Source organism: Anser cygnoides, chromosome 16, assembly GCF_040182565.1.
Source record: "Anser cygnoides isolate HZ-2024a breed goose chromosome 16, Taihu_goose_T2T_genome, whole genome shotgun sequence".
NCBI classification, from domain to species: Eukaryota; Metazoa; Chordata; class Aves; order Anseriformes; family Anatidae; genus Anser; species Anser cygnoides.
In genome coordinates this window covers 16,096,981-16,237,545 of record NC_089888.1, presented here as the reverse complement: position 1 = coordinate 16,237,545, position 140,565 = coordinate 16,096,981, and the positions used below count along the sequence as shown (strand labels likewise).

Here is a 140,565-nt window from a genome sequence, read left to right as displayed (position 1 = left end):
CACGCCACCACTGAGTGCTGCAGTGCCGGACATGCTAGAACTCCAGTATGAACTGGAATCAAAGGCAGCCAAGTGGTATGCCACAATTGATATCGCTAATGCATTTTTCTCCATCCCTCTAGCAGCACAGTGCAGGCCACAGTTTGCTTTCACTTGGAGGGGAGTCCAATATACTTGGAATCGGCTGCCCCAGGGGTGGAAACACAGCCCTACCATTTGCCATGGACTGATCCAGTCTGCGCTGGAGCAGGGGGAAGCTCCTGAACACCTGCAGTACATCGATGACATCATTGTGTGTGGTGACACTGCAGAAGAAGTTTTCGAGAAAGGGAAGAAAATAGTCCAAATCCTTCTGAAGGCCGGTTTTGCCATAAAACAGAATAAAGTTAAAGGACCTGCACGAGAGATCCAGTTTTTAGGAATTAAATGGCAAGATGGACGTCGTCAAATCCCAATGGATGTGATCAACAAGAAAACCAGCGACCTAAGGATCTACAGTCCTCCGCTCTACCAGCTGAGCTATCGAAGGTAGCCATCCCATCTCTGCTCATCCACGATTACCCCAGCTCTGCTGGGAGACCACCCCCCTCCTCCCTTGGAGCAAGGTCTCAGGCTGCCCTGCAGCTGGGCTGGGTCAGAGGGAGCGGGTTATAGCCGAGAGGTGGAGGGCAGCCCCTGCCCCTGCCCGATGGCCAGGCACAGGACATGCAGTGCCAGCCTGGCTCCGCTACCTGCCTGCAGCCAGGCAGAGCCGAGGCTGCCTCAGGGAAGCCAGCAGTTCTGAGGTACTCGCAGTGAAGGTGTGTGTCTGGTGTGCACTTCCCCAACCAAACTCTGGCATACTCCTTGGGCAGTCCTCGCACACATTCTCAGCTCTGCCTGCAGCCACTCCCTGCCCCCAGACCATCAGCAGTGTGCCTGATGGTGAGGACCAGTTCTGGATTTTCACGAGGTAGATGGGTGACAGGAGCCGTCACATCCAGCAGCATCAGCATGACCCTCCTGCTAAGCTAACCCTTCCTGTGTGAGTGCTGGGTTTAAATGGATATTTTCCTTTAAGGAGCACTTTCAGTGCTGTTACATAGGCCAAAAATATGAGATGTCATGCATATATTGAATGCAAAGTCAGGCACTTTTGAGGCTGATTCTGTTGGAATATGCAAGATAATTACATGTTTAAAATCCTTTCAAGGGAGCTTGGCACCAGGCAGCTGTCATGGTGGGTAGGGAAGTAGGCCAGACAGCGCCCGTCCCCCTGAGTGCCGGTAACAGGCGCTGACAAGCTGTGACACAGCACGAGGACGGCACCAGCAGATGCTCTTGCAGAGGAGCTCCAGGGGTCTCGGCTGACACCCGGGCAGGGGCTCAGCCTTGCGGTGCTGCCTGCAGAGCCACGCTAGGGCACCACAGCAGGGCCAGGCATGGATGCTTTGATGACAAACCATGCCCTGGCCCTCTGGATTTCCTTTTTTTCTTTTTTAATGCTTGTCAGATAATGGCTGCAATTGTTAGCTGAACATTGGTTTCAATGTTATGAATGGCAGGTACTTTTGGATGGAGATTATTTGCATATAATAACACAAAGATTCATCCATAGAACAGCTCTCCTGGAGCACAGTGACATCTTCTGCTGTGCAGAGAGCCAGGACAAAGCCCACTCCCCATTTGTAATCCCCTGGAAGCCACTAAATAGCACTTGAATGGTGCATAAGCGGGGTGAGGGCTGTGTGCCAGACCTCTCCTTGCAGAGGAGGATGTTATTCCAGATGCATTATTCAACAAAAGGTGTCAGTCCAGCTTTTTGCACTAGCTGAAAGAAAAATCATAGCCATTTGAAGCAAGCTTTTTGGAAACTAAAATTATCTTCACATTGCATTTCTTCTCCAGTAATGACAGCAGTAAATTTTCTAAAATTCTGAGTCAGACGTCAAGAAATAGAGTAAAAATGTAATTGGCTCAAATATCATAAAATTTAAAAAAGGATCAGAGTGCCAAGATGTTTTTCTTCTTTCTCCTGTTTCTAACTAAGCCTTTAAGACTCTGGTGCCATGGTTTTGGGGGTGTGGGGGGTGGGGACTTGCAAGGAGCTATAGAAATTTCCTGTCTCTTTTTGTTTTTTAAGGCCAGTGCTTACCTGCTTTGGTCTCTACAATCATCTCTCACCAGCAAAGCACTTGCTTACATTTCCATGCTGTCAGGCCAGGGGCTCACATTGCCAATGACCAAGTGTAGCATCTGTAAGAGACAGGAGCCCTTAGTATTATAACTAACAGCTGAATGTGAAATGAAGAGAAAAAACCCTTTCCATTCCCTCTCTTTCACTGACACTTGCATTGGCCAAAGAAGCACCTGCAATTTGTACAGGGCAGGAGTTTCTCTTACCAGCTTGTCTGTTTGCAGCAGGACACAGGGGCTGTGGATGTGGACTTCTCTCCAGACCGAGCCAACAGACCCACTACAATAGTGCCCTGGACAAGGAACTGTGCCCGTGGGCTGGCCCCACTGGCCTTTGCTATCTAGGCCCCTGTAACTACTGCCCTGGCAGCCCCCTCTGCAAGCACAGCTGTGAAAGGTAGCTGCAGCCCTGAGCAATGAGCATCACTTGGTGCCCACAGTCATCCATTCCTTCTGGAGACCTTCCCCAGGCTTTTGCCCACTCTGGGAAGCAGCCTCTTGTCCAAAAGCTTGCTGTGTGCCAGGACAGTGGGCACCGCTGGGTGGGGATGCAGATGTGGCAGAGAGGTTCTACCTTTCTACCTTTCCCAGCCTCCTGCACCCCCCTGCCCATAACAAGGGCCACTTCATCTGCTCTCCACTCCTGCAGTAGATCTGGCTCCTCACATTCATCATCTCTGTCTGCTTGCTTGTCTGTGTTGCTCCCACCTTGCAGAGCACTTGTGCAAACTGGCCAATGTGGAAGCTGCCTTGGACTGACTCCTCACTCCTGCTCCTGCCAGCCGAAATAGACAAGACAGCACACATTTCCTTTGGGCATCTTTCCTGGCACAGTGAGGGAGCTGGCGGATGTTATTGTGAGCCCACTCTCCATCATCTTTGAGAGGTCATGAAGAACAGGAGAGGTGCCTGAGGACTGAAAGAAAGCCCATGTCACCCCAGACTTCAAAACAGCACGAAGAGGACCCAGGAAACTACAGGCCAGTCAGCCTCACCTCCATCCCTGGAAAGGTGATGGAACCACTCAACCTGAAGGTCGTCTCCAAGCACGTGGAAGAGAAAAAGGTGATCAGGAGTAGTCAGCATGGGTACACCAAGGGGAAATCATGCTTGACCAAGCTGATAGCCTTCTGTGATGGAATGACTAGCTGGGTGGATGAGTGGGGAGCAGTAGGTTGTCTACCTTAGCAAGGCTTTCGACACTGTCTCCCATAACATCCTCACAGGCAAGATCAGGAAGTGTAGGATGGATGAGTGGACAGTGAGGTGGATTGAGAACTGGCTGGATGTCAGATCTCAGAGGGTTGTGGTCAGCAGCGCGGAGTCTAGTTGGAGGCCTGTAGCTAGCAGTGTCCCCCAGGGGTCAGTACTGGGTCCAGTGTTCAACATATTCGTCAACAACCCGGACAATGGAACAGAGTGCACCCTCAGCAGGTTTGTGGATGACACAAACCTGGGAGGAGTGGCTGATACCCCAGGGGGCTGTGCTGCCCTTCAGAGGGACCTCAACAGGCTGGAGGGTTGGGCCGAGAGGAACATCATGAAGTTCAACAAGGGCAAGTGCGGGGTCCTGCACCTAGGGAGGAATAACCCCAAGCGCCAGTACAGGCTGGGGGCTGACCTGATGGAGAGCAGCTCTGCAGAGAGGGACCTGGGAGTCCTGGTGGGCAGCAGGCTGACCATGAGCCAGCAATGTGCCCTTTTGGCCTTTTTGGCCCCAAAGGTTTCCTGGGATGTATTTGGAAGAGTGCTGCAAGGAGGTCAAGGGAGGTGATCCTGCCCCTCTGCTCAGCCCTGGTGAGGCCACACCTGGAGCACTGTGTCCAGATCTGGGCTCCCCAGTACAGGAGGGACATGGAGCTCCTGGAGCTCCTCCTGGAACCTCCTGGAGGTTCCGGCTCAATATGAGGGGGCACTTCTTTACTGTGAGGGTGACAGAGCACTGGGACAGGTTGCCCAGAGAGGCTGTGGAGTCTCCTTCTCTGGAGATATTCAAACCCTGCCTGGATGCCATCCTGTGCAGTGTGCTCTAGGTGATCCTACCTGGCAGCGGGGTTGGACTAGATGATCTTCAGAGGTCCCTTCCAACCTCATTCTGTGATTCTGTGTTCTTGCAAACACACAGAGGAAAGTTTCTCTTTGCTCAGCACACAATTTCTGTCTTAACCTTTCTTAGGCCAGTACTGTAAATAATGTAGGTCAATAACCTTTCTTAGGCCAATTGTCTTCCAAAATACCACTCTGCTTTGCGACCTAATCCAACCTTTACCAAATCAGTGGGAATCTCATCAGAGCCAGCACACTTTGGACTGATGTCTTTCCCTGTGTTTTCCTGGTTTCTAGCACAACAGAGGGAGTGAAAGGAAGAGAGGTTCCACACTGCTGCCTCACCTGGCATCACACGCACTTTAACAAGCTGCTGAGCACTTTTGTTCCCAGGCATAGCAGTTGCACAGGTCAAGCTGTAGGACGCTGCTCTCAGCCAAAGTGTAGCTGTTTGTTAGCACATAGTATAAAACGGATTTCTGAACCTAATCCAGGAAAAACAGGGCTGGCAGGGGACTCAAAGTGTTGAATCCTTGCCTTTTTATGAAAATGGGAAAAGCACAAGTACCGTTTTGTCACACTTACTTGTGAGTGGGAGGTAGAGCAGCTGTGCAACTACGGGTCTCCTGCATGGCAGAAGCTGTTCCCACATTGGTGCGTGTCCATATGATTATGTCAGGGAATTGCAGCAACATCTACCACACATCCAAGAGCAGATCTGCTAACACTTGTAAGCAGTCCAGTGCAGGCACAGGGAGAGAGGAAATCCTCCGGGGCTCCACCTGCTGCTCGTCACTGGCAGGCAGCCGCCTGGCCACGGGCTGCCAGCTGCCTCGGACGCTGACCTCTGCCTGCATGCGGCCGGGGGGTCCCTGTGGTTCTGCGTCCAGATGTCAAAGGAAAAAAAAAAAATTCTGCCTCAATCAGCGTCTTTTTGGAGTTCAAGAAAGATAACACCTGTTTCTTTATTTGTATGAAGATGAAACAAAAATCATAACGTCAGTGTCCTTTTTAGTAGCTGGTCTGCCAAACTTACCATTGAATCTCATGTATGGCAGCCTCTGAGTCTGCTTATCTCTGGCTGTACTAGCAATGCATTTGATCAGCTCCAGCAGTTGTGGATGAAACCACATCTGGCTCCATTTGCAAATGATATGTCATGTTGAAGTGTTTTATGTAATTTCTTTTTTTTTTTCCTTTTTCTTTATGTTAAAAATGAAAGAGAAGCTAACGTGATTAGAAATGTCAGGCTTTGTGTGGTGTGGGTGGGATGCCTGTAATTTCTCAGCCAGAGTAAAACTGTGTTATTGAGAAGCTCTATAAAGGCAGACAAGCTGAAAACATGTTTTTTTTAAACAACACACAAGAGGTTTACAATCTGTCATATGCGTCTAATTGGCTTTTATTATATGTGCATGCTGATAGCCTCCAAATATGTGCCCCATCATTCATCCTCTGCTGCTGTGCCTCACACATTGTCTCCTGCGGCTGTGCTGTCATGCTGCTGGCCGGGCAGCCCACAGACTTTGCCATGACTCTGCTCCCATCTGTCTCCCCATCCCTTCTGAATGCATCCCCTTTTAAAAGGAGACCTTTTTCCCTGGTGATTATTGTTCATTTTATTTCAATAAGACTGAAAAGCCCTTCACATGCTAGACGCTGTGCAGAGAGAAAAATGTTTGTTTCTGGAAGAATATGAGTATTAGAAAAAATTAACAAATAGTCAGAGAAGGCATGTGAAGTCTTCAGCTGCTGATTGCTGGGTATGCCACCTCAGCAAAGGACAGATCACTGACAGGTGCCTTTCACTGCAGATTGTCCTACACTTATCCCAGTGAGCATGGGTGTGGCTCTGAGCCAGCACCACCCTCCCTGCGGCTGTACCATCCTTTGCTTACTCACATTCACATGCCAGATCTGCAAAAAGCAAGGTACAGACCCCCTCCCACCTAACCTCTTCCTCAGGGGCCAGGAGACAAGCTAATAGCCTGAGATAACCCAGCTCACACAAGAACTGGATGAACAATTTACTCCAGGGTATTTTTCTGGAAGCCATTTTACTGCAATCAGACTTTCTGTATGAACTGTCCATGTTTAGTGACTTATGTTTTTTAAAAAAGTTCTTTAAAATCCTTCCTTTAAAGCACATTCTGAAAGTATATTTTTTATTGTATATTTATAATAATTTATAATATAAAACATTTTAAATTATCAGAATGAAATGTAATACTTTGTTGAAATGTAACACTTCCAAAATGATTTTTGGCATGAATGGATGAACATGACAATTTTTTACATGCCTGCTTCAGAAGGAATTTCAAAATGTCAGAATTTTCTGAATAATAGTGATCCTGCTGCCCTCTCTCCTCTGACTTTAAGTGGGAAAATTCTGAGCTGCTTCATGCAGAGCGTGGTTTACGTTCTCCAGGTGTTGAAAGCAGCTGCCAGGCTTCAAAGGCTGATTATGGGCTCCCTGTGCACAGGTTGTATGCCAGCGTGTTCAGTCTTTGGAGATGACATAAGATTGTTGCTGCTGTTGACAAATCTTTTCCTTTGGGTATTTCAACAACAGTCAACAAGTTTCTTCACAATTGCTCTCTGCAGCTCACAGTCCTGGTAAGCAGATATACATACATAAAGTGCTCTCTCCAATATTGGTCATTTCCAAAGGTGGCAAAAAGAGGGCAGAGCTGGTGAGAGCTGAAGTTGCACACCCTGGAAGCCAGAGTCGGTCTGCTGCTCCTGGGGAGAAGCAGCCAAACAGCCTGGCAGAGGCTGGGGCTCTGTCCCACAGACATTGCTGCCTCCCTCCTGCTGAGGAAGTGTGATCCTGGTCTGCTAGTCCTTCCTGTGTCTGTCTGGTGCTCCTTGGGCCCTTTGAATTTGTGTTTCTATCTCTCATATGTAGTGACATTACCATATCAAAGGGAGCCCAAGCTCCCCTGACACTCATGGTGTTGCCAGGGACTCTGCATGAGAGATGTGGGTAATTACTTCTCTTCCTCTCTTGCTAGACATGAGAATTTATTAGCTACTTTATTTTGATTAGCTGCTTTCTATCTTCCAGGACATCATCTCCTTCAGTAACGCATATGAACTTTGATATGAGGAACAGTGTTTTGGCATTACAATCCCTGCTCACCTGGACGAGAGCCCAGGACAAAGAAAGAAGAGGAAGGGGATCTGCGCTGCTCTTTGGAGACAGACCACCATCCACCTACCAACCTGATGAGGCATTTAAAACTCTAGGATCACCTCATCTATAGCAAGCGTGGAAAAACAAAACAAAAACATAACAAAACAAAATAAAATAGCCATCCCTTTGACAAGCAGATGTGACAGGTTCACTTTGCACAGTATTTTGTATTACACCTTTACCCAGCACACATGCAATATAAAGATTGATTCAGGTTCTTAAATCAGAGTTTTTCACCCTGCTTTACAGGTGAAATTAATCTTTTCCTTCCTGGGCAGAGACAAAGCCTCCATCCTCAAAGCCATTGCTGCTGGGCATTCAGTGTCCTTGGCAGGCCAATCAGCTGTGAATAACTATCACATCCAACATAACCTCCTTTCTGCATGCAAAAAGAATTGACAGACTTTCTTGTTTTCGGGCAAGCTGATCGTAAGCATGCATTCCCAGCCACATCCGTGCAAGCTGGCACTGCCACAGAGGCATAGTAGCCCACAGCAAAATCAAACTCCACTGCAGATTATGCAAGCCATCTACAACTGATTTTTCATGCTGCTTCTCCCACTGAGACTTGCTTTTAATATTACAGTCTATTGATTTCCTTCCTGCCTGCACTATCTTCTCAGCCCTCAGCATTTAGCGTGGCCAGCAGCTGCTGGGGATGGGCTCTGAACCTTTGCCTCACCCGGCAGCAGCCTCTGCTTTGCTGTGTTCGGGTACAATTCCACCTCCCTGCTGGTCTGCATGTGTCAGGTTTTTCTGACATCAAATAAGAGGTGTAAAGGGAGATTGCCACCATGCTGCTGCTGCCTCCATGCCATCCACACTGAGACCAGGTGCTCTAGCTTCAATGACTGATGTCTGGGTGGGAGCAGGTCACCTGTGGCACAGGGGCATGCAGGGCATGTTGTTTTTGTCTTGTAGGATTCCCTGCAGTGTTCCCTGTGGTCAGGACATAAAACAAGTAAAAGCAGCAGCAGAAAAGGAGTTAGCCCCTGGCTCCTCGGGGAAGCAGGGATTAATATTTCCATTCTCTAAATGGGAAAACTGAGGCATGGAAAGTGATGCAACATCAAGCAGAAAGGGGACTGAGGTAGAGCTGACTGAACAGCAGAGAAAAACTACATATGGATTTTTCCCGTAGAGCATCCCTGTTTCCCCTGGTTTTGCTTATCCTTCATGCTCCCCATTGGGAACTCCGCATCCAGCTTGACACGCTCTGTCTTACTCCACGGTGGGTCATGGATGTGCCATTGTTTTCCTTCCAAGTGCCCTGCTTACTTTGCTGCTGTCTGGGTTTCTGGGTGGTGACTGCATCCTGCAACTGGTGCCTTGCAGAGATGGGACATCTTGTGCTTTGGACATGCTCAAAGCAGCTGTGTCCTCTGCGTGGGCAGCCCATGTACCCTGCCACTGTCCTTGGCTTTGGGAAAGCAAGCTAGAAAAAAATGGTCACATAAAATGTCACACATAGAGCTGCACAAAGGCAGCACTGCCTTCTGCTCCCTGTCCCACCCGGCAGTGCCTGTCTCTCCATCCGTTTGTCCCTTGCCCTTCTGGCTGCCATACAGAATGGCAGTGGGGAAGGACACGGCACTGTAGCTACATATGAGAGCAGGGCTGGGCTGATGGGGGTTGCCAGGCTGAAATAAAAAGAAAGAAGAAAGAGAAAAGTAGTATTTCTGGCCTGGAGTTAAAGAAGCAGCAGAAGCCCAGCACGGTCAGGCTGGGGCTGCCACTGAATGCTGCTCCACACGGTCTTCTGGCTTTTTCTCCCATGAAGGGTGTGTGCCTCTGCCTTCCCACCCACTCTCTTGCAATTCCTCAGACCTTCTCTGCAGCTCTGTGGATATCAGGGGTCCTAACCATACTAAAGGCACTGCTCTTCTACTGCTAAGGCTCTCTGCATAGAGTGTTTGGAGACTTTTTTCCTTCAAAGTATTTCTTAACTTTTTTTTTTTTTTTTTACAAAGAGAAAACTAAATATCATCATGGTTTAAATTTCCCTTTTTGGACTAGAAGACAGAAGTATTTCCGTCTATGAAGCAGAAGTAAATGAAAGCCTTTCTTGTGACCTGCAGCCATGGGCAGCACTGAAGTGCAGCAGCTTTGTTGGGGAGCACAGGACTCAGATGCTAAGCAGCATCGTACCTGGATGTGCAGGGAGGTGGCTGGTGAAAGCTACCTGTGCAAGCTTCCGATCTTGCAAAAAGATCCTGGGGATTGTTAATGTTCTTTCTTAGTCCAGTTTAGTTATTTTTAGTGTGTATGTAATTTTTGATGTTTTCTTAAAATGATTAAAATATCTGAATTCAATAAAAGTCATCATTAATGTGGACATCTAAAGAGTTAATACTACCGCTGAAGAGGTGGTGGTGGGGGGGTGTCTCCCATTTGTGTCAGGTAGATCCTCACTGGCAAAAATTAGCTGAGAGGTTTAAGAAAGTCAGCCTCTGGCAGAAGGGAAATGGATGTAAGAAGTGTCTGCTCCTCCCCTGAGACCTGGGAGAACATCAGAAGTGCCCAAGAGCAAAATAGAGAAGGATGAGGTTGGAATTTTCTGTGGAGTTGTGGCAACTCCTGGCAGCATGTGGGCTGACAGCAGACATGCCTGACTTGCTCCCATCTCACACCTCTGTCTAGGGCAGAGCAGCAGACACAACCAGGAGCTACAGTCCCCCCACGATGGGCTGTCCTGACCACTGCCCCTGCAGGGAAAAGAGGCTGTCTGTCCCCAGGAGCACAGCAGCCACGCCACGAGCAGCACCCCAGGTGCACCCACACAGCCACAGAGCAGGCCTAGGGCTGCTGCTGCTCCCCACTGGCAGTCCGAGTCAGAGGTTCTGCCTGTGTTTTTGGAAGTGACCTCCAAAGAGAGGCCATTTGTGACTGCTGGACCTGCAGATTGCAGAAGATGCACTAGGAATCAGCACACAATGTCAGAGAAGCAGGTTCAGAGAGCACATTTTCAAAAGCACTCTGGTGCCTAAAGGAGTTGCTGGGGCTTTGGGGAGCTGAGGCCTTCCCAAGCATCTGCCTTCATCCAGGCCAATGGCCCAGCACCTCTCATGCACCCCACTGTGTTTTGAAGTATCTTGATGAAAATGTCCCTGTGGGAATCTCAGTTCAGGTAACTAGATCTAGGGGCATCTGCAGTCTCAGGCCTTACTTAAAACATGGGCCTGTGTTTTCTGGTGCTCCAGGTTCTGTCCCTGTAAAACAGGGAGAATGAACCTTACCTTCAGTTGGAGCTGAGAGCTCCAAATGAGCCTTGAGCTTCATTTGGTCAGTGAGAGCTGGGAAGTCCTTGGGAGCCTTTGCAAACGTCTACAGTGAAGCCAGGAAAGCCCGATCATGTGCAGTGCTCAGCCTGCTCTTAGTGGGCCAGCATTAGTTACATGAGTATGGTCTTAACTGGAAACCTTACACAGCTACTTAGGCTACAGTGTACTGTGAATGATGCATGGTTTTATATACTCAAAAAGGAAAGCCTGAACCTATTCTGTCACAGTGGTAGACAGAAAGCTAATTTTGCTCTGAGAAGGCTAATTTTGCTCTTCAGCACTGAGAGTGGGCAGAGAGAGCCCAAAGTAGGCTCAGGGGCTCTGAACATTTAGACTAACAGTTCCACAGGAATGTTTTGGGATTGTTCCACATCTAAGAGTAAGAATTGTTGGCCTTGTTTTGGTGTTGCCAAGACCCCCAACCTGGGCATTGTCTTAATTCTGCTGTGGAGAAATGAAGGGGCACAGACATGGGCAGAGCCTACCTCCATCTCTGCTAGCCATCCTTCAGGACCTCCCGCTCTGCCCCTGCTCATCGTTCCCTTTACAACCCCTCCCTCCTGCCTGCCTTCGCACGGTTCGACCTGGCTCTTCCTTTCCAGCCTCCTGCTCTGGCCCCCGAGGGCTGGCAGAGCTTAGCACACCACTGCAGCAATGCTGCTCCGGTGCTTCCAAGCAGCAGTTTTATGAGGAAGACACAGAAAAGGAGCCTTTACCCCCCTGTTCTGACAAATTTAGATTAAATAAAAAAGCCCCAGCAGCCCTCTGTACATGAAGACATCATAGCTGCAGTCACTTGGCTGTCTGGTTTGCTGCTGTTCTGCTGAGACAGCCTCCCCAGCTTGGCTTTAGAAGTCAAGGGTACAAGCACAGAACTCAGAAGCAGCCACAGGGCTGGTCTGAGGAGGAGAATTACCTGGGACACCCCTCCCACACACTGTGTGCTCCTGGGGGGCTTCGTGTGTCCGTGGGGCTCATGCAGGCAAAGGTCCCGCTGCCTTCCCCCAGCCTGGAGGGTGTGGGCAGCCCATGGCGGAGCACCCTAACGTGAAACCCCCCAGGAGACCCAGACACCGGCATGCCCAAGCCTGGCTCTGGCATATCCCTCCCGGCCATGGCTGGAGGAGGAGGGTAGCAGACCATGCCTCACCTGTCCCTGCCACGGGGGAGGCCATGGGTGGCTGTGGTCTGGCTGGCTGTATGATCCCATGCAGGTCACTGCCACCCTGCAGCACTCATGGGCCCTCCTGGGTCAAAAGTTCAACTTTCACCCAAAAGCAAAATGTTCCTCCCCTTCACCACGGCATAAGCAGGCTAGAAATCTGATGAGAGCCCAGCAAGCCAAGGGCAGTGTCACTGGGAAAAGAGCCTCCTTAGCTAGAAGAACAAAATATTAATGTTTTCAGAGCCCAAACAGCATGTTCTGTGTTCAGGGTTGCATTTCTTCCTTCTTCACATCTGCACCTCCAGGACAGTCTGGCTGCCTTGTGCACATCCCGAGCCAGAGGACCGGCAGCGCCCGCTGAGCCCCGTGGCTCTGGCACTGCCTGCCCTGCAGGAGCCTGGCTGAATCGTGCTGCGAGCGGGGTGCCCGGGCAGGGATCACGCTGGGCCTTTTTCTTTGCTCTGTGAAAGCCTGGTGTACTTTGAAGAACTGTATAAATGTCAAACCACTGGCAGCACTCCCGGGTAAGACAGGGAAATGGGTGTCAGGGCCCAGAGGCATTGCTGATGGAAAGCCATTCTTCATGCAAAAAAAGGGTCCCAGAGCAGCTTCCTTTCTGACCCTCCTTCAGCTCTTGTTTTCAGAGGGTGCTGCAGAGAGCTGTCCAGGCTTTCAGAAAACATCTTGGCTGGAGGTCAGCTCAAGGCCAGGCTTAGCAAGGATGCTGGAAGTGCCTTGGCAGTTCTCTTATGTGGCTGGTGCCAATCCCTCCAGAGTGAGAGAGAAGGAAAATGAAGCAAACCTCACATCCTAATGACTAGGATTTGCTTATCATTTACCTGGGTTTCCCACTGATTTTTTTCCCCATCACTCATCAGGACAGACAGTGCTAGCACAGTGCCCAAGCAGATAGAGCCGCACTTGCTTGTGCTGCCTGCTTTGCTGCAGAGTGAGTGTGGCTGACGGTCAGCCGGACACGATGTGCCAGGGAGCTGTGTCAGAAAAGAAGAAACAATCAAGTTGGGAAAACCCAATGTGAGGCTCAAGGCATCTCGTACCTCCTGTCTCACCTGAAGTTCTGCCTCAGTTTCCTGTCTGCCTTCAGTCGCCTCTCTGCCAAGGAAATGTGTGTAACCTCCAGCTTGTCTGAAGGCCCTGTGAAGCACTGTCTCATCTGCTCATCCCAGACCTAGTCTGCTGTGACTGCAGCCTTTGGTGTCAGAATAATTCTGGCTTCTGATTTTAGCTCATCAGTGGCTGTAGAAACACAGCTGTGGTCTCTGCAGCTCTGTGTATGGCATGGAGTTCACACCAGCTGCTTTTCAGCAATTGGTCAGGTGCATCCTCCTCTGGCTCTGGTGGTCTGCCCAGTGCCTTTATCCTGACATGTCCATCATAGGCGGTGGCTCGGGAGCAGAGAGAATCCCTCCTCCCCATTTCCCCCTCCTGCTGTGGGAGCAGAAAGCAAGGAGCCACCACCGAGCGTGGCAGAGCTGATGTAGGATGGGGTGGGGATCTGGGGACCAAAGAACTCTGAAAGTGCTGCTGTGTGTGGCTGCCAGTGCTCCCCGGGTGCCACACTCGGGACCCAGCAGCTCATGGAGTCGCCAGTCAGGCACTGGTCTGGGGGCCTCAGAGGTGCTGAAGGGTGAGCCCAGAGCACGGGAACCCTGGCATCCTGCCCACACCCTGGCACTCATCACTGCCATTGTGGGAATGAGGGAAGGTTGATAGATGCCATCCCCCCACCTTGTTTTTCCCAAGGTGCTTTTTCAATGCAAAATGCCAGCGAGTCTGTGCAGTGTGAGTAACTATCTGCCCATTATGGCATCTGTGGTGAAAATTGCCTGCCAGACACCCAGGCAGGGGGTACAGAAATGTACTGAAGAGCAGCCTGGGGACATGAAAATGGAGCATTGTTTTAACCCCCTGCCTTTTGCAGAAGGCCCTTCAAATGAGAAATACACTTCTCTCTGCCAACATCCATCAATCTCAGCTGAATGCACAGACAAGTCCCCTTCTCCTGAGGAACGTGAATGAGTGTTAGCACAGTGTCAAGGGCCAGGAGGAGGAAAGCCGCCCGCAGGCAGCAGCACAGTGCACTGCTCCTCAGGCTCTTAGCACCACAAGGGCAGGACGGTGGCATGGGTTTTGCTGTAAGGAGGAGTTCCTCGATGTCCAAATACAAATTCAGTTTCCCAGGAAACTGGGTCTGGAGAGCCCAGAGGCTTGATGGCCATCATTAGGTGCTCCAGAGAAAATGTGGACACCCTAAATTAGCTATGGCAAAAATATGGATCCAGCATCAGGTCCCATCTTGAGTTATGAGCATCATAGAAACAAATTGCTAGAGGACTTTCCCTGAACTGGTAGATGAGGGCTGGGGGAGCAAAGTCCCAACCACTGTAAGTGAAGAGCAGGTTCAATACCACCCAATGAAACCAAACGAGTACAAGTCTATGGGGCCCAATGCTATGCATCCCAGGGTCCTGAGGGAACTGGCTGATGGAGTTGCCAAGCTTCTCTCCATCATATTTGAAAAGTCCTGGCAGTCAGGTGAAATCCCTGGTGACTGGAAAAAGGGAAACGTCACTCCCATTTTTAAAAAGGGTCAAAAGTAGGATGTGGGGAACTACAGACCAGTGAGCCTCACCTCTGTGCCTGGGAAGATCATGGTAAAGGTCCTCCTCCAGGAAGCAATGTCAAGGCACACGCAAGACCAGGAGGTGATCCGAGACAGCCAGCATGGCTTCACCAAGCATAAATCCGGCCTGACCAACCTGGTGGTCTACTAGGATGGAGTGAGTGTATCAGTTGACAACATATGACCAATGTCATCTACCTGGCCTTCTGCAAGGCCTTTGACATGGTCCCACATGACATCCTGATTTCCATAGTGGAGAGATATGGGTTTGGTGGGTGGACCACTCAGTGGACAAGGAATTGGCCTGAAGGTCACACCCAGAGAGTGGTGGTCAATGGCTCTATGTCCGGATGGAGACCAGTGATGAGTGGTGTCCTTCAGGAGTCTGTCTTGGGACCAGTGCTATTTAATATCTTGATCGAAGACATATATGATGGGATTGAGTGCACCCTCAGCAAGTTTGAGTGGTGCAGTCAATCCACCAGGAGGAAGGGATGCCAAAGGGACCTGGACAAGCTAAAAAAGAGAACCCATGTGAACCCAATGAGGTTCAACAAGTCTAAGTGCAAGTCCTGCACCTGGGTCAGGGCAATCCCAGACATGAGACCTGCGAGAAGAACTCATTGAGAGCAGCCTGCAGGGACGGAGTTGGGGGTTCTGGTGGACGAAAAGCTCGACATGAGCCAGCAGCGCATGCCTGCAGTCCAGAAGGGCAACTGCATCCTGGGCTACATCGACAGAGGAGTGGGCAGCAGGTGGGAGGTGATTGTGCCTCTCTGCTCTGCCCTCGTAAGGCCTCATCTGGAGTCCTGCATCCAGGTCTGGGGCCCTCAGCACAATAATGAGGTGGGTCTATTAAAGCAGGTCCAGAGGAGGTCCATGAAGTTGGCTAGAGGACCTGGTGCTGGAGCACATCTCCTATGGGGAAAGGCTGAGAAAGCTGGGGCTGCTCAGCCTGAAGTAGAGAAGTCTCCAGGAAGACCTCAATGCAGCTTTTCATTACTTAAGGGGAATGGGGGGCTTATAAAAAAGATGGAGAGTGATTTTCTTTTTTTCAGGCAGACAGTGACAAGACAAGGGGGAATGGTTTTAAACAAAAAGAGGGTAGATTTAGGTTAGAGGTTAGGAGCAAATTCTTTGCTCAGAAGGTGCTGAGGCACTGGAACAGGTTGCCCAAAGAGGTTGTGGATGCCCCATCCCTGGAGGTGTTCAAGGCCAGGTTAGACAAGGCCCTGGACAACGTGATCTAGTGGGCATTATCCCTGCCCATGGCAGGGGGGTTGGAACTAGATGGTCTTTGGGGTCCCTTCCAACTTGGGTTAGTCCGTGATTCTATGATTCTGTGGGCAATCCACCACAGCCAAGGGGGCAGGATGAATTCACTACTGCTTCCCTAGGCTTATGCAAAGGGAAAATCACTGGCATTTCTGTGTTGAGACTTCTGCCTGGTTCAGGTCTCACCTACAACAGCCTAAATTTTAGCACGTTAGGACTTTCAGACATTTGACACTTTGCCTCCAGTGACCTGGGCTCACTGAACACAGTAGCACTGTCTCATCTTCAGCACAAAGCCTGCCTGCACTGCCTGCTCATGAAGGCCTTTAACCACCATCTTGCTGTACCAGGGTGCAGGGCTCTGCAGACAAGAATCATCCTGAAACATCCCAGGGGATTGGGAGGTGATAGGCACTCTCTGCCCTCCATTTCTGATGTCATCATGCAATGTCTAGACAGCTTCAGTCACCACATTTATTTATCTGGCCAAGTACCTCAGTGAGGGAGGAAGACATCCAGCGTAACAGAGGTGCTTCTTCTGAACTATGGAGCTTGATAGCCTTGCAGACAAGCTTGTTGGTAGGAGGTACAGAGCCACCCGTGTTTGCAATGCTACCATTGCAAAGTGTGCCCAACCTCTTGCTGTGCCTCAGTTTCCCAGTGTGTAAAACAGATTGCCGTATCACTGCCCTGTTGTTGGTATACACTGTTGTTGTGCCCAGGGATGGTGGGTAAGCAGATCTCATATACACATAATGAATAAAACCGTATCAGCAGAAGGGAGATCAAAACAGCAAAGTTGTCTGTTTTTCTCATCAGTATTCCCGTTAATGACTGCAGTTAACCTTCTTTGCCCTCACTTAAGACAGATCTGGCATGTTGGATGTTCTTTTACAGGCCTTAATTACCAATACATTTCCTGTTCTCCCAGACTGGAGGTCTGGCACATCTGAGCAGGCTTGTCTCTGTCATTTTTTTTCTTTTTTTTTTTTTTCCACTTCTATCCACACTGGCTTTGCTTTGTCAGCCAGAGCATCAGTCAGCCCACCTCCCTGGCAAGGGCTAGTGCAGCTTCCTGAACCTCTCCCTGGAGAGCAGAGCAGCTCCCCAGGGCTCACCTATGCTTTATTCTGACAGCCCCTGTACCTCAGTGCATGCATATGGAGGCATCTGAGCTACCTCCCCTCTCTGCCAACACTCACCACTTTTTTCTCAGCTAACTTGCCTTTCTGAGAGCAAAACATTTTCCTGTGGTGCTGGAGCATCTGCACTCTTAATTCAGTTGAGCACTTCCGCTGTTTTAATTTAATGCAAGTTGCTTGTATGGCATAGCTGAGCTGGGCTCATTATCCACATTGATAAGATTGTCCTCAGCCTTCTCTTCTTCAGACTATACAGTTCCAGTTCTCTCATCCCTGGCTTGTATAATGCATGCTCTGAGCACATAATTATCCTTGTGACACTTTGCTGGACTCTTTCTCTCTCCAATATGCCCACATCTCTTCTCACAGGGGGGAACCAAGAACTGGATACAGTGCTCCAGGTGTAGTCTTACCCAGAAGGATTTCCTCCCTTACCCTGCTGGCAATGCTCTTCCTAATGCTGCCCAGAATGTTGCTGGACACTTTTGCAAGGGCACATTGCCTTCTCATGTTCAACTTGTCCACCAGGACCCTGACCAGGTCATTAATGAAAATGTTAAACAGTCTTTGCCCTGATACTGAGCCCTGGAGGACACCTCTGGCCTCCACCTGGACTTTGTGCCACGGATCACAACTCTTTGAGCCCAGCAGTTCAGCTGGTTTTCAGTCCATGCCACTGTCCCCTAATAGACCATAGTTCATTAGTTTGTCTATGAGGATGTTATGGGACACAGTGTTGAAAGCCTTGTTAAAGTCAAGATAAGCAATATCATCTGTGCTGGGTCTGTCTGGGGTGGAGTTAACTTTCCCTGCAGCAGCCCACACAGTGCTGTGCTCTGCACTCGTAGCTAGAACAGCCCTGGTATCACTCCAGTGTTGTATCTATTGCTGCATAGCACTGGCACCGCATCAGGACTACCTCCAAGCCCCCAAGAGCCAGCAAGCTTGGATTGGGCAAGTGATGGGGAGGGGACATCACCAGGGCAGCTGACCTAAACCGACCAAAGGGATATTCCATAACACCTGATCTCACACTCAGCAATAAAAAGGGGGGAGGAAGCTGTCCTCCTGAACAACCATTATGCGTTTTGAGGCCCTGCTTCCCAGGACGTGGCCAAAGATCGCTCATTGATGGGAAGTAGAGAATAACCTTTTTTTTTTCTTTTTTTTTTCCTTTTCTCTCTGCACTTCCACACGGCCTTTTTTTTTTTTTTTTTTTTTTTCCCCTCTCCCTTTCCCTTTAATTAAATCATCCTGATCTGAAACCTTGAGCTCTTTGTGTTGTATTTTCTCCCCCTTCCTCTTTGAGGAGGGGGAATGAGAGAGCGGCCGTGGTGGAACTCAGCTGCCCACCTGAGTAAAACCACCACATCCCCTCAGCCACCAAGCTAGCCACTTTGCTATAGAAGGTTATCAAATTGATTGGGCATGATTTCTCCTTTGTACATACATGCTGACTAGTTTCAATCACCCTTTTGAACTTCATATGCTTGGAAATGAATTCTAGGAAGATTTGCCCCATCATCTTCCCAGGAAACTACATGAGGCTGGCTGGTCTGTAGTTCCTTGGATCCTCTTTCTTGCCCTTTTTGAAGATAGGAGCGATGTTTTCTTTCTTCAGAAACCTCTCCTAATTGTCATGACTTTTCAAAGATAAACCTTGCAATGGCCTCGCAATGAGTGACATTGGACAGATCCCTCAGCACTTGTTGGTGTATCCTATCAGGTCCCATGGGCTTGTGTATGTCCAGTTTGTTTAAACGTTCCCTAATTCTCCCTCTTACCAAGCATAAGTCTTCATTGCACCAGACGTTCCCCTGGTGTGGACCTGGGATTCCTGAGGGAAAATCTTACCAGTAAAGACCCAGACAAAGAAGGCATTGAGTACCATGATGTTTTTCATGTGCATTGTCACCGGGTCCCCTACCCCATAGCCATAGTCCACATATTCTCTAGTCTTCCTTTGATTGCTGTTGTGCCTGCAGATATCTTTCTTGTTGTCCTTCACATCCGTAGAGACTTAACTCTATGTGAGTTTGGTTTTCCTAACCTCATCCCTGCACACTTATACAGTGTCTCTGCACTCCTTGTGCACTGTCCTCCCTGCTTCCACCTCCTACACACTTCTTCTTTATGCTTGGGTTTTGTCAGGAGTGCTTTGTTCAAGCACCCTGTTGCCTTTGGCTTGATTCCTTGCTTGATGGGGTAGTCTATTCTTGAGCTTGGAGGGGCTGGTCCTTGGAAATTAACCAAGTTTCCTGGACCTCTTTCCTCGTCAGGAGTGCATTCCACAGGATTCTTCTAAGGCGATGCTTCAAAATGCCAAAGTCAGTTCTCCTGAGTCCAGGGTAGTGACCCTGCTCATTCCTTTCAGGATGCTGAACTCTATCATCTCATAGTCACTGGAACAAAAGCTGTCCCCAGCCTTCACATCCCCAGCCAGTTCTTGTTGATAGGAATCAGATCAGAATTTTTCCCTTATTAGCTTCTCACAGAATCACAGAATCACCTAGGTTGGAAGAGACCCCCAAGATCACCCAGTCCAACCTCTCACCTAACACTAACAAGTCTTCCACTAAACCATATTGCTAAGCTCTACATCTAAACATCTTTTAAAGACCTCCAGGGATGGTGACTCAACCACTTCCCTGGGCAGCCCATTCCAATGCCTAACAACCCTTTCCGTAAAGAAGATCTTCCTAATATCCAACCTTCTCAATCACCTGTGTTAGGAAGTTGTCATCAGTGCACTCCAGAAACCTCCTAGATTGCTTGCACCCTGATGTATTGCCCCTCCAGTAGATAATGCAGCAGTTAAAGCCCACCATTAGGACCAGGGTCTGCAAATATGAGGCTTCTTCCAGTTGTCTGAAGTTGCCTGAGGCCTTCGCCTCATCTTCTTGCTCTTGATCAAGTTGCCTGTAGCAGACACCCACAACTATACCACCCATCTGAAGGCAGAGCTCCACACACTCCTCCTGCTCCCTCACACAAAAGGCAACTCCCTTTCTTTGGTTTCTTTCAAGTGATAAGACACCAGGGGTGACCTACCCCATCCATGGAGTAAGTCAGGAATCTATGGAGAAAAAGGCTCACAAGTAACATCAAAAATGTGACAAAATCCTAAGAGGTCCTTCAGCCACACAGTTCCCACCTTTGGCTCTAGACCTTGCAACCTTGCTCACAGTCTCCATTTCGGCAGACAACTGCATTTCACATTGCAGAGTAATCAAATCTGACAGCTGATGTCTGGCTCTCAGTTTCTCTCCCATCTCCCTCTGTTTTCTCTTTTCTCTCTTTCTATGGACTTTCATTTATGTCTTATATTTAATGCTTCCCCTTGTTTTCTTGCAGATTTGAGAGCTGCCTGAATATGGCCATATTCCAAATGTCATGTCCACTCGTGTAATGCCTGTATTTTCCTGCCAGATTTTGCCTTTCCTAAGTAGGATGCAGCTTTCTGCAGAAAGTGCTGCACTGCTCTGCTGCCAGTGTCACAGCTGTGACCATTGCCCAGGCTGGCCTTCCCCAGGCACAAACAGCACCTGCTTGTAGTAACTGCTCTGGGAAGAGAAAGGGCTGTGGCTTGTGAACATGCAAAATATGCACAGACATGGTGTTTTCCATTGGTATTTTAGATGAAGGGCAGAAGCATATCTCCTGTGCTGCTGTACTGATGAAAGAGCAATGCACAGACTGGAGAAGCGATTTGGCTAAGCCACCCAGCTGATCAATGGCTTTCAGCCCCAAGCAGATCTGGTTATAGGCTCATATTACAGTCAGTGGATGCCAATGCACTAAAACTCTTGGCTCTAACACAGTGGTTTTCACAGAGCCAGACTCTTCAAAGTGGCTGGGAATCTAAGAACAAAGGTAGTAAATGTGGTATGGGGACAGTTCCTCCTAACTGGAGACAATTCCTTTCTCACTCACTTGGAGACAACTTGTGCAAGGACCTGGACCTCCTGCTCTGCCCAGCCCTCCCAAGGGTTCCGGTTTGCATCAGCTTTCCATGGCCAGATTGCATGTTTTGATGTTTTCCTCATGCCATCTGCACTGATTTCTCTTCCTTCATTCTAATCATGGCACACACTGTGGGTAATGAGTGATGGCCAGGCAGGTACACGGCAGGCTCCTTTTTCAAAAAGGAGGGAGGACCAGTCAGGTACGCATGGCCCCTGGCTTCTTGGCGCACATTTCCCTATGGTATGGGCAGAAATGCAGTGCTATATGTACCCATGGGCTTGTGTACCTCTTGGCAGCAATGGAAGTGGAGAGGAAAGCAGACTGAGGTATCCTGGGCTGCACTGTAGAGTTTATAAAGGAGCCCAGGCAGATATACCTATTGCACCTGGGACCCACGAGTGGCTGGGTCCTGTCTGCATGCTGTAAAAAGGTGGGTTCTGGCACAGATGTGAATTTGCCATGCGCCTCCATATCCTCGTGGGCATTTATACACTTACCAGCCACAGCAAAGCAGGGAGAAATGCCCACTTCTGCTGCACTTAATGGCTGTATGAGGTGCAACTTCTCACTTGAGCTTTGGGAAGGGATGGAAGGTGGCAACTAAATTTCTAAAATTACAAACCTTAAAATATCATAGACTAATTCATACCTTTACAGAATCACAGAATGGCTGAGGTTGGAAGGGACCTCTGAAGATCTGGTCCAACTCCCCCGCCAAGCAGGATCACCTAGAGCACATTGCACAGGACCACATCCAGGCGGGGTTTGAATATCTCCAGAGAAGGAGACTCCACAACCTCTCTGGGCAACCTGTCCCAGTGCTCTGTCACCCTCACAGTAAAGAAGTGCCCTCTCACATTCCCCCATGCTTCAGTTTGTGCCCATTGCTTCTCATCCTGTCACTGGGCACAACTGAAAAGAGGTGGGCTCCATTCTCTCAACACCCTCCCCTCAGATATTTATATCCATTAATGAGGTCTCCCCTCAGTCTTCTCTTTTCCAGGCTAAACAGGCTCAGCTCTCTCAGCCTGGCTTCATACAACAGGTGCTCCAGTCCTCTAATCATCTTCACAGCCCTCCTCTGGACTCGCTCCAGGAGCTCCATGTCCCTCCTGTACTGGGGAGCCCAGATCTGGACACAGTGCTCCAGGTGTGGCCTCACCAGGGCTGAGCAGAGGGGCAGGATCACCTCCCTTGACCTCCTTGCAGCACTCTTCCAAATACATCCCAGGAAACCTTTGGGGCCAAAAAGGCCAAAAGGGCACATTGCTGGCTCATGGTCAGCCTGCTGCCCACCAGGACTCCCAGGTCCCTCTCTGCAGAGCTGCTCTCCATCAGGTCAGCCCCCAGCCTGTACTGGCGCTTGGGGTTATTCCTCCCTAGGTGCAGGACCCCGCACTTGCCCTTGTTGAACTTCATGATGTTCCTCTCGGCCCAACCCTCCAGCCTGTTGAGGTCCCTCTGAAGGGCAGCACAGCCCCCTGGGGTATCAGCCACTCCTCCCAGGTTTGTGTCATCCACAAACCTGCTGAGGGTGCACTCTGTTCCATTGTCCGGGTTGTTGACGAATATGTTGAACACTGGACCCAGTACTGACCCCTGGGGGACACTGCTAGCTACAGGCCTCCAACTAGAGGCACAACCCTCTGAGCTCTGCCATCCAGCCAGTTGCCAATACACTTCACTGTTCACTCATCTAGGCTGCACTTCCTGAGCTTGTCTATGAAATGCTCTGCAAAGCAGCATGGTTATGGATTACATGAGGCACAGCCACACAGTCTAGATGCTGGCTGTTCTGCTGACGTGTGAGGTGAACTGAGGCCACACATGACAAATAACAATTACAGGCTGCTGCTTCCTGCAGGTTATTAGAGGCTTGCATTCTGCTGCTGGTGTGAGGGCCTAATGGATAGAGCAGGGTGGTCAGTGGGGCTTGCCTTTAGCCAGAGGCAGGGGATGCTCCAGGTCATAGAAAGTCTCTTACATTTTGCTGGCAGGGTAGAGTTAGAAAATCAGCTCTGGAGATAAAAGCAGAACCTCATTCTCCTATGTCAGCACCCAGCTCCAGAGTGTGAAGGAGGACGCTGAAACCCCAGGGAGGAAAGAGGGAGCCATGCTGAGGCTCGCTAAGGCTCCCAGGAGCTGCACTCTGGGCTGTCCCTCGTGGCAAATGTCACAGTCCTCAAACTGAGGGGCTGCAGCCACCTGGTCCCTATTAATCAGTAGCCTCCAGGGCCAAGCCATATTCAAGATGATTCATGTACCCAGTGCTGCTACAAAACACCTGGGACCACAGATGAGACCCTTACAGTGATGTATCATCCGCTGCTCAGGCTGGGCAGCCCCTGAGCCCTGGCTCCTGCATCCCCATGGCTCTCTGCATGACTGCTGGCACCTTCTCATCTCTCCCTGACATCACATGGTGAAGGGGCCTGTATAGGGTTTATGTGGCAAGGTTTTGGTAATGGGGGGCTGCAGGGGTGGCCTCTGTGAGAAGAATCGAGGAGCTGCCTCATGTTAGGTAAGACTCAGTTTCAGCCGGCTCCAAAGAGACCCACCGCTGGCCAGAGCTGGGCCAATAAGCAATGTTGTTTGTGCCTCCGTGACAGCAAATTTAAGAAATGGCAAAAAAAAAAAAAACTGCTGGGGAACAGCAGCTGGGAGAGTGAGGAGTGAGAAACAGCCCTGCAGACCCCAAGGTCAGTGCAGCAGGAGGGCAGGAGGTGCTCCAGGCACACAGCAGCAGTTCCCCTGCGGCCTGGGGAGAGGCCCCTGGTGGAGCAGGCTGTCCCCCTGCAGCCCACGGGTCCCACACGGAGCAGATCTCCACGCTGCAGCCCGTGGAGGAGCCCCCGGTGGAGCAGGTGGATGTGGCCTGGAGGAGGCTGTGGCCCATGGAGAGCCCCCGCAGGAGCAGGCCCCGGGCTGGAGCTGCAGCCCGTGGAGAGGAGCCCCCGCAGGAGCAGGGTGTCTAGGGGGAACTGTGGCCTGTGGAGGTTGCATGTTGGAGCAGTTTGCTCCTGATGGATGGACCCTGTGGTATGTACCCGTACTGGAGCAGTTCTTGAAGAGCTGCTGCCTGTGGTCAGCCCCCGCAGGCTCAGTTCGGGAAGGACGGCATCCCGTGAGAGGGACCCCACCGGGAGCAGGGGAAGGGAATGACTGTGAAGGAGCAGCAGGTGATGAAGGGTTGATTGATATCTGACCACAGCCCCCATTCCCAGTTCCCCTTTACCACTTAAGGGGAGGACATAGAAGAGGATGGATGGAGGGAAGGTGTTTTTAGTTTTGGTTTGTTTGTTTGATTTGTTTTGTTGTTTGTTTGGTTGGTTGGTTTGTTGGTTTTTTGTTTGTTTGGTTGGTTGTTTTTTAGTTTCTCATTGTTCTAGCTTGTTAGTAATAGGTAACAAAATTCACTGATCTCCATAAACAGCTGAGTCTGTTTTACCCATGATGATAATTGGCAAGCGATCTCTCTGTCCTTATCTCAGCCCTTGAGCCCTTTTCATTGTATTTTCTCCCCCTTTCCCTTTGAGGAGGGAGAGTGAGAGAGTGGCTGTGGTGGAGCTCAGCTGTCCAGCTGAGTAAAACCACCACAGGGCTGTGGGACACCATCCGGAGCTTTGGATGATTCCTTCCCAGCACTCCATTCCCCGCCTTTTGTCAGCACTGATGGGCCTGGTGACAGTGCAGCATGGTGATAGAGCTCTGGAGTTCCTAGATGAACCATGATTTTCCTTGGCACCACTGTACTATCTACTGTCGTCCTCCTGTCTCAGCCTGCCACTGAGGTAGAGGGTCCAACCCAGACACAGCAGAACCAGGCCATCTCAAAAGGAGAAAGAACTTAATTTCCCATGCAATCTCATAGTGAATGTCAGACAAGCTGATTTTGGGTGTTTGTCAGCTATCCCAACAAATTTCTTGCACCTTCTTACTGCTCAACGTATCTCAAACAATTTCTTAAGTACTCCAGAGCAGTCACACTCTGCAGAACTTGTCTTGCTCTTTTTAGACTAGCTTTTGATGGACTTCAAAAGGGCTCTTGCACATTTCTACCATCACATCATGAACTGTATGACTCATGAAACCTTTAATTTCCTAAAAGCAGGCTGCATTAGTGCTGACAGAAGGGAAGAGGGATAGAAGGGAAGGTGACAGTGGGAAGGAGGAGGTGGAGGAGAACAGGAAGAAATGTGGAGAGAATCTTCTAGGCCTGGGACATGACTTGGGGGCAAGAATATGACATGCAGTGTGAGAAGCAGAGTGCTCTTGGAATGCAAGTATTTCTGAATATCCACAGTTCCCAGCCAGTGTGGTCTAGGAGGAGTATGTGGCTGTCCCTTTACAGGTCCCCAGTCTCAGCAGCACATGTGGGTGCTGAGCTCTGCCCCACAGACTGCAATTCACAGGGCCTGGGAGGTTTGATGCTTACAACAGTGGAGTCAGCAGCAGGCAGGGGGACCTTGGTGGCTGTAGCTCTGGAAGGACGCTGGAGACAGCACTTCCTGGGACTAACTGTAGTGAAGAGAAAGGATCCAGACTTCTAAGGAAACCGCCTTTCTTTGCTCTCAGAGTTTTGGGAAAATGTGCTTTGATTCAAGAACAAGGCTGATATTTACCTTTTTTTCTCAGTCTTCAGCTATCAGCTCAGGCCAAAACTGGTGATAGGGAAACCGGGAAACCAAGGAAGAAAGGAGTGAGCAGAAGACTGAGGCAGGAGCAAGAGAATGGGGAATGAGGAGAGATGCAATGAAGAATAGTAAAGAATGAAAGCAGAATAACAACTGAACATGGAGGCCACCAGTCATATTACTCAGCAGTCCTCTCAGCCTGCCTTTCATGGATTGTAGTGTTTAGGTTTCTCCAAACCTAGAAAATTCCCACATCAAGAATTTTTAACTTATCACCAAGACTGTTAGATACAACCCAAACTAAGAGACGTTACATGGGAACAAATGCTTAAATCCATGAAAATCACAAGCAAATACTACATTTTATTATTTCTATATCAACTCCAAGAGCTTCAGAGCTGATTGGAGATAGCAGTGGGAGAGGAATCAACAGAAATCAAGAAGAACCTAGGAAGAAGGAAGACAAAAAGCCGAGTGTTGTGTAGGTACAAAACTCATGAGAAAATCAGATTCAGATTTATATAGGCAGAATCCTATGTCACCAGAGAAACACTGACTTGCCAGCACTCACATAACCTGAAATCTGATTTTGCATCCCATTTACACTTTTTATTTCAGTCTAGGAATAGCTTTCTGTTTTTTTTTTCTAGCCTTAAAATATCAGTTTGTTTTTGTGATTTAATGCCTTCTGAGCGGAATCCCCAGCATTTGGCATTTTACTACACAGCAAGCTCCCTTTGCATTTCCTTATGCCTTTGGGAACATATGAAATCTGTTTTTGTACCATGGACTCATTTTACCTGGTGGGGAAGCATCACTGCTTGAAAGATATCCAGGCAGTCATCATCCTGAAGGTTAGAGAAACCTCTATGATAGGTACAGGAACTGGCTCCTGGGATGGGCTTTGGAGGGGCTATAGGCTGCCGTTGGCTTTGCAGAGGCTCAGCCTGGTGCGAGTGGTGCATTCTGGAAAATCTGGTTACTCTTACAGGCACTGAGCCATTGGACATGACTCTTTAAAAAGTTCAAACCAAGATGTCTCAACCTGAGCATCTGAGCTTTTCAGCAGGCAATCTTTTGGCCAGATTCTGCCATCTTTACCCCTTTTCAACTTCTCAGCCCAGTTGATAGCACAACCCCATGACAAAGATCTGTTGTGACATATCTCCTGTTCCAGATCCTATTGAGCCAGACATGATGGGTAGCAGACGATGCATCACCAGCTTGACCAGGTAGCCACATCCACCCAGGTGTGATTTGCAATGTCAGCACAGGGACACGGCCTCTACATCCCGCGAGCTGGCAGCAAAGTGGGGAGGTGAAGGATGAGGGATGGCAGCAAGTGGGTGAGTTTTGGGAGGCCTGACACACCTCCTAACATCTGTTGTTTCAGCCATACTTGCAATGCCACCTCCCTCCAGATGGCTCAGCTACCCCGAAGCTGGTCCCTGCTGTCTGTGCCCTGAACATTACAGCTGCCTGCAGTGGATCAGGAGGTGCCTGCGGAGGAAATGACTCATCAGACATCCAGCCACGGAGCTAATTGCTTCCCCTCCTAACTCACGTGGCTGGGAAGCAGGCTGTGGCCACGCAGCTCAGGCGCACATCCAGCCTCGAGTACCCCAGAACTTCAGGGCTAAGACCTTAGGATGTCTAGGCCAGGCAGGACCCACGAGTAGCTTTCTGGCATCACTGGCCTGGCATAACCTCCTCAAGGGCCTGCTAGGGACAGTGCCCTTCCACAGTTCCCAGGGGAGATCTCCCCACTCCTTCTGTCAGTGGCTCCCCCGCTGTCTCACCAGCTGGCAGACACACATGGAAAGTAGCAAAGCTTTGTCCTTCAGAGGGCAGCAAGGAATGGGGTCCCCATTTTGCAGCCTGCAGGAGCCCAGTTAATGGGTGATGCAGTAGGGTTTGCTGCTGCCCCATATTTCCCCCATTCATTTCCTGGGGAGCAGAAAATATGTCCAGCTCCATCGGAGCAGCCTTCCCACCATGTCCAGGTGCCAGAAGGCTTGGCCATAGGAGATCAACCCTCAGTGCTATATTGCCAGTGCGATGAGCAGAGCAGCCTTTGGTTGTCCACCTAATAAACAGCAAATCTGCCCTGGTACCTCTCAACCTTCGTTATCTCCGGTTGCTGGAGCCCACCTGCATTGTAGTGCACCAGGGTGCCTCAACGACACAGCCAATCTCTGGGTATATCCAAAAGAAGTTTAGCACCACTGGGGGAGCTCCTCTCTGTTGGGCTATTGCTGCACAGCCAGGCGCAGGAACCCAGCCAGACCAGCACGTAGATCTGACAGTGCCAGCCAGAACCAGGGGTCAGGCTGTGCATCAGTGCTGGGGAGCAGCAAGAAGAAAAAGAATGGCCAGGAGCTGAAAGAGTCCTTCTTTGGGGTGTCAAGAACAAAAGAATCTTGTAGAAACCTCTGCTGCGCTTCTGTGCTGGTAGAATGGAAACCATGTGGCCCAGGAAGGGCAGTTACAGCACGGACCAGGGCATTCAGGGCTGTAGCTGACAGGCAGACTGCAGCACTGTCAGGAATTCCTCCTGAGCAGCATGCTCATTCCTCTGTAGCCTAAACCCATCTGCAGTGAGGGGGTGGAGAGCCTTAAGCACAAGCAGGAAGCACTGTCAAAAAGCCCTTGTCAGTGTTGTTATGCTAGAGAAATCATATCAAAAAGAAAAAAAAAGCGTCAGCATCACCACCTGCAAAAAGAGCAGGGGCTAGCACTGACAGCCTTGGAGCTCCCACCCACAATGTCAGCCCTACTAGTGACAGGCAGAGGGCTCATTTCTCAGGTCACTGCACTCTGTACAACCAAGTCTCAAGCCCTGGACCTAGCTGAACCCTTCTCAAGTGACAGAGCAGCTCAGGATCTCCTCCACTGCCCCACTGGGAGCATTGCACTAGATCCCTGGTTCCCCATGCCTGAAAAAATCATGGAACAGATCCTCCTTGAAGCTATGTTAAGGCATATGGAACACAGGGGGGTGATTTGGGACAACCAACACGGCTTCACCATGGCTTCACATGGCAAATCATGCCTGACCAATCTAGTGGCCATCTCTGATCAGCAGACAAGGGAAGAGCAACAAATGTCATCTACCTGGATTTCTGTAAGCCCTTTGACACAGTCCCACGCAACATCTTTGTCTCTAAATTGGAGAGATATGGATACGATGGATGAACTATTCAGTGGATAAGGAATTGACTGGATGGCCACATCCAGAGAGCTGTGGTCAATGCCTGAAAATCCAGGTATAGGTCAGTGATGAGTGGTGTCCCTCAAGGGTCCTCTGGGAGGTGATTCTCCCTCTCTAATCCACCCTTGTGAGACCCCACCTGGAGTCTTGCACCCAGCTCTGCCCCCCCCCCCCCCCAAGAAGGATATAGACTTGTTTGAGCAGGTGCAGAGGAATGGCACAGAAATGTTCAGAGGGCTGGAGCACCTTTCCTGCAAAGAAAGGCTGAGAGAGCTGGAGATGCTTGGCCTGGAGAAGAGAAGGCTGTGGGAGATCTCACTGCAGCCTTTCAATACTTAAAGGGGACTTTTAAGAAAGATGGAGACTGTTTACAACAGGACCAGGCACTGACTTAGGCTAAAACTCTTCCCTGTCAATCCTGCTTGTAGCTTTAAGGCAGGTGGGCGATCAGTGCTGTAGCCCAGGGGCAGGGTTTCTTGTGTGCCAACTGCACCCAGAACTTGAAGCTACCTGCTCTGCATTCCCTGCCTTCTTGTCCATGAAAGCTCCTCCTGGTGCCCTGGGGAAATGAGGGGCCATGCTGAGCAGTCCCACCTCAGTGCCAAGGGGAGGTCTTGCCTGAGCAATAGCTGGCATGGAGGAATGAAGAGAACTTGCTCCCTGATGCCACTTTTTACCCCTGCTGTACCCATCGCCTTAGGCAGGCAGCAGGCAGCATATTGGCATGTAGGGACTCCAGGATTAAATCCACCAATAATACTCAGAGCTCTTTCATCATCCTGCTGACAAAGTGCTGCCCACCAGTCTGCGCCACTGCCTGGCCACCCATACTCCCAGCATGGTGGGTGTCCCAACAGCACCAGTGGCCTGGGGAGCCTGGGCACCAGGGGAATGTGATGGGCTGAGTGCCTTCCTCTCTGCCAGCTAGATACCAGAGCACTGGTACATCACTTCAAACCCAGCCTAACAGCAACAGGAGCAATATCTGCTCCATGCACAAATCCAAATGGGTAACAATCCCTGAGCAGCACCTTGGGCAGCTGGCATGGCCTGCAGGAGCAATTCCTGCCAAATTGCTGATCTCCCCAGAGAGGGTTTTCACTGGTCCTTTGTGGCATTGCTGACCTTGTTGTTAACTACCAAGGGCTGGTGAGCTGCCTGCTGAGTCTGCATGCTCATCCCTCTATTCTGCCATGGTAGTCACTGACACATTCCTGATGGCCACAGCTAAGTTCTGTGCCTGGCATTTCTGGCATGTCTCCTCTGCATCACCCAGTGGACCCAGGAGATGAAGAAGACCTTGGCAGTAAGCTGAGGTGGTTTGGTTTCCGAACCCCAGCACCAGCGAGGCAGCACAGTACTGGAGAAACAAAAGTTTCATGTTGAACTGTTCCATGGTAAATGTTTTGGATCTGCTCCTCGACAGTTCTTTCCACCTGGGTGATACCTGCTGACTGTGCATTTAGAAAAGCAGGCCTGTTTGCATTTTCCAGAAGTGACACCTTTTTGTTTTGTTCCTTGCAGTGTTCCACTTAATGAATAATTCTGAGATTTTTCCTTCTTGAAGTCTGGATAAAATAAGCGCAGGAAGTTTTGGTGCAGGAAGAACAACAATGACTGCTGCTCAACTCAAGATTCTGCTGGCTTTTGGATACTTTCAGCTGCTCTCTGCTCCCTTTTCTATGCCATGTCGTATATATATGGTCCTCCAAGAAGTTCTGTGCACTAATGGGGACGAGAGAGGGGCCACCATGGCCACTGAGCCCACATAGCAGCACTGGTGTGAAGAGCTCTGTTCTGGGCTGTGACAGGACCACCGTGCTCCTCCTCAGCCGATGCCACACCAGGCTGTCTCCTGTGCAGGGACTGACCCCTCCATGGTGTGCCTGCGCAGGCCAGCTGTGACTGCAGGGCTCTGGTGAGGCAGAGTGGTCCTGGCAGTCCTCTGAACTCAGAGGACATCCCCAGCAGGGGGAAAGTCATCAGCTTGTGCACGTGGTGCAGAAAGGGCTTGGCTCCCTTCATGATATGGCTGGCCAGAGCCGGACACCCTACCTGCTGAAGGATGAAAGAATATCCAAGGGCCCCGATGGACCTGTCCTGTGAGGAGAGATTTATTCCCTGTCTGAAAGGATAAGTGACAAGAAACAAGGGGTGGACACAAGAAAACTGGACAAAAGCCTGGAGCCCCAGGACAGGTGAGAAGGTGCTGTGGAGTCTGAGCAGGACTGAAGGAGAGAGCACAGTGCAGACTCCTGAGATCTGAGTGGGACTGACACAAATGTCAGGAGAAAGGAGACAAAATGGAAGAGCTGGGAACATCACCTAGCCACTGAACATCACAGGGACTCGGTGGGACAACACAGGCTGGGTACATCAGTATAGAAGGCAGAACCCATTCAGGATGGGAAAAGGGGGTAGGGCAGCACTGTTAAACATCAGAGATGTATATATAAAGGTGACTATAAAGGTAAGTACAAGTGTGGAGAGATTAAATCAAACAGACCAAGACAGAAAATTAGTTCTGCCTAGATGTAATAAGCCTAGAAGAAGAAAATCTGTGCACAAAAGTTCATGTCCACTTCTAAGTGAGATAATCAAGCAAATTCTAGATGATATGTGAGAAGGCTAAATAGTTCAATATCTTTTATGCTTTAAATATTTACAGAAGGGTTAACTATGACCAGAGTACTTCTAGCAACAGGAGATTAGGAACAAAACCAGAACAACAAGTTTGGAAGATGTAGCATGGACAATTCGAAATTTACAAGGTATGATAAAATTTACCCTGGAGTACGTAAGGAACTAGCCACAGTAATCTCTGACCCCATTAGCAATTATCTCAGAAAACAGATGGAGCATGTGTGAGGTCCCTGAGGGCTGGAGGAGGGCAAAACTTAGTACATTGCATTGAAAAGGGAGAAAGGGAAATTATACATTAGTTACTTTGGTGTCTGAAAAGATACAGAATGAAATTATTACACAATCACTTGTCAAGCATCTCAAGGATAATATGTGACAAGGAACATCCAACGAGCATTTGCCAATAATACAACCTGTTAAACCAATCTAATTTCCATCATTGACAGGGGAGGTGGCACTGCTGATAACAGGCGACAGAAGATATATGTCTTGACATTCATTGTTTTTTGGTGCTGTCCCATGGGATGTGCTCTGCAGAAAACTGGAGTGATGGAGTGCATTTGAAACATCTCTGAGCTGGATGTACAACTGGTTAAAAACTGCTGCAACCAGGGACTGTTTAGATGCTCTCATAGTGGGAAGACATGTTAAGTGAGGTCATTTTGTGGATACGTCCTGTTCACTGTTTTCATTTAGCCAACAGGTTGATGGAATAGTGGTCATGCTTATAAAATGCTGAAATAATAGCAAATAGCAAAGGGCTGCAACAGTTTAGAGGAATGTGATCAGATTTATTTTTTTTTAATCTCGATCACTCAGTAATGGCCTGCAATTTATAAAATGCAATTCAGTGAGAACAAGTGCAAAGCAGGAAAACTGGAATGCAAAAATACCAAGCAGAAACTCACTGGCTGGAGAGCAATCTTGCTGCCGGGGAGTTTTTGTGGATCCCTGTAGATCAGGCTGAGCAGCCTGCTGCTGCTGTGAGAACATGCAGGGTGGTGCAAGCTGGATGTCCCTCCTAAGGCAGGGATGGCCACAACACTGTTCTGCTCACCCTTGGGGCAATCTCAGCCAGACAAGCATCATGCTGGATTTTGAGCTGGTCATTAAAAGGAGGAGTTAACATACATGAGAAAGTACACGGATGTTACAAGATTAGTCAGAAGTTAGGAAAACATGAGATGCAAGAGGAACAAACTGAATCTGTCTAGCTGTGAAACCTGAGAACAAAGAGCACCTGAGCAGGGGTATGACAACAGCCTTCTGAAATGCTAAAAATCAATTGAAGGAGATTAGTGATCATTTTTCTCAGGTCTACCAAGGATATTTTGTGCAGTAATTGGCTTGACTTGCCTACACAGAGATTTAGGGTAGGTACTAAGATTGCAGGGAGGTTTTCCTTGGGCCATGTCATGAAGTGTCAAAGGCTGGCTGGGATCTAGCTGCTCCAAAACAGCATGCAGAGGAGCAGCTCCTTGTGGTCCCACTTGCCCTCTGGGGCTCTCTGGCACCTGCAGTGGTGCCAGCACATGTCCATCCAGCAGGCTTCCCTGGTGATGTGGGACCAGGCAGGGAAAGGCTGGGCAGAGCCACCTCCAGGCAACCCAGTGCTGTGTAGCTGGGGACTATAAGGGCAGGTGGGGCTCTTGCTAAGAAGCTGCTCGTCCTCCTGCAAAGGTCCTGAAGGGGACCTTTGCCTAGGGTTAAGGGGTGGAAGCAGTTTTGGTGAGCTGCACCAGTGAATGTGAAAGCCAGCTCCATAACTATATCTTCAATTCTTCCCATTCTGATCTGCTCCTCTGCCCCACTGTCCTCTCCCCTCCCCTAAGTCTGCCCCTCTGTTTTGCATCTTCTCCATCATCTTTCTGCTGCTGTACCCCTCCTGCTCTCCACCTTTCCCATCCCTGCAGCTGCGCTTCTCCTTTCTAGTCCTTCCTATTTATTCTTATTCCTTCTCACAACAGCTATTTAATTCAGTAGCAAGACATTTCCATTTGAATTGCTTTCCTGACTCTATCCAGGACAGGAGCTGAGCCAGGGTGCTGCATCCTGTCCTAGCCTCATATTCATTAGTGTCACGTGGACAGTGCCGTCTGTCACCAACAAGCCCACTCTGTATTCATGGCAGCATGCTCCCCATGCCCTCCTTTCTGCCTGGTTAGCAGCAGCCGAGCATGGATTACAGAATGCATGGTGCTTGAGTCACTGTGTGGAGAGAGCCATGGGGAACCTTGCCTGGTGACAGGTTGAGTGCTCCCCATTCTCATCCCCAGAAAAATAAAAGGGCAGCCCTGCAGCCACTTGGAGGGGATCTGCTGGGTTTGCAGGGTGCTTTTCTGAAGGTACCAGGCACATATATCTGCACTGCCTCTGTCCGTCAGTCCTTGTTGGCTAGCCTGGGAACCCCCCAGCCAAGTCAGGCACTGTGATGGCAGAGCAGGGCAAAGGCAGGAGATGTGTGTGGTGAAAAGGAGCAGCGGATTGGATATGGAGGTCTGTGAGAACTGCTGGCAAGGGATAGCCATCAGAAGGTCTTTATAGCAGGCTTTAGATCTGCCAGGTGCAAAGCACTGGTTTCAATAGGATGGTGCAAGCTCTGCAGTCTGCTCTGTGCTGGGTGTCAGAGCTGGGCTCCACCCAGCCCCTCTGAATTAGCATCAGGGGCCTCCCCAGCTCTGCACAGACCCATGGTTTGGCCTCTGGGGTCTGGCAAAGTCCCTTCCTTCCCAAGGGGCATCTCCACCTACTGCTGCTCTTCTGGTTGCTGACTTGTGGCATGAGGGTGGTGTTTTGGGGCTGACTTGCTCTTTTCTGCATTTTCTCAAGGCCTTATCAGCACAATACCATGGTCTGTGCAAAGTGTTTGCATTTGTTTTGCCTTTCACTGCTGTTGCCCAGTCCAGGCTGAAGTAGGTTATGTGTGTATCTGCCCTTCAGTTGTGCATGACAGCTACTGTTATCCTGCCAGTGCCAGCAGTTCAGCCCGAGGGCTTTGTTAGAGCCAGCCCTGACAAAAAAAAAAAAAACTTCCCTGGCTGTTCCGGTGGCACACGTGAGATGTAAGAGCTGTGCAGGTCAGGGTCACTCAGCTTTCCTTGGCCCCACCAGACCTGTGCCAAAGCAGAGGCTGGCTGAGCATAGCCTCTCCTCCTCCAGCCTCCACAGCCAGGCTGCTGGGCTAAGAGGTGCGTCCCCTGCTCTTGCTTGTCTGTGCACCCACAGACACCTGCTCACACACGTGTGTGCTCACACACATGCCAGGGCACCCTGTTCTCTGTTCAGGACTGGGTCTCATAGGCTTGCAAGACGTCTCGTGGTGGTCTGAGTGCCTCTCATGTATGGGGACGCTCCAAATGACCCAGGGGCTCCAGGCACACTGCAGCATGCCACGCTCACTACCTGGCGTGGCCCTGCTGAGCCCCCTGCCCCCTGCTGCCGATGGCTGACCACAGGCATACTGTACCAGGGAACCCTTCTGGTAGATCTACAAGCACCTGGTGTGCACGAGGGGAGAGCTGGTGGTGTGCTAGGGCAACGCAGCACCTGGATGTGGAATGATTCCCCAGGCCCCTCTAGTGTTTCTGCCTGCAGGAACACTCAAGCCACATGTCTTGAAGGTGTAATGACACTTCCCGCACATTCACTTCATGCACGTCAGCACACACGAGCATCCCTTGGGATCAGATCAACTCATCCAGAGTCCATTGAACTGGGCCTGGAACCAGCTGTGGAGGCTCTTCTGCCTCCCTGGCAGTTTCCCCTGGAGGGGCTTCCTCTTCTCCTGGAGGATGGAGATCCAGGAAATGCCGTACTGTACATTACTTCGCCACAGATATGAGAGGCCCTGTTGTGAAAAGCCCAAGACCAGGACAGAGTTCTGTCCCCAAGCCCATGCCCCTTGAGGTCCCTTGGGCTGGAAGGCAGATTTTGGGTGGGGGCCTGTGGGTACATGGCTGCACACCCTCACCACCTCCCCCTCTTTTCTGCTGAGACTCATTTGAGTGCTCAACTTCTCAGAGCTCTACCTCCCTCCTTTGTGACCTTGCAGTTCACCTAGGCTAATTTAGATTGATTATCCCCGCAGCACCAGGTGGACACATGGGCAAATAGTTTCCAGCCTCATGGGACATTTCTTTCCTTCCCTATTAGGTGCTGGTTAATAGTTAACTTTCAGAAGTTTTCCTCCTGTCAAGCAGGGAGCTTTTCAACATTTTTCTTTAACCCCTTGGTTAAAGAAAACCCAAGAGCCAGTTGGTGTGTGGTGAACTTCTCTCCATGCAGGGTGGAACCGGTGTCCACTTTGCAGATGCCTCCATGCTGCTGCAGCAGGAGGCAGGCAATGACAACACTGCCAGGTCAGCGTGAGCTGCAGGCAGCCATCTACAGGTGCCAGCAGCAGGATACAGGAGAGGGTCTGGGGAAGGTTTGATTTCACTTAGAGGATGTAGAAGCTTGGTCTGATGGAGGGCTACGGCTGCAGCTGAGGATCTGGGGGAGGGGGGCACAGAAGCTACCTGGCTGTTTGCCACGAGGAAAAGAGCCTGCACCAGGCAGGACTATGGGCAAGAGGGGCTGGGACTCCATAGCCCTCTGTCACATAGGTGCCTCAGGAAGATGAGCACCCAGCAGGTGGCCGTGTGATGATGTGGTCCTAACACTCTGCAGGGGAAGCAGGGGAAGGGGACTGTGACTGGTCATATGGGCTGGGTCAGTGGGCTGCATCCTGACTGTGAGCTGTTGTAGTGGGTTTACATGGCAAGGTTTTGGAAGCAGGGGGCCATAGGCGTGGCTTCTGCGAGAAGAATCCAGCCCCATGTTAGATAAGGGCCCTGCCGCTGGCCAGGGCCAATAAGCAATGTTGTTTGTGCCTCTGTGAGAGAACATTTAAGACAGGGAAAAAAAAAATGCTGCTGGGGAACAGCAGCTGGGAGAGTGAGGAGTGAGAAACAGCCTTGCAGATTCCAAGGTCAGTGCAGAAGTGGGGCAGGAGGTGCTCCAGGCACACAGCAGCAGTTCCCCTGCGGCCTGGGGAGAGGCCCCTGGTGGAGCAGGCTGTCCCCCTGCAGCCCACGGGTCCCACACGGAGCAGATCTCCACGCTGCAGCCCGTGGAGGAGCCCCCGGTGGAGCAGGTGGATGTGGCCTGGAGGAGGCTGCGGCCCATGGAGAGCCCCCGCAGGAGCAGGCCCCGGGCCGGAGCTGCTGCCTGTGGGGGCCCCGTGCTGGAGCAGTTTGCTCCTGGGGGATGGACCCCGTGGTACGGAGCCGTGTGGGAGCAGTTCTTGAAGAGCTGCTGCCTGTGGTCAGCCCCCACAGGCTCAGTTCGGGAAGGACGGCATCCCGTGAGAGGGACCCCACGGGGAGCAGGGGCAGCAAGTGACTGAGAAGGAGCAGCGGAGACGAAGCGCTATGGACTGCCCGAAGCCCCCATTCCCCCATTCCCCCGCACCGCTCAGGGGGAGGAAGTGGAAGAGGGTGGATGGAGGGAAGGTGTTTTTGGTTTCTTTCCTTTGCTTCTCACTTTTCTAGCCTGTTAGTAATAGGCAATACATTATCGCCCTACTCTGAGTCTGTTTTGCCCATGACGGTAATTGTTGAGTGATCTCCCCATCTTTATCTCAACCCTTGAGCCCTTTGTGTCTTATTTTCTCCTCCTTTCCCTTTGAGGAGGGGGAGTGAGAGAGTGGCCGAGATGGAGCTCGGCTGCCCACCCGAGTAAAACCACCACAGCTGCCAAATCCATTGCAGCTTCCCACAGTGGAGGGAACCTGGAAGGCATGGTGCTTCCCCAGCACCGCTGGCTTCAGGGCTTGGTGCTGCTGTCCCGCCTGAGCAAATATTTCTCAACTCTCTTAACATCTGTAATGTGGGGAGGATCTTTCTTTCTCCCCTGAATAGTCCTAGAGATGGGTGACTGTAAGAATTCCTGTGAGCGATTGGGATGTCAGACTCCATCACCAGTTTGTGAGAGTACTGAGGTCCCTGTTGTGCTGTAAATCAAAATTTAGCCCTTCTTCCTCTACAAGAGCAGAGTGGGTGGGAATGGGCTTGATGCTCTGATCTACCCAGCGGAGCCTCAAGCCCCTTACCAGTATATGCACAATACATCCACAGTAGTTGGTGCTAAGGCATCAGGTGCTGGGAGCTCCCCAACAGCTGTGACCATCAGCTCTCTTCTAATGGCAGGAAAAGAAAAAAAAGAATGCACAGGTTACTGCTTACTCTATCTAATAGTTGTGCTGTTCCCCAGCAGTTTGTGTATTTCAAAGAAAAAGAGGGTCTGCTATTAACAGTTCAAAGGGGTAGGATATTTCACAACCTTGTTTTTGTCTCACTGATGGCCACTGACAAACCTTCAGCACATGGTGACCCTCATGCCACAGAGATGAGTAATTGGGGCTGCTCCCTGGCAGACAGCAGCATGGCACAGTGCTTTGTCCCTTCACCCAAGGTGGGGAATAGCATTTTTTGACAGGTGTCTTAAAATATCACTGGATTTCCGTTCTCTCTGCCATGATGGAAAAAGCAAACAGGCGAAGAGACTTTGCACTTGAATTGTTAAATTTTCATGGCAATTTAGCAAGGCAGATTGAAAGTCATTTTCCAGCTAATTTCAGTTCCTCTGCATCGCTCCTTAGCTACAGGGCCAGGGCTGCAAATGTGACAACTGGGAGCTGCTCAATTGCTGCTCAGAGTCTTGTCGTGGAATAAAGCTGACCTGGGAAACATTGTTATCAGCATTTGATAAGAGATCATAATACTAATTTTGGTCCTAAAATCTTTCCCTAATAGAAATGATCGGCTTATATTTATCCCAGCAATTACAGCTGCAAAGAGCTCACATGGTTAGAGGACAGCCACATTCTGCAGTTGAAAGAGATGTTTACATGGATAGTGTGAACTAATGCTAACGTGCGTTTTTGAAGGATTTTTTCCCTGTGATGGTTAAATCAGCACCTAACTTTTAGAAATTGTGTCCCACTCTCCCATGGACAGGCTGTCCTCATATCTGCCTGACACATGGGTGTCTTGCCAGTCCCCTAAAACATCTGACTTTTGTCCTTGTAAGACCCAGGAGGCAGGACCTGGCCTTGCTCCAATGCCAGCATGGGTTTGGGCTCAAGGTCTGACATTTGCAGTGGTATTTTTGAGGATCTCTGCAAGGTGCTTTTACCAGAAAATGTCCCTTCCTGTGCATCAGGTGTTGGTAGGCACAGGGATCCCAGCCTACACTTGATCCCAGAGTCCTGAAGTGTGGCTATGAGCAATGTGACCTGCTAAGGCATCATGATATCAGGGTGTGATCACTGCCTGCAGATATTGACAGCCCACATTTCTCATCTAGTATGTGTGACCTGAAGGCTCAGCAGGACCAAAGGACAGAGCATGCATGGCTCCACACTGGGGAAGCTGGAACTGCTGCCAGGGAGCTGGTGTTTCAGGGGCTCAGGCAGATCTGCAGAGCCTTTGCAAGGCATATTCCTACGTGTTTAGTGGCAAAGAGGAGACAGCTTTCCTGCCAGCTCCAGACCTTACCACACTGCAGAGCACAGTCCTTGACTCAGCACAGCTCACCAACTGCTTTCCATGAGCACCAACCATTACCCTGTTTCATCTGCCCATGTAAGTCAAGTGTCTGCAGGGCCTATGGAGCTGGTGGTTGATGCCAGCCAGCACTGATGGATGCACTGGGAAAGCAAGAAGCCAGGAGGTGCCAGGAAGAAATGCATTAGCCTGATTTGTCTGGGTCTCCTCTGGCTACTGGGTGATTCATCAACAAGAAGGATCAGTGCATGCCAGTGGGGCAATGAAGCCACCTGGGGTGGTGCCTGGACACCTGGCCCTGCTGCAGGGCTGGCACTGGCACTTCTGCCCCACAGGTGGGTGAAAAGTCAAGGTCTGGAAATGGGGCACTGGAACAGGCTCCCGAGGGAAGTAGTCATGGTACCAAACCTGCCGGAGTCCAAGAAGCATTTGGACATTGCTCACAGACATATGGTCTGATTTTTGGGTTGTCCTACGTGGAGTCAGGAGTTGAGCTTGAAGATCCTTGATAATAGGATCGTAGAATCATAGAATCGAGTACGTGCTGGTCAAACTGAGGCACAAGAAGGAAATACATAGGCAGTGGAAGCAGGGATATGTGGCCTGGGAAGAGTACAGTGATGCTGTCCAGATGTGCAGGGATGGGATTGGGAAAGCCAAAGAAGGGATGGAACTGAGCTGGGCAAGAGATGAAAAAAATAACAAGAAGGGATTCTATAGGTACATTGGCCAGAAGTAAAACATCAAGGAGAGCGTTCCCTCTCTGATAAACGAGAAGGGAGAACTGTTAAGGACAGACATGGAGAAGGCTGAGATACGCAACAACTTCTTTGCCTCAGTCTTCACTGCTAGTCCAGCTTCCCATGTCTTTTGTTTCCCTGAACCTGTAGATGAAGGCTGGGGGAGCAAAGTCCCAACCACTGTAAGCAAAGAGCAGGTTCAATACCACCCAATGAAACCAAACGAGTACAAGTCTATGGGGCCCAATGCTATGCATCCCAGGGTCCTGAGGGAACTGGCTGATGGAGTTGCCAAGCTTCTCTCCATCATATTTGAAAAGTCCTGGCAGTCAGGTGAAGTCCCTGGTGACTGGAAAAAGGGAAACGTCACTCCCATTTTTAAAAAGGGTCAAAAGTAGGATGTGGGGAACTACAGACCAGTAAGCCTCACCTCTGAGCCTGGGAAGATCATGGAAAAAGTCCTCCAGGAAGCAATGTCAAGGCACACGCAAGACCAGGAGGTGATCCGAGACAGCCAGCATGGCTTCACCAAGCATAAATCCGGCCTGACCAACCTGGTGGTCTACTAGGATGGAGTGAGTGTATCAGTTGACAACATATGACCAATGTCATCTACCTGGCCTTCTGCAAGGCCTTTGACACGGTTCCACATGACATCCTGATTTCTGTATTGGACAGATATGGATTTGGTGGGTGGACCACTCAGTGGACAAGGAATTGGCCTGAAGGTCACACCCAGAGAGTGGTGATCAATGGCTCCATGTCCAGGTGGAGGCCGGTGCTGAGTGCTGTCCCTCAGGGGTCTGTCTTGGGACCAATGCTATTTAATATCTTTATTGACGACGTAGATGATGGGATCGAGTGCACCCTCAGCAGGTTTGCAGATGACACCAAGCTGAGTGGTGCAGTCAATACACCAGAAGGAAGGGATGCCATCCAAAGTGACCTGGACAAGGTAAAAAGAGGGCCCATGTGAACCCAATGAGGTTCAACAAGACAAAGTGTAACTAGATGGTCTTTGGGGTACCTTCCAACCCAAGCCATTCTGTGATTCTATGATTCTATGTGCAATCAACCACAGCCAAGGGTGCAGGGTGAATTCACTAGTGCTTACCACATGGTTTACGCAAAGGGAAAATCACTGGCATTTCTGTGTTGGGACTTCTGCCTGGTTCAGGTCTCACATACAGCAGCCTCAATTTTAGCATGTCAGGACTTTCAGACATTCGGCACTTTGTCTCCGGTGACCTGGGCTCACTGAACACTTTAGCACTGTCCCATCTTCAGCGCAAAACCTGCCTGCACTGCCTGCTCATGAAGGCCATTAACCACCATCTTGCTCTACCCGGTCCCCAAGAAAGGAGCCAGACATCTGCACTGGTCCCTCCCAGGACAGGGAAATGGGAGCGCATGCATTCAAGTTCATGAGGCCCAAAGTCAGGATCCTGCTAGGCTGAGTCAGGTGCAGGGCACTTCCCAAGGGCTAAAGTGGGGCCCAACTGCTTTAGCTGGTGTGACTGCTCCTGACACCCCTCAAATACTTCCTTTGCAGGGGTGATCTCTGAGGGTTGGATTGGCCCCCTTGCTCCTGCTGGCAGCATGCTGCAGAGCAGGACTAGCAGACAACATGAAGCCTCCTCAGCTCCGCTCCTTCCCCAACATCCCCCTGTCCTTCCCCAGCAGCCTAAGGTCAGCCCCGTCCCACAGGACCAGGGCTGGGAAGCCTGCAGCAGCTCTGCCAGGGCACAGAGCTGGCACCCCCGAGTCTGCTCCCTCCTCCCACTTATGGTCCCATTAGCCACCGTCATCCAAAGCTGGCAGAGGGCTGGGGGGGTCTCAGCAATGTGAATAAATGCCCTGAAAAAGGACCCCACTGTCAAGCCCAATCCTCTGCCACTGAGAGAGGCTCCAGCTGGGTACAGGACTCCCTGGCATGTGCACAGACCTTTATTTTCCACATATTTGTGACCCTGTATGTGATGAGCAATAATCAGGTTGGGATCCCACTGTCTGTTGCTGCCAGGACTCCCAAGCCAAGGCATTTAAAGTGCTTTCCCTGCATGCAGGCTGAGCCCCATGGCTGCATGTTGTGGTTTAACCCGGCTGGCAGGTAAACACCACACAGCCGTTCGCTCACCCTCCCCCCTCCCTCTCTGGGATGGGGGAGAGAAACGGGAAAGTGAAGCCTGTGAGTTGAGATAAAGACAGTTTATTAAGACAGGAAAATAATAATAACAATAATAATAGTGATAATGGTAATAGTATTAACAATAATAATGTGTAAGAAAACAAGTGATGCACAATGCAATTGCTCACCACCCGCTGACCGATGCCCAGCCTATTCCCGAGCAGCCGGCCCCCCACCCCGGCCAGCCACCCCTATATATTGTTTAGCATGACGTCAGATGGTATGGAATACCCCTTTGGCCAGTTTGGGTCAGCTGTCCTGGGTCTGTCCCCTCCCAGCTCCTGCTGCACCCCCAGCCTGCTCGCTGGCAGGACAGAGCAAGAAGCCGAAAAGTCCTTGGCCTGGTGTAAACACTGCTCTGCAACAATTAAAACATCAGCATGTTATCAGCGCTCTTCTCATCCTAATCCAAAACATAGCACCCTACCAGCTACTATGAGCTACTTAACTCTGTCCTAACTGGAACCAGGACAGATATCCACCCCTTATTCCATACCATTTATGTCATGCTCAGGTTACACTCTGTCCAATACATTCTAATTAATCACCATTTTCATCTATGATATATAGCAATCATGGTAGTGATGACATACATTATTATATAATAATTAACATACTACAATTCAACTCATGGGCTATTCTCACCCAGTATCAAATCCCCTTGAGGTACACACCGGACCTCCCCATTCTTTTGCATTACCCACCAAGTGCATCCAGGTCCCTGAGCAAAAGCAATTCCACGAATGGGTTTGCCTTTTCCCGAGGCAGGAGTAGCCCAGACTGTTTTACCCAGCATGTTTCTTACGTGCACTACAGGAACTTTATCCCCTTCTACAGTGCGTAACAGGTTTGATTGGGCAGGTCCAGCTCGGTTGGCAGATCCCCTGGTATTGACTAACCAGGTGGCCTTTGCCAAATGTGTATCCCAATTTTTGAATGTCCCAGCACCCATTGCTTTCAGTGTAGTCTTCAACAGTCCATTGTATCGTTCAACTTTTCCAGAGGCTGGTGCATGATAGGGGATGTGATACACCCACTCAATACCATGTTCTTTGGCCCAAGTGTCTATAAGGTTGTTTCGGAAATGAGTCCCGTTGTCTGACTCAATTCTCTCTGGGGTGCCATGTCGCCATAGGACTTGCTTTTCAAGGCCCAGGATAGTGTTCCGGGCGGTGGCATGGGGCACAGGATATGTTTCCAGCCATCCGGTGGTTGCTTCCACCATTGTAAGTACGTGGCGCTTGCCGTTGCGGGTTTGAGGGAGTGTGATGTAATCAATCTGCCAGGCCTCTCCATATTTATATTTCAGCCATCGTCCTCCATACCAAAGAGGTTTTGACCGTTTGGCTTGCTTGATTGCAGCACATGTTTCACAGTCATGAATAACCTGTGCTATAGTGTCCATGGTCAGGTCCACCCCTCGATCACGAGCCCATCTGTAGGTTGCATCTCTACCTTGATGGCCTGAGGTGTCATGGGCCCATCGGGCTATAAATAATTCACCTTTATGTTGCCAGTCCAGGTCCACCTGAGCCACTTCAATCTTAGCAGCCTGATCCACCTGCTGGTTGTTTTGGTGTTCTTCAGTAGCCCGATTCTTGGGCACATGAGCATCTACATGGCGTACCTTTACAACCAGGTTCTCTACCCGGGCAGCAATATCTTGCCACAATGCCGCAGCCCAGATGGGCTTGCCCCTGCACTGCCAGTTGTTCTGCTTCCATTGCTGTAACCACCCCCACAGGGCATTTGCTACCATCCATGAATCAGTATAGAGATAGAGAACTGGCCACTTTTCTCGTTCAGCAATATCTAAAGCCAGCTGAATGGCTTTTACTTCTGCAAACTGACTCGATTCACCTTCTCCCTCAGCAGCTTCTGCAACTCGTCGTGTAGGACTCCATACAGCAGCTTTCCATCTCCGATGCTTTCCCACAATACGACAGGACCCGTCAGTGAACAAGGCATATTTCTTCTCATTTTCCGGTAGCTTGTTGTACAGGGGGGCTTCTTCAGCACGAACCACCTCCTCCTCTGATGATATCCCAAAGTATTTGCCTTCTGGCCAATCCATAATCACCTCCAAGATTCCTGGGCGACTGGGGTTTCCTATTCGAGCCCGCTGAGTAATCAGTGCAACCCACTTGCTCCATGTAGCATCAGTTGCATGATGCGTAGAGGGGACCCTTCCTTTGAACATCCAGCCTAGTACCGGCAGTCGGGGTGCCAGGAGGAGCTGCGCTTCAGTACCGACCACTTCCGAAGCAGATCGAACTCCTTCATATGCTGCCAATATCTCCTTTTCAGTTGGAGTATAGCGGGCTTCAGATCCTCTGTATCCCCGACTCCAAAACCCCAGGGGTCGACCTTGAGTTTCCCCAGGTTCTTTCTGCCAGAGGCTCCAGGTGGGACCATTCTCTCCGGCTGCGGTGTAGAGCACATTCTTTACATCTGGTCCTGTTCGGACTGGCCCGAGGGCTACTGCATGAACTATTTCCTGCTTAATTTGTTCAAAGGCTTGTCGTTGCTCAGGGCCCCATTCAAAAGCATTCTTCTTACGGGTTACTTGGTAGAGCGGGTTTACAATCAGACTGTAATTTGGAATATGCATTCTCCAAAACCCCACGACACCTAGGAAAGTTTGTGTTTCTTTTTTGCTAGTTGGTGGAGACATAGCTGTTATCTTGTTGATCACATCCATTGGGATTTGACGACGTCCATCTTGCCATTTAATTCCTAAAAACTGGATCTCTCGTGCAGGTCCTTTAACTTTATTCTGTTTTATGGCAAAACCGGCCTTCAGAAGGATTTGGACTATTTTCTTCCCTTTCTCGAAAACTTCTTCTGCAGTGTCACCACACACAATGATGTCATCGATGTACTGCAGGTGTTCAGGAGCTTCCCCCTGCTCCAGCGCAGACTGGATCAGTCCATGGCAAATGGTAGGGCTGTGTTTCCACCCCTGGGGCAGCCGATTCCAAGTATATTGGACTCCCCTCCAAGTGAAAGCAAACTGTGGCCTGCACTGTGCTGCTAGAGGGATGGAGAAAAATGCATTAGCGATATCAATTGTGGCATACCACTTGGCTGCCTTTGATTCCAGTTCATACTGGAGTTCTAGCATGTCCGGCACTGCAGCACTCAGTGGTGGCGTGACTTCGTTCAGGCCACGATAGTCCACTGTTAGTCTCCACTCACCATTAGACTTTCGCACTGGCCATATGGGACTATTAAAAGGTGAATGAGTCTTGCTGATCACTCCTTGGCTCTCCAGTTGATGAATTAGCGTATGGATGGGACTCAGGGAGTCTCGGTTGGTGCGATATTGCCGCCGGTGCACAGTTGTGGTAGCGATCGGCACTTGCTGTTCTTCAACCCTCAGCAACCCCACAACAGAAGGGTCCTCTGAGAGACCAGGCAAGGTAGACAACTGTTTAATGTCCTCTGTCTCCAAAGCAGCTATGCCAAAAGCCCAGCGGAACCCTTTTGGGTCCTTGAAATATCCTCTTCTAAGATAGTCTATGCCAAGGATGCACGGAGCATCCGGGCCAGTCACAATACGGTGCTTTTGCCACTCATTACCGGTTAGACTTACTTCAGCCTCCAATACAGTTAACTGCTGGGATCCCCCCGTCACACCATAAATACAGATGGGCTCTGGCCCTTTATAGCTTGATGGCATTAGAGTACATTGTGCACCGGTGTCTACCAAAGCCTTATACTTCTGTGCGTCTGACGTGCCAGGCCATCGAATCCACACAGTCCAATAAACTCGATTGTCCCTTTCCTCCCCCTGGCTGGAGGCAGGGCCCCTCTAGTCCTGGTCAGAATCTTCATTTCTGTGTTTAAAGGACTGCCTGCTGGAAGTTGGAGCAGCAAACCTTTCAGAGAACTCCTTTTTCCCAATTGTTTTCCTTTGCAATTCACGTACCCGTGCCTCTAGGGTCGCAGTAGATTTTCCATCCCATTTTCTCATGTCCTCTCCATGGTCACGTAGGTAAAACCACAGGGTGGCGCGGTGTGTGTGCCCACCATATTGTCTTCCTTGCATAGATGAACGTTTACCCCTAATAGCTGAGACACTGGTTTGTACAGGTGGGGAGGAAAATAATCTCTCTTCAAGTTGGTGGATCTTTTCAGAAAGTTTCTCCAAAGCATTCTCTTTTAGCTGGTGGACACTGGTTCGTTCAGGTGAAGGGGAAGATAATCTTTCTTCAAGTTGGTGGATCTTTTCAGAAAGTTTCTCTAAAGCATTCTCTTTTAGCTGGTGGACACTGGTTCGTTCAGGTGGAGGGGAAGATAAATTCTCTTTAAGTTGGTGGACATCTTCAGAGAGTTTCTCCACAGCTGAGACACAGGCCTTTAGGGAAGAGGAGAGATTTCCTTCGTACTGCCGGAGTATTTTAGTCACTTCATTCACTGTGGGATTCTCCTCCGTTTTCCAGGCTAGTATTGCCAATGAGTTGGCATATGATGATGGGGCACTCTGTACAAACTTCCGCCACATGGGTAGTGTACACCGGACTGCATCTGGATCTGCGGATGTTTGTGCGTCGTCTAGGTCCTTATAAATTACTTCCCGTACGGCCAATTCCCTCAGGTACTGAATTCCCTTCTCCATGGTGGTCCATTTGCTTGGTAAACATACAAGTTCTTCCTTGAAGGGATACCTTTCCTTCACAGCTGACAGGAGACGCCTCCAGAGGCTGCGAGATTGTGCTCCATCTCCAATTGCTTTGTCAATGCATGCGTCCCTAGCAAGGGATCCCAGCCGCCTGGCTTCCTTGCCCTCCAATTCCACATAATTGGCTCCCGTGTCCCAGCACCGGAGCAGCCAGGTGACAAGCTGCTCGCCTATACAGCGACCAAAATCTTTTCGCACATCTCGTAGCTCACGCTGGTATAGAGTCCGGGTAATTACTGTTGATTTTTCGACATCCTCATCCTCATCTTCAGTCTTCTGCACCTTTGATGGCCGGTGTAGAGTCCGGGTAGTTACTGTTGATTTTCCGACATCCTCATCCTCATCTTCAGTCTCCTGCACCTTTGATGGCTGGTATGGAGTCCGGGTAGTTACTGTTGATTTTTCGCCATCCTCATCCTCATCTTCAGTCTCCTGCACCTTTGATGGCCCAGCCTCGTCTTCACTACGCCCAGACTTAGCAGAAGACTGTCTGCGTTTTAAACGACCTGAGCCTCTATACCATTTTTTCACCTTGTCTACAGGGGCAACTTGCACTGCTACAGCTCGTTTCTCTGACCCAGCCACAGGAGTGGGAGCAGCTGCACGAGCTGGGGCAGCTGCAGGAGCTGGAGCGGCTGCAGGGGCTGGAGCTGGAGTGGCTGCAGGGGCTGGAGCTGGAGCAGCTGCAGGAGCTGGAGCTGGAGCAGCTGCAGGAGCTGGAGCTGGAGCGGCTGCAGGAGCTGGAGCTGGAGTAGCTGCAGGAGCTGGAACTGGAACGGCTGCAGGAGCTGGAGCTGGAGCGGCTGCAGGAGCTGGAGCTGGAGTAGCTGCAGGAGCTGGAACTGGAACGGCTGCAGGAGCTGGAGCGGCTGCAGGAGCTGGAGCTGGAGTGGCTGCAGGGGCTGGAGCTGGAGCAGCTGCAGGAGCTGGAGCGGCTGCAGGAGCTGGAGCTGGAGTAGCTGCAGGAGCTGGAACTGGAACGGCTGCAGGAGCTGGAGCTGGAGTAGCTGCAGGAGCTGGAACTGGAACGGCTGCAGGAGCTGGAACTGGAGCAGCTGCAGGAGCTGGAGCGGCTGCAGGAGCTGGAACTGGAACGGCTGCAGGAGCTGGAGCTGGAGCGGCTGCAGGAGCTGGAGCTGGAGTAGCTGCAGGAGCTGGAACTGGAACGGCTGCAGGAGCTGGAACTGGAACGGCTGCAGGAGCTGGAACTGGAGCAGCTGCAGGAACTGGAGCGGCTGCAGGAGCTGGAACTGGAACGGCTGCAGGAGCTGGAGCTGGAGCGGCTGCAGGAGCTGGAGCTGGAGCAGCTGCAGGAGCTGGAGCGGCTGCAGGAGCTGGAACTGGAACGGCTGCAGGAGCTGGAGCTGGAGCGGCTGCAGGAGCTGCAGCTGGAGTAGCTGCAGGAGCTGGAGCTGGAGCGGCTGCAGGAGCTGGAGCTAGGTTGCTAGTAGCATCAATTGCAGCTCGATAGGCACAAGCCAGACCCCAGCACGCTACAGTGATTTGTGTCACTTTGGAACTGCCAGAGTCATGACACCTTTTTTTCAAGCATTCTGCCAGCTTTTTAGGATTTTGCAGTTGTTCAGGGGTGAATGTCCAAAACACTGGAGGTGACCACTGCTCTAGAAACCTGCCCATATCCTCCCACACTCCCTGCCACTCGCAACTACCCCGCCTCAAGACAGATCTCCGGATGAGATTCCTGAGTAGTTGTTTAACCCTCCACAAAATCTGAAGCGCATTCAGGAGACATAACAACAAGAGCAGGCTGGTCTGAGTATCCCAAGGATATTCAACATCTCGGAGAACCACCGTAACTAGCTCGGGGCATAAGAGGGTGGTGGTGAAGGAGAAAGGGAGAGTGAACAGGTAGGGAAACATGTCTTCCCCTGTCCCCTTCACAGATTGGCTCCCTAACGAAAACAGGCAATAGGTGTAATTGCTAATAGTTTCCGAGATATGGGTTCCAAAGTATAGAGTCGACGTCAGTGCTGAGTACAAATACCAGGTTAAAGTCGTGACCAGATATTTCATCATTTCATAAGCCATTGCTACACCGCACAGTACCATAACAATCTTAAACCAGGGCCCGGAAAGGATAAACAGTGCAACAGGGAGCACATACAGAAAGTAACGCACCATAAAACTCAATTTGGAATACAGGTACAGCAGACTGGAGATTAAGGCAATCAACATCGTGACTAGCAACTATTAAGCAGGTCCAATACTTATACCAATTTTAGTTTAACACACTCTGGTCAGATTTGTCGATATCTCAACCCTTCGGGCCCCACGTTGGGCGCCAAAAGGACTGTTGTGGTTTAACCCGGCTGGCAGCTAAACACCACACAGCCGTTCGCTCACCCTCCCCCCTCCCTCTCTGGGATGGGGGAGAGAAACGGGAAAGTGAAGCCTGTGAGTTGAGATAAAGACAGTTTATTAAGACAGGAAAATAATAATAACAATAATAATAATAATAGTGATAATGGTAATAGTATTAACAATAATAATGTGTAAGAAAACAAGTGATGCACAATGCAATTGCTCACCACCCGCTGACCGATGCCCAGCCTATTCCCGAGCAGCCGGCCCCCCCACCCCGGCCAGCCACCCCTATATATTGTTTAGCATGACGTCAGATGGTATGGAATACCCCTTTGGCCAGTTTGGGTCAGCTGTCCTGGGTCTGTCCCCTCCCAGCTCCTGCTGCACCCCCAGCCTGCTCGCTGGCAGGACAGAGCAAGAAGCCGAAAAGTCCTTGGCCTGGTGTAAACACTGCTCTGCAACAATTAAAACATCAGCATGTTATCAGCGCTCTTCTCATCCTAATCCAAAACATAGCACCCTACCAGCTACTATGAGCTACTTAACTCTGTCCTAACTGGAACCAGGACACTGCAGCAGGGAGGTTGCTTGCTGTGGGCCTGTGCCTTCAGCCATGGGGATGGTGGAGGCTGCTCAGAGTCCAAGGGGGCAGAAATATGGGACAAAGACAGGTTTGTGTCACCAGCCTAGACTTCTTTCACCAGCTCAGCCAAGTGCTTTCTAGTTCAGCATGGGCATCCCCCGGGAGGATGCTCCTCTTGTCCCAATGTATTTGTAGGGTCGAGGCCAGAGACCCTGTGTCCCCACTAGAGCCTTGCTGAGGACCTGGTGACCTCTCTGTATTGTGCAGCCCGTGGGACTGGGTCCTGTGAGGAAAGCTGCCACTGGCCACGGCCAGAAGGGAGGAGAACTTAGCAGGCCCTTGGGCATCACAGACCACCATGGGCACAGTAAAAGGGTGGCCAGTGCCTACTGCCTTCCTGGGGCCAGCACTGCCGAGCGGGCCATCTCCAGGCCAGGTTCAGGCCCCCTTTGCCTATAGGGCAGCTGGGGAGGTGGTGGTGCACTGCTGTACCAGCCCTGCATGGTTGGGATCCCTGGCTCAGAGACCCTGGGTGGGTTAAGTGCTCCCAGCATCATCCTCTCCATGGGACATCCCTGGGCAACCCGATGGCCCTGGCTGGGGTCAGGCTCTGGTCTGGTCCCCAAGCGCAGCCACAGTTAATATCGGTAGTACCACCACAAGCCTGTCACTGGGGCTTCAGCTGGGAATCCTCCATGGAAGATCCCACCTTAATCTAGCAATATTGGTCCAGGCTTTTCTTGTTAACTTCTACCAGACTTCCAGATGCTGCTGGTCAGTGTGTCCAGCAGCAAGGACTGTCCTTCTGCGCCTTCATGGGGGTTCAGAGCAGGGGTGTGGGGTGAACCGCACAGCTCCAGGTAGGTTTTGGGTCGGTTGTTCAGTGCTGGGGCTCAATTCAAAGAAGTCCCCCAGGGGCTTAGACCATTTAGGAGTAGCCATGTGCTCCAGAACAGGAGCAGTATGAGACGGAGGCACCTGGAGAGAGCAACAAGCAGGGCCTTCCTAGTTGTGGGAGGCTGGAGAGGGCCATGGCTTCCGACACCATGGCACTGCCAGACTGCCAGATTGTTTGTGCTTCCCCTAAGATGTGTGTTCCCCAAGCCACTGCCCTCCCAGAGATGGTCCACATGGGTGGTCAAACAGGGTCTGTCCTTGCCGAGGCCCTGGTGTGCTGGTTGTGGGACATGTGCAGTAGTGGGACATGGCAGGGGCTGACGAACAGCTGTGATGCATGGTCCTTCTGCAGCCCCCTCATCCTCGGTCCTTCACTGAGCGTGAGCCATGAACGTAGGCTTTGAGCCTCACCTCCTCAGGAGCATGTATGCACATTTGCAGGCACCTGCCTGCAGGACAGCAGTGTGCAGGGGAAAGCTGTTTGCTGCCTGTCTGGTGGGAGAAAGCAAAACACAGTGACAGGCAGATCTTCCAGGGCTCCTCGAAGTCAGCGTGGAGAGCCTGGCATTATTCAAGGGGAAAGTACCTTTTTAGTCATCATCTTCTCGGTTGCCCATGCATGCCTCCTGCACAGCTTCCCACTGGCTGTGGGCAGGACCTGGCAGCATGCACCCTGCCCACCCCGTACGCCAGGTTGAGCATGAAGAGGCTGAGGTGGGCCTTAGCTGAGATACTGCTGAAGCAGCCAGGACAAGGGTAGATTAATTTGAAATAAATCCCCTTCCTTCTCCCCCAAAATGGTTGGGATCTCCTCCTGGGTGCTCTGCACAAGCACCTCTGGTGCCTGCTGTCCCACCGATGGTGAGCAGTGTGATTGTGGCTTTTGGGAAGATGTGTGAGATCTGTCTCATTCAGGGAGGGTTGGAACACCTGGGATCTGCTTCCAACCAGTGAACTGCCTCTGGGTGAATTTCTGGCATGTATGCTGGCGTATTTGGAAGGAGATGGGAAACATGAATCATGCATTCAAACCCATGAGCACCTTGCCAACATCCAGACCTCCATCCAGACTGTTTAGGAACAAATGTGGCTTCAGCAGAGGTTTTGCAAGCTGTTCATCCCTCCCCACGTGCTGATCCCAGGTCTAGGGCCCCTTTTTACTCTCCCTGGCAAGTCCTTGCAGCACAGCTCCCACAGCAATGTCACTCAGCCCTGAAGGTTTTATATCATTGCATTTTGGGGAAAAGTTTTCATGGGCTCCTTTCATTTAGAAGACTTTCCAGGAAGATACTGTAAGTAACCATGGGTGTGCTAATTGCCTTGAAGGCACTGGAGGAACCCTCTGCTCCTTGTGACCCACATCCCTACAAGAACTCCCCTGCTTCTCTGCATCAGCAAGCAAGGGGGTTGTGCCCACCTCCCAGCCAACTTCAGCCCAAGCACAGAGCAGACACCTGGGGACCCCGATAAAGAAAGTGTTTTTCTTTCTTCACCCATCCCGAAGCCTTTGTGTATGAAGTTGAGTCCCAAATGCACCTTAAAATCACAAGCATTCGCTGACATTATGTTTAAAGTTGAAAGAGGTTCAAAAAAGGGCTGTAAGCCTACGTGGCTCATAAGAACGTGCCTGGCAGTGGGAGTCTGAAGAACTTATGTTCATTGAGTTTCTTCAGAAGAATGCTCAGAAATGCAAGTGGGGGCTGTTAGGCATCATGGAGGGGGGAGGGCTGTGCATGAGACAGCTCTTTAATCACAGAATCACAGAATCATCTAGGTTGGAAGAGACCTCCAAGATCACCCAGTCCAACCTCTGACCTAACACTAACAAGTCAACCACTAAACCATATTGCTAAGCTCTACATCTAAATGTCTTTTAAAGACCTCCAGGGATGGTGACTCCACCACTTCCCTGGGCAGCCCATTCCAATGCCTAACAACCCTTTTGGTAAAGTTCTTCCTAATATCCAACCTAAACCTCCCCTGGTGCAACTTTAGCCCATCCCCTCTCGTCCTGTCACCGGGCACATGGGAGAATAGACCAACCCCCACCTCGCTACAGCCTCCTTTAAGGTACCTATAGAGCGTGATAAGGTCACCCCTGAGCCTCCTCTTCTCCAGGCTGAACAACCCCAGCTCCCTCAGCCGCTCCCCGTAAGACTTGTTCTCCAGATCCCTCACCAGCTTCGTTGCAGGGAAGGTCTCTGCAAGGTCTGTAAGAAGGTCTCTTCATTCCAAAGAAGGTCTCTGGACTCGCTGGAGCACCTCGATGTCCTTCGTGTAGTGAGGGGCCCAAAACTGAACACAGTACTCGAGGTGCGGCCTCACCAGAGCCGAGTACAGGGGGACAATCACTTCCCTAGTCCTGCTGGCCACACTGCTTCTTATACAGGCCAGGATGCTGTTGGCCTTCTTGGCCACCTGAGCACACTGCTGGCTCATATTCAGCTGACTATCCACCAATACTCCCAGGTCCTTCTCTGCCAGGCAGCTTTCCAACCACTCATCTCCCAGCCTGTAGCGCTGCTTGGGGTTGTTGTGCCCCAGGTGCAGGACCCCGCAATTGGCCTTGTTGAACTTCATACAGTTGGCCTCAGCCCATCGCTCCAGCCTATCCAGATCCTCCTGCAGAGCCTTCCTTCCCTCGAGCACATCGACACACGCACCTAACTTGGTGTCATCTGCAAACTTACTGAGGGTGCACTCGATCCCCTGATCCAGATCATTGATAAAGCTATTAAAGAGAACTGGCCCCAGTACTGAGCCCTGGGGGACTCCACTAGTGACCAGCCTCCAACTGGATTTAACTGCATTAACCATGACTCTTTGGGCCCGGCTACCCAGCCAGTTTCTAACCCAACAAAGCGTACACCAGTCCAAGCCACAAGCAGCCAGTTTCTTGAGGAGAATGCTGTGGGAAACGGTGTCAAAAGCCTTACTGAATTCAAGGTAGACCACATCCACGGCCTTTCCCTCATCCACTAAGCATGTCACTTTGTCATAGAAGGAGATCAGGTTCGTCAAGCAGGACCTGCCTTTCATAAACCCATGCTGACTGGGCCTGATCGCCTGGTTGCCCTGCAAGTGCCGCGTGATGACACTCAAGATAATCTGCTCCATGAGCTTCCCTGGCACTGAGGTCAAACTGACAGGCCTATAGTTTCCCAGGTCTACCTTCTTGCCCTTCTTGTAGATGGGCGTCACATTTGCTAGCTGCCGGTTGACTGGGACCTCCCCTGACAACCAGGACTGCCGATAAATGATGGAAAGCGGCTTGGCCAGCTCCTCCGTCAGTTCTCTCAGTACCCTTGGGTGGATCCCATCCGGCCCCATCGACTTGCGTACATCCAAGTGCTGTAGCAGGTCACCAACCATTTCCTCATGGATTGTGAGGGCCACAATCTGCTCCCCATCCCCTTGCACCAGCTCAGGGTACTGGGTACCCAGAGAACAAGTGGTTTTGCCTCTAAAGACTGAGGCAAAGAAGGCATTAAGCACCTCAGCCTTTTCCTCATCTCTCGTCACTAAGTTCCCCCTGCATCCAGTAAAGGATGGAGACTCTCCTTAGTCCTCCTTTTCATGTTAATGTATTTATAAAAACATTTTCTGTTATCTTTAACAGCAGTAGCCTGATTGAGCTCCAGATGAGCTTTGGCCTTTCTAATTTTGTCCCTACACATCCTTACAACATCCTTATAATCCTGAGTGGCCTGCCCTCTTTTCCAAAGATCATAAACCCTCTTTTTTTTTTCCTAAGCTCTAGCCACAACTCTGTACAGCCAGGCCAGTCTTCTTCCACGCCAGCTCGTCTTTGAGCACGTGGGGACAGACCTCTCCCGAGCCTTTAAGATTTCCTTCTTGAGGAGTGCCCAGCCTTCCTGGACTCCTCTGCCCTTCAGGACTGCCTCCCAAGGGACTCTGCCAATCAGACACATGTGAAGAAAAATTTAGTGGCTAGAAATTGAAAGCACTCAAATTATGTCTGAGATGCACTCAAATCATGGCTGATTCATACAGCAGAGGTCATTAAGTTCCTTAGGGCGGTGGTCAGCTCCCCACCATGCCTCAGCTGGCTGTCCTTTCCATGGACATCTGCTCAGCCATCAGCCCCAGGCTGCACAGGAGGCTATGGGGCTAGTTCTTCAGGCTTCACTGGGTGAGGCACCAGCCTGGATGATTATAACAGTCCCATGTGATGTGGTTCTTTTTCCACCCAAGGAGGACCTTGGATCACTTTTGACCCTCTTGTTTTCTGACTTTCCAGCTTTTAGGTTTCACTTTTCTTTTTCTTTGGTACCCACATATGTTAGAAACAGAGATTTGCACAAAGTCATCTGGGTCCAAGGGCAGGGACACTAGGGCTTGTAACTGGTAATATGAAACCCAGAACAGATAGATTTTTTTTATTTTTTTTTATGTCCCTGTGATTCTTAATAGAAATATTCACACAGTTCACACAGTCTCAAAATGTTTGCATTAGTAAGTAATAGATTGTGAAGCATTAGGTACAAAGTCAAATTCTTGGGCAGAAATCACATTTTCTACTGGGGCAGTCCTCCAAGTCAGTACTCCTACTGCAACGCAGTGATTAATAGTGCACCCTCCACTGTGGCCCCCAGAGCAGAGCGACTCAGCATAGACCCAGCTTTAAAGAGCACCCGTCCAGCTAGGGCAGCTGGGTGATGCAGGAGCCATGTGAGAGGAGAAGATGCTTTGTAGTGGGTGCTGCCACATCAACTGAATCTTTCCTGCCTCAGAGCACCGATGTTGGCAGAATGGTGGTTGTGTTAAGGGAGTAAACACCAGCATGTTTGTGCTCCACAGTTTCTGCTTTGTTCTTCATCTTTTTCTGCTTTTTCTCTCCTTGGTGCCTAGGGTTTCTGCTGGGTGGGTCTCAGCTGTGGCTCTCAGTGGGCAGGCTGTGTCAGGCTCATTTTGCTCAACCCCTGCCATTCTCAAGCTGGCAGTTAATTAAGTTGTCAGAACCATCTATTTAACCAGAGCATGTCAGACACATGCCAGGGTCTCCCCTCAGGAGAACTGATTATTTCCTGGCAGCATCAGGATGGAAAGACACAGGATATCCCACCGTTCTGCTGATCTTATGATGTTCAGGGTAAATCCTCAGCCTCACTGGGCTCCTATCAGGATGGAACTGATGCTCTCCAGGGACTCATGACCCAGGATTGCATCCGGCTGGTCTTTGCTGAAAGCCCACTGAAGGAATGAGAGTCTTCCACAAGGCTCTTGCCAGCATAGGGAAGCACATGCATAGAGGGCCAAGGCTGCAACTGGGAGCAGAACCTGTCCAGCCCTTCCTCCTTCCCCTTACAGCCCATGGGAAAGAAGTAATCGGTTGTCAATATTGTCACTCTTTTCACCGGTGTCTCCTAAGCCCACCACTGACTCGCTTTGGACCCCATCTGTGCCACAGGTCTGCTGAGATGGACACACCAAAAGTGCTTTCCTGGTTACTTTGCGGTTGGTAGCTCTGTCTCATGGCAAGAGGCAAGCCACATCCTGCCCTCGTGCCCAGGTTCCCTGCCTGGAAAGTGGGCAAATATGCCTTCCCTTCCTCCCTGAGCCCCAGAGGTGCCGCAGTTCTTCCCACTGAAATCCTCTTACCCCTCCAAGTTGGAATGTGTTACAACTATTAGGCAGGTTATGAATCTCTTCTGATTAAATTTTAAAAACACATTTCCTGTCCCTTTTGTTCTTAGTTGTCAAGGACGTGCATAACTACCCGAAGTTATGCTCAACTATCTGAAGATCGGCATGCCTTGACTGCATTTTGCCACTAGATCTTGTTACTTGGGAAGCAAGATGAAGGCAGTGGGAGGGCTGTGTATCCCCAAAGACTCCAGGGCTCCAGACACATAGGGATACAAGGTTTGATCTAAGTTATCTGGTGATATCTCAGTCCCAGAGACTTCTTCAGGCTTTGGGTCCCACTCAAACAACCTGGAGGAAGATGGCACAGATGGCCCTGCATGAATACCACGAGCTGCATGTGTTTTCTTTGGATGGAAACATTGGCCTGAAGCTCCTGGAAGCTCACCAGTGGGTTCTCCACACCCAAAAGGTGTGCAGGGCAGAAAGTACCTAGGAGCACAGTGCCAGGAGTTGTGCTCCCTCTCCAGCAGGGCTGACTGCTTCTGCAAGCCCCCCTCAGCCCTCAGGCACCCCGTGCCTCACAGCAGGCACAACTTTGCCAAGGGGGAAGGAGATGAGGAGCACACGGAGTGTCTCACTGCTCCCAGCTGGCAGCTGGCTCCCTGAGAGCCACAAAGGGCCTTTTTATGGCCTGCATAAACAAGTGAGAGGCATGAAAGGTTGTTACCGCAGAGCATTACTTCTAGCAGCAGCTCAGGCGAGGATTCTCAAAATAACCTCTTCCCAAAACCACATGCTCTTCTTTCCATGCTGCTGGGTTTTATGGATTAAAAGCTTTCGGTGTGCTCAGCTCCTCCACTGGCCCCCGCAGCCCAGGAGCTGGTCACAGGCATGGCTTGACAACTGCAAGGCAGATCTGGCAGTGAACCAGATCACACTTGTGCGTGCTTGTGCGTGTGCACGTGTATGCACATGGGTATGTGTTCACCTCCTGTTGCAAGTGGGCAGGAACACAATCACACTGACTTTTGCTACATCCTTGTGTTTGCAGATCTGATGACGAACACTGCAATGATTATTAATAACCAGAGGTGTGCTTCCCTGACACTGATATTGCAAGGACTAATTAATAGTTTGCTCTGTGCCTGGAAGGAGTGCTAACACTGCTTCCAACAGGGAAAGCAATCATGATGAGACAGGAGTTAATAAAAATCACGTAACAGCAAGGAATGTAGAAATAGAGTCAGGGGTCACTGCTGAAGTATGTCCTGACCCTTTTTGGTTTCCATCCCATAAAGCCAGGCCACACTCACTGCAGATTTTAGTTGTAATGGGAAAACTTGCCGGAAAAATTTAAAAAAGATAAAAATACAAGTTCTCAAAGAGATCTAGTAAGAGCCCGGTGACCAAATCTGTCCTACCATTGAAAGATCAAACATCTGCAAGGCCTTTCCTTTTATGTCAGTCCTCATTTATTTGTACTGGCATTAGTATTTTCTTATGTTGTTGTTTCAGGCCAATTCTGCCCGACAATGGGACTGTGGCCAGGAGATCTCACTTCAGCTGCGAAAGCATGGGTCCCAGGTGGTCCAAGCGGTGAGCAGTGCTTGCAGGCTCCTCCATCACCTCGCCACTGCAGGAGGCTCAGGGATTTCCCTTGTGCACAGCTGAGCAACAAAGGTCTCCATGTCCAACATGGTGCAGGTGGACAGACAGTTCCCTCGGGCTGTGTAGTGGATCATGGATATTTAAAAATATATATATTAAATAATACATTAAAAAAAATGATATTTAAAATAAATGGATATTTAAAACAACTTTTCTAATGGAAACCTAACTTTCTGGGAAATTTATTTGATTTTTGAAGAAACAACTGAGTAAGTATTGGCTGCTTTGAATTTCCGTGGGATTGTTGTTGTTCCCGTTAAGCTCCCAAAAACCTTGTAAAGTTCTCGCTTCCTCAGTGCTTTCTGGGAAACAAAGTACAAAAGCTTATTTGTCTGTTATTGAATAATCAGAAGAGGATCCATCATACGACAGGGTGATCAGTATTTTGCAAATTAAGCTCTTTTCCTCATTTCAGTGGGCAGAGGGCTGTATGGCCAAGTATGCACATAAATTGCATTTTCCATGTCTTCGGCACTGCTGAGGAGTTTCAGTTTTAGCTGAAACTGTTATTTTAGCTGAAACTGAGGAGTTTTAACTTCCTAGTAAGTGGAAGACAGCTCAGGCTCGGCCATTTGTACCAGTGCTGGAAGGGATTCCTCACTGGAGGAATTTGTTTTGCATGTTCCTGTTCTGGCTCCTTGGCTTCACAGGAGGAATACTGCCATGCTAGGTACTAGAAAACTATCAAGAATATCTGTATGTATGTGGTCACCCACTGTTTGTTTTTGACCCAAATTCACTTTTAACATTTAAATTTCTTTTCAGAGGATGACAGAATCTGACCCATCAAACAGAAAGTGTCATTTTTCCATCGGATGAACTGAAAGATGAAAACAGACAGTAACAGCCTTCAAGACTGTGCACAGATCTACAACAGTGCATATTTTAGCAACAATACCGTGCAACCTTTTTCCTGTAAAAGTTCCCTACAAAACCAGCACAGCACGACAGGCGAGTGACGCCCCTTGCGACTGCACCGCAGCTGCTGCAGCAGCAAGGGGTGGCACCCATTCAGCAGCACCTGGCAGCACAGCACTGTGGTAGAGGCCTGAAGGTGAAAACTATGTCTGCAAGGGGAATCTGAGCAGCCAGATGAAATGCCATTTATTTGTAAATGAAAGCCCTCCCTCAAGCTTGGCCCTGACACAGTGCCTTTTTTTTTTTTTTTTCCAAGAGGTTCCTGCTATTTACCCAACTTTCCAGCTGGGCTTCGCTGCGGCACAAAGAGGCAGGACCTGCCTGGGTTTGCACAGTGAGTCAACAGCTCAGCGGGGGATTAGAGCCCACAGTCCTTCTGGCAGTGCTGCCTTGGCTCTAACCACCGGACCATGCAGCCTCGTTTTGTTACTGGTGCTCTCTGCTGCTATGTGGTTTGTCAGGAAAAAGCCTTGATGTGGCTTATAAAGGGGCACTTCATAAAGCAGTAGAAGAAGCCAGACTTGTTCCAGTTCCTTGTCCTGGTGAGGGTGCTGAGGGCTGGGTCAGACCAGTCAGACCTACCTTTCCCGGGGTCGCTGGCAGAAGAGGGAAATCCAGGGACACCATACAGTGCTCGGAGCCCTGCGTGACCCGGCCGTAGCCCAGCACAGCACACACTTGCTGGCCCTGGGCATCAGGACAGGATTAGCCAGGAAGGGCGAAGCCCGGCTGCATGCTAAGCTGTGCCTGACACCCCACGTCTGTCCTCCACCCTCAGCACCTGCTGCGCAGACAGGGCCGCTTCAGTTTTGGCCTCCACAAAGGTTTCGTGGATGTCTACAGCGGAGCCTGGTGCTGGGGGTGCACGCGGGGGTGGAGAGCAACTGCACCCCTTAGAGCGGGCTGCTGGCCCTGGCGCACTCAAAATCTCGAAGCCAGACAACCACAGAGAGCTCACCGGCAACCGACTGAGGGGGGCTGCTGCGGCAAGCCCCGCACGAAGGCCGCCCGCAGAGCTCCGGGCCGCCAGCAGCGGCTGGGCTGTGCCAGGCACCGCCACACGCTGCGGGACGGTCACCCTGCCTGGGCGCCGCGCGGCTCGCCTCAAACCTGGCCCCGGGGAGGCCGATCTCCTCCGTGACCGGGGACGCCTCGGTACGGGGCTGCAGCTCCCCGCGGGGGGGGCTCCGGGAGGCTCCGTGGGGACCGGGACCTGGGGCGGGGCGGCGGGGCTGCGGCGGCCGAGCCAGGCGGGGCGAAGAGAAGCGCGCAGGGCCCTGCGGCGCCTGCCCGGGGCTCACCCGGGACGAGCCTGCAAGCGGCGGCGGCGCCCCCCCCCCCACACTGGGCCGGCGGCTGCTCCGTTCGGGGCGGCGGCACTCCCGGGCCGGGCCGGGCCGAGCCGAGCCGAGCCAGGGGCGGCTCCCCGCAGGCGGGGCTGTGGGCGGGCAGGCGGCGCGGCTCGGGGCCGGTCCCCCACTCCGCAGCGCCGCCGCGGCCCGCCCCGCGCTGCGCTCCCGCCGCACGGCGGGCAGGCGGCAGGCGGCGGCCGCTGCGGCGTGGGGCCGCGCCCCGGAGGAGGAGGCGGCGGCGGCGGCGGAGCGGGCCCAGGTGAGCGCCCGCGCGGGCCCGGGGGCGCGGGGCCGGGGCCGGGGCCGGGGCCGGGCCGCCCGGTGGCCCCAGGTGCGCTGCCTGCAGAGCGGCGGGAGCCGGCGGGAGCGAGCTGCCGGCGGCGAGCGGGAAGGGGCGAAGCCCCGCCGGGCCGCCCCCTGCCGCGGGGAAGCGCCCGCGGTCTGCCAGCCCAGCCTCCCGGTGCCGGCTGCCGGCACCGCGCCGCGCCTCCCTGCCCGGCCCCGGGGGAGCCGAGCCGGGGCGGTGCCGCGCTGCCCGCCCGCAGCGGAGCGGGACGGGTGCGGGGAGGCGGCGGCGCGGGTCGGATCCCGGCCCTGCACCGGGGCGAGCCGGCCCCGGGACCCGCCCGGAGCTGCGGGTTGCTGTAACAGCGTTTGGCCGCGGGGCTTTGATTTCAGGGAGACAATTTACATTAGAGGGAGAATGTGCAGAGAGCCAGGAACAACTTGGAATGGGTCCTCGCATATTTCTGCGGTTATTTTTGGAGTATCGTCATATGGCAAGAGGTGGGCTCTGGAGGTATCCTTGAGCTCAGCATTTTCTCCATACGCTGGTTACCCGGGAGATTGTGTTAGGGGACCCGTGCGGCCCTCTTCTCTGTCAGTGTTTTCTGTTTAAAATGCTATTTCCATTGCTGCTTCTGCGGTGGTATTGTTTCCCTCCTGCACGCCCAGCCCTCCTTTCACAGCGTGTTGTGGTAGGGACCCTTCTGCGGACAAACAAAGGTCTGGGTATGTGCACCTGAATATTTGCAGCAATGCTGCAGGAGCAGGCGGTGGAAAAGCTGCCTTTGATTTAGCTGTTGATGGTGTGAGGTGACTCCTGATCTGCCCCCTCCCACCCCCCGCTGAAATGCCCTGAGAGGTGTGGCTTTTCCAGCTACCTAGGGAGGCATCAGCCTCTGCCTGCACTTAGCTGTCATTTTCCCTCATATTCTCACACTGGACTTGTTCAAAGAGGCTTTTGCATCCAAACAGCTCGAGACGTGGGAAGCCTTTTGTTACCGAGGTCTGCTTCTTGGGGCTGCCTGGCAGACCTCTGGCTCCTTTGCAGCCCTCTGGAGGACTGCATGTGCCTCTCGTCCCTTTGACTCAAGCTGTCACAGCTATGCAGGCTGTGGAACTGTCCTTGTGGCCTTCAGCAGCGTGCCCATGTTGTCTTCAAGCACATTTGGAGCTGAGGGAAGGCTGGATTTGGGTGGTGATCCTGACAAGTCAATTGCTCTTTAATTGTATGTTTTGGCTTCTGGTTTGCCAGGCACGGAGCCTGTGCGGGTCTCCCCAGGGGGCCCAGAGCCATGCTCTCCGTGAGGACCCCCAGCCTGGCAGGAGAGGTAGGGTGTGTTCTTTGAGCTGTGTCAGACCCTTGTTATTGTAGCATATGGCAGGTATACAATTGCCCTCTTTCGTCCAAATCATCCCCTTCTTATGCAAGGGCAATCCCCAAATTTGGTGAACCGGCAGCATGTAGCCATCCCCTGGGGGCGTGAGCTGCCTCCCCTGCTTGCAGCCACTGCTGTGAGCAGAGCATTCACATCTCTTCACAATCATTGTGCCGTGTTTATTGCTTTAACAGCAACTTCAGATGGCGATGGAGTCATTAAACCAGACACTGTTGTAAATAGCAGAGCCCTGGTTGTGACCGCAGGGGTTCAGGGTGTCTTGGGAGGGTGTGATGCTGCTCTGGGTTAGCTGCAGAGCCTGCGTGTTTGCACTGACGGTAGGCTGGCTCTGCATGAAGGTTTTTCCCCACCATTTTGGTTAAGTGTTGATGTTGTAGCTAGAACTATCCAGCATTTTTATTTCTACTGATTTTTGAGACATCAGCCTTTTCCAAAACTGTCAGGAGAGATGTTTTGTTTTGTACAAAGCTTCAAAAAAAAAAAAAAAAGTCTGGGGTTTTATTTCTGTGCAAAAAGCATGACTGTAGAAGAGAGCCTGCACTCCTGGTGCACAAGGTTTTGGTACCTTTTCTGTCTAGTGCAGGCAAAGAGCTTAGTGGGTCCTGTTTCCTGGGCTGCTATCATCGTCACCATGACATATGACAGCCTTGCAGGGCAAGTGTCTTCTGGCATGCTGTTCATGGGAAGCCAGGAGAGGTGGCCAGGTTGGCTGAAGAAGGCCTTGGTGTCACTGCATTGTAGAATGGGGAAAATTGTCAAAATCAATTTTCTTCCCCAAGGCGGCTGAGTTCCCTTTTAAGCTCTGGCTGATGACCTTGGTCCTGGTGAGGAGGTGAATCTCTCCTTGATTTACGGAATAACCTCTCCTGCTTTCTGCTTGCAGCACCAAGCCCTTGTCCTGTATATAAACGAAGTGTCTCTGTGTTGCCTACACTCCTTGCTCTAGCGCTGCTGAAGAGTTTTGCATAACTAAAAGGGGGTTACATGGACAGAGAGACCAGTCAGGTGCCTGGCTAGTTTTGTTTTTAGAAAAATATTTCCTGTAGATAATTAAGATTTCTAAGTTAGGAAGTTGTGGAGAATGGCCTGGGGGTTAAAGTACAGGAGGTGGGCTTGGCTGTTCCCAGGCTCGCTCTGGGTTTCCTGCCTGGTCTCACAGGCATCACTTGAGTGTCCTTTGCCTTAATTTCATTCAGCTATGAAATGATGATAATTCCCTGCTGCCTTGGGCACAGTGATATGCTGCCTGAGCGACAGCTGGGATGCTGATGGGGAAGCGTGTGTGAGGAGATGGGTTGAGCATGGGCTTAGGCTTGGTGGCAGATCTGTGTGGGTGTCTGGAAGGCCTGTGTTTAGCTATGTAGTAGACTTTCATGCGGTGCCTGTCACTTGAAGGTCTGAGCCTATTCTGAAGTCTGAAGCTCTGTTTTGAGCATAGATACAAAAAAAGAAACACGGAATGGCGGAGATTCCCAGGCCTGGTGGCTGGAAGCTCCTGCGCAGGAAGACTTGTACGGTTATAGATATGTTACTCTCACACGGCATCTAAAAATGTGCTTGTGCTGAGGCTGTGACAGTGACGGCTGCGTGGCTTATTGTTCTCATTAGAGCAGTCAGGTGGCTGTGAGTCAGCAGGTTTGGGTTTGTCACAACCGTGGCGATTGTGCCAGAAGACCTGGGAGGTTCGGCAGCCAAGAGCAGTGTGGGCTCTTCCTCCACCTGGGCGCGCGGGGGTTTGAGCCTGGATTTGGGCTCACTGTTGGCTTGTGCTCTCCTCTGAGCATGGAAGAAGTTACGGCGGTAGTGGGAGTCTGAGAGCTGTCTGCCTTGGGACCTCCTTCCTGGCGGTATGGATTTGCCTGCCTTGGGCCATTGTTCTGTTGTTCTGCCTTGGGCCGCCCTGTTCTTCAGGGCGGCAGCCTGCCGAACGAGCAGGTTTTCTCATGGTTATCATGTTGCCTGGATTACAGGAGACAGGAACGGTGGTGGGAAGAGAGAGTCCTTGGTGGGGACGTGGCGCAGTATTTCCTTGTGGTTCCAGACCCGTCTTTCCTCTCAGCCCTTGAGTGGAAGCTTGTGGTTTGTCCAAGGCCTCAGTGAGTGTGAGAGGGAAGAGAAGGTTTGGGTGCCTGTGTCTGCCGCCGTGGAAGCGGCAGCTGCGTTCTGCAGCAGCTCTCCTGTCTACGTGGTGTGTCTTTGGTGCAAAGCAGGATGTTCAGCCCAGGCCCGTGGATGTCCCTCATCTGGGATGATAGTTGTTCCATCCACCCTTCCTTTCTCCAAGGAGGTGAACTGTTTGGGGGTGCATGGGGGCATCCAAAACAGGAGGTGTTTGGGTGAGCTTTCCTGCGGCTGGGACAGAAGCCAAGGTTTGCTCTCCTTGTGCTGGACAGGGGAATGTAGGACTATATGGAAAGGGGGGGTCATCTTAGAGCCCTGTTTGGTGATTTGGTACAAATACTTCACGTCTGTTTGTCTCAGTACACAGCTGAGGGTGCTTTGAATTGAAGCTGAGAATTATGTAGTACCCTGCTTATAGTGTATGCATGTACATGTGCATAGTCATGCACACATCACAGGCTTACTGTCTGGGAGGAAGGGAGTGATGGACAGAGCCTGAAACACAGAAAATAATGGTCTGGAAGGGGAGGGGATTTCCTTCCATCTTATGCTGATGGTCTGTGATTTGTCCTCCATAGGGGGGAAAAAAACAAAACAAAACAAAAAAAAACCTCCACTACTAGCTGTCCTGTGGGCTTGACAGTGTCTCAGGATGGGTCTGCCCCGTGTGGGAGCAGCTGGGTCTGGGCGAGCAGCATCCTGGGGCTGGTGTGATCACAGAGCGGAGAGGAGACTGGGCTGGCCCCATTGTGCTCAAAACACGAGACAAATGAGGCTGAAGCTGCAGATCTGCTGTTCCCAGCAGGTCAGCAGTTTTATTTGGGTACTTGGCCTCTGTAGAGATGAAATGTGGTGTCACTTTAATATCTGATCCATTTCCCTTTCAGAAGCCAGCCCTCTCCCCATCAGCTGTAATCGGACCCCATGGTAGTCTTGTTGGGCTTCGTTTTGCCTTATCTCTTCTGTTTCCCAGTCTGGTCCAAAAGGCTGATGCTCCTTTCCAGGGTATTGGAGACGTGGTCAAACCTGGCTCCAGGTGCTGTGCTAGTGTAAAATGCATCCCGCGTTTGAGCTGATGCTGAATGAGGATTTACAGTACAGCTATTCTGCCAGGTTCCACCCACCTGACTCTTTCCTCTTCTGTTCCTACTAACCCACTGCCTCGGCCCCACTTACTGGCTGGTGGCGGAGCAGAGATGTGTGCCGGTATCCTTCACGGAGTATCAGATGAAGAGGAAAACACAGGGTGGAGTCATCTTTTGCACAAAGGAAACATTGAAGTATCGTTTCTGACTTGGGTGGATTTTTAGGTGGCTGGGGAGAGATTAAACAGGATCTTAACACATTCACAGCCCCCTTCCCACTTCATTTTCCTGTGAATCTGTTGCTGTCATGGTATCTTTCAGAGGGTATTTTTAGCTTTGCTCCACCCCCCCCCCCCCCCCCCCCCCCGCCCGTATCAGGCTTTTGAATGGAAACAGATTTCTATGGCAGAACAGAATAAGCCATTTCACGAGGCATTTTGTTATGGGTAGAAGAGACGGGAATCTGAATGTTCATTTTAAATGACATATCCCCTTTGTAATCAGCAAATTGTGCTTGCTGTGGTGAGTGCCAGCAGAAAGCTGTCCTGGCTCATCTGGAGGCAGCTAGGTGCGTACCCTGGCAGCCTGCTGCTGTGGGGGACAGGCTGCGGGGGGGACGGACAGCTCCTTCACACCCTTCTCTGGCCCTTTGGAGCCATCATCCGGGTGGCCCAACATGAAGGGCTGCAGCACTGGGAGTGGTCCTGCAGGTTTTCCTCTCTAATCATCCTGTTGGGGAACGGTACCCCTGCATACGAGAGAAGCAATTAAATGTTTTCATTAGATGCACTATTGATCTGGCGGTGTCTCTGCTGGCAGGAGCTCCTGCTGAGCATGGGACGGCATGGCACCTGACAAAATGCTGAGTCTCATCTTTGCCAGTGACCAGAGGGAGGTGGCAAAAGTCACAAAGCAGGGAGTGATGCTGTGCGAAGGTGTGAGGCACCCCTCGCCGGACAGCGAGGTCTACTGCTTTCCAAGGGAAGGTGGAATTTTTGCCAAGAACACAAACCCAACAGTGATGCTCACCTTTGGGTCAGGAAACTTCCAGCCTGAATTCTCAGTAGTATTGCCTTTTAGGAGAGATTTATTACAACTCCTGATAGGTGATGTTGTTCTACCACTACTCTGCAGAAACAAAAATACCCTTTGAGGTCTGGTCTGGGCCAGGGTATACGCATGCCTATGTGAAGCAGGGACCATTACCTCTGCAAATTCATTGGGGCTTTTCCTTGGGGAGCCAAAAAAATGCTTTCTGATAGTATGGCATGAGTACATCCTTGTTGGTTACCTTGGTCTAATGTGTAATACATCTGTAAGAAATACAGCTGACTTTAGGATGACTGTTGAAAGTAATAAAGGGGGTACAGGTAGAGAAAACACAGCTGCTCCTGCTGTGTTTTGGTGGCAATTTCCACTGTAGCTATAAGCCTGCCTGGCCGCTTCCATGCTGTTGCGTTGAAGCTCAGTCCCACCACATGTGGGCAGGACAACCTGCAAGGCCAGAGTTTCCCATGGTGTTGTGGTCCACGGTCATCTGCTGAGTGCTGGCTGGGCTGTTCTTGCTTAGATCACCGGAGCTGATGTGGTCGCAGTGTGGGGTGGAGCTGTGCACATCTGGATCTCTACTCAGGTGTGTTTCGTGCTCCACTAAGCTGCCCTGGGGCTGCCGTGCTGCTCTGCCCTACTCGTGTTCTCATTCTGGTGGACAAGTGGAGGGGACAGCGTGAATCCTTGTCCCCTCCCTTGCCCTCTGTTCGTAGAATATCCCGAGTTGGAAGGGACCAAAAGATCATCTAGTCCAACTCCTAGGTCCCTAAAGGACCACCCAGAAAATCAGACCATCTGTCTGAGAGTGTTATCCAAACGCTTCTTGAACTCAGCAGGCTTGGTGCCGTGACCATCCCCGTTGCAGCTTCGAGCCATTCCCTCGGGTCCTATCGCTGATCTCCAGAGAGGAGATCAGCGCCTGCCCCTCCACTCCCCGTCTTGAGGAAGGACTGATGAACATTTTTGCAATGCTCTGGCCTAGATTTGAGCAAGCTGGGCATGACATACGGCTTCCTCCTAACCCCCGCGAGTAGCTGAGCCTGCCAGCATTGCTGGCTGGGCTCTGCCCCTTGCAAGGACTGCAGCATTTGTCGGGCTGATTCAGCCTCCTGCCTGTGGTCAGTGTCCCAGTGCCTGCTTTGACAGCCAGCACTCACGCTTGCCCTGTCAGGGTCAGGCTGGATAATTGCTATGAGTTTGTGACAATGTGGGTCATCGTGGGATGTTTCCAAGCCGGAGGCACTTGTCTGTGGCTGAAATGGCGTACGGCAGGCTTGCGCTGGGAGAGCTGCGTGGCAGAGATCGCGATACAATCTAGCAGGCATTTTTGCTAGCAGGAGTGTTACAGGGAGGCAGAAGCTAGCAGGGATGGGGGAGGGTTTGCTCTCAGATGCCTGCCTTCTCAGAGCACTTCATTAATATGATATTAATTGATGCAGTAGCTCAGATCCCAAAGTGTCTCCCTGCTGAAACGCAGCCAGCCCCGGTGAAACCTGCTTCAGCAGCAGCAGCAAAGAGGAAGGACGGATGCTCTGTGGCTGATGGGGAGCACAGGGCTTTGTTTGGCAGCGCACATGTGCTGGCGCTATAGCGCACGCAGATGGGGGATGCTGGGTGCCTCTGCCCTGCCCTTGGTGTCTGCCCCCTGCATCTTCCTGCTCTGGGGGGACGAGTTGCCCCCGGGGTGCTGGGCTGCTGACAGATGGGAGCTGGGCTTCTGCTCCCGGGTGGGCCGACAGGCTGCTGCGTGCCTGCTTGCCCCTCTCCGCCGCTCGACTCGCCCTCGAGCTGGGATGGAGAAGGCCGAGTGTGTGGGGGCTGCTGGTGGGGCTCCTCCACCTGCGTCCTCGGCCGGGGCAGCACCTGCCTGAGAGGAGGAGGCAGGAGCAGGAACGGAGTCTGCTGTGGGATCGAGGGGTGTGAGGAGTCAGGAAGGTGAAGCTGCTCTTTCTTCCCTGGACTTTACCCCATGCAGTGAAGGGACGCTGGCCAGGGCCTTGCTGCCAGCCGTGTCCCCTGGGATGGCCTGGGCAGTAAATTCTCCCTGCTTAAAGGTGATTTTGTTTCCCTGGAGGTGCTGAAGCTCCTGGCTTACTGCATCAGGTCTGATGGACAGCGTAACGTCCTGTCCTTGTTCGCAGTGATGTGGACTGGAGCCAGCTGCAATATCTGAGCTAGCTGCTGAAGGCTGACAGTGTAAATGCTCGGATGCTGCGTGTCACCTTGTGCTGCTTAGGGACTCTGTCCAAATGGAAGTGGAACAGCTTTTGTGCCCTGAGCAAGCTTTTGAGAAAGTTGCTGTGGATCTGTGTTGCTCCTGTGGAGCCAAAGCCTGCTCTTGGCACTTCCACGCAGTGCAAGCTGCGTAGGGCTGCGTGCGGCTGACTTTTGTTGACAGGGAGTGAAAGGGTTTTACTGCATCTGTGTGAAATGTGGAACAAGTGAGCTCTGAGTCCTTGATGCTGAGTGCTCAAAGGGCTTTTGGTTTCTTTTTGTTTGTTTGTTTATGATGTTGTGAGGCGATTGAATTTTGCATAAGCAAGTTATCCTGCTTTTGCATTTGTGCTTATGAGAGGATTGCCTGTGCGTGTTGAACTTATATTTGAAAATTAACCTTTGTAAAAAAGGAGGAGGTGTCCTTGCTGTGCTATAGGACATTGCTACTTCCTTTATGTAACTGTAGGGACCACTGGGCTGCAGCTCTTCCCTGTAGCTGCAAGGGTCTCCTTTATTTTTTCCTTCCTCCATTAGACATAGCTGTCATCCAACACATGGCTCTGAAAATGCTGTTGCAGGATCCAATTCTTGGAGCGTTTCCTTTTAAAACTGCTCATTTTACTACTGGTATGCCAAACCTGCCCGTCTCTCTGTGGATGGGTGAGCCAGACTGTTTCCCCATGTATTGTGCGTCATTGCCCAGGAGGAGAGTCCTGCAGACCAGATGTTGCCCTCACTGCCCCTTGCCTGGGCTCTCATTGTCAGAGGGGCCGTGCAGGTGAGACAGAGGGACAGAAGACAATGACATGGCACAGATGGCCCTGAAATGAGAACTTGGGTAGCAATTGGCCGTGCAAGCCAAGAATGTATCTGTTTCACTTCTCAGACGTGTCTTGGTTCTGCAGTGCTGCCTGTAGTAAATACTTGCTTTTACCAGTCAGATTAGCAGAGCTGGCTCTGAACACATGCAGCGAGCAGATATGCTGCTTTAGAAGGTGCTGTTTTCACGTCACTCTCTTTGAGAGTAAAGCTGCATTTAAAGAAATCTGTAGTGGAAATTCTTCAGCAAGCGGATTTGTATGGTGTCTAAACGCAGTGCTTGAGCGGTTTGGGCACCATCTTGTGATGGAACGCCTGGCTACTGTCTGTCCATGTGCCTGTCATCATCCCTGGGAAGATATTTTTTTTTCCTTTTAACCAAATCCGATTTCTTCTTTGCAGGTTCTGAATTGTGCCTGAGCAGAGTGCTGAGATAAGTCCCTGGAAGCAGTGTGAGTTTATCTTGAAAGCCTTTATTCTCCTTTCTAGATCTCATGTAAGACCACCTGGGTTTTGTAGGGTAGAAGGGCTTGTGCTGGCTGGTGGCAGGAGATTGGAGATGGTGCTGCAGTATGAAAGAGGTTCGTGTGGTGGCTGGTTCTTTGCTAGAAACCCACATAGGATTACAGGAAACCTGGCCTGCTACTGTTGAAGTGCAGAAGTGTTGGAATTAGGATTCTTATGGTTTTTCTAATGTGTTGGGATTTTTCCTATTTTAGGAGTTAGGCAATAGCCCATTTGCCAACAGGAAGGCTCCTACCAGCTGTCTGAGTCTTTGCTTACTGACAAAGCTGTTTTGGGGCATCACACTTACATTAAGTTTCCATGTGCTTTTTTGTGCAGCCTTTTTGGGGAAGGCAGTGCATTTGCAAACCAGCAAAATGTGCCACTGTGTTTTGTGAGGAGGTCCCAGGGTTACAGGTGGGGTTGGGCACGGCTGGCATGAAGTGTGTCCCAGGTTTGCAACTTGGAGTGGAAGACAAGTGAGGACAGAGATCTGAGCCACAGATTTAAACTTTTGGGGAACCTGAAAGAGTGAAGGCCTTGTGGCCCAGACCTTCTTGGAGAGGGCTGTTAACACCTTGGGGCCCTCCGGGTGGGTGGTCTGCTCTGCTCTAGTGCCTTGGTGCAGGTCTGCATTACACTGTCCCTGTGAAACCAGCCACGAGCTTCTTCTGTAGGACATGTGGCGGGGGACATCTGGGAGGATGAGGTCTAGCCTCTGCTGTAGCTCTCTGACCTGTGAGTTGAGCTTGAGAGGAGGGCAGTGCAGCAGGTCTACCTCTGCTCCAGAGCCAGAACGCAGGGAAGGTGGTGGTGTCTGTAAACTGGGGGCAACGAGCTCGACATCTGCAGTGGATTGAAAGCACCTTACTGAAGAAATGATGAATGTGGCTGCAGCTGCTGTTTGTCATGGTCTGTGATGTCCCAGGTGGCATGCAGTTCAAGCACAACGCCGAGCCTGTTGGGCCTTTGCTCCCGGCTGGCAGCACTCCTTTACTGCTCCTGCTGCCTGGGGGACGGCTCTGAGCCTCACAGGCTTTGTGCAGCGTGGGTGCATTGGGTGGTGGTTTCCAAGTCTCCAGTCTTGCCTCTGTACCTCCTCCAGCACCCTGCGGTCCTGGCTGTTGCTGGTCACAACACCATGCACTGAGGGTATGGGTCCTGCCTGTCTGAGGCAGGCAGTGCTCAGGATATGGGCAGGGACTCCACATCCTTGCTGAGAGCTGCAGATGTGCTCCTTGGGGCTGGAGGTGTCCTTGGATCTGAACAGAACAGCTTGTTAGTTCTTATGAGCAGTTCCTCACCAGCAGAGAGCTAGGAGACTGGCCCTCCAGAGGGCTACTTTGCAGGTCCAGTTCTGCCCATGTCCGGAGGGAAAACAAGGAGCACAGGGTTTCCTGTCCCTCCTCTCTGTGCTGCATAGACATTTGGGTGTTGGAATACCAGTTTTGGAATTAGAGAGGTAGAAGTGCAGTTCGAGTCTCGAGTGTTGGTTGCACGTGACCCTGCGTCACCACGTGCCTCAGTTCCCCTCTGGCATGGGGTAGGTGTCTGAGTGCTGCTGCTCTGGGGTTCTGAGTGAGGAAGGCTGCCTGGCGTGGGAGCGTTTGGCTGCTATGTTTGCTGTGCTGTGTTTGCTGTGTTTGCCTGCCAGGAAGCTTTGCCCCTGTGCTAGAGGGGTGAGTCCCTGTCTTTACAACAAGACTGTTGAGGTTCCCCTGCAGAGCCGCCCCCTTCTTGCTACAAGCTCCTTTTTCTTCCCTCTCTGGGGAGAGGAGTGTTCCTTCCCGTCCTGGGCAGCTCCTGCCTGCCCTGCACGGCTCCCTCTGCTCTGGGTCTGTGTTTAAGACTGTCCCTGAGAAATGCTGGGGAGCCCCCAAGGGCTCCTTGCTCCCTTCTCACTGAACGTGAGCATGGCTGTGCTGGAGGGGGCTGGGGCAGGTGGACAGCGTGCAATCAAGCCCAGTGGGTGAGGTGTGGGTTGATGGGGATGGAGAGCAGGAAGAAACCTCCTCTGGCACTCCCCTGTGCTGGGTGCCACACCAGAAGCTGTGAGTGAGCCCTGCTGCGACTCCCGGCACCCCGCCATGCCCTTGGCTTTTCTGGCAGCCTTGGTGCCCTGGGTGCAGCGGGATGTCAGTGGCCCAGCTCTGGGTGCATTGGGTTTCTTGTGTCTCTTTCTTGCTTGTGCTTTGTTTAACAGGTGTCCTTGCTAGCTGTGCGAGGCACAGATGCACCAGCAACTTGGAGAAAACACTTGCACGTTGAAGCAGAACTGATTTGTTGCTGTGCAGTTTGGGGAGGCTTGCTGAGCCACGCACTGGGGTGACAGCATGGAGCCTGCGGGCCCAGCTGCCTGGCAGGTCCCGGCAAGCAGAGCCTCGCTGGGGCAGCACGTGTGGCCTGACCCGCTGCTGTGCTGTGGAGGGTGTCCCTGCCCTTCTGGGGGGGCTTGTGATGCTCCCAGTCTTGGCACAACTATCAGCCTTTCATTCCTCTACGTTTCTGCATCTTCCTCACAGCTGATTGTACCTCATCAATATCATGAAGGGCTTGCTGCTGAATTTTGGCAGGCAGAGGTGAAGAGGAAGAACTCTCCTTGGGAGCTTGCTCTAAGGAGGTGGCCTTCCTCCTGGAAAGTCATGCACAAGACTTGACTGGAGGAAATGAATCCACTGCTTTCCACTTTGAATCCACTGCTTTTGGCCCTGAACAGGGCTCTTTTGGGGCTGAAGATCAAAGAATTACAGAATGGTTAGGGTTGGAAGGAGAACACCTGGTCCAATCCCTCTGCTCAAGCAGGGACACCCAGAGCAGGCTGCCCAGAATCATATTCAGATAGATTTTGAAGAACTCTTGAGGAGGAGGGAGACTCCACAACCTCTGGGCAACCTGTGCCAGTGCTTTTGTCCCTTGTACAGTAAAGAAGAGGACTAAGACTGTACGGTATTTGCTGGTCAGCTTGCCTGAGAGCTCATGCTTGCCTTTAGCAGGGAAAAGAGGTTGAGAGAAGGCAGGGCCGAGTGTTTGACTAAGCTGGGTTCCCTGTATTGGCTCCTCTTGCTCTGGGTACTCTACACCTGCAGCTGCTCACACTCTTCTTTCCCAGCTCTCTGCTTGAAGGCTGGGCTTGTGGTTTCCTGGCTGTCTGCTTCTGCGTCCTTCTTGAGGCTGATCTCCCTGGCTGCTATGTGCCAGTGCAAGACAGCAAACCCCATGGATAGTGCCTTCCTCTGCTTGCTTTTGCCTGTGAGCAGATTGCCACAGAGGCAGCAGGTGACTTGGAGTGTGGACAGGAGCTGCTTTCTGCGGTCACTGGTGGAGGAGGAGTGTTCCTTGGTGATGCATGGTTGAGATGTCCTAACACCCCTGCCCACTTCTGACACAGGTCTGAGCTATCTGCTTGTCTGTTGCTCCTCAGAGATCAGCCACCCTTCCACAGGACACATGTGCACATGGGTGAATTGGAACTTTTTGCTTCTCCTTCTTAATGCACTAATTTTGCTCTTTGAAGCTGGTCACAGTTACCAGCCTTTGGTTCAGTGTCCCTCCCTCTGCTAAATACGCTGTCTTTGTCTGCTGCTACAAAACAGCCCCAGTCTCTACTGCAGTACCTTCCCTGCATGGCTGTGAGAGCAGGAGGGGAGGAATGGCTGCGGTGCTCCAGGGCTGAGATTGTCGTGGTCCTGACGTCTCCCTGGAGAGCCTGGTCCAACCCAGGCTGATGGCTCTGGAGTGTGTGACCATGGCATCTCCCGAGCAGCCCCTTCCCTGCCACTCCCAAAAAAGTGCAGCGGGGTGTGGAGGCCTGCTGGGCATGGCCAGCTCTTCACATGGCAGCTCTGTCCCCAGTGCAGAGACCCTTGCGCTGTCAGGACGTGCACATGGCGCTGAGATGGGTTAGCCCCATAACTCTGCTTGCAGGCAGTTTCTAATGGCAGCAAAGCACAGGTGAGCACAGAGCAGCTGCTGAGGTCCCTCCCCAGTGCCCCAGGCAGGATTAGCTCCTTATTGTAAGAATTGGCTCAGGAAGTTGCACTAATCACATTTTGCCTGAGAATTGCTTTTGGCCCATTTCATGGAGTAGTTGGGAAGATGAAGGTGTTCTTTCTTCTTTGGTCTGTACCCTGCGCGGTGATGGGACTTTGGCCAGGGCGGTGCTGCCATCCCTGTCCCCCCAGGATGGCCTGGGCACAGCCGCACAGCCCACAGGAGCTGGCACCCACAGTGTGGGGCAGATGTCTGCTCTGTGGCGGTACTGCCCAGGGTGGGTGCTGCGGCACTGTACCCGCTCCACCGCCCTGGCTCAGGGCTGCTGGTGCACTTTCCTCTTCATCCAGGGCCTGTCCTCACTGGGTATGTGTCTTGGTCAATGAAGCTTGCTCTGCACCATTTCAGCTGCTCTGGCGTTGTCTCAGCAAATTGTTTTGTGGTATGTGGCAATGTGCGCCCTGAAGGCTGGCGAGAATGCTGCCAGCTCTCCCTCAAACTCGTATTGAGAAAGGATGGCTTCTGGCCAAACACCCTGCTTGCTTCGGCTGGTACTTTTAACCTCTTCTGTATCGCCTGAGTTAGGAGCCTGGTTTCCCCCAGGTTGCCCTACAGCTGGGATGCACGCCCACTGCTGACACACCCCTGCCTCTCTGCCCAGCCGTTGAAAGTTTCTCTGCCGAGATCCATGCTGGGGCTGTAATCTTGCCCCACCTTTAGGTGTGCATTCAGTGCTGTCTGCTTGGCTGGCAGGAGCTGTGGCTTTCCTTTGAAGATATAGCTTTGCTGCTCCCATGGTTGTGCGTCTCTGAAGGTGTTCTGTAGGGCTGCTGTGCTTGTTCATCTGAGCTTGCAGGGCTCAGCTCTCTCCTGGGTGCAGCTCAGGGATGCCGTGGCTCACCTGCCTCCCACTGCCCATCTGGTGCCAGTCCAGGGGCTGCGCCTGCCGCAGTGGCAGGGTGCTTTTTGGGCCTCTGTGTACAGCTTCTTGGGCTGCTGAGAGGGTCTTCGTCATGGCTGTTATCTTTTATATTGTGGGGTTGCACGGGGTCGCCTGAAAATGGCCAGTTCTCCATCAGGCCATGTGCAGCCCAGGTTCTCAGGTCTCGGCTGGTGTCCTTCGCCCCACTGCGAAGGCTGCAGGACACCTGGTATGGCGATGGGACGGTGGATGGGGCTCTGGAGGGAGCTTTGTGCTGCGGTGAGCAGCTTTTGGAGTCTGAGAGGCAGCTGAACGTGTGGGCTGGAGACTGAGGTTGGACCCCTGTGGTGTCACGTGGGGGCACATGTCCTGCTCCCACGTGCACGTAGTGGCCCAAAGGCTGTTCAGGTAGAGCCGGCGCTGTTTTCCTGCCCTGGAGTCGCATCCGTCATGCGACTGCAGCACAGGCCCCACCTGCCTCGAGCCGAACCGGCCCGGGCCCCATTGGCAGGCTGGCAGGGGGCTGCTGCTCCCTGGGGCACAGCTGTGACCATGCTCCTTCCTGACCCCGAGGCGACGATTCAGTGCTGTGTTTTGGATGAAAAGGGCAGGAGGGCGGGGGAAAGAAAAGGCCTGCTGTAATGCTGTTAGGATTCTGCGTGCTGCCTTCTTCACGAGGTGGCTCGGCTGCGAGTGCCGAGGTGCCGGTATCTGCGTTGCCAAGGAAACGGAGGCTCTTGGTGGCTGGGGAGATGGAGACGGGGCTGGAGCCAGCGTCGTGGCTCTGAGCCGGAGGCCACCCCTCTGCTGCCACCGGCGGCAGCCTGGTGGCTGTTCCCAGGCTTTGTTGCAGAGGCCGCATCAGATGGCATCCATGCCTGCATCTTCCTGCAGAAGTTCCCGAGGTGCTGGTGACAGAAGGCCCGTGAGGGCGTTTCCCTGGTGATCTGGGCCCGGGGCTCCCTGAGGGGGTCCCCCGAAGCCAGGGCAGGCAAGGGAGAGGCTCGCGGAGGTGAGGCAAATGCAAGCACTGCAGGAGTGCAGGTTGGAAACCCAGGTGTTCGAGCCACCTCCACGCAGTTCCCTTGTGCTAGCCCCAAGGGCTCTACTCTTGCCAGAGGGTCTGGTGCTGGTGGGTGGCGCACAGTTTGTCGCAGGTGATGGGTTGGAAGGGAGGTCTTCCCTCTGCTGCTCAGCTCCTCCATCCTGTACATGAGGCATGCGGACCCCCCCTCCTGGGGAGTACAGACTTGTACCCTCTGCTGGAAGGCGCCTGTCATGGGCCACCTTCAGCTGAGGAGCGACCACGGACCAGCCAGCCCGTGGCCTTTGGAGCTGTGCTTTCTGTGGGCCTTCTCCTGTAGGCCCAGAGGTGGGTGCGACCTGTCACCCCTCTGCCAGGGCCGATCTGTGCCTGGTGGCCACGGTGACCTCCTGCCAGCCAGACTGGGACCCATGGGATAGAAGGGGTGGGCTGGGATGGACACAGCTGAGACTTCTTGTCTGTAGCCCAGGGCAGCGCAGATCAATGTAGGAGCTGTCGCTGCCTCTGTTCCCTTTGTCCTGGCTGTGGTGTGGTCCCCAGTTGAGCTGCAAGGACAGGAGCCGCACCATCCTGTGCCTGGCTCTGCTTGGCACAAACACCCTCACAGTGCGTGCTGGGGAGGTGCTGCTGCTTCTGGCAGCGAGGCTGTGCCCAGGTGGTCAAAAGCGTGTTGTGTGGCAGGGCTGTCCTGGGGCACCATGGTGGGGCTGAGAGCTCGCCTCTAGTTCTGCAGAACTCGCATCCAGACCTGGCAGGTGTCGGCTAAACCATGATGATAGTTTGAAAATGTTTCTCTGCCTGCCAGATCAGGGGAAAAAGTTTTGATCAGGAACTTTGCGCATCACGTAAACTTTAATCTTTTTGCTGATTGCTTCAGCGGTAAAACATTAATTTCTTTTTTTGTGCCATGACTGCTGAATGGTGCTTCCCCACTGCAGGGTGAGCTTAGCTGCGACCCCAGGCACAGCCAGCTGGATCCTGATCCCCCAGTTTAGGTCTGTCTGCAGCAACCTCCTGGGCAGGGCTTTGTGCCCCCGCATGCCTGTGTTACTTAGTGGAACTTTCCTACCACCCCTGTGTGACAGCAGGAAGCTCTGGTAGGCCTTTCACTGGTTCTCACTGAGGGCTCTGCCCTTGGGTGCGGTGGAAAGGAGAGGCTTAGTTCAGTTGTAGTTTTTTTTATTGTTTGTTTGTTTGTTTTTAACCTCCCCAGCCTTTCCTTTTCTTGTCATTTAATTGTCCAAGTTCCCTGAGTGCCTGTCACCTGCTTGAGGGGGGGGTGGGGGGTGGGACAGAATTTGAGACTCATCAAATCTAGAAGAGATTCTGCAAGCAATAAGCATACGTCTTCTGGGAGCTGGAGAGAGATTAAACAGTGAGGGGGAAAAAAAAAAACTGCTGAGGATTGTCCAAGAGGTAAATGGAAGGGCTGGGGGAGAGCAACAGAAAACTAGCAATATTTGCTTACTAGCAGTTGCCCCCCTCATCCCTGGGAGGCCTGCTGGGATGATGGGTTCCCCAGGGAAGACCTGGCTGGATGTTGAGGGGGGAAAGCAAGGCTGGAGCTGTTTTACAGCGGGAACTGGGGGTCTCAGTGTGTCTCTCCCATTTTGGTATTGGCGTAAGTTTGTGCATCTGTTTGTCAGAACTGTATTTGTGCATCATCTGTATAACTGACTGTGATATCCCCGTCTACCCAGGGAGTCTCTGCTCCTTACTCTGGAAAAAGCGGGTGCTCATCTGTTCCTGTGCAAGCTTTCCCTCTGCAGCTCCCTTGCAGTGGGGGAGCATTTGCTGTAATCTTGCTCAACAGGGTTATTCCTTCTTGGAAATCTGATTGTGTGTGGAAAGTGGAAGAGAGGTGCCAAGAATGAAAAGGGTTAAAATTAAGCAGCAGACTTGGTGCCATACCTGGGCTGGGTTCTTTCCTGGGCTCTGCAGGGGCACCGGGCAAGGTGCGCACTGCCTTGGGCAGCAGAGGGGCACCCGCCGGCTGGCTGCCTGGCCCTGGGTTGCAGGCAGCGACTGCTGTGTTTGAAACCTGCCTGGGCACGGGGACTTTGACTTTCTGCTGAAGAGAGGAAAAAAATGAATTTTGATCTTTGTATTTGCAAATAATACAAAGCAAACGAGATGAATTGGTGGCGTTGTTTGCAGTCTTGGGACAAGTTTAAACCAGTGCCTGGGGAGGTGTCGGCAGCTCAGCCTCTAGCAGGAGCAGTCTGCTGTGCGTAGCAGCTTCCAGGTGCACGAGGGAGCGTGGTGTGGGCATCAGCAGAGGAGCTCCTTGTGCTAGCCAGCTGCTAATCTGTCCTCACTCAGAAATGAGCCGAAAAACAGCATACCTTGCAGGCACTGTCCAAAAAGATGTTTGCAAGAACAGTTCCTTCACTGAGCTGCAGCTCCTGATTGGTTTCACTTACTGATTTGCTTCTTTTCTTCCTGTGGACTTGTATCACTTTCTTCCTTACAAAGAAATTTTGCGATGTTTGGAAGAATTCCTCCAACATGTTGGTCTGTATCAGTTGGGAAGCAGCAGCAACGCTGAGGGTTGTGATTTGCCCTTGGTGCAGAGCACTCCCTTCTTATGCCCCCAAAGGCTCTGTCCCATGGGTTGGCATGTTACGGAGGTGGAGAAGTGCTGTCCCGGGCTCGTTGCTGGTTACAACCAGTGATCTGTAGAGCAGCAAATGTGAGCATGGCGTGGTGGAGGATGGAGGCAGTGTGGCAGGTTGGGAATCCTGCTCTGCTGGCGTGGCTGATTGCCGGTGTGCAGGGAGCAGGTTGTTTGGGCAGGTGCTTCTGGATTTGTAAGGCTTTGCTGAGCGTGGCTGTGTCCTCAGCACTTGGAGCTCAGGGCCTTGGGGGAGGAGAGCCAAGCTGGAAAGGGTTATGCTGGCCAGAGCACAGGGGGAGCCCTGAAGCATTGCTGTCCTTGGGAAAGCAGGTTGTGTGGTGCTATGGAAGTGCTGCTTCCCGAGCTGTCTGGGCTGGCTGCTTGAGATGGAGCGGAGCGGTTTAGATTTGTTCTTTTCCTTTTTGTATTCATCATTTGTCAGCTTCCAGAAGCAGCAACTGGACTCGGAGTGGAAGGTCTGCCTTGTCTAAAAGCATTGCTCCCTTTCCTCTAGGCCTTGGGTACAAAGTGAAGCTGGGGGCCATGCGGCGGGAGGCCAGGCGTGGGGAGAGGCGGCAGCAGGGCATGTCCCCAGCTCAGCCATGTCCCAGTGCTTCAAGCAGATGCCATATGAAGGAGATACAGAACTTTGTGGTCTCACAAAGCTTCTGGAACTGGCAGGGGCGTGGTTTGCGGAGGTTCCTGCCGATGCCTGTCGCTGAGCAAGTAACAGAGATGGAGCTTTCCAGGTGCTGTTCCCTGCGCTGCTGCTGGGTGAGTCCAGCTTCACCTGCGCCCCTCTCCAGCAGCTCAGCGGGAGGTGCTGCTGGCTGCCCTGCTCTGTGCAGGGAGACAGGGCACCCCAGAGCGTTTGGGCATCACTGACAAAGGAGTTGGGGTTTCTCTGCCCAAGATTGCTGAGACCCTCACCACGGGGATGGAAGTTGTCTTGAAGCTCTGGTGGCTCTTTTGTTTGGGGCTTCCATTTCAGGGCTGCTTCTGTGCCTGGTTCTGCTGGCTTGCACCAAAACAGGGAGAAGAGCCAGGAGCCACGAGGCCTCCTGCAAGGCCCCAGCACCAGCAGCTCAGGTGCAGCCCCTTGGTCAGGGCAGGGGGCTGGGAGATGCTGGGCAAGGTGTGTGAGCACGTCTTCCCTCCAGACAGTGACAGGTTATGTAGGTGAAGCATGGGGGCCTTTAGTCTTCGTTACGTGGTGGCTGTGTCGAGACAGGGGTGGGCAGAAGAACATCCAGGTGCTTCCAGAAGGGTTTGGATGACCTGTGAAGGCATCAGTGGCGGCACTGCTCAGGTGTCAGTACTCCAGGCTGTCCCTCAGGGCAATCGCAAGCCTGTCTGGGTAAGTTATTGCCTTGGGTCTGTTTTCTTAACAGTCCATTCCGAGTCCCAGGTGTTTGTAAGGCACTTGGAGAATCCTTTCTTAGAAACAGCAAAATGCTTTGGATCAAATGAGATCCTCTGGTATGAGAAAGAGCTGTGTTTGTAGCTGCTGTAGGCTGGAGGGAAGGGAGGTTGCTGTGGGTGGTGGCTTAAACCCTATAGTGCAGGGTATCCAGAGGGTGCATGACACAGGGGTGCTGCCCATGTGACACGCATCAAAGGATGTTGCGTGTTGAATGTTAAGCGAACTGCTTTCTCCCTTGCTCTTTTCCGTAACACTTGTGAGGTCCCTGTCCACGTCCAGGACCTTTGCTGAAACTTGTTGAGTGCCCAGGGTCTTATCATATCATGGTATCATAAGGCTCCTGTCTCCCTGCTTCTAGCGTCTCTATACTCTGCTGACAGTGCAGATGTCCCTTTTAAAAGGTATGTGCTTGCCTGGTGGAGGCACATTTCTGGCTTTACAGAGCTGCTTGACTTAGTGGAGGAGGCAAGCTGTGCAATGCTGTGTTTTGCAAGAAGCCTTAATGAACCTCGTGCCCCCTACGCTCGTTCCTGGAGCGGAGGGCAGATTTCAGGCAGCCAGTGCAGGGGGACTATTTGCAAGGTTTGCTGACAGCGGTACGGCTTGTGGTGTGTGGCTGCCTGGTCTGCTGCTGGCTCTGCTGCGTGCAGGGCTCTGCTCTGCCAACCTCTGTCTGTGCTTTGCGCTGCCCCGTGCTGCTGGGTGCCTGAGCTGTGGGGGCCAGGCATGAGGCAAGCTTTAGGGTCCCCGTAAAGGACCCAGCTTTACTCTGTGCACCATGCAGGTGGCCAGCGCGTTGCCCATCCCGGAGGCAGGAGCGGAGCACTGGGCAGGGGGTGCCGCCTCGTAGCCGCTCTCTGATGTGAGCTCCCAGAAGCAGTGCCCGTGCTGAAGGCTGAACCGGCCTGTGGGTGTCGCGGGAGGTGCTGGAGGCTGGGGTTGTCCCGGGGCCTCTCCGAAGCCTCCACGCTGCTGCAGCTGTGCTGGCAGGAAGGTGGCACAGCAGTGGGGCCCTCCGTGTGCACGGGGACCGGTGCCGGAGAGCCACCGGTGCTGGAAGCTGCCCTGGCCCTGAGAACCAGCCTGGGGGTGCTGCGGGGGGGGCGGCCGGCGCTGCGGGGAGGGTACCCTTGGAGCGGTGGCTGCAGGAGGGTGGCCGTGCCTCTGCCTCGCAGCTGGCGTTGTTTTCCAGCAGGCTGGTGACAGGTGGGCACTTCTGCTTTTGGTAACGAGCTGCTGTCATCGCAGGGAGGGGACCTGATGCACGAGGGAGTCGAGGTGACATGGGAGAGCTGGGGAACAGAATCAGCCCTGTGGTGGCAGCAGCTCAGCGCTTCTGGCTGCGCTGCTACTGCCTGGGCCAAGCTGGGCTGGCGCAACAGGGCCCTGGCATGCTGCACTGGGCCGGTCTTGGGGTGGGGAGGGGACAACGAGTTTGGTGGGTGCACAGGAAAACAAAGACAGCCCGGCAGTACTGAGCAGGCTGTTGGTGGTCCACAGAGTACAGGATGCTGTGGCGTCTGGGCCGTCACTGCTTGGCGATGGATAATTTTCAAGACTTGGGGCATTTTAAACAGGGTTTCAGCCACCAGTCTCCTGCCCTTTCAGGTAATACCTACCCAGTTGAGTAAGTTCAGGAATAAATTGCTCTGCTCCTTCCAGTGGACAGATGGCGTGCCATGGCCCAGCAGCTGCTCCCATGCTGGCAGTGGCAAGTGTCCTGTGCCAGCAGTCACCACAGGACTGGCCAGCTGTGGGGCCACTGCTGCTTGTCACCACCAGCCCAGCTCGGGCACAAGGCACGCTCGTACCCAGGGCAGGGGAGGGCAGGTGCCTTCAGTGTTTTGGCCTCTATTTTCCTGGAGGCAAAAACCTCCTGGGCTGCAGGAAGAGCGTGGAAGTACAGAGCTACCCAGCAGCAGAGCAGCTGCAGGGACACATGTCCAGCAATGGGCAGGGTATCAGCTGGGTGCTTGCCCTGTCCCACATCGCAGGGCTGGGTGCTGGCGTGGAGGACGGCCCTGTCCTGGCCTTGCTTACATGGCCCTGCAAGAGCAGGGAGGAGAGCAAACTGCGACGTGAGATGTGGATGAGGCATTGCAAGTTGCAATCAGTGCCTGCTCTTTTGCCTCACTGCTTATATCTCGGCAGCACTTCAGTCTGGAGAAATGTATGGTGTTTTTGCAGGGCTGAATCATGCTCTCATCTGACCCACCAGTTGAGAGATCTTCATTTGCATGCTAATGAAGTAGTGTGAAAAGTGTTTCTTGACTTCCGGGGCTGTCCCCTGGGAAGGGTCAGAGCGATTTATTCCTGAATTTCAGCTGGGAGGTGTCACTTGAAATGGTAGGAGCTTGGTGGCTGAAACCCTGTTAAAATGTCCCAGGTCTTGAAAAACAGCTGTTTGCTGATGTGTGCGGTGGGAGCTGGACAGCAGGGAGGACAAAGTGTTGCTTTTGCATCTGGACAGGGTTGGGCACGGAGCAGCCCAATCCCACCGGCTGGGTGGTGGATGCACCTTGGTGCTGCTGGGCAGGGGAGCTGCTGAGCCCTTCTGGAGCGTGGGGAATGGGACAGAGGTCAAAGTCCTCTTTCCTGCTTTTCAGGTGCCAGAAGGACTGTGTGCGTGTTTTTTTTTATTTTTATTTTAGAGCAAGGCAGAGGCTGCCAGGATCTGAGAGTCCAGCTGGGCGCGTGCTGCTGAAGCAGAGGATGGAGCTGGTGTCCGGTCCTGGGCTCTTGTGCTGGGCTCAGCCCCCGATGCTCCCGGCTCAGTGGTGGCAGCTGAGTACCCTCCTGAGCCCAGGAGGTGATCAAGTTACCGTCACGCCATAAACTCAAGGCTGACTTGTGGGATATCCCTACCCTTTCCACATGAACTCAGTGACATCTCAGCTTTGCATTTTTTGCCTGAACTTTCTCATGGTTCATGTTTTACCGAAGTCCTGTGTGGCATGATGCTGTTGACTTTGGAGCCACAGAGGGGCTGAGCAGGCTCTCTGAGCATAGCTTGGTGAGAGACGTACGGACTGTTTTATTGACACCAAGCTGGGGGTTATTGTTACAGGAGATTGCTGCCCATCTCCAGAAGGCAATGCCACTGGAGGACTGGTGTGGCTTGTTGCAGGGGAGGCACTTTTCTGGCTGTCAGGCATGTTGGAAAAGTACAGCTTCATGCTCTGGGGTCAAATGTCTCCGTGCTGCTGGGCTAACACATGATGAGTAAGCAGATGTCCAGGCTCTTGGCAGCTGCTGAAGTAATATAAATACATAATTGCCCAAACACAGATTCAACATGTGTCAGTGAAGTCTGATCTCACTGCATGAGGGCAGCTTTGCCAGCCTCACTCAGAGAGGCCGCGAGCGGGCCGTCCTCACCCTGTCTGGGCTGCATGGATGGTACTGTGGGGATCTTTGTGAGGTGGACCCCAGAGCTTGTGGAAGTGTTGCATACGATCACTGTCCTTGTATAAATATTTTACCTCAGGGTCATTTCCTCCTCCCATCTTTACCCTCGTATTTTTTCCTGCTTGACCCAACTCGTAGCTCAGCAGCTCCAGCCCTGGCCATTGTGTGCCCTGTGGATGACGATCCACCATCTGCTTCTCACCACAGTGCTCAGCAGCTTCTTCAGCCCTGGGTTTGACTCCTTTTCGCCAGCCCAGCGCCCTGGTTGCTCCCAGGAACTCAGGATCTGGTCAGTGATTGCAGAGCACACCAGCTAAACAGCCCAAGCTTGCCAGGCTCTGCTCAGGGCTGGAAAGCAGTCACCTATCCTGCCAAACACGTCTCTAGTAGCTGGTAAAGCCATATATTGATTTGAGACCCTCAAGGAAGGCAGGCTTCCGTCCCTCTTCAGGAGAAGACTGTTCCGGACTGCCTTGATGAGACCTTCCTGCCCTCCATTACCAGCCAGGCTTTGGGACAGAGCTGTCATCTGCTGGAGGGACAGGAGCTGATGTGTCTCTGCGGTTTCACCAGGAGCATTCTCTCGTGGTTAGTTAGTGGTGATCTTCTCTAGTGCCAGGATCATGCTTTATTGTTCTCAGCTGCCTGAAGATAGGAGCTGCGCAGGGCCAGATCCTGCTGACACTTTGCTGTTGTGTGGTGGGCCAGGCTCGCTCTAATTAGCAGAACGAGGCAGCAGAGCTCTGTCTGGGCAGCGCAAGGTCTGCCCACAGGCTGGTGGAAAAAGTGTCTGACGTGAAGAGGGAATACACTTGCTATTCAGTACGTTTCTAGCATGACCTGCTCCTGCTCAGACAGCATGTTGAGCAGAACATGATGCTATGTTGGTCTGACGTCTCATTTCCAAAATCCTTCCGGCAAAGGGGTGGGAGGGAGCAGGTTTGGAGGTGATAGAGAAAGGGTGGATTACAGGGACTGTGGCTCTCAGGTATGTTTATGCAATAGTGTGGATGGACATCAAGGCTTGTGGGTGGGTGGAGGAAAGATGCCTGCAAGAACCTCGTGGTTCTGTGGAGGCCCGGGTAGTAGTGGCAGGGGACGGGGGAGTGGGTGAGTCTTCAGGCTCTCCAGCACCGTGCCACTTTTGTGGTAACTGCTGCGCACGGTGGCTTTGGGCTGCAGTGGCACGTGTCCATCCTGCCTGTTGCGTGCACATTGACGTTCTTGCTGGGCAGAGGAGTTGGGTCACTGAGAACTGGAAGATGCCTTGGGTGCTAAAGAAAGGGGGAAATGCTTTGCCATAAAGGGAGAACATCAGAAGAGATTGTGATTGCCTGGAGAGACTTGGTTGCTAAAACATCCGTCTCTGTGACTGACTTGAAGAAAAAGTGGGACATGAGGAGGGGATGTAGAGAACTTGAGACAAACATGGAGGTGAGGGGTCTTAGAAAGCTCCTAGCACTGCTGTGCTGCATCTGTGATTACATACCGGAAGGTAACTCTTGGTGCTGCAGTAGCAAAGCTTTGTTATCCTGGCCAGCAGAGATCTGCAGGAGCCAGGCAGAGAGGAGGGCTGAACCATGGGGTCTGTCCAGCTGTGGGCAGCAGGGTTACTTGGAACAGACCCTCGCTGTATGGCCGAGACCCCAGTGGCAGGAGGAGGAGGAACCAGTGCTGCCTGGTTTGGACACAGCAGTGCTCCGTGGCCTGGGGAAGGTGGGGAGATGCAGATCTGACATTGTGGAAAGGTAGGAGCAGCTCTCCCCTGGTGCCCAGGGGACAGGGACAGCCACAGCCCAGGACTGCAGGGATGAGATTTGGGTGAGACACTGGGGGAACACCTCTGATGTGAGGAGAAGCAGGCTGTGGAGGGAGAGGAGTTTCTACTGCAGAAACTATTAAAGGCTTGTCAGGCTGGTGGACCAGCTCTGTGTGTTGGGCTGAATGGCATTAAACGAACTCTCAAAGCATCTCTGCTGCAGTGTTTGCCTTGCTGATGAAAGGATGCGGTGACCTCCCGGGGGCTTGCAGGGGAGGCAGCGCAGGGCCTGGAGGAGGCCTGTGGGATGCGAACGCAGGCGGCTGTGGGGATGAGGGCTTCCACGTCAGCAGCATCTGGAGCCTCACCTCTGTGAGTCAGCGTTTCGGGTACTGATGATTCACAGCCATACTGCGAGACAGCCACGGGCTGATGCAGGGCTGAAATTAATTGTCTGGAAGGAGGGCAGCTCGAGAGGAGGGAGGCGAGCTGTTTTCCCTCATCTTTTCAGTGTTTACCAAGCAGGGCTGTGAGTTATGCCAGCGCTGAGATGTGCTCAGCCTGCAAAGCGTGCTTCACCTTTCAGCCCCCTGTCCTGCTTCCTGCTGCCGTGGCACTTCAGTGAGCAGGCAGCTGAAGTCTGGCTGTCACCGTCCTGAGGCCGCAGAGCACAGCCCCCTGCTTGGCTGTGCCTTCCAGCACATCAGTCATATGCATCCCCTACCATTCTGAATCTCCCTCCTCTGGGGGCGCATGTGCCAGGAGACACCTCTGATCCCCAAACCCACGGTGCCAGGCTCCTCGTTCAGCGCATGTGTTTTTAGAATTCAAAGTGGAGACTGGGATGCAGGAGCTGGTGGCTGGAAGCTGCTGCCCTGTCGTGGGGTGCTGGGAATGGTCAGAGTGGCCAGGATGGTTTTGGAGTGGAGATGATCCTATCGTGTGCCACTTGCTCAAATGGGGTGAAAAAGGAGGCACTGCACCTCTGTTTTCAGGCAGCCACTTCAAGAAGCAGCCTCTCCTGGTAGGAGTCTCCCATACTTGTCTGCAGCACGCTGGTGACCTTTGAGCACACGTGGACACCCCTGAAAATCCCTTGAGCTGTTCTGAACCAGCTCGAGGCTGAGTAACAAGTACCGTTTTTATGCTTCAAGAAAATAAGTCAGGGTTTTTCCGAATTCTTTCTGGGCTCAGTTAACCTCAACATGAGATTTAAATTGTCATAACTACCACAGACGTGTTCCTCTCAGAAGGCTTGGCCCCATCATCGATGCTGTAGCTCAGCTCAGCGTGTGGCGAGGTCAGAGGCTCAAGTAATGGGTCATCAGTGCATGCGTGTCCAGCTCAGTGATTTCCAAGCTTGAGATTTCTTTATGGACACTTGAAGGATTTTTGCAGACAAGGTGCAGAAGCCCTGCAGCAAGCTGAAGCCTGACAACAGTAATTTTTTTGCGTTTATTTTGCAAGTCATTGTGGGATTTTTCATTTGTCCTTGGTTTGGTTTTTTTGCAGTGTTTGGCCACTCTGAAAAACCAAAGGACAGATTTTCCCCAGCTCTGTGGCAGATTCTCCCTCTCTCTTTGGGAGACTAGTGAAGTGTGTTGTTAGCGTGGTAGACCTGCAGCAACATAAGGAAGGTTGTGCAAATCCATGAGACTCTTGTCTTCCCTCTCTGAGGCAACTAACTGAATTTTGTCTCCCTGCAGCTCAGCTTGATGGGGAGGTGTCTGTCTGGCCATATACACCGCATACCTTTCCAGCACGCATTGCCTGGGCTCCTGGTCACCGTTTCTGGCTCCTGCTCAGCCCTTTGACTTCGAGTTGCTTCGACACCTCGTTGGTCCGACTTTGACATATCTGTTAAATGCTTTAGAGCATGGAAATTTCCAAGTCACAGTTTTTCCCACAGCAGCCATAATTCATCTCTGCTGCAGGTATATTTTGGGACTCCGGTGTACAAGCGAGCACTGCAGCGCTGGTCACTGTGGGTGCGTTGGAGGCCAGCGCTGGGGTGGCTTTGGGAATTGGACCTGAATTCCTGGTGGTCGGTGTGTCACTGTGAGGATACAGCACTGCAGTAATGTGGTTTTGTTTTCCATCCTGAATATAAAGCAGGGACAGAAAGCAGCACAGGCAGCGCTAATTGCTGCCGAGGGACAAATGGGATGTATAAAAGGTGTAAAGTGGGAGAGGATGAGGGTAAATCTGTTCCAGAAAGCCAGTTGTTTTGTGTATGAACGCTCTCTGCCTTGTGCTGCGGCAGAGCCAGCCCAGGGCAGGACTGGGCTCGCCCCCCCCCCCGGAGGCAGCACCTTGGCCCCTGGGGAAATGCCTCGGTGGGGAGCGGATGGGAGAGCAGAGTGGCCTCCTGGTTGCACGCAGTGGGAACTGCTGCTCTCATCCTGCTCCCTGGGCTTGGCCCCTGCCCTGGGGCTCACCCAGTGCCCAGGCTGTCCTGTGTCAGTGAGAGGAGGGCTGGGGACCGTTTTCTTGTCACCTCCGAGGCATCCCATGCTCAGCCTAGCTGAGCCTTGGTCTAGTGAAGTGGGGAAGCAGCTGTTGGCTCTATGGATGCTTCCCCTCGGCAAGCACCTTGGATCCAACCAACAGATCTCCTGGGGAGCTTTGTTTTGGGTCTGGTGCGAGGCGTGGTCTTTGGGAACCCCAGGTACTGAGACATCATCTGAGACAAAGTGGAAGTGAGGGCGCCCGGCAGACACGGGAGGCACCGGGAGGTTCCCCAGGCCAGCAGGGACAGCGCGCTTTGTCAGGGAGCAGCGGCTGCAAGGCTGGAGGCTGCCTGGGGAAGGCTGCCTGGGGAATGCTCGTCCCTGCAGCTTCAGGGCTGGTATCAGCGCTGATCATCTCGCACCAGCCCCAAAGCACAGGCTCAGCACGGGGAGGATTGTACGATGCATAGGGCCAGACAGAAGTGCCAGCGCTGCCAAAGGGTCGGTTTGGGCTGCTGGGAGACCTGGTTGTGCACGGAGCTGGCACTAAGGATCGCTGCACTGGGGCCCACGTGCTGGACTGTCCCATGCACCCAGGGCACAGTGAGCGTGTCCAGTGCTTTGGGTGGAGGCAGGCAGGGGCCTGGTGACAGCGCTTGCAGAGGGTGGTGTGGGTTGGGGGGCTGCCCACAGCGCAGCGGGGCACCTGTGGTCCCGTGGCAGGAGATACAGGAGATACCTTCTTGTCAGCAGCAGTTGTTTTTCTCAGCAGCCCCAGATCTGCTCGTACATCCCGAGTCCCTGCAGTGTTCCCTTGCATCCCCTGCGCAGGTCAGCTGCTGAGCTGCAGTAAAGCACGCATGCTGCTCTGCTCCCCACCCCGCAGCAGCTCCAGGATGACTTTCCTTTTCTTCTTCCTGCACTCTGTTATCCTTTCTTCTGTCTGTTCTGTGCTTTGTAACATTTGCCTCTTATCTTTGATAATTGCCTGTGAGGCTTGAACATCTCCAAGCCCTAAGAGACGTCTTTGTTTTGGAAAGAGGCCAACTCTCTGGCTAAAAAGGTCATTTCTTCTGTTCCCGGGCATATCCAGGAAGTGTGAGGCCCCTTCTCTGCAGCAGCCTGGGAAGACTAGGATATTTCTCCACTTGGCATAAGCCAGAGATCCTCCTTTTTGCATGTCCACTCTGCATTTGAGCTGTGGGTCTTCACCAGTGGCTACGCTGCTTGCTAGCTTGATGCTGCCCTACCCGCCCGGCCCTTCGCCTTGCTGCTGGTGCTGCTGCGGCCGCTCTGACCGTGTCGGGAGGTCAGTGCCCTGCGCTGGGCTCGCCAGTGGCCTGCCAAGTGCTGCGATAGGCAGGGAGCCCTTGCTTTGCAAGTTCCTCTCTCATCATTTAGGCATATTTGGAATTATTTGCTATGGAATTTCCTAGAGTCCTAGCCTTGCTTTGATCTGTTCTCAGCAGTGGGAACGTGGTTCGTGGTTTCTTTCAGCAGGGCTGGAGCAGAGTGGGTGCTCACACGCATCATGGCAGTGCCTCGCAGCCGGGCTGTGTCTGCTCTCTGCTGGCGGTGCGACACTGGGCAGCCCCAGCGGCGATGTCTTTAGGCATTCAGAAAGCATGAGCCAGGGTTCGTGAAAAGAGGGGAGTCAGTTTAAAGACGGCAAGTTTTCTAACAAAAGCCCCTGTGTACCAATGGTGCCTTTGGTGCTTCTAATGTGAGATGTTAAACAGGAGATCTTAAACAGGGACAAGTAGTTCAAGTCGGGTATTTCAGGAAAAGACCATTTTGGGCAGGGACCAGGCATTATGCTCCTGTAGCCCCTGCACTGTTCCTGCAGCCCTTCTGCTTGGGCCACGGATGGGCAGCGGCTGCCCCCAGCCATAACTTCTTTAATGAGTTGATCTGCATTGGTAGGCACCAGGCCCAGTAACGCTTCTCCTCTGGTTGGTGTCTGATACCTGGACCAGGAATTTATCCTCAGCACGCTCCAGGAGTCTCCTTGCTTACAGCCTGCTGTGTAGCTTTTCCAGCAGACATCCAGGTGGTTGAAAGGATCATCAGGATGACAGGATTCGTCGGGATGGAGGCCTGTGAGTACGATGCTTCTTGTAGTTGAAACAAGAAGGCCTCATCAGCAGGCTCCCCTTGATTAGGTGGCCTGTAGCAGACCCCACCCACAAACTGTCCTGTATTGGTCTGCTCCTTAACTTTTACCCACAGGCTCTCGATCTGTCCATGGCTGTTTCTCAGAGACCTCTGTTCACCAGACCTCTGGTGCTGCTGTCGGGCAGGGGGTGTGCGGGCATGGGTGTCCCTGGGCATGCCCCAGGCAGTATGTGGGTACCCCTGTGGCCTGAGCTGGTCCACAGCCGGGTGTCAGAGAGGCAAAGGGAAGGGCCTTTGTTTCCTTGCTGTTGCGATGGGATTTTGGTTCCAGACTCCTTTTCTCTTTATCCCGAAACATCTGCCCTGCAGCACTGGCAGCTTGGGGACCAGTGTAGAAGAGGACAAGAGTGAAAAGATCCCTGGCTCTTTGTCCCTGCCAGCCCCCACTAGCTACTCCTGACTTTTGAACTGTCCTCAGGTCGGGTCTGTCCTTGAAGAGCCTTGTCCCCTTAAGCACGTTTTGTGAGCAGGATAGCACTCAAAATCAAAGGCTTATTTGAGGTTGAAGGAAACCTTGAATCAGGCTTGTAGATAAAACTGCTCCATGCAGGAGAGACTATATCTTCCTCCTGGTTTGTGAATGTCTCCAAAATAATGGTTGGCAGACAGTTTCACCAGGCTGGCATGAGGGGAACTGAGAGCAGTGCCTCTTTGCCCCAGCAGCGTGCTGCTGCAAGACAGGCTTCTCTGGCTGAAGTTGCCTCTGCTGGGATCCAAGGGCTTACTGTGTTGTTGAACTAAAACCTAACCCCAATTTAGCCATGACCCCTTCTAAGAATTGAGATGCATCCCACACTGGTCAGAGGGAGCTGGCAGTCCTTCAGCATCTGAGTCACAGAACAGCATTTTGAATTGCTGCAGGGAATACAAATGTTTGCCTCCTATGTCAGCTGTGATTGCAAGGATGAGAGAGAATGGTGCTGCGGTTCAGCAGGGTCGGTAGAGGCGGTGAAAAGCTAGGGCAGGCGAGTCAGCAAGCCACTGTGTTTGCAGGACCTTATAGCTGGCACGCGTAGGTCAGTGCTTGCTCTAGGGGAAGCATCGCAGCCCTGGGGCTGGTCTCCAGACTGCTTCTACTCTGGGAGGCCTGCAGTGGATTTTGGGGTGAAGGTGAGTGATCTCCATGGGACAGACCAGGCTTTAGCTGGCTTTTCACTAAGCCCAGTCACACCACAGCAGAGTTAGGGATGGTACCACTGCTGGTGTCTTTCTTCTGGCCATAACTCTGCGCTGAAATGCACGGAGGTCTCTGAGACCCTGCCAGAGAACTGTGGCATGCTGCCTGGACCTGTGCTTCCCCATAGGGCTCGTTTGCCTCTCCGTAGAGTTAAAAGCTAAAACCAGGGGAGCTTGTCCATGGGGGCAGCTGTTCTCACTCCAGGCATTGCACGCTGTGCTCTGCCACCACTGTGGCTTCCTCCCCTCCTGGGGTGCCTTCCTGTGGCTTCCAAGCACCCATCTCCTCCTGCGGTGCCTGAGCTGAAGCGCCACTGGGTGTGCAGTGAGGGCCTCCAAGCATCCCTGGAAGGCTGGGGCTGCCCAGTGTCCTTGCAGGGACAAGTGGGGCTTGGTGGGGATTGTCATCCAGGAAACATCCCTTTGTCTGTATTTGGGATTGTTGCAGTTGCTTGCAAGAAGTTGAATAAGGTATCAGGGCTCCATTCACCTCTTCTAACCACTGAGGATGGCCTCTGTGCTGGTCCTGCAACAAGTGTCCCTTGCCTCTGAATGCAGTGATGATGATGTTGCTCCTCAATCATTTTTTTTGGGGTGGTTAACAGATGGCTTTCCAAAAACAAAGACAGCCCAAGACAAAACTGAGCTGATAGTTCTGGCAGCTGGTGTGCAGTGACTGTCGGGACTGGCTCTGTAGTGGTGCTGATGTGCCGTAAGGTGTTGCCACGGAGAGCGTGGCAGCTTTCTGTTCTACCAGGTTTTTGTAAAAGTCACTCTTGCTGTTCTGGCAGCAAGCAGCCGCCTTAGGAAGGGGCTCCACACTGTCCCGCTGTGGCCCACATATGCTGGGTCTTGTAGCTGAGCCCTGTCCTGTCCCCACTGCCCAGCTTGGCCTCCAGCCCACTCTGCCTGTTCTCAATTGCTATTTTGGTGTCTCGTTTCTACTCCAGATCTCCACTGCCTTCCCCGACCTGGGATTTCATGCAGATGTTTGGATGTTTGAGGCTGAAAGGTGTAAAACCTCTGTCCATCTGTCTGCTGGCCCAGCTGCTCGTGCAGTAGGAGGGATGCTGCTGCTCCCACCTTCTGTTCCGCCGTCTCCCTACTCCTGGAGCTGCCCATGCCTTGCCACCAGGGCTGTGTCTCCTTGTCCCCTTCAAGGTGCACGGTGTTGAGCTTGGCGAAAGCCAAGCTCCAGCACTGCTGTGGTCACCGCTGCCTTCCCCTTGGCTGCGGGCTGCACACAGCCAGGGGCTGGGGTGCAGCCAGGCTCCCTCCAGCCCTACTCTCTCTGGCTCCCCACACATCCTCAGGCACGTGGGCCTGTAAGGAGCTCGTCAGGGCACTGCGGGCACGCCATGCCACACCAGCATGGGGGCTGGGGGTGGTAGGGGACCCCATGAAGGTCTGGGTGCTTCTGAGTGCTGGCAGCCTGGCGCGATGCAGCCTGAACCCCCCAGCCGGGAGGCAGTGCAGGCTCATGCCGTGGGGGGCAGTCGCCCAGCAGGGTTCCGCTGCTGGTCAGGTCTCAGGTGCCTTGTGATTCCCGTGGGCCGAGCTGCCTGTGGGTTTTGGAGCGAGAGAAAAGTGTTCCCCTGAAGGCAGGCTGCTGGGGGCTTTACATTCTGCAGAGCCTCAGGCTGCAGCCAGCTGGCCCTTCCCTGGGCGCTCTCCACCAGTGAAGGCGTTTGAGATCCGTGCGTCTCCTCTGTGAAGTTCGGTGTGCCTTAATGCTGGTCCACGTGTCCAGCCCGATGCAGATACCTGCCACGGGGGCAATGGGGGGCAGCTGGCTGGTGCCTGCTCCTGGCCCCTGTCCCCATCCCCGTTGGTGTTTCTGGGCCAGAGGTGTGGGTGCTGCGGGTCCCTCTTAGCCTGGCACCCCAGGGGCTTGAGTGCCTTCCTGCCTCTGGCTGGGTGCATTGCTTCTTGCCAGGGACCGAGGTAAGATCATTTCTTCTCCTGTCTTCCACAGACTTCCCTGAAGAGCTGGTGCAGGGGTGTTTCATGTGCTTAAGGGCTGATCAGGTGGTGGGGGTGTCCCATGGTTATTGCCAGGCCTGCCAAAGGCCTTCTAGCTGCCCTGGGGTGAGCAGGCGTGGGGCAGTGGCACGGTGTTAGGTGGCAGTGCTGCTGCTGCCTCCTTCCTGCTGTGGGCCACGCTGCTAAGGGCTGGGGAGTTTGGCTGAGCTGTTGTTGTGCTGGGGTATGCATGACATGATAAATTAGGTCCTTCCCATCATGTGTCAAGTCCAATCTGAGCCATGGTTATGGTCTCAGGGTCTCTCTCTGTCTGCTCCATCTCTCCCTTTCTGCCTCCTCCTCCTGTTTGTACCTGGCCTTACGGTTTTGGTACAAACAGGATGGTGCTGGCAGAGGATGTACTGCTGACAGGCAGTGTCATCCGAGTCTGTTCAACCCCCCAGAACTATTTGGCACACTCTTCTCATCAAAAGTCTTCAAGCAACCACCCATGCTGGTGATGGTGATGGTGGGGAAATCTTCGCGTTAAAGCCTGTTTCTCTGATATGCTGCCAGCATCCAACTGGCTTACCCTCAGGGCTGCAGCCTGGTCCCTGCCCTTTTGTTTCCCCCTAAGGTGAATGCTCCTGGGGAAGGAGCACGAGGTCCTGATGGTGGAGAGCTGTGAGTGTCACGCAGTGAGCAGTGGGCACTCTGGGGAGCTTGCTCTGGTGGCTGCTGGCAGACAGGGCTGAGCAGGGTTTTCTGCTTCTGCCTTTGCTGCAGTCAGACTCTAGGTGGCCAGACTGTGGGTGGGTGCCTACCCCTGAGAGCTGAGGGCTGCCCGGGGTCTGCTGGCGTATCTCCAGACTTTATCTGCCGTGTTCTTCTCGTCGGGCTCCTGATGGCCTGGAGTGCTCTGTAGTTTTTGTCGGCATTTGTACAAACTGGTGGCTGCTCCCTGAGCACTGCTCTTCCAAGGCTGCTTGGCTGCTGCTGTTGGTGCCTGGCAAGCATTGCCCAGCCCTTGCTGTCAGACTGCCTGCCTGCCCCAGCTGCCTGGACAGCCGCGGACAGCCCCGGCTGCCAGACATAGGAGCAAGAAGGCCAAGCTTCGAGGAGCCACGGCTGAGAGGTGATCACCTCTGGTGTGGAACCTGTCTACTGGGTGCTGCTGTGTGGCCATGCTTCATGGCAGGGCAGGAGCAGAGTGCTGCATTGTTTGGGGGGTGCTGGGTCCACGGGCTGCGATTCTGCAGTCGTGTCCTCCCTGGTCCTCCTGCTGAGCAGCTCTGCTCGTTACACCACTCTTTGCTACATGAGAGCAGCCAGAGGCCTAGCACTGAAAGCTGCCCCTCTCTGAACTGTGCAAGTCGGGTGCTCTCTGCGAGCCCCCAGCCTGCTACAGCGTGGCCCCGCAGCCACTGCTTCCCTGCAAGAGTGAGTGCGGCACAAGGGCAGGGGCAAGTGCCGCCCCCATGCTGCCTGCCCCCCACGGGCTGCTCAGGTCAGGGGTGCTGGGCGCTACCTGGGCTGTCCCACAGCAGCTCTGCCAGCGTGCCCGCTTGTGCTTTGGGGTTTCCTGCCGCTCACTGAAAGCAGGATCCATCCTCTGCTGCGGTGCTGTTAGCGCTGTGCTTTAATGGATACTCAGGCACTCTGTGCTGTTGGGTACCATGGGGGTGCAGTACACATGTGGTGCAGTAACTGGCCCCAGCGTGTGCTCTGTGGTGTTTTTGCTCCCTGGGGGGGCAGGGTGGGACAAGGAGCCGCATGTCCCATAAGCAGAGAGATGCTGGATGTCACGCTCAGCTCTTTGGTGTGGACAGGGCTGATGAAAGAGCTTCTGTTCAGCTTTTGCTGTCAGCACATCTTCGATCTGACTGCTGAACTAGTGCAAGTGGGGTACTTGGATATCACATTTCAAAGGTAGCATGGTATTTTGTGCCCTACAACCTGTTAAAGAGACCTGGGTGATGCCCAGAAAGCCGCATTGACTCAGAATGAAACTGTACAGCAGGCCCAGCTCCTTGATGAAAACCCCGCGTAGGAGCTGAGTGGCAGAGCTCCTTCCCTGCTGCTGTGTGTATGGGAAGGACGCCGGAATGCTTGCAGCCTGTCCTCCGGTACTTGGCCTGGGATGAGTCAGATGTTTGCAGGTGAGAGAGGCTGAGCACCGGGAGGGAGGCGGACAGGGCTGGCATAATCTTCCCTATGGGGTCTGCGCAGTGCCGAGGGCTGCAGTGCGGGTGCAGAGCTCCTGGTGAGGTGGGAGCCCAGCCTGGGGGAGCCTGAGCGCTGCAGGGGGGAGCAGGGAGGTCCCCGGCTGGCAGGGCAGGAAGAGGCAGCCCAGTTCCCAGCTCCGCTGCGGCTGCAGTACGCATCAATCAATGCGCGGGGGTGTTGGAGTTGAGGAAGCGCCTGCTCTGCAGAAAGCGCTGCCTTGTGCACGGCATCAGCCCGGCGGAGAGGAGCTGTGCTGGCAGCATGGGGACCGGGAGCTTGCGCCAAGGTAGGAACTGCCCCGCTATGCAGAAGGCAACCGTGCAGGATGCTCTGTGGCACTGCGGGCTGCCCAGGGCCGTCTGGACCTGGCTGCTTCCCTGCAGGCAGCTGCAGCATCTGGGCTTTCAGCAGCAGCGCCTGCCCAGCAGAGCAGCAGCCTGGGTGTGCTGTGGCTCCTAGAGACCGGGCAGGGGGTGAGGGGGCGGGCAGTTTTCCAGCTGGGGAGCAGAGTGCGGCCGTGCAGGTCTCCATCCCATCCAGCCCTGCAGGAGGAGGAGTGGTGTTCGCTCTCCAGGAGCTGGGAGCACCCCATGTTCCTGACCTCCTCCCCTTCTGTCACCAGGGCAGCTGGTAGGATTTTTTGGCCTTGTTGCAAGGCCTGTGGCAGAGCTGCGTGTGAGAGGGCTCGCTGCCTGCAAACAGGGTGCTCTGGGCTGCTCCCACAGTGCAGGGGGCTAGCCATGCACAGGTGCGGCCGGTCTGGGGTTTGTGAGCCTCCCAGCTGCCTGCAGGACCAGGCTGGGTGCCAGCTTGGTGCCAGGTGCTGGACTTGGGTGCTGTGTAGTGCCAGGGCTTTGGGGATCTGTGTCCTCCTTCTGCTTTTACCTGTCCCTCGAGGATACCCAGCCTCCCTGCTGGGATGGCTGGGCACACGTTCCCTTGGGCTCTTCTCTGTTTTTTCCAGGATGACTGGAAGGCACTGCCTGCGCTCCTTACCACACCTGAGGCCTGCCAGTATACCTGCACGGCTGCTGGGGGCCTGGCAAGCTCTTCAGCCCCTCTGAGGGCTGGAGTCAGCTCTGGAAAGCTGCTGCCTGTGTCTGAGCGGTCGGTGAGGTAGCTGGGCCCCCACGTGTGGAGTCGCGAGGCTGCCACCTCCCCCGTGGCGCTCCCCACAGCGGTGCTGTTTTGCTGGGAGCACCCCATCTCCAGCAGTCCCTGGGGCCGCGGTCTGTCCTGGGGCCAGGGTCTGTCCTGCGGCGTGGCAGCAGGTTTTGCTGCCCGGAGCAGCCCTGTGGGGCCCTTGGCAGCTGCTGTATGCAGTGGTGAGGGAGAAGGGCACCGCCTGGTTGTTGTCCAGCTCCGGGCACCCTGGTTACTCTGAGGTTTGGGATGTGTGTGCAGGCATTACATCCTGCACAGGGGGCTTTGCAGGAATACACGTGTGATGCTTCAGAAACAGAAACCTCCATCCCCAGCTTCTGCATAGGCAGCATCCTCAGGGGAGAGAAAGGAGAGGATGGCTAAGCCTGGGAGCAAAGAGGGATGCTCAGCCTGTAAAGCTAACCCAGCAGCACAGAGTGAATGGGAAGGTGGAAGCGGAAAGCAGGCTCAGGCAAAACCCTGTTTGTTTGGAGGCAGCAGGGAAGGGGAAGAAGCTCTGGGAGGGAAGCGCTGCGGAGGCTCAAGCTGTGATGTGCTGGGGAAGTGTGGGGGCAGAGCTTCTGGGAAATCCATGAATCCACACACCAGCTTGAAGGGGGGTGAGGAGGGAAACACCGAGAAAAAGAGAAGAGGGAGGAGTTTATGGGAGATCGTAAGCACTGCAGGCAGGTCCACCTGTGATCCCATTAAGGCTTTTTTGCCATTCTGGTGTGCCTGTCTCTGCAGCTCGGAGCTCTGACCAGCTCCAGCTGTGTGACCTCAAGTTCGCCATGCTGTGAATATCCTCCAGCTGATTTTGTATCAAGTTTCAGCATTAGTTCGATGGCTGTTTCCAAAAATCAGGTTTGGGGAAACCAGCTGCGTGTGGCATGCAGTCCTGTGGCCTGCAGGTGCGGAGGAGTCCTCCAGCAAGCGCCCTGTCCCTGCTGCCAGCCACGGGGTTGGGAGGGTGGGCAGAGGAAGGGGCTGGGAGGATGGCGCCCACCCCCTCCTGCCCATCCTGCCTTGACTGCTGCTGGCCTTGGCACAAGAGCTGGGGAGCAGGGGGGCAGCAGGGGTGTCTGGAGCAAGGCGTGGGTGGGCAGAGCCTGCGATGGGCTGGGACGGGGCAGAAGGGGGGTGCTGGGAGTAAACGGCAGCTGGGCTGTGTGAGAAGGGCAGGGGCGAGGTGCTGGGTTGGGGGTGTAGGCAGAGGGCAGGGACTGGTGCTCTGGGGCAACACGTCCCTGCGCTGGAGTGGGATCTGCAGTCCCAGCAGTGCTCAGCATCAGCAGAGCGTGGTGGAAGCCACTGGCAAAGTCACTACTGAGTGCCAGCCTGCGCCATGGCACGCCACCGGCCTTGGTGATGCTCTGGCCTCGGTCTCAGCAGTGCAGCAGCGGCCTCGTGAAGTCAGAACCTGCCTGCAGCTGGCTCCAGGGGTGCTGTGGTTTTGTCAGCAGAACCGGAAGGGAATAGTGAGTTAATCTCGCCTGTGCAGATTGGCTTTGAAATGGAAATGGTGAGGCTGCCAGGTGGTGGGACAGGAGTGCTGAGGAGGTGCAGGGTGGCAGCCTCTGGCACAGGCGGCTCAGCTCACACACCAGAGGGGCTGTGCTGGGCACGGTTTTGCTCCACGGTGATGCATGAAGAGTGACGCCAGGAGCCAGGGACAGCGACAGGACAGCATGGGCAGGCTGCTTACCCTGGAGGTTTGGGTCCTGTCCTGCTCCTGCTGTAGGCAATGTTTAGGAAAAAAAAAAAAAATGAACTGTTTGGGACAGCATTTTCACTGGTCTCAAACAGCTTAGCTGCACTTGTGATCCAAACCCCTCCTGTCAGTTTGTGGTGCCAAATGCATGTTAGGTCATAGCAAGCTGCCAAAAGGATGGTTTATGTCCTTTTCCTATTGCACCCATGGCTCTCCACATCAGGGGTTTCCTGTGCAGAGGTGCTGAACTTTTTTTCTGCAAGGGGAGGTGGCAGGAGCAGAGTTTTGTGTCCGAAAAGCAGTGTGAGACGGCAAGCACTGCACAACCAGCTTCTTGCTGTCTGGAAGTGTGTTTTCCATCTTTGAAGCTCAGATAATTCCTGCTTAAGTCACATAGATGCTCTGGTAATAAACATCCTCAGGTTTTGGAGCTCTTGAGTGATGCAGCAAAATCCTTGGGGAAAATGAGCTGACCAGGCTCCCCGGGGGGAAGAAGGGGCTGGAACTGCTTGTTAACAATGAGCTGGGAGTGTGGGCCATGTTTGTCTGTATGGAGGATGGCTGGGAGACATGATGCTGTGGTGGGAAGCCAGTCTGTGTCCCCGAGCACTGTGGGGACGGTCAGTGCACTGGTGTTCCTGCCTTCCTCGGGAGCCTTCTCCTGTGGCTGGCCCTCCAGCAGCCATGGGCCATGCTGTTTGATGGAGCGCTGGCGGTGCTGGAGGGTGGCAGCATCCTGCACGGGGACAGGAAGGAGCAGGGCTGAGGCTGACCCCAGTGCCCAGCCAGCCTTGAGCATCCCTGGTCCCCTGGCGCCTGCTTCTGCCTTCCCCGTGCCCCTTTTGCCTTGGGGTGACCCTGGGGATGTGTTCAGCTGGGCTGGTGAAACAGGGCACAGCCTGGGCTGCAGAGGAGATGGGGTCTCAACTTGGGCCCTGGCTGCTGCTGGGGCTGCCCAAGAAAAGCTCCAGAAAGCTCGTTAGTTATGAACTTGCCAGCCGTGATGCCCTTCCAAGTGACAGCTCAGCCTTTTACTCCCTAGCAGCGCTGAGCTGCAGCTGATGCAGTGAGCCCACAGCTTTTGCAGTGTGCAGCTGGTTCTGAGCCCTGACCTGAGAGCACCGAGGGGCGCCATGTGGCCTCCTGGGCGCTCACGGGGATGGGCTGGATGGGCCCTTGCCATGCCCCTGCTGGGTGTTGGTGCTTGGATTGCTCTGCACCCATGCTAAGCCTTAGCTTCCTGCTGTGGCCCAGGGATGCAGGTGCTGGTGCTGCCAAGGAGCCGGGTGGCACCTGAATCCAGGAGGGGGAACGGCCGGTGGGGGTGAGCTGTGCTGGGACTGGTGAGAAGGGACCAAGGTGGGGTGGCAGAGGGCAGGAGAAGGCAGGGTAGGATGTGAGTGAGGAGATGAAAGGTCTTTGGGGCCACGTCAGGCCCCTTCCTTAGGGCTCGGTGCTTCTTCTGGCAACATTACCCGTTGGCTCAGCCACCCTGAAGCTTCTGCATCGTGCTCTCACCTGCTGCAGCAGGTCCCCGTACCTTACAGCCCAAAGTGCGGGGCCCCTGGTGCTCATTCTCCAGGTGGGCACCGCATGCACTCATGCAGGTGTGCGATGAGAGTGGCGATGAAGCCCCAGCCTGCCACCTTTGGGTGAAACCAATCCAGTCATAGCTGAGGTGTTTCCGTGGGGATCGACACGTTGGAGTGGGGACACACATACTTCATTTGTAAGAAAGTTTAGAAACTTTAAGTGAAAAATTTAGGGTGGTTTTGGCCCAAAGTGACTATTGCTATTTAGAGATTCCACGTTAATTTAAAAAATCACACATCAAGAAGTGTTCTGAAGTGTTTCACGCACCCATTTGAAGTGGGAGCATGTAACTTTTATCTGAAGTTGAAAAGCAGCAGCCCTCCATCCCATTTCCTCCATGGAAAAAATAAACCAGTGGTGACCTTCAGAATATTCTCATGCCCTTAGCTGAGTGCTCGGGGTTGTCAGGCGAGCGGGTGTTTCTCAGGAGGCAGAGGCAGGTCGTCCTGCCTGTCCCTGGCCGTGTACACGTGGGGCTGGCCACTCCATGCCTCTTGGGACAGGGGCAAGGGAGAAATTCTAGCTCTTTTGGTGTCAACTGAGTCTTTCTGCGGTGACCTCAGGCATTGCCAGCTGTGCCACACGCCGCCGGGACTGGTGCTGGGCTGCCACAGCTGCTGGCTGGGCAAGCATGCTTCTCCTTTTTTGCCTCTCCCCTACCGCCCAGGGAAGCCAGGTGTAGCAGTACTTCGGGATGAAGTTTCACAGCTCCCCTCTCTGCTGAGGACACCTGAAAGATGCAGTGTGAGACGCTGTGGGGGTTTCTCGCTGAGGGCTAGCTGAACTCCACCATGCCGTGCTCTCGTTCCCCCTCCTCAAAAGAACAGGGGGGAGAAAATATGATGGGAAAAAAAAAAGGCTCAAGGGTTGAGATAGGCACGGTTAAAAGGAAAAGAATAAAAACCAGTAAAGGCCACAAGGAAGCAAAGAGAGAGAACAATTATCCTCCACTTCCCATCAGCAAGTGATGTGCAGCCGCGCCCTGGGGAGCAGGGCCTCAGCACGCGTAGCGGAGGCTCGGGAGGACAGACGCTTTCGTAAGGAGAGCCCCCCCTTCTCCTTCCCCTGCCCCAGCTCTCGGTGCCGGGCCCGTTACCGCACGGTGCGGAACGTGCCTTGGGTGGGTCCCGGCCAGCTGCCCTGGCCACGGCCCCTGCCCAGCACTTGCCCACCCCCGGCCTGCTGGCGGTGGGGGCTGGAGGCAGCCCCGATGCTGTGCCCGCACGGGGCAAAACGCCGGTGCTGTGTCAGTGCTGTCCTGCCTATGGGCTGCCGTGGGGAAAGGGAACTCCGTCCCAGGCAGATGCAGCAGTCTTTTTCCTGCTGTCATAGCTGGTGGTCCTGACCTTGGCTCTTGCTCTCATATCTGCCAGAACATTTGGGTAGTCAGAGGTGACAGCGGTGGGATGCAGTGTCACCAAGCAAATTCCCTAGCCCCTGGGCAGGCTTGGAGCCATGTTGCGAGCTCATCCCTGCGTTAGCACAGGCAAGTACTGCTAGGGTATGAGCAGCCCAAGTGGCAGAAGGGTGATCGGTACAAATGGTGCTCGACGTCCTGTGGGAGCTGGAGCCATCCCCAGGAGCTCCCGCCAGCCCCATGGCTGCCCGCACCCGCCCTGCAGCCTCAAGCCACGTGCTCAGACTGCCTGTGCAGGAGGTGAGCATAGGGGCTGCCTCATCTACTGCTACTGTGCCTTGTGCTGCCCTGGTGAGGGCTTGTCAGGGGCATTGGCAGAAGCCAAAAGTGGGGCTCTGTGCCTCGGTGTCTCCACTTCATACTCTGAACAGCGAGGCCTGGCTGGAGGTGCCCATGCCAGCAGGTATACTCTCTTAGTTTCCGCTTTCCTGCATTTAGTACAGCTTTTCTGGGGGAAGGAGATAGTGTGCTGCAAGCATAATGTGCATAAAGGGCAACGTAAAGGGCACCATTTCAAAAATATGTTACTCAGCACCCCAGTGAGGGACAGTAAGCACTGAAGTTGCCTTCCCCCTGTGTTCCTGGCCCTAGTTTTGTTTTTGCATCTTGCACAGGATGGACAGCTGGAGCTGGAGGCAGTTTTTGTCCCGCCTACCGTGCAGGGTTCAGCCTTGCTGGCTGTGGGAACCCAGCGTGCTGGGCTAGTGGGAATACAGAGGGGAGAAAACAGCCATCCCGGATGCAGTATGTAGAGTTGACCGTGATTGCAAATTCCTGTGTTAATGCAGCATTTTAACCTGACTCAAAGCCTGATTTTTTCTTCCCAGAATAAAATCTTTCATTGGTTTTATATATATATATTCCGTGTATAAATATTTATACATATTTATGTAGGAGATATATATACATACATTCTGCTGCAGTTACCAAAGGCCCTAGAGCAGGGATACAGCCCCAGCTCTGTGAGTACAGTGCTGGGGAGGGAGCCTGGCGTTCTGCCTGCCCCCATGCACCCTGCCTGCCCTGCTGCATCCAGCTCCCCAGCCGGCTGCAGCTGCCATTGGGTTGAGGTGCTGCCATCCCTCTCCATGCCCCAGCCTCAGGCTGCCGCAGGGTTGGAGGCTGAGCTCTTTCTCATCCGTGGCTGGCAGGGCAGAATGCACATAGCAGTCTGCGCTGGGGCAGCTCGATGCTAGGGACTTTGGGTCCACATGGGAGCAGGGAGCAGGGCTGCTGGTGTGGGGCTGGGCTGCTGGTGTGACGCTTTCTGTCTCTCTGTCTTAGTGCCAGGGCAGGGTGACGAGCAGCCATGACAACAGAGACAGGTCCTGATTCGGAGGTGAAGAACGCGCAGGAGGAGGCCCCGCAGCAGCAGCTGGAGGCAGCCACCCACGGCCCCACTGCCGTGGCTGCCAGCCGGGAAGCTGAGGCCAACGAGAAGCCTGGGGCGCAGCCCGACACCCGAAACATGGAGCCGGTGAGTAGGCAAGGGACAGGAGCTGTGGCCCAGGTGGGACGGCAAGGGAAAGACTGTGGGTCTGGACGCCCATCAGGCCTTCAGCCATTGCCAGCAGCTCCTGGCATCAGACCCATACTTTGGAGCAGGGCAGGGCCTGGCACTCAGCTCGTCCAGCCCCCAAGCCTGCTGCCGCAGAGAGTAGGTGGCCCCAGCTGCTCTGTGACAGACCCTACATATGTAAGCACTGCTTTCTGCAGGGCCGTTTGCTGTGCTGTGGCTTTGCAGCCTCTTGACTTCTCTGGGGGTCAGGTGTGCCCCCTGGCACAGGGCAGAGGCCCTGCCTACTGGGCATGGGGTTGGCACAGCCACTTTTCCCAAGCTCTGCGCTGCGGTTCCCTTCCTGAGCAAGGCAGCCTGGGCATGTATGTGTGGGAGCCCTACACGCCTGGTGCAGTGCATGGGCTCTGCTGGCTGCCTCACAGCTGCCTGCACCAGCCTGTGCAGAGCAGTAGTGCCTGTGCACAGGAAAAAAAAAAAAGGTCCAAAGTGCTGATAGTGGCTAGAAATGGCACTGGTGCTTCATGCAGTTCTGGGGCAGGAGAAGGAAGCAGGTGGCCAAGTGTCCCAGCAGCTGAGCTGCCCCAGCAGGGCTGGGAGCAATTGCAGTTCCCTAAGAGCTGCCACCAGGCAGGGGAGCCCCAGCTCCATGCTGCTGCCAGTGCTTCCAGCAGCCACGGAGCTGCCTCAGCCCTGCCTGCTGCAGGAGGCAGCCAGATAGGGAGGTCTCAGCTGCTGGACCAACAACAGGCCCACAGGTGTTCTTTTTGCAGTCTCTCTTCCAACCGTGACGGTGGCAACGGTTGGGGGTGGGGGCTCAGGGGTGAGCTCCTAGCTTTGGGATCCTGTATTGCTAAGGGGCAGAGGCAGTGCTGGCCTCCTCTGCTGGCCTTGCAAGGGCTCCCATCCTGGCAGCAGTGCCAAGTAACTCTGTGCATCTCTCACCCTCCAGGGCACAGACATGGAGGAAAAGGACTACAGCGAGACCGATGGGCTCTCTGATAAAACAACGCCTAGCAAGACCCAGAAGTCGCCCCAGAAAATTAACAAGAAAATCAAGAGTGCCCTCTGCAGAGTGACCCTGCTTGATGCCTCTGAGTATGAGTGCGAAGTGGAGGTGAGTCACAGGAGCGCACCGGAGCTGAGCAGGGGACATGTCTCAGCCTAGGAACCCTGCCCAGCCCACAGCTGGCCTCCAGCAAGTCCTTATGTCAGGGCTGTTCCAAGGACAGCTTTGGAGTGCTTGTCATACAGACAAAATGATCCACAGAAATGACCGTTTAAGTTGGAATTTCAAAACAAACAAAAAAATCTTAGCAGGAAATTTCAGCTTTTAGAGTCCAAATTTGTTAGTTACTCGCTATGGAAAACAGTGTGTAGAAAGCAGAAGCTTAATAGATGGAGATAAAGCTCTGCATGAAAATATGTGCATGACACATATGTATGCCAGCGTTTCTGTTGACACCTCAAGAGCACAGCGTGTTTGCTGTCCCACGTGCCAAGGCAGAGGATGTGTGTGCATGTGTTTGTGCAAAGAGGCCAACATGTGCAGATACACATGGCTCCCCGAGATGGGTTTTCATGTGTGCACACAGACCCACATGGGTTTTGGCAGCATTACAAACTGCACCTCACCCCATTCTCCCTGTTTTCATCCCTTGTGTCCTTCCCCATAAAACTGGCAGGCCAGGGACCATCTGGGACGTGTGCTGAAGCCTGGCAGCAGTGCGTGTGTGTGAGTAAATAAAGGTGATACACATGCATGTCCTTGTCGATGCACCCTCATGTGCGTTGGCAGAGCAGCGGGCCTGGGCACCCTGCTGTGGGTGTGTGGGCTGCTCACTATTTGTGCAGTGTTGCAAGCGTGCAATGAGAGTGTGGGCGAGCGTGTGCTTCCCTGGTAGTGGCTGTTGCTGCAGGAAGGGACAGAAGGGACCGGCGCCCGCCAGTGGCCACCTTTACGCTGGGATATGCTGCAGGCCTGCTTCAGCTGCTGTCAGCACAGGGTTAGGAGACACCTAGAATTAAATCAAGCCCAGAGTTTGGGCTGGGGTGGGGGCTCTGTGAACCCACTATGGGGAAGAGGCAGCTCGGAGAAGGGTTGTGGGCCGGGCGTGCCCATTTCTGCACTTGCTTCTGTCTCCTGCCTGCATTCAAGGAGGTAGCATGTCTCTGACCTGCAGCATCTTCCTGGTCAGAGGGACATTTCTGAGAAACTTTGCTTAAAAATGCAGAAGTTGAAACTGTTCAGAAGCAGAGATCCTGGAGCCTTTGTCAGGGAGACCTTTGCACTTGCTGCTGGTGAGTGGGTGGAGGGGTTTTTGTTCTCAGCAGGGTGGCAACAGCTCAGGCTGCGCACAGCAGACCTGCATCTGTATGCAGGTCCTGGCTCCACGAGGTCTCGGCTGCGCAGGATTAATGAACATAAGGAACGCTCCTGCTCTCTGTGGCTGCACAGGAATAGTGAATGCCCCAAGGCAGCTGGCGGGGGAGGTCTGGCCTCTGGGTTCCAGCACCAGCAGTGGTGCCTTTGATCTCTGTGCTCCAGCAGCCCTTACTGTCACTTTAGTGGTAAAGTCTGTCACAGAGAGCTTTGGTGGCTGTGGAAAGATGGATTGTCATGAAGATGAAAGTCTCTCCCAACAATATAACCAGAGCCGAGTGCTCCTGTGACTGCAGTGGGCTCATGGGGCAAAGGAGTGACTTCGGTCAGCCCTGAAGCAGCATGTGGTGGTGTCATCCTTCCCCAGATCCCCATTCTCATTTGCCAAGCAAAACCTGCATGCAAAGACAAATCTGGGATGTACAATGGCTGGCTGCTTTGTTAGCAGAACAATGATTCTCAACAAGCTTAGGAAAAGCAGAGCATTACAGTCCCAGCCCCCCCTAGGCTTTGTTTCTAGTCTGGTTTTGTTCCCAGTGCTTGATGTTGGCAGTGAGCTGGGGCATGCAGGGCTTTATTCACAGTGAGGTCAAGTTCTCTGTTGTTGCAGTGCAGAGGACAGGGTTGACTCAGCAAACACGGAGCTTCTGCTGTCTAAAAATGTAATTTGGGGTGTAGGGGAGAGGAGGAGGAATTGTTTAGCGCAGAAAGGCTTGTGCTGAATTTCTTCTTTCTCTCTGTTGGGCCCCATGGAAATAGTTTTGCCTTGTCTGCACGCAGAGGATGTTAATGCTTAATTCTGTAAAAATCAGAAAGGGAAATCAAACCATTTGGTGTTACACCCTTCCATGTGCTGTGTGCTGAACCCCTGCCATGGAAATCTGGGTTAGCGGGAAGGGGAAGATATAGAAAGGGTATGGCAGGAAATGCTGGGGTCTGGAGGAGATCTGGATGTCAGGAGGAGCTCAGGGCTGGGGTCTGGCAGCAGTGAGACATTGTAGTTGTGCTGGTTTCTGTGTGAGTGGCTCCAGTGCTGTAGCGCTTGGTAGAGGTACTCAAAGAAATGGGTACCTCAGAGAGGGTAAATCAGGAGCTACTGGTCGGAGAAGTCTGTAAATGCGTGAGAAACATATGAGCCTCTCCGTGAGCAATCAGGGGCCTCACTGCCACTGGTAGTGACGAGAAAATACACAAGGGAGTTCAAAGGACCAGTAATGAGGGCATCCTCCATCGTAGCATGCGTCTTAGGCTCTTCGTGCTTCTCTTCCGTCCTGCTGTGCTGTGAGGAGGGCGTTGGGAAGGAGCTTGGTCTACAGGCAGCAGCATCCACCACGAGGTCTGGGACGTGTTTGTCCCAACCCTTTGCTCTGGAGCAGAGGTGCCTGGTCTGGCTGCACCCTGCTCTGGTTTGGCACCACCGTCCCTTGGTGTGATGGGGGATGAGCCAGGTGGCCACTGGGTCTCCCCCGACCTGTGGGACCTGCCACGGGCTGCACCGTGGGCTGTGTGGCCAGGGAACAGCACATGGTGCCCCGATGGGGTCCGTGGGCCCAGGCCAAGCACTGCCAGACAAGGGGGCTGCTCTCAAAGGCAGCCCCCAGCAGTTTTGTGTGGTGGCCTGGGGGGGCCAGGGCTGCGCTGATCCTGGGGCTGCTCCCAGCTAACACCGATGCAGGCGGGGACAGAGGTGTCCTGTGTCCAACGGGTGCTGCCTTCTCCTGCTGGCTCTCTGGCGACACGAGGGAGCTGGTTCACCGTGAGCCTCTCTGTGTCTCCTGCAGAAGCATGCCCGAGGCCAGGTCCTCTTCGACATGGTGTGTGAGCACCTTAACCTTCTGGAGAAGGATTACTTCGGCCTTACCTTCTGCGACTCCGACAGCCAGAAGGTGAGGATGGGGAACCCCTCTACAACCACCCCACTGCTGAGTGGGGTCCCCAGCCCGCTGACATGTTGTCTCCTCCTTTCAGAACTGGCTGGACCCCTCCAAGGAGATCAAGAAGCAGATCCGCAGTAAGTGGTTGGGGAGGGCCATTCCTCCCCAGTGCTGGGCTCCCAGACAGCTCGGCCCCAGCCACTGTTTGCGGCTGGGCTGAGCCCTCACCTCCACTTGTAACTTTGTGCCCTTGGTGGGTTCCAGGTCCCCGGCTGATCACAGGACAGGGCAGGGATGTTGCCGGGAGCCTGGTTCCACGGGGTCACACATGAGAAACCTGGGAGGTAGTGGCTGGAAACCAGGCCCTGTGCAGGTTCAGCTGCTGTGGCAGAGAGCCTCCCTGCTCGTTGCCCCCTCCCTAGTGCGCTGTCCCTGGCTGCTCAGTCCTTGCTGTGCCCTCCATCAGCTCATTTTAGTAGTGTGGCAGAAAATGATCGTCCTTTTCTGTCAGGTTAGTAAGTTAAATCAACTGACGGGGCACTCCAACAAACTCAAGCACTGAGGCATGGTCAAGGCCAGGAACGGCCCAGCTTATTCAGGTGCCTGTTAGCCCTGCCCACCTCCCCTCCTGTTCGTGACAGGTGTGGGCATCACAGACCCAGTTTGTGCCTCTGGAGAGCATCCGAGACTTGGTCCCCGCCCTGGGTGCCATCTCCTCTTGCCCAGAGCAGGGAGGATGGGGATGGGTGGAGGCAGGGTGAGCTTACTGGGATGGGTGCTGGGATGCAGGGGTGCCTTTGTCCAAGGTGTTGCCTTGCTGCACCATGCACTGGAGTGGCAGAAGGGCTGTTGCCTATGATGTCACCTCACTAGGACATGTGAGGCTTTTGCTGTGACAGTGTTAGTCTCTGCATGGAGTGAGCTGAGCTGATGGGTCCCAAGATGTGATGCTTTTCTATCCCCAGCTGTTTGGGGACGTTTACCCAAATTGCACTGTTGTCCTGACAGTTGAGTGGCTAGAGCAGCTGGGAGCTGCACAACCTCTCAGGGGTTCATCTGCCTCATGGCAGCCTTTGGAGCTTCCTGACCCTGTGCCAGGCTTGGGTGGAGTCTTGGGACCCTTTAATAAATGCCTGGATGCTGTGTGCACTCCGTGTGCGGGAGTGAGGGAGATTCCTGCAGGCAGCCAGTGTAGCCCCTGCCCTTACTGCTCCCTACTTTTGCTAGGTGGACTCTGGAACTTCGCCTTCACTGTGAAGTTTTACCCTCCTGACCCTGCCCAGCTCACGGAGGACATCACAAGGTGAGGACTGCCCTTAGGAGCCTACAACGTGGTGTGCCCTTGGGCACAGCTGCTGGAACAGCTTCCAGAGGGCCAGGCGGGAAGCGTGAGGAGGGGCAGCACTCAGGACAGCAGCAGGGGTAGCCAGGGGAGTTGTCAGAGGCTCGCTGTCTTTCTTCTGTGCATGGCATCTCTAAATCACACAGAATGGGGCTGGGAAGGCATCTATTGGAGGTGGCAGTCCCACGGAGAGTGGTGCAGAGTGGGTGTTCTTTACATGCAGAGCCTCCACAGGGAGCCCCAGCCTGCTTCCAGGGCATGCGCCTCTGCCCTGCTCTTACCCTCTGTCCCCTTCTGCAGATACTACCTGTGCCTGCAGCTGCGTGCGGACATCATCACAGGGCGCCTCCCCTGCTCCTTCGTCACGCACGCCCTGCTGGGCTCATATGCCGTGCAGGCTGAACTGGGCGATTACGATGCCGAGGAGCACGTGGGCAACTATGTCAGCGAGCTTCGCTTCGCCCCCAACCAGACACGGGAGCTGGAAGAGCGCATCATGGAACTGCACAAGACCTACCGGTGAGCTGCGGGAGGGGACAGGCTATTGGTGAGGGAAGGCACTGGGGAACTGGCCTGTGCCCCGTGGGGCGTCTGGCCATGTGTCCCTGTCTCTGTCTCTCTGCAGGGGCATGACTCCTGGGGAAGCAGAAATCCATTTCCTGGAGAACGCAAAGAAGCTTTCCATGTACGGGGTGGACCTGCACCATGCCAAGGTACTGGGCTGTGGAGCTGTGGGAGCGATGGCCAACGCCAAGCCCTGTTCTGCCCTGGTGCCAGCACACCCCTGGCACATCAGGGTTTACAGTAGCTCCAGCTCCTGTTTCCTACAGTTGGTGCAGTGACGAGAGAGAGAGTTTAAATGTGCAAGCTGCTTTGGGTGCCCGTTAAGTGCAAGAGCTGAACAGGGCTGGAACTGTTGTTTTAGCAAGGGGAAGTGCCAAGTCATGCCCCTGGGGAGGAACAAGCCCAGGCTCCAAGACATGCTGGGGGCACCTGGCGGGAAAGCAGCTGGTCAGGGAAGACCCTGAGGGTCCTGGGGGGGACAGGAAGTTGAATGTCGATCAACATTGTGCTCTTGCAGCAGAGTATGCCAATAGTATTCTGGGCTGCATTAGGCAGAGCATTACCAGCAGGTCAAGGGAGGTGGTTCTTCCCCTCTGCTCAGCAGTGGTGAGGTCACACCTGGAGCCCTATGTCCAGTTCTGGGATCCCCAAGATGCTGAAGAGACTGTCGCACCTCCCATATGAGGCAAGGCTGAGGGAGTTGGGACAGTTCAGCCTGAAGGAGAGAAGGCTTGGAAGAGGGTCATCAATGTTTATAAATACCTGAAGGGAGGGTGCAGACAGGACAGAGCCAGGCTCTTTTCAGTGGTGCCCAGGGACAGGACCAGAGGCAATAGGCACAAACTAAAACACAGGAGGTTACTTCTGAACATCAGGAAACACTTCTTTACTATATGGGCGACTGTCACAGCACTGTCACAGGTTGCCCAGAGAGGCTGTGGAATCTCCCTCCTTGGAGGTATTTAAAATCCGTCTGGACATGGTCCTGTACAACCAGCTCTGGGTGGCCTTCCCTGAGCAGTGAGATTGAAACACATGGTCCCTTCCAACCTCAACCATCCTGTGATTCTGTGACCTCTGCCAACTTGTCCCACTTAGAGTGCTAGGCAGGAGGGAGCATGGCACTCCAGAATGGACTGGTCCTTACTGGGCTGCTGAACCATCTCCTCCTGTCCCTCTCGCCTCTTCCAGGACTCAGAGGGCATTGACATCATGTTGGGCGTCTGTGCCAACGGCCTGCTCATCTACAGGGACCGGCTGAGGATCAACCGTTTTGCCTGGCCCAAGATCCTTAAAATTTCCTATAAGAGGAGCAACTTCTACATCAAAATCCGCCCTGGTGAGGTGAGTGCAATGGGCCCAGCGCAGCCTGAAGTGGAGCTGTGTGGGGAGATCCTTTCCTAGCCTCATCTTCTGCCCCAGGAGTCCCAAGCTAATGGCCTCAGCTGGCCGAGAGAGGATAGCTCCTGTGGTGAATGGAGGTTTTCAGCAAGTGCTTTCTTGTTTGCACTCTCATTTTCTCACTGACATGATGTCTTTGGCCACAGCAGTTCAGCAGGCTCAGGACACCCCACACTCCTTTCCCCGTAAGCCAGACACTGTGACCCTGCTGGTAAAAGAAGGTGTCCCAGGAAGGGAATTTCAGGACCGTTTTTGATATTTGTCTTCCATACTTCAAAAAAAAAAAAAAAAGAGGCTTTTCGTTCGTTTTCTATCATTGTTTTCTGACTTTACTTTCACTCTCTTTACTTTTACTTGCACTGATGGGAAAATGCATTTCCACCCACACATTTCCCAGTGGACAGTACATCTGAGATGGAGAGAGAGACTCTCTCTAGCCAAAACAAGCCGTAAAAGTTTTATGTTTCTTGAGGGAGTTTCTCTCTCACTGAAAATCCATTTACAGTTGAGGAAAGTGCTTAGGCCAAAAATTTAGGCGGTATGATCCTACCACCCAGTGGGACTGGGCATGGAACTTTCCAGCATTGTTTTGAAGATGTTTTGTGTGTCATGGCTCCTGCCAAGGCAACCTGAGGGCCTTGGCAAGGCAGATCCCATCCCACCGTATCCTCTAGGGCAGGATCTGCCTGTAACAGCATGTCTCTATCTCCCCCAAGTACGAGCAGTTTGAGAGCACCATTGGCTTCAAGCTGCCCAACCACCGCTCTGCCAAGCGTCTCTGGAAGGTCTGCATAGAGCATCACACCTTCTTCAGGTGAGGAGCCCTTTTCCAGGCCTCAGAGGCAGGCATGCTCCTGCCTCTGGCCCATTCCAGCATATTCGTGTGGGGAAGGGGAGCTCCTGCAGTGTCCCAGCTGCCTGTGCCCTTCCCAGGCAGGAGCTGGCCATCCTCCCACTCTTTGCGGGTGGGCTGTCCCCTGCCTTTCAGCCCCCTGGGTCTGGCCACTCTACCTTTCGTGTGCAGGGAGGGAACAGCTCTGCCCCTCTGTCAGCCACAGACCTGCTGTGCTCCAGGTGTGGAGGCTCTCGTTTGTCCTCCTCATGTGGGGAGCTGTCTCTGCTCTGTTGGCTGCCCTGTGCCACTGCTGCCCAGGACCACTTGCTGGTTCAGTCCTCGTCTTACGGCCCTGAATTCCCCCCATCACTCCTTTAGCCCTGCGCTGTGGCTGGCCCCTCTCCTTCACCGTGGTCTCAGCTCTGCTTTGCACACCGGTGCTGGGGGGCAGTGCTGGGGGGCATGGCTGGGACTCGCCGATGCGACCCCACCTCTCCCATCCCCAGGCTGGTGTCCCCAGAGCCACCCCCGAAGGGCTTCCTGGTGATGGGCTCCAAGTTTCGCTACAGCGGGCGGACGCAGGCACAGACACGGCAGGCCAGCGCCCTCATTGACCGCCCAGCCCCCTTCTTCGAGCGCTCCTCCAGCAAACGGTACACCATGTCTCGCAGCCTTGATGGAGGTATGCCCCAAATTGGGGAGGGGGAGGGAGATTGGTCCGCTGGCGGGAGCAAGGAGGCAAGGAGGAAGGTTCAGAGGGGTGCAGCCAGGGTCACTTCTGGAGGCTGTCCCTGACTAGGTGCCCATGGCCTGTCCCCACACCAAGTGGTGGCTCAAACCATGTGAGCAGCAGGGCCGCAGGCACAGCTGGCTCCGCTGAGCCAGGGCTGGGGTCTGGGCAGCCTGGGGATGGGGCTGTCCCCAGCTCCTTGTGCACAAAGCAGGTGTGGAAGCCAGGCTGGTGCAGGGAGGGAGAAGTGGGCTGAACTTTGGGTCATCAGCACCATCAGGAAGCCCTAGGACACGTCTTTCCTGCTACAGATGCTCTTGGGGCTCCACAGCCACCATCTCCTAGCCAGGCTGGGGTGGAGGGCTGGGGCAGGTAGGGCTGGGAAAAAATGCTTGCTGCCTGTGACCTGGGCTCTCCCTGCACACCCAGAGTTCTCACGCCCAGCCTCCGTCAGCGAGAACCACGATGCTGGAGCAGAGGGTGAGAAGCAGGATGAGGATGGTGAGTTTGGCAGTGGGAGACGGTCCGAGACGGAGGACGAGGAGGTGACTACCCCAACAAAGATCAAGGAGCTGAAGGTACAGACCTCGTGGGCAGAGGACCGTGAGTTAGGTGGGTGGGCTGGCCCACGCCCACAGCAGACATGCAGCAGGCTGGGACACGGGCATCAGGGCTCCATCTCCCTGTCTCAGGGCCATGCTGCAGGTGGGAAGGGTCACATCAGGACAGAGTCATCTGGAGCCCTTTCTCCACCAGGCAAGCCCAGTGCTTGGTGTGACCCGTCCTGCTTGGGGGCATGGCTCTTGGCCTCACCGCTGGACACAGAGCTGTCACACCCTACCAGCAGCTCCGATTTCCCCAGCACCCTCCAGCTTTCCTCAGGGCTGGCCCCCAGCAGAGCCCAGTCCCTAGGCAGGACTGGTCCCCAAGCAGTGCTGATCACGGGGCGGTCCCATGCTGGTGTGCAGGATGGGGAAGGGCCAGGCGTGCCAGTGGTCACCACTATGCAAGCAAGGAGTTCCCTAGCCATGGGAAGCATGCTGGGCCCCTGCTCCCTTGGCACCCTGTAGCTCTACACGGCCCTGCTTGGGCATCCCGTGGCCGTGCCCACAGCCCCATTGTTGTGCAGCTATGGCCCTCTGCTCTCTGCCCTGGCCCTGGGTTGGCTCAGGGAACAGCCCAGCCCGTCTCAGCCCTGTACTGAGCCGGGGTTCAGTCCTCCTGTGCTGATAACCAGTTCTGACTGGGGGCAGGGGGGCACAGCCAGGCCCTGTGCAGGCACCTGAATTCAACTTAACTGTGATGCTCTTGAGAAGTTTCCTCAACTGACCCTGCTGGTTACTTTTAACCCTCTCTTTGCTGCCAGCCGGAGCACGAAACAACCCCCAGGCACAAGCAGGAGGTATTCTCTCTCTGGAGTATCTTAGTTCTCATCGGTGCATCATATTGTCCATCCTTTTCAAAGCACCACTGTGTGTCACCCTATTTACTGGAATACAAGATGCACCGAGGCGGGGGGTTGGCCTGCTAGAGACACCCGATGAGCAGACAGCTGGGGATCTGCCCCAGAGCACACACAGCATCTTCTATCCCACTAAGTAAGGTAGTCCTAACTGTATGTGTGAGCAAGAGCCCTCCCAAGGCACAACGGCCAGGCCACCATGCCGAGTCCTTGGCCCATTGGGAAGACTTGGCTTCTGCTCATGTTACTGACTCCTCCATGTCCTCTCCTCATGTCTCCTCTCTGTCCAGCCCTGTGGCCCTATCTCTCCCACTGAAGAGACAGCCCCGGCACAGGCTGGCCCCATCGTTCCCACCTCCTGGCCTATGCTTTGCTTTTGGCTTTCCTGACTTGGGCTGTGCGTCACGTGCCCTGCACAGAGGCTCGCTTTTCACGAAGCCCCTTGCTGCCTTTCTGCCCTGCCGGGAGCAAACGAGTCCCTGAGCATCCTTTGGTGCTGACCTGTCAGAGGCAGACACTGACAGCCACCCCCATGCAGCGGAGGGGCTTCCCGACCAACTGTGGCTGGCCTGGCCAGGGTGAGCTATTGCAGGCAGGAGGGAGGCTGTGTTCTCCCGTCACACAAATTACCTGTGCCTGCGGTGCTACCTCCAACAGAAATGGGCAGCAGAGATACCCCCGGCCTGGGTCTGCCGATTCATCCCAGCCTAAAATTCACAGTTGCTCTCCAGGTTTCTCTTCTACTCAGAGTGGGGTTTGGATCATCGCTGGACCAGTCAACAGAGGCCAGTGCAGCCCTAGCAGTGCTAGCCAAGTGGCCATGAGATGGGGCTTGCTGCACTTCCTCTATGCAGCCCTTGGCATCCTGCTCAGCACAGCAGGGCAAACCCTGCTGGTGCGGTGGGCACCACGGCTCCTGCAGGCTGGCGTCTCACCCCCCAGCCCAACACTGGTCACGGTCCCTCCACTGTCTGCTTCATTGCTTACCCCTGCTGCATGTGCATGTGCTGCTCCCGCAGCCCTGTGCCCCCTGGCACTACCCTGAGCCTAGAGGTGGGCAAACCGTGAAGCACATGCAAGTGGACAGGGGAGTTTGTCCATGAATTCTGCTGAACCTTCACGATCTGTATAATTTGTCTGAGCTTTTCATGGGACTCCTTTGGATCTCTGGGATTTCACTGAGCAGAGATATGGGGGAGGGGAGATGCTTCAGCTGACTCCTTTCGAACCTCAAACCAGGTTTGAGTTTGAAGCAGAAGCTGGGTTCTTGTTCGGAGCTAGTTTGCCCACCTCTGCGGCAGAACAAGGGGAGCCACCCTAGTGCCTGTAACATCACCAAAGGATTCTTTAACACCTAAATGTAACCTTGCGCTTGAGCTCTCTGAGCTGTCCTCTTTCTACAGCAGGCAAGACCCAACCCCACCCCAGACTGCTGTTGGGCCCAAGCTGGTCCATGTTGATGCAGGTTTGGATCCGTGTTGGTCATCTTTGACCAGCCCTTGACCTCTTGCCCTTCAGCAGAAACCCCCCTTTGAAGGCACTCCTTCAGAAATGCCGATGGGCGACTCCCTGAAGCTCTTGCTCAGAGGACTGGCCAGTTTCCTGCCCTGCTGGGACAGAGGCTCTTGGTCCTTTTGTGCCTTGCATGTGAGAGCAGCACAGATGAGGTTGCTGATATTTCCAGTGGGCCCCTATCCCTTGCCTGATCCCTAAGGAGAGCCCTCTCTCTTCTGTAGATGGTTCAGCTCATCCTCAGCAGGCCATGCTGGAGATGCCAAAGGGACATATTGTGCCCTGCACAGAAGGAAGACCACTGTGGGTGTTCCACCACTTGCAGTTCCCTGCAATGGTCTTAAGTGAGAACTGCAGCCCAGGGTGCTCTTATACGCTCTACATTTGGCTCTTGAGACCCTAAATTCAAGCCCAGTGTAAAGCAACCTCTCCCCAGCGTCCCTGATTGTCTCTTTTGCCTTGGCTAGTGCTTTAACCATGATTACCTTCCTCTCTCCTTCCCCAAGTTTTTAGACAAGCCAGAAGATGTTTTGCTAAAGCATCAGGCCAGCATCAATGAGCTGAAACGGACCCTGAAGGAGCCCAACAGCAAGCTGGTTCACAGGGACCGGGACAGGAGGCTGCCTTCCTCACCAGCCTCTTCCTCGCCCAAACATGAGGATGAAACACCGAAGGGAACCCCAGAAAAGGCCAGCGAGGTTTGTTCTGCTGCTTGTCTTATGGATGGGATCAAGCTGTTCATGGGGAAGTCTTCATCAGTTGCTGGGCTCCTGGTCTCTGCCTCTAGCACAGCCCTGGGGAGAGCAGAGTGGGAGCTGTGTGTTGGGCACAGCGGGTAAAGCAAGGGAGCCTCTGGCCAGGCTGTTGTCTCCAAGTTTTGTAATGAGCTAACTGTTTCCTCTCTGCTGGTAGTGATCTCCCTTTATGCCCAGGCACTGCATGGGGTCAAACTGGTCCTTTTCAGGGGGATGTGTTTGTTACCTGTGGGTTGGGCTGTGAGATGGGGCCTTCTTCACCCTTTATCCTATCAGGGCTCCTGCTTGTCAGCACCCTGTGCAAGTCTTGTCTGATGGGTGTCCCCAGGAGTGCGGGGCTGGGCTCCTGCACAGAGGTGCTCTGTGGCACACTGACCTGCCACGACCTGGTTGGTGGGAGCCGGAGGAGGGGTGCTGGGTTGAGTGGTGCTGTGCTGGGATTCTGCATTTGTGTCCTCTCCTCCTGGCATTTTATCTGCTGGCTTTGCAGTGGGACATCTGCCCTAGGAGAGAAAGGAAGATGCCTGGGGTGCTGGAGCAGGACATCTGGGCTGTGCAGAGTCCGTCCGTCCGTCCCCCCCCCCCCCCCCCCCCCCTCAGTGCAGCTGGGTGCTGCACAGGGTTGGGCTCGTGCTTGGCTCAGCCCAGGCAGTGGCCCAGGCCTCAATGGTGAGGGTATTCCACAGCTCGGACACCCTCTCCCTCCCTCCCATGTGGGCTGAGAGCACCGGACCCTCCATGCTTGCTCTCCCCACCTCAGCGTCCTCTCCCCTGCAAGAGCTGTGGAGCCAGCAGCCGTGAGCTTCAGGCCTCATACACTCTGCGTGTGGGGCACTCCCTGCCCCAGCTCTGTCCTGGAACTGTTTCACTGAGCAAGTGAGGTCATGGCACTGCGATATGAGGAGGGGCTCTGGGGGAGGCTCGTCTGGGGCCTCTCCATGGGGAATTTGTGGTGTGCACATGTGCCTGCTGGTCCCCTGGAGATACGGGGCTGGCTCAGCTGGGGCTACAGAGCAACCCAGGCAGAGGAGAGTTGCAGGAGGTAACAACCCCTCAACAAAGCGCCAAGCCAGAAAGAGGAGGAGGGTTTTTAACCTCACATCTGTTTTAGAAGCATATGTATAGTGTGCAAAGAAAGACCTAAACGTAACATCTAGACCTGGCATAGCTGGTGATCTCTGTTCATCCATCCATCCATCATCCACCCATTTGTTCCTTCATTCCTTCTCATGTGCTCTCTCTCTTTCTGTGTCTGTCTGTCTGTCTCTCTCCCTCCCTCCCTCTCTCTTTCTCTCTCTTTCTCTTTCCCCATGGGTGCTGGGGTTTCCGTGCTGACACAGAGGATGGAAGAGGACACCTTAGACGATTTTGCATCTGAGCACGGAGCTTCCCTATGCATGGAGTCTTTCACGCAGAAAAGCCTTGTCTCCTCTCCTGAGGTTATCATCATCCCCTTTCTCTTCCCTTGGCTTCACAGTTTGCCCTCTCATGGTGCCCCTCAGGCAGTGTGAGGCGTTCCTGCCCTCTAAGCAGAGCTCAAGCTGTTTGCTGGCACCCCTGGATGGGTCTCTGGGGCAGGGCTGTTGGTGGAATCTGCTCCTGTTCCTATTGCTTTGAATCTGTGAGACAGGGTCCTGGGAGACCTTCCAGTGAAGCCCCACCTGCCTTGAGTGGTGGCAGGGCATCCCCCAGGGTTGGCTGTGCTCTGGGTGAGGGTCCATGCTGGAGCTGGTGCCAGGGGTCCCAGGAGGCAAGTGCTGAGCACCACGGCACAGGTTCTCTGCAGGTGTCTCCTCCAGGTGCAGACAGGCACCCAGCTACAGGCTGTCTTCAGCAATCCCTTGTGCTTTCCCCTCCCTTCAGCTGCAGTTACAGTTGCTGAGGCCCTGGCACCCGGAAGTAGGGCACCTCTGGATGCATCAAAAATGTTGGATTGGCACCTGTACACAGCAGGATCACCCTGCCTTCCAAGTCCTTGTGTGCTTCCTGCCTGTGAGGGACGTGGGCACAGCACTCCTTGCGTTCAGGGTTCGTTGTCGTGTGATAGCGATTGTTTCCTGGGACAGCTGAAAAAAGATAGCACTGAGAAGAAGAAAAGTGGTCTTCGAGACTTGGTTCTGATGTGGTTGGATCCAACCGCACTGAAATGTAGTGCACAGCAGTGCTGGGGTGCGTGTCCTCCCTGAGTGCCCCCAGAAAAGGCATCAGGGGAGCAGCAGCAGGCTGGGGCAGGTGGACAGGGGAGGGGTGGAGGGGGCAAGGGCGAGGCTGGTTGCACCCTGATGCTCCCTGATGTCCCCGGCTGTGATGCTGCTGCGAGCGGGGTGACCGGGAGTCCTCCCTGTGCACAGGGACTGTGCTGTGGAGATGAGCCAAGGCAGGATGGGCAGGCCTGGCTTGTTGGCCCCACTGGGGTCCAGTCCCACTGTGCTTGGGGAAACTGAACTTAGGCCCAGGCCACTGCCTGTGCTGCCCGGCCCACACAGGCAGCATCTGCCCCATCTGCAGCTCAGAGCAGCCCTTGGCTCGGTGCTAGAGATCCCAGCGCTGGCAGGGGCAGGTTCTGCTCCACCAGGACAGCTGGAGTGTGAACCTGGGCTGAAGCACGTGTCCCCGAGAGGTGGGATGGATATGAGTGAGGGTTTGAGCACAGCCTCGGGCTTCAGCAAGGATAAATGCACCTTCGGTGAGGCTTGGGCTCTGTGGCAGCATCTCCTGTTTTGTTCTGGGCCCCTCTATGTGCCAGTACTTGGGGGTTGCTGTGAACTTCTAGGTGCCAGTACTGCACTTGTCTACAGAAGGGAGATGCAATCTCTGCCGGAGCAGAATGCTGCAGCCTGTGCACAGAAACAGCAGCAACGAGGTGTGCACGCTGCACTAAATGCACGCGTTCCTCTCTTCTGCCCTCCAGAGGCCCTTGGGGTGCCAGGGCTGTGCTGAGGTGCTGACAGCCAGCTGGTCTCACCTGAGGTTTCTCTCCACACATTGGCAGCTGACATTCAGCATCTGATGCATGCAGCCTTGCCCACATGTGGCTGGCGCTCTCCATGAGGAAGTCAGGATCCCATGAGGATGATTGCACGAAGACCGGCACATCTGCAGAGCTTGCATCGTGCTCAAGTGGAAAGTCCCTTGGTGCCCATGGGGTTGCTGAGGTTGGGTTATCTGCCACCCCTGCCTACGTGTGGTCACTTCTCCACCTTCCCCTCCTTGGTTCTCACTCTTGCTGGAGGAAGAGTGCCGGACTGGGAGTTGGATGGAGTCTCCTCAGCTTCTGGTGACAACAGTGTCATCATGATCTTGGATTCATTAATTCTTCCCTCCTTATTGTGAGGCTTGTGCATTCCTTTCAGGTGAGCTGGGTCTTTTCTTTGCAGAGGAGCAAAGAAAAATGGCAGGTACAACAGGAACAGTGCCAAAGAGAAAACCTCCTGACTGCTCTGGGCTCCTCTGAGGTTGTGAGCTTTGCCTGCAGCCATCAGGTGCAGAAGGCTGTCTCTGTTCCACATTGTCGTTGCATTTCTTTCCCGTCTCCGTGTTTGTCCTTTCTTGTGACATGAAGGCCGTGGTGAGAATGTCCTTCCCAGCTGCTCCTGTTCTCTGGAGAAGGTGTGTTAGGGGGGAAAAAAAAAAAACTCCAAAGCTCCAGAAGTTCTCTGCTTTCCTGGAGGTATCCAGCTGTTTGCACTGAACGTACCCAGGAGTCCTCAGGCTCTGGGGGGCTGCCAAGAGCTGTGGAACCAGAGCTGTGGCCAGGGCTGGCCTTGAGCCACCTGCAGCAGAGAGTTCAGAACATACTACAGGGCAGTTGGCTGTTTCCCTGGCACGGGCTATGCTCATCCCAAGAAAGTTTGAGGAGAAGCTGGTTTAGAGATAAATCCGGAGATTTCGTTTTTTCCTTACTGGTTATGAGGTACTGCTGTGGATCAACATATTGTTCCAGGCTTCAGAAGACTTAACCTAACGCTCTTTAATGTACAACAACATTTGTCTAGAGCCTTACCTCAGAGCAGGATCCTGACCAGGCTCATCATCTTTGTCTGGGGAAGGTCTCCCCCAAAAGGACTCTGTCTTACAGCCAGAGAAAAGGGAAGAAAAAGCTGAAGAGATCTGTACCTGTGCTCAAGCCCTGTCTATCAGTGCATTGGCTGCAGAAAGGGTCGATCGGTGAGGCTGCGTTGCAGGACCAGAAGAGCTGTACCCTCAGGGAAGTAAGCCGTCCTCTGGCTGAATCAACCATGAGCATTCCTAGTGTTCAGAAAAGGCTGGAAACTGATCTGGGCATCCTGGTAGGCCCAAGGTACCCATTTAGCTCATGGTAGTGGTGCTTCCTGGGTCAAACTTACCCATGAAAGACACAGATGTGCCTGGGAGTCACTGAGTACCTCTGCTGTGGCTTCTGTGGACCAACAAGAAACAAAACCATGTGAGGAGACCACTGGGGGAGGCAGATGTGGAGAAAGTGGCCTGCAGAGCAGGCAGTTTTTGGGAACGCAGGTACACTGAGAATTGATACCAGGGAGGCTTGTGCAAGGGGTGCTGTGGGAAGCTGGTGGAGGATGGCTCTACTGAAGGGTCTAGGCTCCTCAGTGCTCACAGCCAGTTGTCATGGTGCAGGCCTGCTCCATAGCCTCCTGCTGCAGTGCAACAGCCGCTTGCTCTCACCAGAGCGTGGCAGGGAAAGGAGCCAGCACTAGGTATGCTGACTGCCCAGGTGGTGCTAGCACCACAGCCTGCGATGCTGAGTGCCAGCAGCCATAGACCTTTCTTTGGCACCTGGTAAAGAAGGCAGGAACTAGGGGGTGGCATCTTTTTTGTTGGGGGCTCTCACCAATTTTTAAACTGAAGCTTTGAACTGAAAGAGGGTAGATTTAGATTAGATAAAAGGAAGACTTTTTTTACTCTGAGGGTGGTGAGGCACTGGCACAGGTTGCCCAGAGGAGCTGTGGATGCCCCATCCCTGGAGGTGTTCAAGGCCAAGCTGGATGGGACTGGGGGCAGCCTGGGCTGGTGGGAGGTGTCCCTGCCCATGGCAGGGGTTTGGAATTGGGCGTTCTTTAAGGTCCCTTCCAACCCAAACCATTCTGTAATTCTGTGATTTCTGATTCCCCTCCTTGTGGAGGCCTTTCCATTACCAGTTGTTTTTCCTCCTTTCTCTCTCTCCTCTAATCTCGTTTTCCCTTCTCTCTCTCTCTGTGCTTCCTTCTGTCCTCTGTTTCTCTTTATTCGGTATCAATTAGGTTTCCATTCTGGGTGTAACCACTCCCAACATTCACCCTGGCCCCTCTGTGTAGGGTACTGCCGGTCCAGCTCTCCTTTGCATTACTTTGTTTTCCTCGTTTGAGTAGGGAGAGTGCAGCCAGCCCCAGCTCCCTGCGGCTGACGTGCAGGAAGGTGCTGCAGAAGGCCAGTTTCTCTCACCCTGCAAAAGCAACACTGGCTCTGTCCTACTGGCCAGTGTCCTGGGCGTCCCATGGTGTGGGCAGAGCCAGCCCAGAGTGGCCATGGGAGCCCCGTGGTGAGCTCTGCAGGACCTGCAGCCCTGCCCTTCGTGTGTGTGCAGTATGTACCCTAGGATGGCTGAGGAGGCTGCTGGGCTTCCTCATCAGTACAAATGCCCATTGCTGTTTTCCTGTTGCTGTGTTCTCATGGGTTATTTTCAGCCTTCTGTTCCAGAATTGGAAAAAATTTATCCCTGCTTTGTCTTTGGAGCTTGTGAGGTCTTCAGGGTTCTTGCAGGACAAACACATGACTGTACCAAGTGTATGTAGTAATAGTAATCTGGCATCCACCCCTGCACAGCAGCATAGCTTCACTGTGTGCTATATCAAATACTCACTGTGTCTTTGCAGCAGGATGCTGCAGCCTTCACTTGGTCCTTGCTGCAGTCCCTGCAGCTATCTCAGCCGCCAAGCCTATGTTTTTTCATTTTACAGTTAACTTTTTAAAGGTTGCTTTTCTGAACTGCATGGTTTCAGCATCGCTAGAAACCTCTGCTAAATAATTGGTTTTGATGATATTTCCCAGGAGATCTGGAAAGGAAGGATGGACCTTGGAGTGAATCCAAGTGGCAGCGTCTGGTAGGAAGGGGAAAGGGCCTTGCTGATGCCTAAGGTGGCTTCTCTTCTTGCTCATGCTACTTCTTGCTCAGTCCAACTTGGTATTAGGGCATGTGGATGAAACTGAGAGTGAAGCTAGACAAAACAACCACTGCTTACAACAAAATCTCACCCTTAGCTCTCATAGAAACTGTTCGGGCCAGCTAAAAACAGGAGTGAAATGGGGAGTCCCAGTTTGGTTTAGTCTGCTGTACTCCCCTGCCTCATGGGGAGCTCTGTTAATGTGCCTGCTGAGAGCATTGCTCCCACTTCTTTATTTCCAAAAAAGTGACAGATTTTGCAGGTATGTTGGTAGGCCATTGCCCATAACAGGAGGTGGTCTAAGGCCCTGGAGAGGACTCAGCCACTTTCACAGCATCAGCCCCCTTATTTTAAGTACCTTCTCTCCATCAATGCCATCAGTTGTCAGGCTCTTTGTGTATACCCTGCCTCAACTCTTGCATGAACAATAATTATTAATTTAGTCAACCCCATCTAAGGCACATCAGCTTTCTGTTACTCATGAAAGCAATCATCAGCTGTTAGGTAAAGTATGTTTGATGCTAACTCTTCTTGCTCCAATTGCAATGCAGGGCTCGGAGCATTGGGTATTTATAGAGAGAGAAACTTCTAGGCTGGAAGAGGTAGCTCTAAAGAAAGCTCTGGGAGTCAAGAAAGAAGAAGCACGTGCAGGTACTTCAGAGGTGAAAATGAGTGTGAGCATGTCGAAAGTGGAGATGGCAGTAGGGAAAGCCAAGGAAGTGGCAGGCCAGGAAGAGACAACAGATGCAGATCTGGAGACCTGGAAGAGAGCAAAAATGATTGCTAGTCCCGAAGATTTTGAGTCTGTCTGGGAGGACGAGATCTGTGAGAAGGAAACCAGGGAGGAGCCCAGCATGGAGGCAAAGTGCTTGCCACCTGAGAGAGCAGAGGAGGAGCCCAAAGAGAGAGGCGAGGGAGTAACTGCAAGTGAACCAGGTCTGTCCAGGCCAAGCCAGCAGCCTGAAGAGAAGCAAAGGACCAAGACTTTGGGACCAGATCTGCCCCAGGGAGAAAGCAAGATGATCTCTGAGGAGCACGTTTCTGCAGCCTCCAGGAAGCAGGATACCAGAGTGCTAACTGCAACCACAGAGTTCATTAAAATTAAAGTGAAGTCTAGTGATGACAACACAGAGACTTCTGCTACACAGAGGATCATCTACTTAGGAGACCTAGAGGGAGATGAGAAGGACAATAAAACACATCTGCTTTCAGAGGCAGGAGGACAGCTTGACTTGGTGGAGATGCCAGAAACCACAGTGAACAGGCCAGGAGAGGGATCAGAGCCCACAACACCCATGGAAGAAAGGTTCCAGTCCACTTCCTCAGTGTATGAGCAACAGAGAGCAGCATCAGAAAAACCTGCCGTAGTGCCAGAGCAGCCTGAGACAGGCTATGATGAGACAAGCCCTGCAGGACGTCCTCCCTTGGAGCAGGAGCACTGTTTGTCAGTGCAGCAAGAGGAAGCAACAGCGAGTCTTAGGGGCTGTGAAACACAGGAGAAAGATGAAACCATGTTGTGTTCCCAGGAGGTGGGCTCAGATGAAAAGGATCTGCAAAGCCCAGTAGGAGGATTGAAGCTGAGTGCCCTGGAACGGGAAGGCAGTAGGGCTGAGGACCTGAAACAGAGCCCAGCTGCAGGAGAGCAGTGGGGCACGGACGTCTCTGGGACAGAGTGGAGGCTCTCAGAAAGAACCATACCTGATGGGAATGAGGAGGAAAGCTCCAGAGTGGTTCTGCAGATGGAAGAGATAGAGACTAAATCATCCTCTTCAGCTGTGCCTCAGCCGGGCTGCCCTCATGCCACTGCAGGGCTGGAGGAGGATGAACCCAGCACTCCCACCCCTGGGCCCTTTCCCCAGCAACCAGGCCCTGTCCCTGCAGAGCCAGCCCAGGACACAGAATCCGAAGGCCAAGACCTGTCCCAGGGCACCAGCCTTGTGAGAGGTGTGGGCACACTGGAGTATGTGAACCCCTCAAAAGAGGTGACGTGCAGGGAGGCAGGTTCTGCAGGGGCACTCAAGGACACGAGCCCTGTGACAGAGTATGAAACACCCGGGGACGTGAGTTCTGAACCTGAAGAAAGACCACAAGATGTGGGCTTTGCTACAAGGAAAATACACCAAGATGCAAGTCCTGTTGCAAGAGGACTACACCAAAACATAGACAGTGCAGCAGAGCCAGTCAGAGATCCGGCCACAGGGGAGGATGTCTGGGACTCAAACCCTGTCACTACAAAGGGAGTCCAGAGAACCACAGAAAAGCCACTCCAGGAAGAAAAGCCTATGATAAAAGAGCTCTCCCAGAACATAGGGCCCAGATCAGGAAAGCTGATGGGAGATGAAGGCTGTGGAATGCAAGAATTATCCCATGACAAAAGCCCTTGCATGAAACAGCTGTCTCCCAAGGCAGAAGAAGCAGAACAAAAGACTGAGACCATTATAGGACACCTGCCTCCAAAGGGTCCTGAGTCTGGAGGGCCGCTCCACACTGCACATACCAAAGCACAAGAGCCGCCCTGGGACTTGGAGTTTAATGTGGGACAAGCTCTGCAAGGCAGGAGCTCTGTGGTAGGAGAACCTGCTAGGGACAGTGACCTTGCTCTGGGGCAGCCAGTGCAGCCTCCCAAAGAAGATGCTGATGTCCTGCACTCCCACTCCACTGTAACGGGAATACGTCAAGAAAGCACAATGTTCCAGCTTTCAACCTCTATGTATGAAGGCAGTGAAGAGCTGCAAGTGAGCAGTGGGATACAGAAGAGAGAGTCTGGGCCATTGGTGTGTACTGATGGTAGGACAGAAGCTGTGTCCCAGGAGCACAGAGGTGTCACCGAGGCCCCGCTCCTGGGTAGCTGGCAGGACAGTGAGAGCTACAAGAAGACCTCAGTGGCCTCTAAGATTAAGATGTTTGAGCAAAGTGAAGCTGAGCGAAGGGCAGCCCAGGAGGAAGAAGAGCATTTGCCTGAAACTGAGAGACCAGCAAAAGCAAAGGGGAAGATGAGTCTGACACAGGACGTGCTTTTGAACACAGGCCCCATCTCGCCTCCGTCGCTGACAGGTACTCCGGTGGAACTGGCATCCAGTGTGGGCTCATTTGCCCTCAAGGGGCAAGGGGCTGGTTCGGGAAACTCCTCTCAGCCCCTGTCTCTGAAGGAAGATGTTTCTGTTGATCTGGAGCATGGAGAAGACAGTGCTGACCTGGCTTCCCCTGACTCCGGCTGTGAACTCACACTGGCAGAAGCCGTGGTAACTCTTCCAATGAACTGTCCGGATGGAAAGTTCATGCGCATGTTGTGTGGCTCTTTATTTACCATGTTCAGTGGCACCTCACACATCCATTGACTGAGAACAGTCGCTTTGCATCCCCTGTCCTTTTATGTATGTGTGTGCGGTCAGGCTTATTTGCTGAATGCAGACCTGCTGGCTAGTTGGTTCATCAGCTTTTTGTTTCGTGATACCTCCCCCCCGCCCGACATTTTGGCAACCTGGAGAATGCCACTCGCTAATCCTGAAAATGGGCACCCAAGCCTCATGTCCAGGAGCAAGAAGGGAGATGGGGGGTTGGATTAAGGAGGTGTGGCTCTGCCACAGATGTACATACACCAGTCAGCAACATGCCCACGCTTCCAGCTTCACCCCTGCATTTCTTACGTTGATAACCCTTCTTGCTTAGCTCACCAGCCTCACCCATCCTCCCCTGTCTTCGGCAAGCTGGTGGCTGGATGATGAAATAGCTTTCTTCACTCTTGTAAGCATTAGATCAGCTCCTATAGAGTTAATTTCCTCAAAACTAACCATTTTCTCTAATCCAGAGCAAATCTCAGGAACCAAGTGGGGAAGAAAAGGATTTATCTGACCCGTCTGTAAAATCCAGCATGAAAGAAGAGAATTTAAAGACTGCTGTTCCAGTGGTCTTACAGGTCTCACTGCTGTTTTACTAACTGCTTTTTGCCATAGTATGATAGCTCACCTTAAGCAGCTGAGGACTGTATGCTTCCAGCTCCTCTCCCCCTGGTAGAGCTGTTACGAATGTATTTATACACACACTCACACACACACACACACACAAACACATATGCGGCTGTGTTCCTCTTGCGTTTGTTTGACACCCTGTTTCTCATACCTCTCAACCTCCCAGCAGTGCAAACAAAAAGTGCCTTTGCCAGCAGAGCCTGGCACGTTGCAGGGGATGGCTCTGGCAGCAAATGCTTGGACCAGAGTCCAGGAGGTGGGCTTCCCGTGGCATTAGTGGGATGATTTCTAAGGGAGAAATGCCTAGAGCAAGATGCAAAATAAAGCAAACGCATGGGTCTAGATTTCCCATCGCTTCATGACAAAATATGGCAAGAAGAGATGTACCCTCTGATGGCAGAGTTGAGAGGTATGTCTGTGTTTGGGGAGCAGCTGGTGGAGGGAGGTAGTCCCTGGGCTCTGATCGTGCTGTCAATTACACTGACCGAACACACGATCTGATGCCTTAAGAGTCACCCCTGGTTGCGCGAGGCCTTTGGAGGGGGGCTGGTGGGCAGCTGTGGTGTGTCTAGCCCTCCTCCCTCTGGGGTGATGTCCCCCAGCCCCACATGGATGCTCCACTTGGGCTGAGCTCAGTGCAGTTGGCACGCTCCTTCGCTTCTCCTTCACTGTACCTTGCTGATGGGGCCCTTTTCTTTAAAACTCTTCTTTTTTCCCTTTGTCTTTTTTTTTTTTTCGTTCCCAGTTTTACCGGTGTATGATAGCATTGGCGTTTGAGCTGTTTCTGAATGTCTCTTAACAGAGCTGTTGTTTTGCATACATCTGCTTTCACTAGGTGCACTGATGTGCCTCTAAGCTGGCCAAGCTTTTCTGTGTGACTGACCCTTTTTTCCAGTGATTAATTACCAGTAGGCTTTTGGCAAAATCAGATTAAATAACCCTTTTCCCCCCACCCCTGCAAAGTCGCTGCTGTCAGAAAGGTTTCAGTTTCCATGCTTGAGTTGTGTTTAACTCTACTCTGTGATGTTCGCTGCAGCCTTTTCTCCTCCTCCTCCCCCCTCTCCTCTGTCAGCGCAGCCCGCGTTGCCGTGCCATGCCATGCTCACTGTCTCCATCTCTCTCCATCATTGTGTCTCATTCAGAGAGCAGGCTTGAGGGAGGGCACCGAGGAGAAAGCTAAGCCACCTCGGCACAGGGCTCCTGAGAGTGACACTGGTGATGAGGAGCAGGACCAGGAGAAGGACGCAGTGTTTCTGAAGGACAACCACCTGGCCATCGAGCGCAAGTGCTCCAGCATCACGGTCAGTTCAACCTCCAGCCTGGAAGCAGAGGTGGACTTCACAGTGATTGGTGACTTCCATGGAACAGCCTTTGAGGACATCTCCCGAAGCCTGCCCGAGCTGGACAAGGACAAGAGTGAGATGGAAGATGAAGGCCTGGTTTCCTTCCAGCATACTGACAAAGTTGTTCCTGGACTGGAAGAAGATGTCAAAGTCAGGGAGAAAGTCTCCCAGCCCAGCACAGATGTCTCCCAGCTAGAGGTACACAGGGAAGCCGTTCCACCAAGATTGCTTCGGTGCTGTCATCTCTCCATGTTCTCTGTCCTGGTGCTTGGTATTGCCTTCCCGATGTGCAGTCCCACATCAATTTGGAAGAGCATGCTAGCTTTCAGACTGCCTGGGTTCCTGTCTGGTGTAACTATTTTACCCTGATGCATGCTCTTGTCTGTCTTGCATGGTTCTTTCTGTTTGGGCAGGGGCATGGCTCTGTCGCGTGTTTTGTGCATCTGCTAACCAGAAGTCATCACTGTCTCTTAATACGCTGTGTCTGGCTGCCTAGCCTGTCCCTCACACCACTACAGCATGTCAGCAGCTGGAAGGGCATGTTTTGGTAACTGATGGCTCTGTCTCTGTATTTTGCATGAAGTCAGTGCCCAGTTTGTACAGCAAAGAGAAATGTGCTGCCAACTATCCTGTCTGCTCGTGCCTGGGCAGGAGAGGTTTGCAGAGTAGCCTGTGAGAGCAGCTCTGAAGGTCGTGGAGGGCCAGCCATACGCTGGGAGTGCTTATAGCAGGGCTAAGAAAGTTGCATGTGGCACATGTGTGTCCGAGGGGAAGCTGAGCGTATGCTGCTGTGAGAGGACAGTAAAGCCAGCCCCACCTTGGATGAAATATAGCATGATCTCTGCGCGGGGCCAGAGCATCTTCTGCCTGGGCCAGTCAGCGCTGGCCACAGCTCCCCAGCCCCGGCCAGGTGAGTTCCCCAACTGTTCTCTGGAGCTGCTCACAGCATGAGTCCAGACCTGGAGCCAGGAGGAAGCTACAGAAGAAAGCAAGTTGCCTCTGAGACAGCCCTTGTTTGGAGCATCACATGCTGTGTGCTGCTGGGCTGTGGGCTTGGATTATCAACTCCAGCACTCAGCAGGGGCAGTTGTCTCAGAAATGCTGGGCATGTGCTGGAAACCCAAGTTTCCCCACGTTAGCCTCTGTCTGGCAGCCAAGCGTCACCGCAGCTGTCAGGAACTGAAGCAGATCATAGAAATGCCAAAGGTCACGAGAGAAATAGAATTGGTGGGTGAAGACCAATTTGCCCTGACCTGTGGTGTCTATGAATCTGTCCAAAAAATCCCTGGCAGCCTTGGGATGGAGCATGAGGTCTGATTTGAGGTATGTCAATCCTGTAGGGCTCTTTGCATGGTAGCTGTTAGCCCAGTGTAGCAGCTTGGCCTCTGCTCTTGGTCTGGTGAGGGCCAGCGTGACACTTGCAGGTTGTCGCACACAGTCGCGCTTGCAGGAGATTACAGTGGGGCCCTGGTCAGGCACACTGGTGCAGGAGGAGCACTGAAGTGTCCTCTAGGCAGGGCTGCCTTGGTGCGCCCAGGGAAGCAGGTTTCGTTGGAGCAGTGGCTGACTTCCCATGTTTCTTCTGCAGTCACGAGCCCTGAAAACGGATGCTGTGACTGTTTGCCTGGGGTTGGGCACAAAGAATCCTGAAGACGCCTCTGCTCCTCACCAGATCAGCACCCCAGAAGCAGCCCAGGTGACATGGCTGGGTCTGTCCTTTCATGGACCTGCTCCCTGATGGCTCTGCAGAGCCTCAGTCCAGGAAAAACTGGCCCCAGACACCAGTGCCGTGAGGGCCAGTGGCTGAGCCAAGACCATTGGGGTTCTCTGCTTTCTCTTGTCTTGCTGTACTCCCCAGAACATCAATTCAAAGCCTGTCCAAAGTTACTCTGCATTTACTTTTCCATGCAGGCACCCTTGAACCCCTCCCCTACACGTGCTTCCCTTGCCCAGCTTGCCATGCTGCTGCAGTGCTGGATGTGGCGATGTCTGCAGAGAGGGACGGTCACCATGTGCTCCGCACTGTGCTGCTTGGCCCACGGGCATTGCTTCCCTGACAGCAGGGAAGTAAAGCTCCATCTCTGCAGATGTAGCCCCTTCACAGGTACCTCCAGACTCACTAGGCTGCCTTTGCCTTTGGCAGGTGGAAGGAAGCGCCCTTGGCCACAAAGACGCGACAGCTGCTGCTCAGGCAGTCACCGCAGAGACTGTGCCAACAACCTCAGTAAGCGGGGCTGGCCCTCACGGTGCTGGGGCTGCGGACGTCCCGTGCCATCCCCCTGTTTTGGGGAGGGAGGCTGGAACAGGCCGTGCTGCTGGGGTGGGGAGAGGAAGACCTCGCCTTGCCAGCGAAGGCTCTGGGGCGAGCTGCCCTGCTCCAAAGCTGCCCTCTGGAGCTCGCTGCACTGGCCTGTGCGTTGTGCCCGAGCTCACCTGCCCGTGTGCTCTTCTTTCAGGATAACACCACCAAGCCTGGGAAAGGGGCTGGCCCCGTGACAGAACTTCGCTCTGTGTCACCGGTGAGTGGGGCACAGGAGGGAGGGGGGGAAGGAGAGAGGTAGGCAGTCCCTCAGGGCTGTGCTGGCCATCCCGCTGTGCAGTGTTGCAGCGCAGTGACCGTGGCTGATCCCATGGTACTGGGCGAGAGCAGAAGGGCGCGTGGGTACTGAGGGGCAAGAAGGCTGGGGAACCATGCCCGTGGTGTTTCTCCTGTGGTGGATATACACCCTGAGCATCAGCTGGAGGAGGATAATTCCCCAGAATAAAATAAAAAATAGCCCAGTTCCTGGTGAAGTCTCAAGCGGGCTGAGATATCTTTAGCACTGAGGATGCTGCCAGACTACCCAGGGCCATGCTTAACGTCTCATAACTCCGTGGAGGTGACAGCCATCAACAACCCTGCCCAGGAGCAGCCCTTCCTGTATGAAGTGTCTTCCTACTTGATTATTCCTTTGAAATGGAATCAAGCTTGGCTAAATGCCATGTGCCACCCCATGCTGGTCACCTGGTGAGCCTGGAGCCCAGGGAGGTAGTGCTTGGCTCAGGCTTCCCAGATGCTTCCACGAAAAGCAGAACAAAGTGCTGCGTTTAGGGACAGAGGAAGCCTGAGAACCCTGCCTTTACATTGGCCCTAAGGCACTGATGGGCAAGAGTGAGATGCTGTCATCTAATCATCATCTTGCTGCAGAGAGACTTTTTTTGTTGGTCTAGGCTTGGGGTAGCTGTTCTGCGCCACATGAAAACACACATCCAGTCAGAAGCACAGCACGTCATCTTTTTCCTTGCCGTGCTCTCCCCTCAGCAAGGCAGACACGCTCACCTCAGCAACATTGTCCCAATGGGAAGGTCCCAGACCTTTGGAAGCACCAAGGGAGCCAGCCCTAAAGGCTCCCCTGTGGCAGCCCCTGCTGACACTCCTGCTCTGTCCTGCAGATCACCGGCAGCTCCACTGGGAAGGAAGTGCTCACCAGCATATTCAGTGCCACTGCAGAAACCCTCTCTACTTCCACCACTACCCATGTTACCAAGGTAAGAGCATCTCCAAACGGGGCAGCCAAGAGGGGGCTGATGAAAGCCAATGGAGTTTGAGGAAGGTGGAGTTATGCTGTTGTTGGTACAGAAGAATCACAGAATCATTCAGGTTGTAAAATACCTAAAATCATCTAGTCCAACCTTTAACCTAGTTCTAGAGTCCAACGCTTACCATGCTACTAAGTGCTACATCTACATGTTTCTTGAAGACCTGCAGGGTTGGTGACTCAACCACTTTCCTGGGCAACCTGTTCCAATGCTACACAACTCTTTCAGTAAAGAAATTTCTCCTAATATCCAACCTAAGCTTCCCCTGGTGCAACTTGATGCCATTTTCCCTCATTGCATCGCTTGGTGCTTGGGAGAAGAACACAATCCCCACCTCGCTATAGCTTCCTTTAAGGTAATTGTACAGCAAGATAAGATCTCCCCTGAGCTTCCTTATCTCTAGGCTAAACAACCCCAGTTCTGTCAGCTGCTCCTTGCAATACTTATTTTCTAGACCCCTCACCAGCTTCATTGCCCATCTCTGGACACAGTCCAGGGCCTCGATGTCCTTCTTGTAGTGAGGGGCCCAAAACTGAACACAATAGTCAAGGTGCGGCCTCACCTTAGCCAAGTACAGAGGGACAATTACTTCCCTAGTCCTGCTGGCCACACTGTTTCTGATAAAAGCCAGGATTCTGTTGGCTGCCTTGGCCATCTGAGCACAACGCTGGCTCCTGTTCAGCCAGCTATCGACCAGTATCATCAATTCATCTGGCTGTTAACCAATACCCCCAGGTCCCTTTCCGCCAGGCACCTTTCCAGCCACTCTTCCCCCAGCCTGTAGAGCTGCTTGGGGTCGTTGTGCCCCAAGTGCAGGACCTGGCGCCTGGGGTTGTTTTGCCCCAAGTGCAGGACCCGGCACTTGGCCTTGTTGAACTTCATACAGTTGGCCTCAGCCTATCCAGATCCCTTTGCAAAGCCTTCCTACCCTCAAGCAGATCAACATGTGCACTCAACTTGGTGTCATCTGCAAACTTACTGAGGATGCACTCGATCCCTTCATCCAGATCATTGATAAAGATGTTGAAGAGAAGCATCCCCAGTACTGAGCCCTAGGGGACATCACTTGTGACCAGCCTCCAACTGGATTTAACTCCATTCACCATGACCCTTTGGGCCTGGCCACACAGCCAGTTTTTAACCCAATGAAGTGTACAGCCATCCAGGCCTTGAGCAGCCAGCTCCTTTGGGAGAATGCTGTGGGAAACAGTGTCAAAAGCCTTACTGTAGTCTAGGTTAGACCACATCCACAGCCTTTCCCTCATCCACTGAGGGTGTCACCTTGTAGTAAAAGGAGATTAGGTTCGTCAAGCAGGGCCTGCCTTTAATAAACCCGTTCAGACTGGGCCTGATCGCCTGGTTGTCCTGTCAGTGCCGTGTGATGGCAGTCAAGGTAATCTGCTCCATGAGCTTCCCTGGCACTAAGCTCAGACTGACAGGCCTATAGTTTCCCTGATCCTCGTTCCAGCCCTTTTTGTAGGTGGGCATCATGTTTGCTAGATGCCAGTCAACTGGGACTGATAGCCAGGACTGCTGATAAACGATGGAAAGTGGCTTGGTGAGCACTTCCGCCAGCTACCTCAGTACCTTCACGTGGATCCCATCCGGCCCCATAGACATACATCTAAGTGGTCACTAACCATTTCCTTCTGGTCTTCATTCTGTGCCCCATCCCTACCTACCAGCTCAGGTGGCTGAGTACCCAAAGAATAACTGGCCTTATTTCTAAAGGCTGAGGCAAAGAAGGCATTAAATACCTCAGCCTTCTCATTTCTTGTCGCTATTTCCCTCCACATCTAATAAAGGATGGAGATTCTCCTTAGTCCTCCTTTTCCTGTATTTATAAAAACATTTTTTATTGTCTTTAACAGAAGTAGCCAGATTGAGCTCAAATTGGGCCTTGGCCCTTCTAATTTTGTCCCTGCACAGCCTCGCAACATCCTTATAGTCCTCCTGAGGGACCTGCGCCTTCTTCCAAAAGTCATAAACCCTCTTTTTCTTCCTGAACTCTAGTCACAACTCTCTGTTCAGCCAGGCCAGTCTTCTTCCTCACCAGCTCGTCTTTTGGCACATGGGGACACCCTGCTCTTTGTACCTTTAGGATTTCCTTCTGGAAGATTGTCCAGTCTTCCTGGACTCCTTTGCCCTTCAGGACTGCCTCCCAAGGGACTCTGCCAACCAGTCTCCTTAACAGGACCGAAGTCTGCCCTCCAGAAGTCCAGGGTGGTGGTTCTGGTAATCCCTCTCCTTACTTTTCCAAGAATCAAAAACTATTAATTCATGATCACTGTGCCCGAGGTGGCCTCCAACCTTCATATCACCTACAAGTCCTTCCCTATTTACAAGCAAAAGGTCCAGCTCTGTCTCTAGTCTGGCTCGCTCACCAGCTGTGTCTGGAAGTTATCTTCCACACACTCCAGAAACCTCCTAGACTGTTTCCTCTCTGCTGCGTTGTATTTCCAGCAGACATCTGGTAAGTTGAATTCCCCCACAAGAACAAGGGCTATCGATTGCAAGACTTCTCCCAGCTGTTTTTAGAATATTTCATCTGCCTCTTTGGCCTGGTTAGGTGGTCTGTAACAGACACCAACCAGGACATGTGCCTCATTGGCCTTCCCCCTAATTCTTACCCATAAACATTCAACCCTGTCATTGCCGTTATTAATCTCAAGACAATCCAAAGACTCCCTAATGCACAGGGCTGCGCCACCGCCTCTCCTTCCTAGCCTATTACTTCTGAAGAGTTTGTAGCCATCCGTTGCAGCACTCTACTCATGCGAGCTGTCCCACCATGTTTTGGTGATAGCAACTATGTCATAGCCTAGTATGTCTGCTGCACAATGGCTTCCAGCTCCTCCTGGTTGTTGCACGTACTGTGTGCATTGGTGTAGATGCACTTCAGTTGGGTTAGCGATCCTGCCACGTTTTGGGGGGCAGAGAATCCCTAATTCCTGCATGACCATTTCTGGGTACTGGTGATTTCTAACCTGTCAATGTCCCTTGTGCCTTTGGTACCACATGGCTCTCCATCCCATACCTCAACAGGGGCAGCAGACTGATGAACCTTGCTAGCACACTGTCCTTTAACCATTGTCATACCACCCCTAGGCTTGTCTCTGTCAAACCTGGTTTTATCCCTTTCTCCCTTCAAATCTAATTTAAAGTCCTGTCAATGAGCACTGCTAACTCCTGAGCAAAGATCGTTTTTCCCCTTAGAGACAGGTGAACCCCATCCATTGCTGGTGTCTTGTAAAAAGACTCGTGATCAAAGAACCCAAAGCTCTGCTGGTGACACCAGGCTCAGAGCCATTTGGTGGCTCTTCCTGCTCCTCACCTCATCAGTCCCTGCAACTGGAGGGACAGAGAACACACCTGTGCTCCTGACCCCTTAACTAGTTTCCCCAGCACCATAAAGTCTCGGACTTCGTCTTGAAACTTCATCACTGCCTACTTGAAAAAACAGTAACAGGTAATAGTCTGAAGGCTGAAACAGGGCAAGAAGTTTTCTCTTCACATCCCTAATCCAGGCCCCAGGGAGGCAGCAGACTTCCATGTGAAGTGGATCTGGTCCGCATATTGGGCCTTCTGTTCCCTTCAGAAGGGAATCTCCCACGACAATGACCTGTCTCTAAGAAGATGCCCTTCCCCTCCTTACAATCTGAGAAAGTGTCTGCTGGCCTGTGGGAGATCATCATCTGGCCCTTTGCCGCACTCCAAGAGCCCCTGGCCCAGTTCAGCCCTGCTGTGCTACCCATCCAGTGCAGCCAAGCATGACTGCAGGGGATTTCAGACAAGGATAACCTGTGTTAGACCGACTTTGGGTGTTCATCACCCCCATGGACTGTGCCCAAGTGCCATGCCCACCTCTATGCCTTGGTATATTGGGAAGGAAGGGAGTCACTGGGTCAAGAAGGAAAAGCAGAGCTTGGCATTGCTGAATTCTTTGTCCTGAAGGCAGCAGTGGGGATGGAGAGACTGCATTAGGCTGCCACCAGTGTGTGTGCAACTCCCTGTCCTTTTAACTGGTGTGTGTTAATCCAGGCATACTTTGAGTCAGATCCCTTGTCCAGAAAATCCACAGCACAGCTGCCAGGTACCTCACACCAGTGCCAGAGCACCTCACCTCAGCTCAGCTATGGAAGCTGTGTTTATGTTGGTATATTGTATTTATTAGAGATGGAGTGGCTCAGGCAAGGGGGAGAGATGTTAGAAAATTAAGGAAGTATAGCTGCATCAGAGGACCTCACCCATGGCCACTTCATTCCCAAAGTAAGTACACATAAATGAAAGTAGAAACCCAGCAAGGGACCTGAGAAGGCAAGAGTGGTGCTCCACCACCTGCCTGCCACTGGCCCTTTTCCTTTGCTGTCTCATGCAGTTATTCCTACCCCCCTGTGATAAGCTGTGTTGTGCTAGCTCCAACAATGCACTGAGTCAAGCTTAGGGGGAGATACATGAAATAACCGGGGAGTTCCTAAGATGATGCTGGCCTTGTCCCTCCTCTGGTGGGCAGTTACACCTACCAGGAACTGGTTTGTTGGGTGCTCTCTGACTCCTCTCCTTCACACGCAGACAGAGGCAGCATGATGACTCTTGGCTTCTGAATCTTACTATCTGTCCTGTGATCAAACGGCTGCAGGCAGGGCCTTGTGTTAGTCTTTTTGCCGCAGAAGCCTGTAGGCTGCAAGGTGTGGGGCCGAGGCAGGGCACAGGTCCTGGGGGGCTGCAAGTGAGTGCTGTCGTCTTCTTGTGCAGACTGTGAAAGGAGGATTTTCAGAGACCAGGATAGAGAAGCGCATCATTATCACAGGAGATGAAGATGTGGACCAGGACCAGGTAGGAACAGAATACCCTGGCTTTCCCCAGCTGTGGCTGCCCCTGGCTATGTCACTCAATGCTTCTGGTTCTGGCTTGTACATGTTTGGTCCTTCACTCTGAAAACAGAGCCCTGAGGCCCCAAACCTACCAGCTCTGCACAGGCCATAGAAGAGGGCAGTTGTGTACCTCCAGGAGGTACAGTGGTACTCACGGGAAACCCTAGCTCCATCTCAGAAGGAGTGACATCAGTCATCACCCACTTGGCCTGCAAAAGGACAGGATCGTTTGGTTTATACTGAGCAAGAGTTCCCAGACCAGCTCCCATCAGCACCTGTTGCAGAAGTGAAGCAGCAGTACAGATTACGTTTCCAGTTGCCTTTTCTCTGTTGCAATACCCTGCAGTGAGACAGGTTCTCCCTTTCTTTCTTGCAGTCTTGCTATGGGTTGACTCCCTCCAGCTGACTTTGTTTTGCATCTGCCTCCTTGACAGAGGAACGAAAAGTGAAAAACTTATTGACATAAATCCTTCAGGCTGCAGGGTCATTTCCCTCTGACCTAATCCTTTGGGATTTGTTGCTTAAAAAATGAAATTGAAGTTCTAAAGTACTTTAAAGTGATCTTCAGCAGGCTCTAAAATTAATTTTTGGATTTTTTAGAATTATAATAATAAATTTAGTAAAAATACTATTTTAGTTTTTTTTCTAGGGTATTTCTGCAGAGAATTGCTGCTCTTCCTTTGCTTGGGTTTCTGAAGGGAGCCTGGGACATTGTGCATCTCTACAGAAAAGACAGCAAATGAAGGGCAGTGCACAAGGCCTCCCAGTGCTGTACAAACACCTGGTCGGTGATAGGTTCCAGCCCTTTCTGCCAGGCCATTATGTGTAGGTTCAGCTTTGAATCTCTGCATCTGTGCCTGCCTGGAATCCCATTCAGCTCCAGCTGCTTTCTATCTGCTGGTTGAGAGCAATGCTAGTACCAGACTTCATGGAAATGTCAATGAATACTTTCATCATTCTGATTTTAGGCACTGGCTTTAGCAATCAAAGAGGCAAAACTACAGCATCCTGACATGCTGGTAACCAAAGCTGTGGTATACAGAGAAACAGAACCTTCTCCAGAGGAGAGAGACAAGAAACCTCAGGTAGGTGGAGAAGTTATCAGGTACAGCTTATACCTGCTGTGTAAGAGATGTATGTAATAAAGTGTGTCAGCATGTCCCTTACACCGTATCGTGTGGAATAACGCAGTGGAGTCCTTTGCAGAGGTTCTTCACTGATGCTTGCCTAGGTCTCCATACGATTGCATAGGCAGAGCATGCATTTCCACAGTGCATGGGCTTTGCTCACCTTCCTGCTCAAACAGCCTGGGCACATTTCCACAGCTAGTCATGGTCGCTGTTTGGGACTGACCCCACCAGCTGCAGGTGCTGGTAGCAGTTGTGACACTGGAGTGACACAGGAGGTAGCTTTGTGACACAGGAGTGGCAGCTCTTGGCCAGCAGTTCCAGTATGATGGTGATTGCAGGCATGGCCACATGGCTGTGGTTATAAAGCCAGTGCCACATCACCAGAAGCAACGTTGTATATGTCGCCTTGCTCTCCTGCTCAGCAGAGGGGTCAGAATCATTTGCGTGTAAAGAGGAAGGACCTGCTCATCTCCCTGGGGCAGGGAGTGAGAGAGGTGATACCAATGTGGATAGGCTGAGAAACTTGGCAACAGGTTTTGTAAAGCCATTCCCAAGTATCAGACCGGTATTTGCAAAAGAGTTTTTTTTTAATCCCATCCCTGTTCTCCAGGTTGTCCTTTTAGAACCACGCAGGTGCAGGCAGCAGCACACAAGGTTTGCGTCTCCCCGCAGATACCTCAAAGCAGATACAGCTCCACACAGTTTTCTCCAGGGCAAAACTGGCTTAAGGAGTCCTGCTCCACTCTTACCCCCTTACTCTGACCCCTTTGCTCCGGCATCAGATTGCTACAGCTATTTTGTAGCAAGCTGTACAGCAAGGCCATGGCACCTTTCAACAAACTTCTGTAACAGGGCAGCTAAGGGGCAGAGGAGCATGCTGAAGAAGGGAAGGGGAACTTTTGAAGGTAGCTTCACTACTGAAAAATGTTTGAGGAGCTCAGTTGCGAGCTAGACAGTGCACTTCAAGAGGCCTCTTGGAAATGTGATTTCATGTTTCTTTATTATATGAAGATTTTCAGTTTGGAAGGTCAGAAAAGGCTGTTGCATCTGTCTACTCTTACTTCCTTTAACACAGCACAAATAAGCCTAGACATTTCTGCACCTCTTAGGGAGCCACTCAATTATCATTTAATGGCCTAAAGTAATCAGTGATCCACTGATATCTCCCCCATACAGCAACACCAGCTCAGTGAACTAAGAGGTCCTTCTCATGACCAGACATCCTGGTAAAGAAATGCAAACAGTGTCCCTAAATGTTCGCAAATTTACTGTCCATTGCCCTCATACAAACAGGAAGCCTGTTGTAGTTGAATGAGTCAGGAAGGGAACACCCCATGACCAGTCATTTTCATCTGCCTTGTACAGGAATCTTGACCAACATGTTCTTGGAAGTCAACATCTGTATTCAAACCTGGAGAACAGTGAAGAAGGAGCCTTCATGCTGGATTTGTCAGCAAGACATAGACATCCTGGCTGCAATGTTTATGGCGAGAGACAAAATTTTTAAAAAAGGAATAGCAAATATATTATATATATATATACATACATACACACACACACACATATATATATATATATATATAAAAACAGGAAACAAAATGCATCCTTGCACTGCTGCTATATGCTGGAAATGAATAGCAAACAACACCAACAACAAACAAAACCACCCTCTTTGCAGATAAATTGAAGAATTTACTGGATTGGTGATAAAATAAGATCATAAAAACATAATAACAATAATACAGTAAGCCACCATCTTGCATGTTACATTAAAGGATACACAATCATGAGTTCATTTGTTGCACATTAAATGGAAAGGAAAACTGCTTTGCAACAAAGCAAGAAATAAGCAAACTGAAATAAAACAAACACAAGCAGAAGCAAAACCATTCCCCACCTCTGGAAAGAAGAGAGAAAAACATTGAGTTTATTACTTTAGAGTTATTTTCCGATTCAGAAGTTTGATTTCGCCCTTCTCCTCATTCCATGCTGGTTCTTTTGCATCTTTTGGGGTTCTGTTAACTCTTCCCCTTCTCTGTGCACTTGTCCAACCTCTTGTTCTCTGAAGGTATTTAAGAATTGATTTCATTTCAAACAAAACAAATGATATGTATATGGTTTCTCATTTATAAAAATGCAGCCTGTAGGGGTTTCATATGGATGTGCATTTAAGTTATGTATATTATTATATATAACAAGGGGGGAGGGGGGGAACAATACTGAAATAATTCAACAGCACTGGTAAATATGATGACATTTTTAAATTATTACCTATTTGATTGACTGTGGTTGGTGTATTTTGAGACTCTTAGATCACATTGGGACTCTTAGTCCTGCAAGAAGAGAACAGGGAAGGTGTCAGCCGCTGCTGTTTGGAGGGAGGAAGGGGAGAGAGAGAGGTGGGAGAAGTCCTGCTGACTGATCCACGTGACAGAGGAGAGCTGGGTTTCCTGTTGCAGTATGTGGTGTTTGGAAAAGGTTGCTCAGTGGTGAGTTGGAAGGGCAAGGAAGGAGGTTCAGGCTGCTCCTGCAGCCCGAGATCCTCTCCCTGGCTCCCACCCAAAGGCATCAGCGTCAGCTGGGATCAAGGTTGCAGCTGCAGGACTGTGTTCATCGCTTCTCTTCAGCTCATTGAGCTGTGAAGACTTTTGGGTTGTTTTGGATTGATTTGGATTGTTTCTGGATCCCAGTAATGCAGTTACTCAAGATTTGTAGTAGGAAGGGTTGGAGGCAGAGTAGTTGTTTCTGCCCTGCTTTCCTGCTGCCCAGGGTGCGATGGTTAGTGGTGGTGATGGCAGTCTTTCCCTGTCCTTGCCTCCAGGTGCTGCCCAAGGGCAGGCAGTAGAGAGACCACGTTGTCTCCATCACTGCAGTGTCCCAAGTGTACAAGGCTGGATGACAGAGCCTGGTCCTTCTATGTAGGGAGGCGTGTGTCAAGGAGATACCAGTGAAGCTGCCTGCCCCACAACTCACGATGACTCTGCCTTTAGAGACAGGCCTTCTCTATGGCTGCCTTTGGAAGGGGATTATGGGCCAAGCCCAGGGTCTTGTACACTGTGAACCAGGCAGTTAGAGTAGACTTGGAACAAAAATCAGAAAGGAAAGGAAATTAACACATTTCCGTTTTGGGATTATCTCTATCTCCTGTGTAAACAGAAGGGCCCACAGTTCTGCACCATTTTGCCTTTAGTCTCCCATCCTTCACACAGACTGCCCAGAAATAGGTGCATTTAACCGGTTTCTGCAATGGATCTGAGGATGACAGTGAGCAGGGAGAGCCTGAGCCATTAGGATGTTGTGGGCAGACCTCCCTTACCAAATCTTCTGTCCTGGTCTCTGGCAGCCTTGGATCACCAGCTGCTTGCTATTATGTCCTCATGAAGTCTGTTCTCCTTCCGGTGTATAGGTTTCCCCTGCAAGCATTGAAGACTTGAGCACAGGCTACTTGGACAGTGGACAGAGTTGATGGCTGATGCCAGTGCAGTCATGTTCCTGGAGAAGTTGGTTGTGGGGTCTCCCTCAGCTTCTGTCTGAGCACGTTCATCTGCTTGTGACCTGCTGCTTTTAGAGACCAGACCCCAAAACAGAAAGAATTAAGGCAGTTGCAAAGAGGCTAATTTTCTCTCTTTCCTTTTTATATACACACAAGCCAGCTGTCAATAGCAGTCACACTTTCAGAGAGACACACCGGGTGACAGAGGACCAGTTCTCAGTGCCTGCACAGGGCATCTAGCCCTTCTCGCCTATTAGCAATGATCTGCACACCGTGCTGGTTGTTCTTCAGCACACTGTAGTTCATACTCAGAGGAGCCCACGTGGCTTTGCTACCCTTACAAACAACCACAGGCTACTCTGAAGATAGATACCTGCTTTTTTCATCATGTGTACCATTATTAAAATGAAGGTTACTGTTAAAATTAGTGGCCTTACACAGTTAGAATTGATGTGAGTTTGGACTCAGACTAGTTATGTGTGGAGTGAGTGGATCCAGTTCCCTGGCTTCCGCAGCTTGTTTAATGGGGGAGACAATGTTCAAAAAAAAAAAAAAGGGAAAAAAAAAAGAAAAAAAAGGAAAAAAGCTCACTGCTTGTTCACCTGGTGAGGTGCGGGTTTCTGCTGCTCAGCAACAATTGATGCCCCTGTGGGCTTGGCTCTTGCAGCCTGCCCCTCGTGTTGCTGCCATTTTGGATAGCTGATTACCATTTGTTTTCTTCCAGGGGCCTTTCTGTTGAAAGGGATGAGAGACATGAGTGCCTGTTTTTACCTGATCCCATAAATCCATTCCAAACCTGGCCTGCAATTGCATGAGTAATATTAACAGTAACAATAACAATAAATATTTATTTTTATTTGAAAAGCACCTTACCAACCAACTGCAGTGCTCTGTTGTTCCTTCACTAACTCCCCTTTTCTCTTCCCTTGTTCTTCTTCTCCCCCCTTCAGTCATACTCCTTTTCAGTGCTCGGTGGTGTATGCGTGTGTGCTCACTGTTCTTGTATTCAATAAAAGTGAAATAAATGTGTTTGATGCTAAACCAGTTTGTGGCCTCATTGGACTCTTTCCCACCAAGAGGATGGACAAATTGGGGGAAGTGGGCATGTCCAACCAGGTTTTCTGCACATTAAAACACTGGACTCTCTCCTGTCTATAGTGAAGGTGCCAGTTTGGGTATTGCTGTCTAATGGGGAGGTGAAAGAAAGCCAGGTGTTCTTTATAGCTTATCCCTCAGCTCTGGCATGTGGTGTGTTTGTATGATGCAGTGAAGAAGGCTA

General features: G+C 52.8%; 1 protein-coding gene across 18 annotated transcripts; it reads left to right on the top strand.

Annotated features, from left to right (window-relative positions):
* The first annotated feature begins 59,931 nt into the window (after positions 1 to 59,931).
* Positions 59,932 to 140,330, top strand: EPB41L1 (erythrocyte membrane protein band 4.1 like 1). 18 transcript variants are annotated; one of them, XM_066978578.1, is made up of 26 exons: positions 59,932 to 60,149; positions 69,267 to 69,316; positions 101,670 to 101,862; positions 102,854 to 103,018; positions 106,066 to 106,170; positions 106,253 to 106,295; positions 107,386 to 107,461; positions 107,801 to 108,019; positions 108,126 to 108,213; positions 109,256 to 109,408; positions 110,182 to 110,279; positions 110,807 to 110,982; positions 111,460 to 111,608; positions 112,397 to 112,432; positions 114,511 to 114,702; positions 116,100 to 116,198; positions 121,451 to 124,138; positions 124,708 to 124,815; positions 126,010 to 126,408; positions 127,799 to 127,906; positions 128,354 to 128,434; positions 128,667 to 128,729; positions 129,643 to 129,738; positions 134,545 to 134,625; positions 135,632 to 135,748; positions 139,200 to 140,330. In XM_066978578.1, exons 3-26 carry the CDS (start codon positions 101,695 to 101,697, stop codon positions 139,257 to 139,259), a joined length of 5,568 nt encoding a protein of 1,855 aa, XP_066834679.1. In that variant the 5' UTR covers positions 59,932 to 60,149; positions 69,267 to 69,316; positions 101,670 to 101,694; the 3' UTR covers positions 139,260 to 140,330. The 18 variants fall into 18 exon arrangements, with proteins under 18 accessions (XP_066834679.1, XP_066834676.1, XP_066834681.1 ...); XM_066978575.1 differs by having other exon boundaries at positions 121,451 to 124,141; XM_066978580.1 differs by having other exon boundaries at positions 121,451 to 124,141; positions 137,159 to 140,330.
* Positions 140,331 to 140,565: the final 235 nt, after the last annotated feature.

Coding starts and splice junctions, on each gene's coding strand:
- EPB41L1 (XM_066978576.1), top strand. CDS start 101,695: ATGACAACAGAGACAGGTCCTGATTCGGAGGTGAAGAACGCGCAGGAG. Junction 106,296..107,385: donor GATCAAGAAGCAGATCCGCA/GTAAGTGGTTGG, acceptor TACTTTTGCTAG/GTGGACTCTGGAACTTCGCC. Junction 107,462..107,800: donor CTCACGGAGGACATCACAAG/GTGAGGACTGCC, acceptor CCCCTTCTGCAG/ATACTACCTGTGCCTGCAGC.